This window comes from Phyllobates terribilis, unplaced genomic scaffold (genome assembly GCF_046119375.1).
Source record: "Phyllobates terribilis strain yellow unplaced genomic scaffold, ASM4611937v1 Scaffold_39__1_contigs__length_11870865, whole genome shotgun sequence".
Taxonomy (NCBI): domain Eukaryota; kingdom Metazoa; phylum Chordata; class Amphibia; order Anura; family Dendrobatidae; genus Phyllobates; species Phyllobates terribilis.
In genome coordinates, this window is record NW_027362799.1 from 4,444,205 (window position 1) to 4,588,383 (window position 144,179).

Here is a 144,179-nt window from a genome sequence, read left to right on the forward strand (position 1 = left end):
CACCGCAGGTCCTTCAGTCCACCGCGATCTGCCGGCAAGCCAAGACAAGGAGACCGCAGGCCATCAGAAGGTAAATATAATATTTATTTTTTATTTTATTCTTTTTTTTACAGGTTCTCGGTACCCGGGTGTGGAGGAGAGTAGAGATGAGCGTTGTTCTACTCGAACTGTTCGCCAATCTCAAATTCGAGCTGTTTTGGGCGGTGTTCGAGCCGTTCGGCGAACACGAACAATTTGAGAAAAATTCGGCTGTTCGAGGTTATGTTCGATAACTGTTCGTGCACCAAAATCATAACTGGATTTTTTCTCAGTAATGATGAAAATTAATGTTAATACGCAGTTTGAGTGTACAGCGGGGTGGGGGGAGGGGCAGGGGATGGATCTCTGCAGGAACAATGAAGATCTCCATTTTTTTTTTCTCTTTCCCGCATTTACAGTGGGGAGGTGCAATCTGTCAGCCTATCAGCAGCGCACACACGGAGCGAAGTGCTTTTTTTCACACAAGCAAGGGCATGTGTCATTGGCAGTGTATGTCACATGTCCTTGCCCTATAAGACCAAGCCATTTTCCCCGTCGCCACCATTTTCTCACTGCTGCAGCTGCGTGTTAGACGGCACCCCTGTTGCTGTGTGCGCTATACCTTGTTAATTTCAAGCCAATTTTCGCACAAATCTACAGATAGCTTGGGAGTAGGGAATAGTTGTGATTGCAGTCCTTTTAAGGACTAGGTTACAGCATTTCCTACGACTTTTATCAGGCAGGTCTGTGCTCTTAAATAGATAGATTGTGGGAGTAAAGACTAATTGTAATTGCAGTCCTTTTCAGGACTAGGTTACATGAGTTCCTATCAGTTTTTGCCAGGCAGGTCTGTGCCAGTGCTGTGCAAGTTTTTTTCACAGCATTTGGCTGAATCTAGCAAAGCTAATCCTTTTTGGCCTATTGCAGAGTGTGTTAGTCAGTGGAGTAGCCTATCTGTGTTGCAAGATATACCACCTGTGTATAGAATACCAATTTTTTTACTGCACCTAGTGAAGTAAAATCTTTTGGGCATAGCATCATTCTATTAGTCCATCTATACAGACCTCCATCAGGTTGCAAATTGAATATAATTTTTTTCTGCATCTAGCTCTGAAAAAATATTGGGCTTCTAGCTGTGTGTGGGACTTGATGTATTAGTCCATCTATACTGACCTCCATCAGGTTGCAAACTGAATATATTTTTTTCTGCATCTACCTCTGAAAAAATATTGGGCTTCTAGCTGTGTGTGGGACTTGTTCTATTAATCCATCTATACAGACCTCCATCAGGTTGCAAACTGAATATATTTTTTTCTGCATCTACCTCTGAAAAAATATTGGGCTTCTAGCTGTGTGTGGGACTTGTTCTATTAATCCATCTATACAGACCTCCATCAGGTTGCAAACTGAATATATTTTTTTCTGCATCTACCTCTGAAAAAATATTGGGCTTCTAGCTGTGTGTGGGACTTGTTCTATTAATCCATCTATACAGACCTCCATCAGGTTGCAAACTGAATATATTTTTTTCTGCATCTACCTCTGAAAAAATATTGGGCTTCTAGCTGTGTGTGGGACTTGTTGTATTAGTCCATCTATACTGACCTCCATCAGGTTGCAAACTGAATATATTTTTTTCTGCATCTACCTCTGAAAAAATATTGGGCCTTCTAGCAGTGTGTGGGACTTTCTCTATTAGTCCATATATACTGACCTCCATCAGGTTGCAAATTCAAAATAATTTTTTGTCTGCATCTAGCTCTGAAAAAATATTGGGCTTCTAGCTGTGTGTGGGACTTGTTGTATTAGTCCATCTATACTGACCTCCATCAGGTTGCAAATTAAAAATAATTTTTATCTGCATCTACAGTACCTCTGAAAAAATATTTGGGCTTCTAGCTGTGTGTGGGACTTGTTCTATTAGTCCATCTATACTGACCTCCATCAGGTGGCAAATTGAATATAATTTTTATCTGCATCTAGCTCTGAAAAAATATTTGGCCTTCTAGCAGTGTGTGGGACTTTCTCTATTAGTCCATCTATACTGACCTCCATCAGGTTGCAAATTGAATATAATTTTTATCTGCATCTAGCTCTGAAAAAATATTTGGCCTTCTAGCAGTGTGTGGGACTTTCTCTATTAGTCCATCTATACTGACCTCCATCAGGTTGCAAATTGAATATAATTTTTATCTGTATCTAGCTCTGAAAAAATATTTGGCCTTCTAGCAGTGTGTGGGACTTTCTCTATTAGTCCATCTATACTGACCTCCATCAGGTTGCAAATTGAATATAATTTTTATCTGCATCTAGCTCTGAAAAAATATTTGGCCTTCTAGCAGTGTGTGGGACTTGTTCTATTAGTCCATCTATACTGACCTCCATCAGGTTGCAAATTAAAAATAATTTTTATCTGCATCTAGCTCTGAAAAAATATTGGGCTTCTAGCTGTGTGTGGGACTCATTGTATTAGGCCATCTATACCAAGCTCCACCAGCTTTGAAATTAATAATAATTTTTAGCTGCATCTAGCCCTGAAAATAATTTTTCCCAATAGTGGTAGCAATAGAAATATGGGGCGCGCGCCTGGCTAACAAAAATATACGCTTCATAACACAAAACACCAGCCTAGCGCACTGCATTAATAAGATGGCATCATCGTCTCTCCCAGTGCTAGGCCTACTACGCAGGCTAGTATTCCTGTGCCTAAAACACAATGTATGGGTCCGCGCTAGCCACTATGCTGAGGGGTATAAAGCTGCTGCTAACGCTTTATAACAATTCAATTGGCAGATTTTCACAGAGCTCTTCCACAACGCCCACCCATCGGGCAACAGTTGCCCACTCTCCCTATGGGATCTAGTGGCGAATAGTTGATGCCATTAATCAGAGCGTCAGTTGCCCCATCAACGTGGCAAGCATACGGTAAGGCATGGGAAGAGTGGACACGACTAGTAGCAGGCAGACGGGTTGACCAATGTGAACAAGCCAGATCACAAGTCACCATAGAATTTCTCCACCAGCTAATGATGAGGGGCATATCAGGGGCGTCAGCGCAGCGGTGTCTGACCGGAGTAGCATTTCACTTCCAACTACTGAATTGGGGAGATGTGACAAAGATTCATCATCAGACAATCCATAAAAGGGTGGAAAAGGGGTCAGCCAAGTCAGGAATGTAGACGTCCCGTCCCGTGTCCCTAAAACTGATTTCTCACATCTTATCCCTAACACCATTAACATGACACTCACAATTTGAAGCAACACTAATGTCTACTGCATTTGTGATCGCCTTCTTCGGGGCGCTATGTATAAGCGAATTAGTCCCTCAATCCAAAATTACCACCAGTGGACGCTTATTACACCAGGAAGTAGTCATAGCCAATAATGCAATACGTGTACGCATACACCAATCGAAAACGGTTCCAGCAGGCAGGGGTACTTGGGTACTTCTACAACCCACAAACGGTACACTGAGTCGGGTAACAATAGTAAAAACATATCTAACCATCAGATCACAAAGTAATTTCTTCGTATCACACATTGATGGAACGCCATTATCAAGATACCTGTTCCAAGCTATATTTAATAAATGCATAACATCGGCAGGGAACCACCCCAAAGATTACGGGACACACTCATTCCGCATAGGTGCGGCCACGGAAGCAGCAAGAGCAGGACTGTCAGAAACGGAAGTTCAGAGGATAGGGAGATGGCGATCCACGTGTTTGGCGAGATACATAAGACCGGACTTGTTATCCTAACGTGGTTTGTTTCTTTTACAGGTGACGCTAAGCCAACAGTGTGAGTGATAGGCCACTCGTATATATATTGGGCACAAAAAAGGGCGAAAGTCCGCCCAGGCGGGAGGAAATTAGAGTTTCATAACACATATTTCAACTGGAGAGGTATTAGAGGCCTGCTATGGCCACAGGTACTAATGGAGGTAATCAAGGTAGGGAGAGAGGCAAGAGGTCCGGTCATCTTAGTTATACAGGCCGGGGGAAACAACCTAGGTCATCACAAGAGCGCATAACTAATGGCAATAATGAAACTAGACACTGAGCGCTTCAGAGAATTTTTCACAAAATTAGCTATAGTATGGTCAGAGATTGTGCCGATAGCGGTATGGCAAGGTGCGCGAGACATCACGGCCATCGAATGGACAAGGCGGGTAATAAATATTCGGATGGCAAAATTTAGAAGAGACAGAGGCGGTGTAGTGATACGACACCGACAACTGGAAGGAGATAAAGCAGGACTCATACGGCCCGACGGTGTTCACTTAATAGATATTGGACTGGACATATTCCTGTCAGGACTCCAGGACGGAGTGGAACAAGCGTTAAGAGTGATGGGTGGGGGTCAGAGTCCTGCATACGAGTACGCTGGATCCTCCGTGGCCTGGAAATAGAAAGGACATGTTGGAGAGTTACACTTGTTGGCCAACTTGCCGGAGTGGAGACCCAGGGCATGCTGCAACAAGCTGAATTATTTTAGAAATAAAATGCCTTTCTAATGGAATGAGTATAAAGAGTTAATAAAGCTGTGACCGATCCTCACCCATCCAGTTGTAAGAGTTACATTATTGGGTTGTCCATGAAAGGGGGGCGGTAGGGGGGCTGAGCATCTGGGTTTGGTTGGGGGTCCCCACAGTCTGCCTAGGCTAGATTAATTTAAAAATTCTTATTAGATACACAGGCGGTGCAGCTTGCTTCGCAGCTGGGCTACTACGCCCAAAGCATTGCCTAGGCTAGATGCAGATAAAAATTCTACGCTGACTAGCAGACACTGAAGATTTGGAGCAGACCTCTGAGTAAACAGCTCTTCAGACTCAACCATCTGTGTTACCCCAAGCCATAGTGTATGTAGTTTCTTACAGTTAAAAGGGGGGGTGCGACCCAACCCACCTGGAATTGACGATGCCAACGTCACGTAAGACACAGCAAGGGGACTCCCAAAATTGAGGCACAGACACCACTTAACCCTAGAACGCATACCTGTGGCCTTGCAGGCCCGCCCAGTTAATTGTTTTCTATTTTCTGCAAGATTGCTTTAGTTAGAATTTTGAAACTCTAGGTATTCTTCATGTATATAGTTGTTTGTCATTTGAGTTTGAGTTATTCCATGTTATTTGCACACGGGCCTAAAGGGCCCCAGGTATGTGAAAGTGTAGATTTTTATGGTCATGCGTTCTAGGGTTAAGTGGCATCAATTGCCCCACTGTTGCTTAAAACGGTTGGTGAGGTGATTTTACCAAATCCCCAAGCTTTTAGTCTCCCAAGGATGACACAGGGGTAGAAATGTCCTTGCGAATCCATGATTTGATTATCTTTATGAACGTGAGTCTGTCTACATTCTCAGTGGACAGCCGCGTGCGCTTATCTGTCAGCACACCACCAGCAGCGCTGAACACACGTTCAGAGAGAACGCTGGCTGCATGGCATGACAAGATCTCCAAGGCGTGAGTGGCGAGCTCCGGCGATTTTTCAAGATTGGAATACCAAAATGAGCAAGGGTCCAGTGACACAGTCATGGCTTCGATGTTCACTTGGAGATTCTCCTGTACCATCCTCTCTAGGCATTGACTATGTGTCAGACTTCTTGTCTCCTGTGGCCTTGCAAAGGATGGTCTAAAAAAGTGGTGAAACGATTCCACAAAATTGCTGTTACCAGCAGATACTGTGTTACTGTTACTGTTTGAGTGATGAAGACTCGACAGTCCCACCGTTGGCAAGTTAGAACTGTGAGATTCACTACGTGCACCACTGGTGTTTTGTGGAAAAGCACATGTAAGATTCTGCAACAGATACTCCTGCATTCGTCAATACCTTTTTATGGCAGGAATTATTTCGGCAAATATACTTTTATATCGGGGATCTAAGAGTGTGGCAACCCAGTAGTCGGGATTACTTCGAATTCTGACAATCCGGGGGTCACGTTGCCGGTAGTGCAGCAAGAAGGCACTCATGTGTCTTGCGCATCCAGAAGGACCAAGTCCTTGCTGTGTTGGTAGCGAGGTAAGAATCATGCTTCCTTCCTCTGCCCTCTCCCTCCAACCTCGCACAACAGAAATGTGATCAAGGTCTCCCTCATCTGATGAGTCTTCCATGCCCATTGTCAGTTCGTCCTCCACTTCTTCCTCGGCTCCTGCACCTTCCTCAACAGTTTGGCTGCTACCATGCGCCCTGGTTAATCCCTCTCCCCCACCCTCCCATGCCTGCCGCCTTGGTGCTGCCAACCATCTGGACCTTGGAGATGTTATCCCTTCCCTGGTTGCAGGTCCAGTGGAGACAACCTTTCATGAAACTGGGTCTCCAGAGCTGACCAAAACTCCTCAGCTGTGTGACTCACATTTCCCAGACATTTCAAAGTAAACACTGATGCGTTGAGCCCTGCTGCCAGCATAGTAAGGAGGTGTGCAGGATTCCTTCTGCGCAGTTAGAAAGCAGGTGGCATTACCAGACAGGCTTTGGGTGCAGGTGGAGGACCGAGAGGAGGTTGAGGAGGCAGAAGCAGTGGAGGAAGTTCGAGATAAAGAGGATTAACACACAACTCGTGGGGACGGTAAGACTTGGACAGCAGCCCCTTGTCCTGCTGTCACCATAGTTACCCAGTGCCCAGTCAGCGACATGTAACGCCCCTGTCCATGCCTTCTCGTCCAAGTGTCTGTGGTGAAGTGCACCCTGTCACACACAGAGTTTCTCAAAGAAGCGGTGATGTTGTGTGCGACATGCTAGTGGAGCGCAGGCACACCTTTCTTTGAGAAGTAGTGCCGACTGGGCATCTGGTACTGGGGCACTGTGACGGACATAAGGTCTTGAAAATCCTCTGTGTCCTCCAGGTGGAAAGGCAGCATTTCTGTAGCCAACAGCTTGCAGATGGTGAAATTCAACCTCTTAGCTTTCTCATGGCTAGGAGGAAATGGTCTTTTACTTTTCCACATCTGAGGGACCGAGGGCTGGCTGTTGTGCTTAGACGGTGTTGAGTAGGGTGTCCCCGGCAACTGCCGGTCTGTGAGGAAGATGCAGGCGGACATGTTAGGTTGCCTTGATCCAAAGGTGGTGCTCTCGATGTCGGAGAGCGCTCAACACTAGCAGGTGTTTCCACTTCCCAATGAACTGACGACCTGCCAATCACACTGGCTGTTGCGGGTAAAGAGGTGGCAGGTCTGCGTCCAAAAACATGTGTGACTGCTGTCCCCCCAGTCACAGAGGATGAAGAGGCTGTGGATGCACAAGATGGAGCAGACGGTGGTTGGCCCAGCCGGCTAGGCCGCATTGTAGCACAGTGAGCTTCCCACTGCAACTTATGCTTCATATCCATGTGACGGTACATGCATGAAGTACTCAAACTATGTATTTTTTGGCCTCTACTTAGCTTTTGCTGACAAATATTACAGATAACACGAGTTGGGTCATCCTTATCGATCTGATTAAATGCCCAGGCTATGCAAGGCTTAGAGCCCATGTGACCTGAAGAGCCACTACGACTTGTGGTCAGAGGCAGAGTTGTGGTTGAGGATGCAGTTGTTGACGTGCTTCCAGTACTCCGTCTCTGTTCAGGAAGGCGCAACCTAACCTCGTCGTCAATAGCATCTGTGATGCCCCGCTGCGCTTGGTATCACAGATCCTACAAGAGTGCATTGATGGAATCCTCCACAAGAGGCCCCCATAAACATTCACACATCTCCACCTTCCACCTCAGACCAGCAGAGGGAGCCCGTTAGGGATATAAATAGGGAAGGTGGAGCTAGGCAGTTCAGTTCCTCTGAAGAGTTCCTGCAGTAGAGAAGCCTAAGAGAGGTCAGTCTGCAGTGGAGCTCAGTCTAGTCTAGAGAACGCAGTTAATAGTTCAGCAGTGGAGCACGAGGCTCCTGCTTGCTAGATTCAGGGAGCCCAGATAGAGCTTAAGGTGTGCCGGTGCCGTAAGATCAGTGAAGCGCGGCAAGCTGCCGTTAGTGTGTATAGCCTAGTGAGGGCCCGAGTAGGCCGAAGGCGAGTGGCGAGTTAGTACATAAGGGGCAGAGGAGCTTAACCAGCTCACCCCGAAGCATTTACCGGACACAGGATCCGAGCTTACCGGTATCTCTATGACCCAGTAAGGCATAACCGGAATCCCTGGAGAACTACAAGTCCCAGGATCGCTAAGGTGCTGATATGTAACAGAGCCAGGAGACACTTAGGCCCCGCATACTGGGAGCGTGAACTCCAAGAGAAGGCCCTACCACAAGGTCAGCCAGCGCAGGACAGAGACAAAGTTAGGCCTAGCTCCAGGCAGGTCAGAAACTTACTACGCAGAGGCAAGAAACAGGAGGCCCTACACCCGCTCATTGGGGAGGATCCTGATATGCACCCTTCACCCTACAGTGCTCCGGGATGTGCCTGAATTTCCACCAGTAAAAGGTACTGAAGTGACTACCGTGTCCGTTCCCGTTCTTGCTCTGACCCAGCTGGGTCTCGCCTGTCCTGCATTCCCCCTGCATACGCTGCCCTGAGACCTAGCTCCACCTGTGGGGAGCTATACCATCGAGCTGCCTTATCACCGGCCTCAGTGGACTGCTGCAGCGCTGGTGCTTGTCACCAGATACCACAAGTGGCGTCATGAACTCTTATAAAATTAACAATTATCCACCCTTTTAAAGAGAGACCCCAGGGTACGGGCCAGGGAGCCGACCACCGCGACATCCCCAAGGCCAGGCAAATGCCCGGGTACCGAGTCATCCCCATCCCCAGGGCTAGTCACATCCTCCTCCACCTCCTCTGCTGACCTCATCGACTGTCTGACTGTGGGTTGACAGTAAGTGGGATCTCCAACCTCGTCATCATCACCCTGTGTGTTATCACACCCGTCGCCCTCAGAGCCAACCTCTTCCTGCCCTGACCGAAAAGTCAAGTTGTCGCTCCAATCAGGTATTTGAGTCTCATCATCGTCTTCATCATTGTCTCCACCAACAGGAGTTACAGTTTCGGAACAAGGGTCTACATTATGCTCAGAACCTTCTTCATCTGGTCCTGGATCCAACTTATAAAGATTCTGGGCATCGGATCAGATCATTTCCTCATCTGGATTAACAGAAGCTCTGGAGCAGACCTCCGTTTCCCAGGCTATAGTATGAGTAAACAGCTGGGCAGACTCAGCCATCTGTGTTACCCCATACTCAGACGGGCAGCTGGAGACTTGGGAGCTGTGAGGAAGCAAGTGCGATTGGGGTGACACCTCTGAGGACTGGAGTATTTGTGATGTTGAAATTGAGGTGATGGAGAGCCCACTTGAAGGAGCACTTGATATCCGTTGAAGCACCTGCTGTTTTTGTGCCTCATCTAGAATTTGTAGCGATGGGCGTGTCCGTAAGAATGGGATCGTATCACATTGTCCACGAAAAGAAGTCGACATCTTAGTTTGGCTGGAAGATGGTCTTTCTTCTGCAGATGTTACCCCCCCCCCCCACCGTGGGGGGCCTCGACCCACCGGCGGACAGGAACCAGTATTGGGATAGGGGGGCTGGCCGTCAGGGTCCACCGCGGCTCTGGCACAAACCCGGCGACACAGAGGTGGCACAGGCAGGAACGGACTGGCCGTGTCGGCTTCTCACTTTTTGGATTTTAGAAGGGCATGACATGCCTATATCTGTGTCTCCCCCTCCTTTTACTCCTCCACCTCTTTTCTTTTCGCATGACTATATGTACTTGGCACTTTTCCATGTGTTAGTTGTGTCTTCTGAGCAGTTTGTCAGCTTTTGGACACCTTTGAAGGTGTTTTCTATGTGTTTCTATGTGTTTTTGTTTGCCTGCCATTGGTTTTAACGGTGTTCGAAGGTGTTCGATGAACAGTTCGACGAACAGTTCGGCGAACACACGGGTGTTCGACGAACCGAACCGAACTCGAACACTACGGGGGTGACTCAACACTAGAGGAGAGTCTCCTCTGCTCCAGACCCGGGTACCATCCGCACATTGAAACGCATGGATTCTGCATGTACAGATGCAGTGATGCGGATTACACACGTTCCAATGCAAGTCAATGGCGGCGAAAACGCAGCGTTTCCGCAAAATAATTGGTAGTGCTGCGTTTTTTTTCCGCAATGATAATCCGCAGCGGAAATTTCCGCAGCATGGGCACAGCACATGCGGATTATCATTGGGGAACATGGCAGGCCTTCTACCATGCATTTTTTAAGTGTTTCTGCAGCGTTTTTGCCACTTAAAAAGCGCATGGTGGGCACACAGCCTTTCATGCCAGGAGCAGCTGTCCCTTTGTTCTTCTGGCCATGGGAGGGTCATATGGGCACTCAACAATCAAGTATCCACGGATTCCATCAATGGCATCCTGTGTCCCCTGTGTTAATGGAGCAGTAGTGCCAAAGCCTGATCACTAAGGATGAGCGAATTGATTTGAAACTGATTGTAAAAAAAATAAAACAAGACAACATCATCCTCGCCCCTCACACGTGCCTACTGTCGTCTCCCAGTGGCAGGAAACACTGCAGATGGCGGGATAAGACTGCAGATGACGGGCAAATGGCGGGAACCGATCCGAGATGGCGTCCGATGGCGGGGACCCTCTGGAATTGGCGGGAGACTTCGTTTTGAGGTAAATTCGAACTTTTCTTCAGGCACGCAGTACCCGGTTGTTGCGGGCACGTTATCCTGCCGACTACGCCAAAGTTGACGCGCCCCCTGGGCCATGTTCTTAGGGGGAATACCCGGAGCCGGATCAGATGGGGGTTGTAGTCTCCGAGTGGCGGTGACCCGGTCCGTGCCCAGGGTGTCAAACTCAGAGTGTGGCAGTCTTTACAGATGTTATAGATGTTCTTTGTGTCGACTACGCCACCCGTTGATTTGCGGTCAAAAGGCCGCCGCTGCACAAGGGTCCGCTGAGGCCGGTGGTGTGTGTGCAGCTGTGGTAGTATAACCCCCAACGGGAGGGGTATAGCCTCAGGGGGTCAGGTGTAGAGGATGGTGGTTGTGGAGATGCAGGAAGAAGACTCAGAGTCGGGCTGTGCAGTTCAGGGTTTTTACTTACTGCTGTTCTGTTGGTCACTCTGGCCTTGAGTGACCACCCGAGCCGTGCTGCGTCCACCAGGTCCTGGACTCGGCCAACTCCCAAGATATTCTGGAGCGTGATCCTGAGCTCCCTTTCTGACTTTTCCCTCTCTACTGGCCGTTCCCACCAGGGATCCACCTATGTCCGGCTCCCTCGGGTCTTTTGTTGGTTGAACTTTCTTTAGCTTCCCAGACCCTATGCTCGGTGTGCCTTCCGGGTGGATTTGGTGAGGGTCGTGGCAGATCCTGCCCACGACCTCCGGTTTCTGGCTAAGGATTAGTGGCCTCCACCAGTTCGGGTTCCGGTACCCGTGTTGCCAACCCTTCACCCTTGTGTTCCGATTCTGGGCTCTTGGGGTTCCTTCTTCTCCCCTCTCTGGGCCTTTCTTTTCTCCTCTCTCACTCTGGGCCTTGGAGCTGCCTGAGCTTCTCTGCTCTTCTCCACTGCTCTACAAAGGACTCACTGCTGACTGACTGACTGACCCTGTTCCTAGATGGTGCCCACCTTATATACTCCCTCTATGTGTGAGCTCAGGTGACCAGCACCCAATGAGCTCCTAGCTCTACCCAGACTGCTCCCCCTATCTGCCCCTACACTACTGGGATGTTCCAACCCCCTCCCACTCCAGCCAGGGACAGACGCTGTCGTACCTGCACATTTATCTAGTGGGAGTACAGTAGTTCTGTCCCCCGGAAATGGGATGTATGTAGTGTATGCAGCTATCTGAGCTCAGTCCCACACTCCATCCTTACCCGGGAGTGGAATACCACACCTCTGGGTTGAGGTGCAATACCCCTGTAGCAGCCGAATCCTCAGGGTGCTACACTTACATGCCATGTAATAGGCTACCCCTGAACCAGGGTACCCCAACCCTGCTTACCTACTGGATCACTGAGCAGCTGCACTGGTTGCACATTTCATATGTCTGATTCAACTTCCTTTTGCCTATGGGGGGATCCTTTTACTTTTGGTGATTTATTTTTATGCACTGTGCCACATGTCGTCTCAACAGTCCTGTCTTAAAGGGAATCTGTCAGCAGGTTTTGCTATGTAATCTGAGAGTAGCATTATGCAGGGACAGTGACCCTGATTCCAGCAATGTGTCACTTACTTTACTGGGTGCAGCAATTTTCTCTGCTGCAAATTTAGCAGATATCTGAATGCTGAGCTCTGTATAAGTCCATGCACAACACGTGATGTAGGGACAGAGACCCTTATTTCAGTGTCACTTAGTTTATTGGGTGCACAAGTTGTGATAGAATTTTTTCCAGCAGAGCTGTGAATGCTGAGTCCTGTATAACCCAGCCAACACCACTGATTGGCTGCTTCCTGTGTACACCGTGCATAGGCAGAAAGCTGGCAATCACTGGTGGGTTAGAGGTTGGACCAGGAGGCATCATACAACTAGTCCTGTAGTGATAATCTCCTGCTGATAAAACACTGATTGTATTGAAAGAGTAAAACACAGCCCAGTAAGTGACACATCACTTTAATCAGGGTCTCAGCCCCAACATCATGCTGCTCTCAGATTACATAGCAAAAAACCTAAAGTTGCCAACAAATTCCCTTTAAGGTCTCTTTCAGACATTTATTTTTCTCGTACATGCTCTATATGGATTTTTGTTGATATAACATGTATATTATACACTATGCAACTGTTCACATGCCCATGTTTTCTGGGTGCTCTGTCTGCAAAAAAAAAAAAGAAAAAATCTAAAAAAAATATGGAGACATTTTGATGGGAGCCACAGATTAAACTCATCCATTCAAATCAACATGTGTTTAAAAAAAATAAAAATACAGTACACAGATGATATCCATGTGTCTTTTGAGTGCTGTCTGTTTTTTACAGTTTAATGGGTAGGAAAATGTATTTTTTTATTTATTTATTTTTTTTGTATATAAGAAGAACAGATGAAACACTGATGGATGAAAATTGGATCCAGCAAACTGATAGAAACTGGTCCGATTCTTGTGTGCAAAAAAATACAAAATCCGGAGGACGGAATGAGGCTTTGCTCTGAATGCGGCAGTAGGGTATCTCCATACAATGCTTTATTCCCCCGTAGCACCAATGTATTCTAGAGAAGAAAACCTCCGTAATACAACATGCTCAGCTTGTTAACATTTTGTGCAAATCTCTGTATCCCCCCATATCTGTATCTCTGGATCTATCAGGCTGTAGACTTCTGATATACTTGTGTTTCAATTTAGCAACATTTACATGATCTCTGTTTGTTGTCAGTGAAAGGGAACATTTTTTTGTCTAAATCCAGAGGTTGAAAAAAACATCCAAAAGAGAAAAAAATGGATGCTAAGAACAAAGTACACCAATATTGCTAAAAGTCAATTTTTATTAAACAGATTAAAAGTTATATAAACAATGTGATTGAACAAACACCGAAGAAGACAGACATAGACAACTAAAAATTAGTGGGTGAGCTAGTCAGAAAAGTTACACAGGTACATGTGTACATGGATGCACAATTCACAAGTAACCATGCAAAAAGGCCGGACTGGCCATCTGGCAATTCTGGCAAATGCCAGATGGGCTGCTGCCAGCTGTGGGCCTCTTCTTCAGGCACACCTGCATGACTGAAACCGGTGGTTCCTGGGAGAAATAAAATTTATTTTGTCCCGGGTGCTGCAGTTTCAGTACAGCGGCTAGGCACCTTCATAATGCTATTAACCTGCAGATTAGCCCTATATCTGCAGGTAAATAGAGTTATCTGACCTGTCAGGTTCCCTTTAAATTTCACAGCAGTTTGCATTCTGTAAATGTGATATATATCTTGAGCGATCCACAAAAGTCGACGAACATATATCGCATTCACTTCATAGCAAGTAGTGCTCGCAAATGCCAGGGCTGAATTTAAGTCCCAGTCCAACCCTGCCATGCAATAACACTATATGTATGCTGGTGAATCCACTAATGCAGTGATTTTCAACCTTTTTTGAGCCGCGGCACACTTTTTATACTTAGAAAATCCTGGGGCACACCACCAACCAAAATAGCACAAAATGACACTAAAACAGTCATATTATACATATAGTTAATAATATAGATTCTAAATTTATTTTACTCACTCAGTGTGAAACCTGGGCCTGTTTCGATAAACACAAAAGGGATATCCTGGCAGGAATGGTGGAAAGACACACACGAAGCTCTTCCTCAACAGTTCTCAGTTTCTCCCTGTTTTTAGTTTTTATCGCAGTCAAGCTTGAGAAGCCCAGCTCACATAGATATGTGGTTGAAAATGGGAGCAATGTCAAAATAGCTTTGTTGGCCAGAATGGGGAACTCCTTGGCAACAGATAACCAAAAACTGTCCAAAGGAAGATCAGCAAACTTTAGCTTTAAACCGCGATCTTGCTTCAGTTCAACGAGTTCCTATTGCTCCTTTAAAGTCATGTCCTTTCCAGCAACGGATAATGAGCTGTATGGGTCCCTAACCCAGTCAAGGCATTCTGTGAAGGCTGAAGAGAAATAGAACGATAACTTCTCCTCAATAGTTTTCAAATGTCTGCCAATCGCTTCGCACATTGCAGCAGTATTGTCATCATGCAGTTTCTCGGTGAGTGGGAACATCTGAAGGTTGCCACCCTGCACATGTTGTTGCCAGAGCTGCACCTTTAAACGGAATCCGTTCATTTTATCAGTGCTTGTAAGCAGGTTTTCATTTCGACCTTGCATTCGTGTGTTTAGTTCATTCAGATATTGAAATATATCAGCCAGGTATGCCAGCTTTGCACACCACTCATCACTTGCAAGCAGCTTTGAATAATCGGACCTCTCGTTTGTAAGAAATATTTTAAGTTCCTCTCGCAACTCATACACACGGGCCAGCACTTTGCCGCGTGACAGCCACCTGACCTCCGTGTGGAGCAATAAGATTTTATGTTCCGCTCCCATTTCTGTACACAAAGACGCAAATAAGCGACATCTCAAAGGTCGCGTCTTCACAAAGTTCACTATGCGCACAACATCATCCAACACAGGAGCTAGATCTGCTGGTAAGGTCTTTGCAACGAGGGCCTCACGGTGCAAGAAACAGTGGGTAGCAAGAACATCTGGGTTTCTTTCTTTAACCCTACTTACAAAGCCTTTGATGCGCCCGACCATGGCTGCGGCTCCATCAGTGCAGACACCTGTGCAGTTTTCCCATGTAAGTCCACTTTTATCAAGATATTCCGATGTGACTTGGAATATTGCCTCTCCTGTTGATTTTTCTGTCAGTGCCTTGCAAAATAGGAAGTTTTCTCTAATGGCTTCACCATCCACAAATTCACATTGGCCAACAACTGACAATGTCCACTGATATCCGTCGACTCATCAAGTTGCAAGGCAAATTTCTTACTGATGCGCACCTTTTCCAAAACAACTGTTTCAATGTCCGCAGACAAGTCATCAATCCGTCTGGTAATTGTGTTATCAGAGAGAGGCACTTTAGCTATCTCTTTAGCTGCTTCAGGGCCAAGCATCTCATTTACAATAGCTTTACAAGCTGGTAGTATTAATGTTTCTGCCACAGTGTGGGACTTTTTTGATTTAGCTATGAGTTCAGCAACAAGGTAGCTAGCTTTGAGGGCTCTCTCATTTACCTTTGTGCTTTTTCTCAAAAAAGTTGCCCCTTTCTCATTGTTTGTACGTAAGCGTACAAAATACTCCATCGGTTTATTTTGAACGGAAGGGTGTTTCGCTTGGAGATGGCGTTTAAGTTTGCTTGGCACCATAGCGCTATTGGAAAGCTTCTCACCACACACCAAGCACAGTGGTGTTGGTGCTGTCGCATCCCCAGTGGAAGTAAATCCAAATGAAAGATAGCTTTCACTGTATTGCCTTGAGCTCACCGTCTTGTCTTTTTTCTTTTGTCGAACTCTCATACTAGGGCCTTCATTTGGGTTAGAATTGTGTCCAGGGTCCTGTTCGGCATTTGCCTTTTCCATTCTCAAATACTTCTCCATCACTGCTGAGATAGTGTGCGCAGCCACACACTAAAATAGAAGAGTATTACATTATCTGCCACACTTAAAGGACCTCTGCTAGGCATCTTTCATTCCTGAGGGCTTAAAAAGCAGCTCTCGTGGTGACAAGAAGCTGATTTAAACCCCCCAAGAGTGAACTTCGCGAGAGCTGTATGTGTGTGATAATAACTTCTATTACTACGGTCTGCATTTCCTGCTTGAATTGACACTAGTGACGTAGCACTCAGCTTTCTCTATAAGTAGAATAGAGCCGGCTGCCAAATGCTACGCCACTAGAGTCAATTCAAGCAGGACATGACTGCTGAAGAACGGTACTAATATCATTTATTATTCCATACATACAACTCTCACGGAGTTCACTCTTGGGGGTTTTAAATCAGCTTCTTACCACCACAAGAGCTACTTTTTTAGCCCTCAAGAGTGAAATATGCCTGGCAGAGGTCCTTTCAATAAATTATTTATTTTAAAAAAGTGAAATAAAAAAGGATAACCCCCTCATATATTCAATCCCATGTAACCTCATAAATACAGTCCCACATATATGAGCACAAGATTATCAGCATCATATACTGTGGTGATGTGCACTGTACAGCGCCACAGTATATGGTGCTGATTATTATGTGGCTCATATACTGCAATATAAAGGGGTACAATGAGAAGTACTATGGCCATGAGGCCAGAGTACAAGTGCCAGCTCATATACTCAGCATATGAGCTGGTACTTGTAGTACTCCAGCCTCATGACTATAGTATTTCTCATTTTACATTTCTCATTGTTATATGCAGTATACTGCTGGAGTACCAGCTCATATGCTGAGTATTCTGCCAACAGTTCATATACTCAGGCAAAAGCTCATATAGTCAGCATTATTGGCGGGCATTACCTTGGAGGCGGGCAAATGCGAGAGTCTCTCCGCTCTCAGGATGACGCGCCGGCCTCGGTGACGTCATTAAGTCGCGCGAGGTTCAAAGCTTGCGCATGTGTTATTGTACACGTCTCCTACATTGTAAGAAGGCGTGACTGCGCATCGAGCGCATTGCCGGGAAACAAAACACAGGGGGCACCATAGTTTGGGGAACTTTCCCCGCGGCACACCCGACCATGTGTCGCGGCACACTAGTGTGTCGCGGAACACTGGTTGAAAATCACTGCACTAATGCATATATGCATGTACATGAAACTGTGTACATATGAATAGCTATATCCGGGCCCCTGATGAAGCAGTGGTGAAACACATGTCGGGCCCATTGGTGAGTAAGCTGATCATCTATATGCACTTTGACTGAACTCTTTATAACTTTGTATATTTGCCCAGTAACTGAAGAAAGGGGAAATATACAAAGGTACAAACAAAGAGTTCAATCAAAGTGCATCTAGATCAGCTCACCCACCAATGGACCTGACACGTGTTTCACCACTGCTTCATCAGGGGCCTGGATATAGCTATTCATATATTTAGAGACTACGTTTCAGAAGGGGAATTACCTTTGCATTGGCAAAATTAATTAAGTACACAGTTTCATGTACATGCATATATGCATATGTCTTTTTCGGTGTTCGTTCGATCACGTTGTTTATATAACTTTTATTCAATTTAATAAATATTGACTTTTTATCAATATTGGTGTACTTTGTTCCTGTCACACGTTTTTCTCTTTCAGATGTTTGTTCAATCCTGTGCCCTAAGGGGACCTGCAATTAATTTGGTTTATCAGATATGTATCGGTACATTATATCCAGAGGTTGGAAACCAATTTAGACCTAATAATTTTTCCGGTTGAAAGATTGCAACCTACAATGTGTTCAGAGTAGGACATTTTTTTTTATCTAGACTGAAATATTGTAGCAAACCCACAGGACATTAAAAAATGCCGCTGTTTTGTTTAGACAGATTGTCGAAACTGGATACAATCGTAGCAAACCCTCAGTTGTGAAAAAGTTCTTGGTCTATAGGACCAAATTCTGGATTCACTGACATAAAGCCGTGATCTTGGAAATGATGAGGAGTTCAGATACAAAGTATATTAGGAGGTGATGAAGCTTTGACGCACCCCCTGGGCCTGTGCTGTGCAGGGGATACCCGGAGCCGGGTCTCTTGTGGGATGCTGGGGGTTGTAGTCCTCCGTGGCTGTGACCCGGTCCGTGCCCAGGGCGGTCAAACCAGTGGCAGTCTTAGGTAATAACAATGTCCGACTACGCCACCCGTGGATTGCGGTCAGTGGGGACCACTGCTGCGCTGCAGACCGCTGAGGCTGATGTTGTTTGCGCAGCCGAGTATGGGATAACTCCCCACGGGAGAAGTATTGCCTCAGGGCAGCTAGTGTGGATGATGGGAGTGATGGTGTGAGCGTCCCAATACTGATGGTGCTGGTGCGGCGATGAAACACAGAGACGTGTGGTGCAGTTCAGGGTCTTTACTGATGGTATAAAGCAGACCCTCCCGGGAGTACTGGTTAGCAGTAGGGGCCTGGTCAGTCTGTGAGCAAGCAGGATCTCCCCTGGCCACTGGAGTTGTAGGCCTCCCCGACTATCTGCACTCTTTCCTGGCTACCTTGCTCCATGCGGGTAGAAGTAGCCCACGTCCCTGAGTATACCGTGTGGTGCTCACCCGTATGGCCGGTGACTTGGGGCCTTCCGTTAGCCTCCGCTTCACGATGGCGGTGCTGGTCCCTTGCTTGTGACCGTGCCTCCGGGCTTCTAAGGCCAGAGGACATGGAATCCCCTGCCGGTTGGATTCTGCTGCTGGACCTGGATGTCCCCACAGCCTCGGACTCCGTGTCCGGGTTTAGTGTCTTCAGCCAAGGCGAGCTTTCTAGCTTCCAGCCTCTGGCACTCGCTTCTGCTCCTACAGAGCTCCTAGTTCTTGCTTTCCCTCTGTCTGCTGTCCTCCAGACCAGACTGCGTCTCTGTCTGGGACTTCACTCTGACTCTGACTGCTCTGCTTGTTCTGCAGGCTCTGTCTAACCTAATCCCGCCCCAGACCCAGTTTATAAGGGCAGATTCCTCCCCTCCCAGGTCTGGGTGGGCCGTGTTGCATGCTTAGGGCTCCTGACCAGAGAAAACTCCCACTTGCTCTCAGACATAATATTTCTATTACTGTGGTAACCAGACCCCTGGGGTGCCACAGCTTCATATACGCAAACGTCTTTTAATGGCATCTCGATTACATACAGAAGGGAATGTGAGGCTGAGCAGACATTTTTGTGATCTTTGAGCATTTTTGGGACAGCAACTAAATTTAATTTAAAAATATCAAAGGCGGCGTATGGACATTGAGCGTAAAAATAAACGGAGATCCGCACAGTGACAATTCTGACCTCTCGGCGTTTTATGGCACTGCACTAAAAAGTAACATTTTTCCTTAAAGTCATTGATGTTTGGGTCATTGTTTGGCCCATACAGATTTATGAATGTTAGTACTGTAGTTGTGTGGGAATATAAAAGACCTGCGTTTGGGGAGGAGGTAGAAGTCTGGGGCACATACTCTTCTCTTTGAACTCTATTGTTATTAACTTATTCTTGTTCTAAATATTTAAAATCTATTATTCTTGGATACGACTGATACAACTTTGAAACAAATATATAACAATAAACAATAGAGTGAAGAGATCACTTAGTGGAGGAGGAATAGACGTCTTCCATCTGCTACGTCACCCATCATTAAGGCACAACTCTTCTTAGGCAGTGTGGGAGAAGGTTTTGTTACCTGCTGAGCAATTGATTTACCGTTGTCCTATTTGCATATTCTGGAGGGTCTACACATAAATATTAGTAGCCCCACCCATATTGATAACCCATCAATATCTGATTGGTGGAGAGCAGACCCCCTACAATCGACAGGAGGAAGAAGCATTCACCTGAATAGGGCTGGGCTGCAGTACCAGGGATGTACCAGCTGTAGCATACATGTCCCGCTGTGGTGAGATCTAAGGGTTAACATCATTCCTTGTGGAGAGTCACATGCCAGTGTAAGGAGACTTATAGGCCATGCAGTTCTCCTAAGAGGAATTAAATATGCAAATTGCCTCTTCAGAAAGGAAGAGGACTCGAACTCTAGTGCCACCTATTGGAAGTAGCAATCCTAAGAGTCAATATCAACTCTTTAACCAGTCTTGCCAGATGTCTTAGGCTACGTTTCCATTATGAGATTTTGGTGAGTTTTTTACGCTAGTTTTTTTTTTTTAAACGCAAGTAACTTATTTTAATTAATGAGTGCAGAAAATCTGCAACATCAAAAGCTCACCAAAATCTCAATATATTGACACGTGTTTCGGGGTGTTGCACTCTCCTCAGTGCAAAGATTGAGATCTGATTTGACTGTATGAGAGTCCTCGGATTGGTGTATAAGGGGTAATGTCACTCCTTGTGGAGAGTGACATGCCTGACCATCGAGTGTAAGGAGACTTATAGGCCTCTGGGAAATTAAATATGTAAATATACTTTCCGGAGAGGAAGAGGACTTGAACTCTAGTGCTATCTATTGGAAGTAGCAATCTTAAAAGTGCTGAGAGTAAGGCTATGTGCCCACGATGCAGAAATGCTCCGGATTTTTTCCTGAGCGTTTCTGCATCTCCCTGGCATAAAAAATGCATGCGGATTGTACATGCGGATTGTATATGCGGATTGTACATGCGGATTGTACATGCGGATTGTACATACGTTTTCCTGCCAGGGACGAGCGGATGGGAAGCGTTCTTCACATGCATTTCCGCATGCAGGTTGACAAGCGCTTTCCAAGCAATTTTAGCATTACTTGGAAAGTGCTTGACAACTTGGTCACACTATATAAATCCATGCAAACGGCATAGATTTATATAGTGTGACCGTAAAAGAATGGTAAAAAATCAAAAAATAAATATATACTTACCTTACAATGGCCCCCGGAGTCGCTCTGTCCTGGCTTGCCGGAAGCTTGCGGTACACTGAAGGACCTGCCGACGTCAGTGTCGTGTGACCCGTCACATGACTAAATTACATCACCGCAGGTCCTTCAGTCCACCGCGATCTGCCGGCAAGCCAAGACAAGGAGACCGCAGGCCATCAGAAGGTAAATATAATATTTATTTTTTATTTTATTCTTTTTTTTACAGGTTCTCGGTACCCGGGTGTGGAGGAGAGTAGAGATGAGCGTTGTTCTACTCGAACTGTTCGCCAATCTCAAATTCGAGCTGTTTTGGGCGGTGTTCGAGCCGTTCGGCGAACACGAACAATTTGAGAAAAATTCGGCTGTTCGAGGTTATGTTCGATAACTGTTCGTGCACCAAAATCATAACTGGATTTTTTCTCAGTAATGATGAAAATTAATGTTAATACGCAGTTTGAGTGTACAGCGGGGTGGGGGGAGGGGCAGGGGATGGATCTCTGCAGGAACAATGAAGATCTCCATTTTTTTTTTCTCTTTCCCGCATTTACAGTGGGGAGGTGCAATCTGTCAGCCTATCAGCAGCGCACACACGGAGCGAAGTGCTTTTTTTCACACAAGCAAGGGCATGTGTCATTGGCAGTGTATGTCACATGTCCTTGCCCTATAAGACCAAGCCATTTTCCCCGTCGCCACCATTTTCTCACTGCTGCAGCTGCGTGTTAGACGGCACCCCTGTTGCTGTGTGCGCTATACCTTGTTAATTTCAAGCCAATTTTCGCACAAATCTACAGATAGCTTGGGAGTAGGGAATAGTTGTGATTGCAGTCCTTTTAAGGACTAGGTTACAGCATTTCCTACGACTTTTATCAGGCAGGTCTGTGCTCTTAAATAGATAGATTGTGGGAGTAAAGACTAATTGTAATTGCAGTCCTTTTCAGGACTAGGTTACATGAGTTCCTATCAGTTTTTGCCAGGCAGGTCTGTGCCAGTGCTGTGCAAGTTTTTTTCACAGCATTTGGCTGAATCTAGCAAAGCTAATCCTTTTTGGCCTATTGCAGAGTGTGTTAGTCAGTGGAGTAGCCTATCTGTGTTGCAAGATATACCACCTGTGTATAGAATACCAATTTTTTTACTGCACCTAGTGAAGTAAAATCTTTTGGGCATAGCATCATTCTATTAGTCCATCTATACAGACCTCCATCAGGTTGCAAATTGAATATAATTTTTTTCTGCATCTAGCTCTGAAAAAATATTGGGCTTCTAGCTGTGTGTGGGACTTGATGTATTAGTCCATCTATACTGACCTCCATCAGGTTGCAAACTGAATATATTTTTTTCTGCATCTACCTCTGAAAAAATATTGGGCTTCTAGCTGTGTGTGGGACTTGTTCTATTAATCCATCTATACAGACCTCCATCAGGTTGCAAACTGAATATATTTTTTTCTGCATCTACCTCTGAAAAAATATTGGGCTTCTAGCTGTGTGTGGGACTTGTTCTATTAATCCATCTATACAGACCTCCATCAGGTTGCAAACTGAATATATTTTTTTCTGCATCTACCTCTGAAAAAATATTGGGCTTCTAGCTGTGTGTGGGACTTGTTCTATTAATCCATCTATACAGACCTCCATCAGGTTGCAAACTGAATATATTTTTTTCTGCATCTACCTCTGAAAAAATATTGGGCTTCTAGCTGTGTGTGGGACTTGTTGTATTAGTCCATCTATACTGACCTCCATCAGGTTGCAAACTGAATATATTTTTTTCTGCATCTACCTCTGAAAAAATATTGGGCCTTCTAGCAGTGTGTGGGACTTTCTCTATTAGTCCATATATACTGACCTCCATCAGGTTGCAAATTCAAAATAATTTTTTGTCTGCATCTAGCTCTGAAAAAATATTGGGCTTCTAGCTGTGTGTGGGACTTGTTGTATTAGTCCATCTATACTGACCTCCATCAGGTTGCAAATTAAAAATAATTTTTATCTGCATCTACAGTACCTCTGAAAAAATATTTGGGCTTCTAGCTGTGTGTGGGACTTGTTCTATTAGTCCATCTATACTGACCTCCATCAGGTGGCAAATTGAATATAATTTTTATCTGCATCTAGCTCTGAAAAAATATTTGGCCTTCTAGCAGTGTGTGGGACTTTCTCTATTAGTCCATCTATACTGACCTCCATCAGGTTGCAAATTGAATATAATTTTTATCTGCATCTAGCTCTGAAAAAATATTTGGCCTTCTAGCAGTGTGTGGGACTTTCTCTATTAGTCCATCTATACTGACCTCCATCAGGTTGCAAATTGAATATAATTTTTATCTGTATCTAGCTCTGAAAAAATATTTGGCCTTCTAGCAGTGTGTGGGACTTTCTCTATTAGTCCATCTATACTGACCTCCATCAGGTTGCAAATTGAATATAATTTTTATCTGCATCTAGCTCTGAAAAAATATTTGGCCTTCTAGCAGTGTGTGGGACTTGTTCTATTAGTCCATCTATACTGACCTCCATCAGGTTGCAAATTAAAAATAATTTTTATCTGCATCTAGCTCTGAAAAAATATTGGGCTTCTAGCTGTGTGTGGGACTCATTGTATTAGGCCATCTATACCAAGCTCCACCAGCTTTGAAATTAATAATAATTTTTAGCTGCATCTAGCCCTGAAAATAATTTTTCCCAATAGTGGTAGCAATAGAAATATGGGGCGCGCGCCTGGCTAACAAAAATATACGCTTCATAACACAAAACACCAGCCTAGCGCACTGCATTAATAAGATGGCATCATCGTCTCTCCCAGTGCTAGGCCTACTACGCAGGCTAGTATTCCTGTGCCTAAAACACAATGTATGGGTCCGCGCTAGCCACTATGCTGAGGGGTATAAAGCTGCTGCTAACGCTTTATAACAATTCAATTGGCAGATTTTCACAGAGCTCTTCCACAACGCCCACCCATCGGGCAACAGTTGCCCACTCTCCCTATGGGATCTAGTGGCGAATAGTTGATGCCATTAATCAGAGCGTCAGTTGCCCCATCAACGTGGCAAGCATACGGTAAGGCATGGGAAGAGTGGACACGACTAGTAGCAGGCAGACGGGTTGACCAATGTGAACAAGCCAGATCACAAGTCACCATAGAATTTCTCCACCAGCTAATGATGAGGGGCATATCAGGGGCGTCAGCGCAGCGGTGTCTGACCGGAGTAGCATTTCACTTCCAACTACTGAATTGGGAAGATGTGACAAAGATTCATCATCAGACAATCCATAAAAGGGTGGAAAAGGGGTCAGCCAAGTCAGGAATGTAGACGTCCCGTCCCGTGTCCCTAAAACTGATTTCTCACATCTTATCCCTAACACCATTAACATGACACTCACAATTTGAAGCAACACTAATGTCTACTGCATTTGTGATCGCCTTCTTCGGGGCGCTATGTATAAGCGAATTAGTCCCTCAATCCAAAATTACCACCAGTGGACGCTTATTACACCAGGAAGTAGTCATAGCCAATAATGCAATACGTGTACGCATACACCAATCGAAAACGGTTCCAGCAGGCAGGGGTACTTGGGTACTTCTACAACCCACAAACGGTACACTGAGTCGGGTAACAATAGTAAAAACATATCTAACCATCAGATCACAAAGTAATTTCTTCGTATCACACATTGATGGAACGCCATTATCAAGATACCTGTTCCAAGCTATATTTAATAAATGCATAACATCGGCAGGGAACCACCCCAAAGATTACGGGACACACTCATTCCGCATAGGTGCGGCCACGGAAGCAGCAAGAGCAGGACTGTCAGAAACGGAAGTTCAGAGGATAGGGAGATGGCGATCCACGTGTTTGGCGAGATACATAAGACCGGACTTGTTATCCTAACGTGGTTTGTTTCTTTTACAGGTGACGCTAAGCCAACAGTGTGAGTGATAGGCCACTCGTATATATATTGGGCACAAAAAAGGGCGAAAGTCCGCCCAGGCGGGAGGAAATTAGAGTTTCATAACACATATTTCAACTGGAGAGGTATTAGAGGCCTGCTATGGCCACAGGTACTAATGGAGGTAATCAAGGTAGGGAGAGAGGCAAGAGGTCCGGTCATCTTAGTTATACAGGCCGGGGGAAACAACCTAGGTCATCACAAGAGCGCATAACTAATGGCAATAATGAAACTAGACACTGAGCGCTTCAGAGAATTTTTCACAAAATTAGCTATAGTATGGTCAGAGATTGTGCCGATAGCGGTATGGCAAGGTGCGCGAGACATCACGGCCATCGAATGGACAAGGCGGGTAATAAATATTCGGATGGCAAAATTTAGAAGAGACAGAGGCGGTGTAGTGATACGACACCGACAACTGGAAGGAGATAAAGCAGGACTCATACGGCCCGACGGTGTTCACTTAATAGATATTGGACTGGACATATTCCTGTCAGGACTCCAGGACGGAGTGGAACAAGCGTTAAGAGTGATGGGTGGGGGTCAGAGTCCTGCATACGAGTACGCTGGATCCTCCGTGGCCTGGAAATAGAAAGGACATGTTGGAGAGTTACACTTGTTGGCCAACTTGCCGGAGTGGAGACCCAGGGCATGCTGCAACAAGCTGAATTATTTTAGAAATAAAATGCCTTTCTAATGGAATGAGTATAAAGAGTTAATAAAGCTGTGACCGATCCTCACCCATCCAGTTGTAAGAGTTACATTATTGGGTTGTCCATGAAAGGGGGGCGGTAGGGGGGCTGAGCATCTGGGTTTGGTTGGGGGTCCCCACAGTCTGCCTAGGCTAGATTAATTTAAAAATTCTTATTAGATACACAGGCGGTGCAGCTTGCTTCGCAGCTGGGCTACTACGCCCAAAGCATTGCCTAGGCTAGATGCAGATAAAAATTCTACGCTGACTAGCAGACACTGAAGATTTGGAGCAGACCTCTGAGTAAACAGCTCTTCAGACTCAACCATCTGTGTTACCCCAAGCCATAGTGTATGTAGTTTCTTACAGTTAAAAGGGGGGGTGCGACCCAACCCACCTGGAATTGACGATGCCAACGTCACGTAAGACACAGCAAGGGGACTCCCAAAATTGAGGCACAGACACCACTTAACCCTAGAACGCATACCTGTGGCCTTGCAGGCCCGCCCAGTTAATTGTTTTCTATTTTCTGCAAGATTGCTTTAGTTAGAATTTTGAAACTCTAGGTATTCTTCATGTATATAGTTGTTTGTCATTTGAGTTTGAGTTATTCCATGTTATTTGCACACGGGCCTAAAGGGCCCCAGGTATGTGAAAGTGTAGATTTTTATGGTCATGCGTTCTAGGGTTAAGTGGCATCAATTGCCCCACTGTTGCTTAAAACGGTTGGTGAGGTGATTTTACCAAATCCCCAAGCTTTTAGTCTCCCAAGGATGACACAGGGGTAGAAATGTCCTTGCGAATCCATGATTTGATTATCTTTATGAACGTGAGTCTGTCTACATTCTCAGTGGACAGCCGCGTGCGCTTATCTGTCAGCACACCACCAGCAGCGCTGAACACACGTTCAGAGAGAACGCTGGCTGCATGGCATGACAAGATCTCCAAGGCGTGAGTGGCGAGCTCCGGCGATTTTTCAAGATTGGAATACCAAAATGAGCAAGGGTCCAGTGACACAGTCATGGCTTCGATGTTCACTTGGAGATTCTCCTGTACCATCCTCTCTAGGCATTGACTATGTGTCAGACTTCTTGTCTCCTGTGGCCTTGCAAAGGATGGTCTAAAAAAGTGGTGAAACGATTCCACAAAATTGCTGTTACCAGCAGATACTGTGTTACTGTTACTGTTTGAGTGATGAAGACTCGACAGTCCCACCGTTGGCAAGTTAGAACTGTGAGATTCACTACGTGCACCACTGGTGTTTTGTGGAAAAGCACATGTAAGATTCTGCAACAGATACTCCTGCATTCGTCAATACCTTTTTATGGCAGGAATTATTTCGGCAAATATACTTTTATATCGGGGATCTAAGAGTGTGGCAACCCAGTAGTCGGGATTACTTCGAATTCTGACAATCCGGGGGTCACGTTGCCGGTAGTGCAGCAAGAAGGCACTCATGTGTCTTGCGCATCCAGAAGGACCAAGTCCTTGCTGTGTTGGTAGCGAGGTAAGAATCATGCTTCCTTCCTCTGCCCTCTCCCTCCAACCTCGCACAACAGAAATGTGATCAAGGTCTCCCTCATCTGATGAGTCTTCCATGCCCATTGCCAGTTCGTCCTCCACTTCTTCCTCGGCTCCTGCACCTTCCTCAACAGTTTGGCTGCTACCATGCGCCCTGGTTAATCCCTCTCCCCCACCCTCCCATGCCTGCCGCCTTGGTGCTGCCAACCATCTGGACCTTGGAGATGTTATCCCTTCCCTGGTTGCAGGTCCAGTGGAGACAACCTTTCATGAAACTGGGTCTCCAGAGCTGACCAAAACTCCTCAGCTGTGTGACTCACATTTCCCAGACATTTCAAAGTAAACACTGATGCGTTGAGCCCTGCTGCCAGCATAGTAAGGAGGTGTGCAGGATTCCTTCTGCGCAGTTAGAAAGCAGGTGGCATTACCAGACAGGCTTTGGGTGCAGGTGGAGGACCGAGAGGAGGTTGAGGAGGCAGAAGCAGTGGAGGAAGTTCGAGATAAAGAGGATTAACACACAACTCGTGGGGACGGTAAGACTTGGACAGCAGCCCCTTGTCCTGCTGTCACCATAGTTACCCAGTGCCCAGTCAGCGACATGTAACGCCCCTGTCCATGCCTTCTCGTCCAAGTGTCTGTGGTGAAGTGCACCCTGTCACACACAGAGTTTCTCAAAGAAGCGGTGATGTTGTGTGCGACATGCTAGTGGAGCGCAGGCACACCTTTCTTTGAGAAGTAGTGCCGACTGGGCATCTGGTACTGGGGCACTGTGACGGACATAAGGTCTTGAAAATCCTCTGTGTCCTCCAGGTGGAAAGGCAGCATTTCTGTAGCCAACAGCTTGCAGATGGTGAAATTCAACCTCTTAGCTTTCTCATGGCTAGGAGGAAATGGTCTTTTACTTTTCCACATCTGAGGGACCGAGGGCTGGCTGTTGTGCTTAGACGGTGTTGAGTAGGGTGTCCCCGGCAACTGCCGGTCTGTGAGGAAGATGCAGGCGGACATGTTAGGTTGCCTTGATCCAAAGGTGGTGCTCTCGATGTCGGAGAGCGCTCAACACTAGCAGGTGTTTCCACTTCCCAATGAACTGACGACCTGCCAATCACACTGGCTGTTGCGGGTAAAGAGGTGGCAGGTCTGTGTCCAAAAACATGTGTGACTGCTGTCCCCCCAGTCACAGAGGATGAAGAGGCTGTGGATGCACAAGATGGAGCAGACGGTGGTTGGCCCAGCCGGCTAGGCCGCATTGTAGCACAGTGAGCTTCCCACTGCAACTTATGCTTCATATCCATGTGACGGTACATGCATGAAGTACTCAAACTATGTATTTTTTGGCCTCTACTTAGCTTTTGCTGACAAATATTACAGATAACACGAGTTGGGTCATCCTTATCGATCTGATTAAATGCCCAGGCTATGCAAGGCTTAGAGCCCATGTGACCTGAAGAGCCACTACGACTTGTGGTCAGAGGCAGAGTTGTGGTTGAGGATGCAGTTGTTGACGTGCTTCCAGTACTCCGTCTCTGTTCAGGAAGGCGCAACCTAACCTCGTCGTCAATAGCATCTGTGATGCCCCGCTGCGCTTGGTATCACAGATCCTACAAGAGTGCATTGATGGAATCCTCCACAAGAGGCCCCCATAAACATTCACACATCTCCACCTTCCACCTCAGACCAGCAGAGGGAGCCCGTTAGGGATATAAATAGGGAAGGTGGAGCTAGGCAGTTCAGTTCCTCTGAAGAGTTCCTGCAGTAGGGAAGCCTAAGAGAGGTCAGTCTGCAGTGGAGCTCAGTCTAGTCTAGAGAACGCAGTTAATAGTTCAGCAGTGGAGCACGAGGCTCCTGCTTGCTAGATTCAGGGAGCCCAGATAGAGCTTAAGGTGTGCCGGTGCCGTAAGATCAGTGAAGCGCGGCAAGCTGCCGTTAGTGTGTATAGCCTAGTGAGGGCCCGAGTAGGCCGAAGGCGAGTGGCGAGTTAGTACATAAGGGGCAGAGGAGCTTAACCAGCTCACCCCGAAGCATTTACCGGACACAGGATCCGAGCTTACCGGTATCTCTATGACCCAGTAAGGCATAACCGGAATCCCTGGAGAACTACAAGTCCCAGGATCGCTAAGGTGCTGATATGTAACAGAGCCAGGAGACACTTAGGCCCCGCATACTGGGAGCGTGAACTCCAAGAGAAGGCCCTACCACAAGGTCAGCCAGCGCAGGACAGAGACAAAGTTAGGCCTAGCTCCAGGCAGGTCAGAAACTTACTACGCAGAGGCAAGAAACAGGAGGCCCTACACCCGCTCATTGGGGAGGATCCTGATATGCACCCTTCACCCTACAGTGCTCCGGGATGTGCCTGAATTTCCACCAGTAAAAGGTACTGAAGTGACTACCGTGTCCGTTCCCGTTCTTGCTCTGACCCAGCTGGGTCTCGCCTGTCCTGCATTCCCCCTGCATACGCTGCCCTGAGACCTAGCTCCACCTGTGGGGAGCTATACCATCGAGCTGCCTTATCACCGGCCTCAGTGGACTGCTGCAGCGCTGGTGCTTGTCACCAGATACCACAAGTGGCGTCATGAACTCTTATAAAATTAACAATTATCCACCCTTTTAAAGAGAGACCCCAGGGTACGGGCCAGGGAGCCGACCACCGCGACATCCCCAAGGCCAGGCAAATGCCCGGGTACCGAGTCATCCCCATCCCCAGGGCTAGTCACATCCTCCTCCACCTCCTCTGCTGACCTCATCGACTGTCTGACTGTGGGTTGACAGTAAGTGGGATCTCCAACCTCGTCATCATCACCCTGTGTGTTATCACACCCGTCGCCCTCAGAGCCAACCTCTTCCTGCCCTGACCGAAAAGTCAAGTTGTCGCTCCAATCAGGTATTTGAGTCTCATCATCGTCTTCATCATTGTCTCCACCAACAGGAGTTACAGTTTCGGAACAAGGGTCTACATTATGCTCAGAACCTTCTTCATCTGGTCCTGGATCCAACTTATAAAGATTCTGGGCATCGGATCAGATCATTTCCTCATCTGGATTAACAGAAGCTCTGGAGCAGACCTCCGTTTCCCAGGCTATAGTATGAGTAAACAGCTGGGCAGACTCAGCCATCTGTGTTACCCCATACTCAGACGGGCAGCTGGAGACTTGGGAGCTGTGAGGAAGCAAGTGCGATTGGGGTGACACCTCTGAGGACTGGAGTATTTGTGATGTTGAAATTGAGGTGATGGAGAGCCCACTTGAAGGAGCACTTGATATCCGTTGAAGCACCTGCTGTTTTTGTGCCTCATCTAGAATTTGTAGCGATGGGCGTGTCCGTAAGAATGGGATCGTATCACATTGTCCACGAAAAGAAGTCGACATCTTAGTTTGGCTGGAAGATGGTCTTTCTTCTGCAGATGTTACCCCCCCCCCCCACCGTGGGGGGCCTCGACCCACCGGCGGACAGGAACCAGTATTGGGATAGGGGGGCTGGCCGTCAGGGTCCACCGCGGCTCTGGCACAAACCCGGCGACACAGAGGTGGCACAGGCAGGAACGGACTGGCCGTGTCGGCTTCTCACTTTTTGGATTTTAGAAGGGCATGACATGCCTATATCTGTGTCTCCCCCTCCTTTTACTCCTCCACCTCTTTTCTTTTCGCATGACTATATGTACTTGGCACTTTTCCATGTGTTAGTTGTGTCTTCTGAGCAGTTTGTCAGCTTTTGGACACCTTTGAAGGTGTTTTCTATGTGTTTCTATGTGTTTTTGTTTGCCTGCCATTGGTTTTAACGGTGTTCGAAGGTGTTCGATGAACAGTTCGACGAACAGTTCGGCGAACACACGGGTGTTCGACGAACCGAACCGAACTCGAACACTACGGGGGTGACTCAACACTAGAGGAGAGTCTCCTCTGCTCCAGACCCGGGTACCATCCGCACATTGAAACGCATGGATTCTGCATGTACAGATGCAGTGATGCGGATTACACACGTTCCAATGCAAGTCAATGGCGGCGAAAACGCAGCGTTTCCGCAAAATAATTGGTAGTGCTGCGTTTTTTTTCCGCAATGATAATCCGCAGCGGAAATTTCCGCAGCATGGGCACAGCACATGCGGATTATCATTGGGGAACATGGCAGGCCTTCTACCATGCATTTTTTAAGTGTTTCTGCAGCGTTTTTGCCACTTAAAAAGCGCATGGTGGGCACACAGCCTTTCATGCCAGGAGCAGCTGTCCCTTTGTTCTTCTGGCCATGGGAGGGTCATATGGGCACTCAACAATCAAGTATCCACGGATTCCATCAATGGCATCCTGTGTCCCCTGTGTTAATGGAGCAGTAGTGCCAAAGCCTGATCACTAAGGATGAGCGAATTGATTTGAAACTGATTGTAAAAAAAATAAAACAAGACAACATCATCCTCGCCCCTCACACGTGCCTACTGTCCAAGCTCTGTGCTGGCACACACCACTTTCCTCCCCCAAGCTAGGAACTCCCGTCTTGTCATCACTCTTTGCTGGCACATTTTATAATGTCACAACGTCATAATGTGCGGCGTCAAACGTGGTCACGTGGACCAGCATCGATCATACATAGATCAGCTATTGTGTCCGATGGGTAGGTGACACATGTTGCCTGTAGGATAACACCTCTAAGTTTAGGCTTTTATCATGTATTTCTGGAAAACCCCTTTAAGCCTGCATTTACAATCTGAAAAAAACTACAAGAAGCAAACTGAACATAAACCTTGCTGTAAATAAGAAAAGAAAAAGCAAAAGTGTATTTAAATAAAATAGGGCTCTTAGTAACACTGTTTTTGATCAAATGGCTCACGGAAACATTAGACATAGTACGTTTTCTGTTCTTCATTTTCCAATTTAGGCTATGTTCATACCTTACATTTTTGGCCTCAAAGAGGCACAAGAGACAAGAAAAACGCAGCAAAAACGCATCAAATATTCAGCAAAAAACTCAGCAAAAAGTCAGCAGAACCTGCTTTTTTGAAGTCGCTTCTTTACTTCCAAGAGAGTAGGTTTTGTCTGCGGAAAAAAATGCAGCAAAAATGCAATGTGTGAACATAGCCTTAAGATGCATCGAGAAAATAAAAAAAAATCAGTAGTGAAGTTGGACAAAGCCTTTAGGAGTTATATTTATAGTTACAATGATTATATCTATAGCAGGAATCTCAAACTCGGCTGGGTATATGGGCCGCACATGGAAAAAATGTGAATTTGGGGGGCCACATTCTTTGCAGGTCAAAGTGACATTTTTAGTGATACCATTTTTTTTCGTATACACCGCCTGAACATTTTTGCTGTCTTTATTTTTTTGTAGCTTGGGTCGTTACGGATGTGGCGATAATAAACGTGCACTTTTTTGTGTTTACTTTAGTTTATATATAAAACAGCATTTTTAGTGGCAAAATATTTATTCATGCTTTATTTTTAATTTTTTTTTAATTATTTTTACAATTTTGTTTCCTCCAATTGACCACATACAGTAATATTGTTTTACTATTAGCACCATAAGGTAATTCTGGCAAACATCTAGTAATGTGCCCCATCCTGGTGGTCCCAATATTGCAGTAATGTGCCCCATCCTGATGGTCCCCATCTTGCAGTAATGTGCCCCATCCTGGTGGTCCCCATCTTGTAGTAATATGCCCCATCCTGGTGGTCCCCACCTTGTAATAATGTGCCCCATCCTGGTGGTCCCCATCTTGCAGAAATGTGCCCCATTCTGGTGGTCCCCATCTTGTAGTAATATGCCCCATCCTGGTGGTCCCCATCTTGCAGAAATATGCCCCATCCTGGTGATCCCCATCTTGTAGTAATGTGCCCCATTCTGGTCTCCACCTTGTAGAAATGTGCCCCATCCTAGTGGTCCCCATCTTGTAGTAATGTGCCCCATCCTGGTCCCCACCTTGTAGTAATGTGCCCCATCCAGGTGGTCCCCATCTTGTAGTAATGTGCCCCATCCTGGTCCCCACCTTGTAGTAATGTGCCCCATCCTGGTGGTCCCCATCTTGTAGTAATATGCCCCATCCTGGTGGTCCCCATCTTGTAGTAATGTGCCCCATCCTTGTGGTCCCCATCTTATAGTAATATGCCCCATCCTGGTGTTCCCCATCTTGTAGTAATGTGCCCCGTCCTGGTGGTCCCCATCTTGTAGTAATATGCCCCATCCTGTTGGTCCCCATCTTGTAGTAATGTGCCCCATCCTGGTCCCCATCTTGCAGTAATGTGCCCCATCCTGGTCCCCATCTTGCAGTAATGTGCCCCATCCTGGTGGTCCTCATCTTGCAGTAATGTGCCCCTTCCTGGTGGTCCCCATCTTGCAGTAATGTGCCCCATCCTGGTGGTCCCCATCTTGCAGAAATGTGCCCCATCCTGGTGGTCCCCATCTTGCAGAAATGTGCCCCATCCTGGTGGTCCCCATCTTGTAGTAATATGCCCCATTCTGGTGGTCCCCATCTTGCAGAAATATGCCCCATCCTGGTGATCCCCATCTTGTAGTAATGTGCCCCATTCTTGTCTCCACCTTGTAGTAATGTGCCCCATCCTAGTGGTCCCCATCTTTTAGTAATGTGCCCCATCCAGGTGGTCCCCATCTTGTAGTAATGTGCCCCATCCTGGTCCCCATCTTGCAGTAATTTGCCCCATCCTGGTGGTCCCCATCTTGTAGTAATATGCCCCATCCTGGTGGTCCCCATCTTATAGCAATGTGCCCCATCCTGGTGTTCCCCATCTTGTAGTAATGTGCCCCATCCTGGTGGACCCCATCTTGTAGTAATTAGTGTTGAGCGATACCTTCCAATATCGGGAAATATCGGATCGGATTGGATCGGACCGATACCGAAAAATTATCGGATATCGCCGATTCCGATACCGGAAACCAATGCAAGTCAATGGGACAGAAATATCGGAATGAAAATAAACCCTTTCTTTCCTTGTAGGTTCATTCTACATGAAGCAAAACAACTAAGAATAATGTAGAATGTATTGGGGGAGGTGGGGGAGACAATAAAGGCATAGAGGTTTAGCCCAATCAAATGGAATAGCAGGAATTAATATTTTTTTTAAGACGTTCTGAGTTACGGAAATATTAACTATGTTAAGTATTTTTATATTTTGTCAGATATTTATGTTTCACTACTTCCATGCTCTTCACCTTCTTTTTTACTTCTCCCACACTTTCTCCTTCATCATCCTCAGCATCTTTTTCATCCACTTCTTCTTCACCTTCTTCATCTTCTTCTTCTTCACCTTCTTCGTATTATTCTTTTTTTTTACATTCTTCATATTCTACTTCTTCATCTTCTTCATATTCTTCTTCTTCATCATATTCTTATTTGTGACAGGCATTCCTGTAGTTGTTATCTATAAAAGGTTGGACATTACACCTTTCGTTCTGCCCGTCACAAAAGATTTACAACAGGATTTGTCCGCGTTCAGTTTGGCCTGCAGCAGCAGGTCTTTTCCAGGGGCACCACGAGGAGGAACGGACTCACCCCCATACACTGCTTAGTCATCTTCTGCTTATAATTTAGATATTATCTTTTGCTCTGATTTTTAGTCTTATGCTTAATGTTTTTTCTCTTTTTGTTCTGCAGCTTCTTGTATTTCTGCTTCTTGGTTTTCTGTCTCTTGCTCTTCTGTATCTTGGTGCTTGTCTTCTCTTCTTTGTCCTCTTGGTCAACTTCTTTAGTGTCATCTTCTTGGTCTTCTTCGGGGTGGTCTTCAGGGTCGTCGTCTTCGGGGGTCGTCGTCTTCGGGGTCCTCGTCTTCTTCGGGTTGGTCTTCTGGGTCCTCGTCTTCGGGGTCCTCGTCTTCTTCGGGGTGGTCTTCAGGGTCCTCATCTTCTTCGAGGTGGTCTTCAGGGTCCTCGTCTTCTTCGAGGTGGTCTTCAGGGTCCTCATCTTCAGGGTCGTCGTCTTCGGGGTCCTCGTCTTCTTCGGGTTGGTCTTCAGGATCCTCGTCTTCAGGGTCCTCGTCAGGGAGATCCAGAGTGATTACCAAGAACCATTTCAAAAAGCTTGAACTTGGAAATGTAGCAGAAGGTACAAGAAGGCTGAGGAACTACCGAGGACCAGCTGACGGTACTGGAACCCGGATGGGTAGCAGAAGGTACAAGAGCCAATGGAACTACCGAGGACCAGCTGACGGTACTGGAACTCGGTTACTAAGCAGGAGGTACCTGTGCCAGAAAGCACTACCAAGGACCAGCAGACGTTGGTGGAACTTGGATACCGAGAAGGAGGCACCTAATCCAAAGGCACTGCCAAGAACCAGCTGACGGTACTGGAACCCGGATGGGTAGCAGAAGGTACCCATGTAAAAAAAAGTTTCAAGGCCGCGAGCCGGACGCAGTTACCAAAACCCACAGTCCTACAGGGGGTGCTTGTCCTATTGGCACTATGGAACCAGCCTTCATTGCCAGATCCCGCAGCCCACATAGGAGTCACCTAAACTGCAGGCACCATAGAGTCGGCTAACCCGACCGCAACACGACAGGACAACGCATTGGAGGCAAAGTGACGTTGACACTACCCGGAAACAGCTGGCGTGCTGGAACCAGGCTGGGCAGGAGGGAGTACCCGTGCCAAAGACACTGCCGAGAACCAGCTGACGGTACTGGAACCCGGATGGGTAGTAGAAGGTACAAGAGCAAATGGAACTACCGAGGACCAGCTGACGGTACTGGAACCCGGATGGGTAGCAGAAAGTACAAGAGCCAATGGAACTGCCGAAGACCAGCTGACGGTACTGGAACTCGGTTACTAAGCAGGAGGTACCTGTGCCAGAAAGCACTACCAAGGACCAGCAGACGTTGGTGGAACTTGGATACCGAGAACTAGGCACCTAATCCAAAGGCACTGCCGATAACCAGCTGACGGTACTGGAACCCGGATGGGTAGCAGAAGGTACCCATGTAAAAATAAGTTTCAAGGCCGCGAGCCGGCCGCAGTTACCAAAACCCACAGTCTTACAGGGGGTGCTTGTCCTATTGGCACTATGGAACCAGCCTTCATTGCCAGATCCCGCAGCCCACATAGGAGTCACCTAAACTGCAGGCACCATAGAGTCGGCTAACCCGACCGCAACACGACAGGACAACGCATTGGAGGCAAAGTGACGTTGACAATACCCGGAAACAGCTGGCGTGCTGGAACCAGGCTGGGCAGGAGGGAGTACCCGTGCCAAAGACACTGCTAGGAAACAGCTGGCGGTGCTGGAACCCATGGTAAATACTAAAAACAGAGTGGAGCCAGAGGCGTAATTGGAGCAACTTTAAAATCTGTAGTAGTGTGAATGTGGACAGAGCAGGAGAATTTGCCGAACACACAGCTGGGGAACAGCTGACGTTACTGAACCCCAATAACACTGGAGCAAGCGTTGACTGTGCAGACGGCACTTCTGAGCAGCAACTAGCGGTATTGGAGCCCAGGGTAAATACTAAAAACAGAGGAGCCAGAGGTGTAATTGGAGCAAGTTTTAAATCAGTAGTACAGTGGATGTGGACAAAGCAGGAGAATTTGCCGGACACACAGCTGGGGAACAGCTGACGTTACTGAACCCCAATAACACTGGAGCAAGCGTTGACTGTGCAGACGGCACTTCCGAGCGCCAACTGGCGGTGTTGGAGCTCAGGGATAATACTGAAAACAGAGGAGCCAGAGGTGTAATTGGAGCAACTTTAAAATCTGTAGTAGTGAGAATGTGGACAGAGCAGGAGAAATTGCCGTCCGCACAGCAGGGGAACAGCTGACGTTACTGAACCCCAATAACACGGCATCAAGTGTTGACTGTGCAGACGGCACTTCCGAGCGCCAACTGGCGGTGTTGGAGCTCAGAGATTACAGTTCAGTTGGTAGAAACATGAACACAACAGGAGACCTGGATACTGTTGCCAACCAATTATTTATTCTGGAAGAGGACTGGCAAATTCATCAGAGATCCAGGCCTTGTTCATTTTGAGAAAAGTAAGCCGGTCAATGTTATCGGAGGATAGTCACATGCGACGGTCTGTTAGTACACCACCTGCGGCACTAAAGACGTGTTCCGATAATACACTAGCAGCAGGGCAAGCTAGCACCTCCAATGCATACTGACTAAGCTCTGGCCATGTATCCAGCTTACAGACCCAAAACTTGAAGGGAGAAAAGCCGTCTGGGAGTACACTAAGAGTGCAAGACATGTAGTCTGTCACCATCTGACGGAAACGTTGCCTCCTGCTGACTGGAGTCGTCTGTGATGGTGTAGACATTTGTGGCGGCGGGGACACAAAACTTTGCCACATTTCGGCCATACTGGTCTTGCCTTGTGCTGAGGCGCTGCTTCTGCTCCCTCTTTGTGCAGAGCTTCCTCCACTGCCTCGATGCACTGAGCTGCTTTGTAAAGCACTAGCAGCACTGCTCTCGGTTGGAATGGAGAACATGATGGAATGCACCAGTGCGTCTTGGTACTCCCGCATTTTACGCTCCCGGTTCAACGGTGTTATGAGGCTTTGTAAGTTGTCCCGGTAGCGAGGATCTAGGAGGGTGGACACCCAATAATCAGCCGTGTTGAGAATGTGGGCGATGCGGTGGTAGTTTCTCAGGCACTGCAGCATGAAATCAACCATGTGCTGCAGACTGCCAACTGGCCAAGAAACGCTGTCCCCTGCTTGAGGCATGATCTCTGCCTGCTCTGCATCACTCCACCCTCGCTCTAGATACTGACTACTAGAGCATTGTGTACCTCCCTCCTCTGGACAGATGTCTTCCTCATCCATTGACTCCTCCTCATCCTCCTCACAAAGTGTCCCCTGCCTAGGCCTTTGTGAGGAACCACGTTGCGCAGACTGTAGAGAAGCAGATGGCATTTGTGACTCCTCATCCTCCACCTCTTCCAAAACCTCGTCCCTTAGTGCTTGCAGTGTTTTTTCAAGCAGGCAGATAAGGGGGATAGTCATGCTGACTAGTGCATCATCTGCACTCGCCATCCGCGTGGAATAATCGAAGGCACGCAAAACGTGGCAAATGTCCTTCATAGAGGCCCACTCAGTGGTGGTGAAGTGTGATTGGCGCGCACTGCGACTTGTTTGCGCCTGCTGCAGCTGGTACTCCATTACTGCTGCCTGCTGCTCACACAACCTCTCCAACATATTTAACGTTGAATTCCACCTGGTGGGTAGGTCACATATGATGCGATGTTCGGGAAGACGTAATCGGCACTGCAGAGCTGCAATGCGTGATCTTGCGTTGCTTGAACGCCGCAAGTGAGCGCACTCTATGCGGACCTTGTGAAGCAGTGCATCAAGATCTGGATAGTCCCTCAAAAAACTCTGCACGACCAAGTTGAGCACATGTGCCAGACATGGGATGTGAGTGAGGTTGCCTAGGCCCAGAGCTGCCACCAGATTTCAGCCATTGTCACACACTACCATGCCTGGCTGGAGATTCGCTGGCACAAACCACACGTCGCTCTGCTGCTTGATGGCATTCCAGAGCTCCTGCGCTGTGTGACTTCGATTTCCCAAATAAATTAATTTTAATACGGCCTGTTGACGTTTGGCCACGGCTGTGCTCATATCGGTCATCATAACAGGTAACCCGTTCACGGGTCGATGTGGAGGTAGACCGTGACGGCTCCTGCAGCGCTGATTCAGAGGAACTGGAGTATGAGGAGGAGTCAATGTGTACAGACTGGATTCCTGCAATCCTTGGAGTTGCCAGAACACGTACAGCGCCACTCTCAAGATCTGTACCCGGCTCCACAATATTTACCCAATGGGCAGTGAGGGAAAGGTATCGTCCCTGTCCATGCTTACTGGTCCACGCATCGGTGGTCAGGTGGACCTTGCTACTGACGGCGTTTTGTAGCGCATGTTTAATTTTTCCCTCCACATGATGTTGCAGGGCAGGGACTGCTTGCCTGCTGAAATAAAAGCGGCTGGGCACGTTGTATTGTGGGACTGCCAATGCCATAAAGTTACGGAATTTGTCAGTCTCCACCAGCCTGAATGATAGCATTTCAAGGGCCAGTAGTTTAGCAATGCCAGCATTCAGAGCCTGTGCTCGGGGGTGGTTTGCCAAGTATGGGCGCCTTTTCTCCCATGCCTGTGCTAACGATGGCTGTAGACTGGCCTGGGAGTGCGAGGATGACTGGGAAAGTGGTGCTGTGGGTGGAATTACACTGTGTCTCTGTACAACAGTGCCAGAGATTTTTCCATGGCGATCCTGTGAGGAAGCCGAACCAGCTGTGTGTGAGCTGGAGGAAGAGGCTACAACACGAGCTGAAGAGGTGGTAGGTGGCGCTGTAGGTTGGCCTAGGTCTTCAGTGTGTTTTTGTAACTCCACCACGTGCTTGGTCCGCACATGTTTCCACATATTTGTGGTATTGAGGTTGCTGACACTTTTCCCTCTTTTCACCTTCTGATTACACAGCTTGCATTTGACAAAGCAAATGTCATCTGCAACTGTGTCAAAAAAGGACCAGGCACTGCAAGTCTTGGGAGCGCCCGCTTTGAATTTTGGAAGAGCCATGCTCCTAATGGGTGCCGAAGTGGAGGCTACTGGCAACCAAGTCTGCCCCCTCCCTTTCCCTCCTTTTTGGGCTGTTCGGGGAATCTCTTCCTCAGAGCTGCTCCCACCACCTTCCTGTCACTCACGCCATGATGGGTCAAGGACCTCATCATCTACACCACCCTCTTCAAACAACTGCTTCTCCTGGGTAGTCTCGACAGCACAGTACGCACCAGAAAGTGGCACCTGAGTCTCATCATCAGATGAGTACTGAGGTGTGCTGCTGACCATAGGCACTGGCCCACCCGCCTCTTCAGATTCAGAGAGACAAAACGGTTGCGCATCACTGCATACTACCTTCTTCTTCAAATTCTCGAATTCTGCTTGGCTGGCCCCCTCTTTCCAAGCCAAGAGATTCAGAGAACAGAAGTAGAGATGGCTCCTGTCCAGGGCTCTCTGACTGCCTGGGCAATTTGGCAGGTGGTGAAGAGACAGATGGGTGCTCTTCAGTGCTCAGGACCTGAGAGGATCTGGAACTAATTGAAGTCGATGCGCTAGCTGCCATCCATCCGACAACGGCTTCAATTTGGTCCTCCCGCAGCAGTGGGGTACGGCTAGCTCCTACAAAGCTGCGCATAAAGGACTGTTCCCTGGTAAAACTGGGGGATGCTGAGTCACTGGTGCCCGCAGCAGGCACAGAATCCCCACGTCCTCTCCCTTTATAAAGTGTGGACTAGACTTTAATATGAGCTAATGTGGCCTACACAACTGTAAAGTGGAGTGTTTGGTGAACTTTATTTAGGTTTTTTTTGTCACAAAAAGACACTGGATGTGCCTAAAGATGTAATACCGATAGTATCACAAACTTTTTGTAGCTATTACAATGTAGGAAGGTAACCTACAATGCAATAGATGAGGCTACAAAAAATAGGCTAATACTAATCTGGCTGGGGCTGCAGGGCCCAATGCTGCAGAAAGGCTCCTCTAACTACTCCTATATAGTGTGTTTGGAACCAATTTAGCTGAATACGGATGGAACCACCACACTAATAGGAGATATCAGGAAAAATTATGAATTGGCAAAAAAGGACAATGTATGAGGCAGTGAGACACACTAAGTGCACTACAACCAGACATGGTTGAAGCACACACTACAGGGTGAGCTGCACTCACACACAGAGACCTCGCAGACAGCGGTGAACAGTGCAGATGCAGAGCACTGTGCACTAGCGCTGCAAGACCAAAAAAATTTCTCTATCTACTCCTATATAGTGTGTTTGGAACCAATTTAGCTGAATACAGATGGAACCACCACACTAATAGGAGAAATCAGGAAAAATTATGAATTGGCAAAAAAGGACAATGTATGAGGCAGTGACACACACTGAGTGCACTACAACAAGAAGTGGCTGAAGCACATGACGCGCCCCCTGGGCCATGTTTCAGGGGATACCCGGAGCCAGATCTTGATGGGGGTAGTAGTCCTTGTGGCGGTGACCCGGTCCGTGCCCAGGGTGTCAAACTAAGTGGCAGTCTAAAGCAGTAAATGTTACTTTGATTGTCGACTACGCCACCCGTTGAGTGCGGCTTTGAAGCCGCCGCTGCAGAGCAGTCCGCTGAGGCCGGTGGTGTGTGTGCAGCAGTGATGGTATAACCCCCAACGGGAGGGGTATGGCCTCAGGGCAGCAGGTGTAGATGATGGGGGTTGTGACGGTGCAGTAAGAAGACTCAGAGTCGGGAGATGCAGTTCAGGGTTTTTACTTACTGATGTTCTTTTGGTCACTCTGGCCTTGAGTGACCACCCGAGCCGTGCTGCGTCCACCAGGTCCTGGACTCGGCCAACCCCCAAGCAATTCTGGAGCGTGGTCCTGAGCTCCTTTCTGACTTTCCCTTTCTCTGGCCGTTCCCACCAGGGATCCACTTTTGGCCGGCTCCCTCGGGTCTCTTAGTGGTCAAACCTCTTCTGGGTTCCCTGACCCTATACTTGGTGTGCCTTTCTAGTGGATTTGGTGAGGGTCGTGGCAAATCTTGACCACGACCTCCGGTTTCTGGCTGAGGATTAGTGGCCTCCACCAGCTTGGGTTCCGGTACCCTTGTCCGCCAACCCTTCACCCTTCTGTCCTTATTCCGGGATCTTGGGGTTCCCTTCTTGTTTCCACTCTGGGTCCTTCTCACTCCTCTCTCTCTCTCTCTGCAGGCTCTGCTCTGGAGCTGGGCCCAGCCGGAGCCACAGCTCCCTGTCAGCCCTCCTGGCTGAGCTTCTCTGCTCTGCTCCTCTGGCTCTACAAAGACCCTGTCCTAAGATGGTGCCCACCTTATATACTCCCTCTATGTGTGAGCTCAGGTGACCAGCACCCAATGAGCTCCTAGCCTTACCCAGACTGCTCCCCCTATCTGCCCCTACACTACTGGGATGTTCCACCCCCCTCCCACTGCAGCCAGGGACAGACGCTGTCGTACCTGCACATATATCTGGTGGGAGTACCGTAGTTCTGTCCCCCGGAAATGGGATGTATGTAGTGCATGCAGCTTACTGAGCTCAGTTCCACACTCCATCCTTACCCGGGAGTGGAATACCACACCTCTGGCTTGAGGTGTAATACCCCTGTAGCAGCCGAGTCCTCAGGGTGCTACACACACACTACAGGGTGAGCTGCACTCACACACCAGACCTTGCAGACAGCGGTGAACAGCACAGAGAACTGTGCACTAGCACTGCAAGGCACAGCGATTTTATAAAGTAACTCGGGTAAAGCAAAATAGATCAAATAGGTAGCTAAAACTGTCCCTCAGAACAACAGCGTCCTATCCCTAACTGAATTCACAGCAGAGTGAGCTCAAAATGGCGGCGGCGGCTTTTATAGTGCTTCATGACATCATTTCAGCAGCCAATCACAGCCATGCCATTAGTTAAGATGCCTACATGCCTAACAGGATGTGCCCACACTTCTTAGGATCCTCATTGGCTGAATAAAATGAAACTGGCTCATTGCATTATGGGAACTTCCGATTCCGGTATACGATATTGAAAAAGTATCGGAATTAAGTATCGGAATTCCGATACCGCGAATATCGGCCGATACCCGATATTTCAGTATCGGAATGCTCAACACTAATTATTAGATAATACATATTTTGTAATAGGGTAGTGTAACTGCCAAGGATTATTAAGGACATCTTTAACCCCTTAAGCCCCGCGGGTGGTTTGCACGTTAATGACCGGGCCAATTTTTACAATTCTGACCACTGTCACTTTATGAGGTAATTACTCTGGAACGCTTCAACGGATCCCCCTGATTCTGAGATTGTTTTTTCGTGACATATTGTACTTCATGATTGTGGAAAAATTTCTTCAATATCACTTGCGTTTATTTGTGAAAAAAATGGAAATTTGGCGAAAATTTTGAAAATTTTGCAATTTTCAAAATTTGAATTTTTAAGCCCTGAAATCAGAGCGATATGTCACACAAAAGAGTTAATAAATAACATTTCCCACATGTCTACTTTACATCAGCACAATTTTGGAACCAAAATTTTTTTTTGTTAGGGAGCTATAAGGGTTAAAAGTTGACCAGCGATTTCTCATTTTTCCAACAAAATTTACAAAACCATTTTTTTAGGGACCACATCACATTTGAAGTCACTTTGAGAGGTCTTTATGACAGAAAATACCCAAAACTGACACCATTCTAAAAACTGCACCCCTCAAGGTGCTCAAAACCACATTCAAGAACTTTATTAACCCTTCAGGTGCTTCATAGGAATTTTTTGAATGTGGAAGAAAAAAATGAACATTTAACTTTTTTCACAAAAATGTTACTTTAGACCCAATTTTTTTTATTTTCACAGGGGTAACAAGAAAAAATGGACCGCAAAATTTGTTGTGCAATTTCCCCTGGGCACGCAGATACCCAATATTTGGGGAAAAAACACTGTTTGGGCGCACTGTAGGGCTCGGAAGGGAAGGAGCGCCATTTGACTTTTTGATTGTAAAATTTGCTTGAATAATTAGCGGACACCATGTTGCGTTTAGAGAGCCCCTGTGTGCCCAAACATTGGAGCTCCCCCACAAGTGACCCCATTTTGGAAACTAGACCCCACAAGGCACCTATCTAGATGCATAGTGAGCAGTTGCAACCCCCAGGTGCTTCACAAATTGATTCGTAACAATGAAAAAGTGAAAAAAAAAACACTTTTTCATTTTTACGAATCAATTTGTGAAGCACCTGGGAGTTCCAACTGCTCACTATGCATCTAGATAGGTGCCTTGGGGGGTCTAGTTTCCAAAATGGGGTCACTTGTGGGGGAGCTCCAATGTTTGGGCACACAGGGACTCTCTAAATGGAACATGGTATCCGCTAACAAATTGAATGGAAAATCGGCTCAAATTGTTAGAGGACACCACATTGCGTTTGGAGAGCCCCTCTGTGCCCAAACTTTGGAGCTCCACACAAGTGACCCCATTTTGGAAACTAGACCCCCCAAGGCACCTTTCTAGATGCATAGTGAACACTTGGAACCCCCAGGTGCTTCACAAATTGATTCGTAATAATGAAAAAGTGAAAAAAAAAAACACATTTTCATTTTTACGAATCAATTTGTGAAGCACCTAGGGGTTCCAAGTGCTCACTATGCATCTAGATAGGTGCCTTGGGGGATCTAGTTTCCAAAATGGGGTCACTTGTGGGGGAGCTCCAATGTTTGGGCACACAGGGACTCTCTAAATGCAACATGGTATCCGCTAACAAATTGAATGGAAAATCGGCTCAAATTGTTAGCGGACACCACATTGCGTTTGGAGAGCCCCTCTGTGCCCAAACTTTGGAGCTCCCCCACAAGTGACCCCATTTTGGAAACTAGACCCCCCAAGGCACCTTTCTAGATGCATAGTGAGCACTTGGAACCCCCAGGTGCTTCACAAATTGATTCGTAATAATGAAAAAGTGAAAAAAAAAACACTTTTTCATTTTTATGAATCAATTTGTGAAGCACCTGGGGTTCCAAGTGCTCACTATCTAGATAGGTGCCTTGGGGGGTCTAGTTTCCAAAATGGGGTCACTTGTGGGGGAGCTCCAATGTTTGGGCACACAGGGACTCTCCAAATGCAACATGATATCCGCTAACAATTTGAGCCGACAATTTGTTAGCGGATATCATGTTGCATTTGGAGAGTCCCTGTGTGCCCAAACATTGGAGCTCCCCCACAAGTGACCCCATTTTGGAAACTAGACCCCCCCAAGGCACCTATCTAGATTCATAGTGAGCACTTGGAACCCCAGGTGCTTCACAAATTGATTCATAAAAATGAAAAAGTGTTTTTTTTTTCACTATTTCATTATTACGAATCAATTTGTGAAGCACCTGGGGGTTCCAAGTGCTCACTATGCATCTAGAAAGGTGCCTTGGGGGGTCTAGTTTCCAAAATGGGGTCACTTGTGGGGGAGCTCCAAAGTTTGGACACACAGGGGCTCTCCAAACGCAACATGGCGTCCGCTAACAATTTGAGCCGATTTTCCATTCAATTTGTTAGCGGACACCATGTCGCGTTTGGAGAGCCCGTGATGTGCCTAAACAGTGGAGCTCCCCCACAAGTGTCCCCATTTTGGAAACTATACCCCTCAAGGATTTTATTAAGGTGTATAGTGAACATTTTGAACCCAGAGGTACGGCACAGAATTTGTTTACATTAGGTCATCATATTGAATAAGTTGTCATTATTCTTGAGCGCAAGTGCTCGCTACTTGAGTTTGCATCGGGTACTCAGGTATGCACCATGTACAGCGTGTGCTCGAGTGACATGGTCGAGTCCCTGCTCCGCATGTTTCACGGTTATTAGACACCCAAAAAAAAACATGCGGGGATCACTCGTGCATGGCAGGCAATCCCCGTAAAGTTTTTTGGCCGCGAAGCATATGGGGCAGAGACTCGAGCGTGTCACTCAAATACCCACGATACTCAATGCATACCAGAGCACCCGATGCAAACTCAAGTAGCAAGCACTTGCTCTCAACACTAGTCGCCATATCGTCATCTTTTTTTCTTACTTTTGAAAAAAATCCCAACCCCAGCCCTAACCCTAGCACAACCCTAGCCCCAGCACAACCCTAGCCCCAGCACAACCCTAGCCCCAGCACAACCCTAGCCCCAGCACAACCCTAGCCCCAAACCCAGCCCTAACCCTAGCCCAATCCTAACCCAAGAGTTTATTTTTGACGCCGTTCCTTGTGCGGTATAAGTGATTAGACGACTTTATTCTTCGGGTCGGTGTGATTACAGCAATGCCAGAATCATATGGGGTTTTTATGACTGACAGCTGTCACACACTATAAGACGCATTTTTTGTAAAATCTAGTTTTTGCATTGCCATATTTTGAGAGCTATAATTTTTCCAGATTTTGGCAGACAGTCATGTGACGGCTCGTTTTTTGCGGGTTGACTTGACGTTGTTATTGGTGCCATTTTCAGGCACGTGACATTTTTTGATCGCTTTCTATTCCGATTTTTGGGAGGCAGAATAAACAAAAACCAACAATTCAGGAATTGTTTTTTTTTTTTTTTTTTTTATTCTGTTCCGCGTGTGGTAAAATTGATGAGGTAGCTTTATTCTTCGGGTCAGTACGTTTACAGCGGTACCACATTTGTATCATTTTTCTATGTTTTGGCGCTTATACACAATAAAAGCTATTTTATAGAAAAAAATATTTTTTAGTATCGCTTTATTCTGAGAGCTATAACTTTTTTATTTTTCAGCTGATGGAGCTGTATGGCAGCTTGTTTTTTGCGGGACGAGATGACGTTTTCAGCGGTATCATTTTTATTTATATGCGTCTTTTTGATCGCGTGTTATTCCACTTTTTATTTGGCGGTATGGTGATAAAGCATTGTTTTTTGCTTCGTTTTTTTTTTTTTTACCGTGTTCACTGAAGGGGTTAACTAGTGGGACAGTTTTATAGGTCAGGTTTTTACGGACGCGGCGACACCAAATATGTGTACTTTTATTGTTTTTTTTTATTTTTTTTATAATAATATTTATTGATGGGTACATTATATTTTTATTTTTGGTGTATTATTTTTTTTATTTTTTTATAATATTTTTGCACATTTTTTTTTTTTTTCCACTTTCACACAGTTTATACACTTTATTACTTTGTCCCACTTTGGGACTTTCACTTTTTTTTTTCTGATCGCCTGCATGGCACAGGAATGGAGCACCATCCCTATGCCATGAAGGCTGTCAGAAGTGCACAGTGTGAAGATTGCTTGGAGATGCACTGCACATGTCCAAGCAATCTTCCTGCTCTCTGGTGACCCGGATGTTGTCATGACGACATCGGGTCGTCATGGCAACACCCGGGAAGCCTTTGCAGACTGCGCTGGAAGCCGGAAGAGGAGGTGAGTATCGCCGATCACCTCCCCTTGCCCCCGCAATGCCGTGATCGACTTCGATCGCAGCATAGCGGGGGTTAATGTGCTGGGAGCAGTGCAGGACTGCTCCCTGCACATAGTACCGGGTGTCAGCTGTGACAATCAGCTGACACCCGGCGGCGATCGCGCCCGCACAGCCTGTGTGCGCGCGCGATCGCGATGACGTACTAATACGGGTCTGGCTCTTAAGTCCCAGGGCACAGACGCGTATTAGTACGTCAGATGTTATTAAGGGGTTAATCTAAACTACCTAAATATATATGTAGATACCCTTATGCAATGTGACCAATCCACATGGGGATATTTTACATGTCTTGTTGTGAGCCCGCATGCTTTTAAATATTAATAAAAGTTACATTTTAGAGATTTAGTTTGTTTTTTGGTTTTCAAGTATCTGAGATCCTGCTCTATGTGAATAATAGTTTTTTTTCGATAATGTGTCCCAGCCCGGCCGGTCTTCACTTTAACCCTCATGTCTGGCCACACTCGGACTTATCTAGTATAGGTCACGCTTGCTGTAGGTCCTCACTTGCCTGCTATGAAGAACTACTTCTGCCACTTGACCCATATGTTCCTCACAAGAAGGGAAGATGGAGGCCTCATAGTAACCTGCTCTTTCAGTGTAATTGCGACACCCCGGTCTGGTTGCCGCAGTAATAGAGATATTATGTCTGAGAGCAAGTGGGAGGTTTCTCTGGTCAGGATCCCTAAGCATGCAACACGGTCCGCCCAGACCTGGGAGGGGAGGAATCTGCCCTTTTAAACTGGGTCTGGGGCGGGGTTAGAGCAGTCAGAGCCTGGAGTTCAGTCCAGACACAGGGAAAGCAAGAACAGGAGCTCTGTAGGAGCAGTAGCAGAAGTCCAGGGGCTGGAGCTGAGCAGAGTTCGCCCTGGACGAAGACACTAAAACCGGACACAGGAGTCCGAGGCTGTGGGGACTGATATACACCCAGCAGCAGAAACCAGCCGGCAGGGGATTCCAGGTCCTCTGGCCATAGAAGCCCGGAGGCTCAGTCACAAACAAGGGACCAGCGCCGCCATCCAGGAGCGGAGGCTAACAGAAGGCCCCAAGTCACCAGCCATACGGGTGAGCACCACACGGTATACTCAGGGACGTGGGCTACTTGTAACCGCTGACAGCAAGGTAGCCAGGAAGAGTGCAGATTAACGGGGAGGCCTACAACTCCACCTGGCCAGGGGAATTCCTGCTTGCTCGCAGACTGACCAGGCCCCTTATACTAGCCAGTACTCCCGGGAGGGTCCGCCTTGTACCATCAGTAAAGACCCTGAACCGCATCTCACGTCTCTGTGATTCCTTGCCGCTCCAGCACCATTAGCACTGGGACCCTCACACCATCACTCCCATCATCATCCACATTAGCTGCCCTGAGGCAATACTCCTCCCGTGGGGAGTTATCCCATACTCGGCTGCGCAACCAACATCAGCCTCAGCGGTCGGCAGCGCAGCGGCGGTCCCCACTGACCGCAATCCACGGGTGGCGTAGTCGGACACTTATTACAACGTTTAGACTGCCACTGGTTTGACCACCCTGGGCACGGACCGGGTCACCGCCACGGAGAACTACAACCCCCAGTGATCCGGCTCCGGGTATTCCCCCTGCACAGCAGCAGCAGCACAGGCCCAGGGGGCGCGTCATAATCACCAATACCTAAAATGTGCAACCATATTTAACCGTCCAGTCTATACAGCTGATCATTGCAGATGTATTTTTTGAGTGTCTTTCCTGCTACATGACTCCAAAATACATGCCTCCAACCATCCGGTTTCCCTCTGGACAGTCCTATGATTGTAGGGCAGTCCTGAAGAAGGGTGCATGTCCAGATTTCAATTGTATCTGCATCTTTACCTCTGTCGCCTGAGGTTTGGCGCAGGAGGCCTAATGGCCTCATTTCATCAAGACTCCTGCGCTGGTAATAGACTGGTGGGGGAATGCGGGGCATCATATTGTGTGGGGTAGGACTGTAGGGGCATCATTATTTGAGGGGCCTTGAGGACATAAAGTGTAGGTGACATCATAATGTGTGTGGGGACTGTGGGGGCCTTATACTGTGTGGAAGGTCTCACTGTGTGGGGGTCTTATACTGTGTGGTGGGTATCATTGTGTGGGGGTACATGAGGCATTATATGTGTGGGGTCACTGAGGGAATTATAAAGTGCGGTGGTGGACTATGGGGGCATTACACTGTGGAGCAGGTATAATTGTGTGGGGGCGCTAGGGGAATCCTCATGTGGGGGCATCATTGCGTGGAGATCACTGTGGAGGCATCATACAGTCTGTAGGGGGCCATTAGTATCTTTGGGGTGTTATACTTCATTAAAGCGACAAAAGAGCTATTACATTTGGTGTGAACACTAAGGGGCTTCATTAGGGGCATTATTTTTTGGGGGGCACACAAAAAAGACTGGGTAGGCTTAAATGGGGTATCCAGAATTATTTAAATTTTTTACTACGGGTCGAAGAACTAACAGGCAGGTGATTCCCCTTCCTCATGAATACATACCTCCTAACTTTTGAGGGACAGAAAAAGGGACAGATTATGCAGTGCACGTTGCAGCAAATTTTGGCCACACCCCAATCCACGCTCATTTACCATTTCTTTCTTCCCTGGCAAGAGGAGTTGTCAGAGGGGCGCTGGTAGTGGGGGACATTCAGCAGACGCTCGAAACTGCAGGGTGTAGACCCAAATCTGGGGCTGTTCTCTATATCCGGGACAGTTGGGACTAGAGATGACTGGATGGATTCCTGGGTCTCTGGTCCAGTGTCCAGATCAGGGCTACCTGGCGGCTGAACAGGAGGCCGTGAAGCTCTTACCTTCCAGCGTCCCCGGCGGCTTTTGATTAGTCCGGGCAGAGCGCCGTCATCTGTGCGTCCTGCTCATCTCTAGTTGGGACCTGTGGATTATTTTTTGTTCCTCATTCACCGTCGGAGCCGCCAGAACTTTCTGATCTTTATGTAGCTTCACTATACGACATCCGGCTTTCTTGTATCTGTAAGGCCGTGTTCACACACTGCATATGACGCGCCCCCTGGGCCATGTTCTTAGGGGATACCCGGAGCCGGATCAGATGGGAGTTGTAGTCTCCGAGTGGCGGTGACCCGGTCCGTGCCCAGGGTGTCAAACCCAGTGTGTGGCAGTCTTTACAGATGTTATTAGATGTTCTTTGTGTCGACTACGCCACCTGTTGATTTGCGGTCAATAAGGCCGCCGCTGCAGAAGGGTCCGCTGAGGCTGGTGGTGTGTGTGCAGCTGTGGTAGTATAACCCCCAACGGGAGGGGTATAGCCTCAGGGGGTCAGGTGTAGAGGATGGTGGTTGTGGAGGTGCAGGAAGAAGACTCAGAGTCGGGCTGTGCAGTTCAGGGTTTTTACTTACTGCTGTTCTGTTGGTCACTCTGGCCTTGAGTGACCACCCGAGCCGTGCTGCGTCCACCAGGTCCTGGACTCGGCCAACTCCCAAGCAATTCTGGAGCGTGATCCTGAGCTCCCTTTCTGACTTTTCCCTCTCTACTGGCCGTTCCCACCAGGGATCCACCTATGTCCGGCTCCCTCGGGTCTCCTGTTGGTTGAACCTTCTTCGGCTTCCCTGACCCTATGCTCGGTGTGCCTTCCGGGTGGATTTGGTGAGGGTCGTGGCAGATCCTAACCACGACCTCCGGTTTCTGGCTAAGGATTAGTGGCCTCCACCAGTTCGGGTTCCGGTACCCGTGTTGCCAACCCTTCACCCTTGTGTTCTGATTCTGGGCTCTTGGGGTTCCCTCTTCTCCCCTCTCTGGGCCTTTCTCTCTCCTCTCTCACTCTTGACCTTGGAGCTGGCTGAGCTTCTCTGCTTTTCTCCACTGCTCTACAAAGGCTGACTGACTGACTGACCCTGTTCCTAGATGGTGCCCACCTTATATACTCCCTCTATGTGTGAGCTCAGGTGACCAGCACCCAATGAGCTCCTAGCTTTACCCAGACTGCTCCCCCTATCTGCCCCTACACTACTGGGATGTTCCAACCCCCTCCCACTCCAGCCAGGGACAGACGCTGTCGTACCTGCACATATATCTAGTGGGAGTACAGTAGTTCTGTTCCCCGGAAATGGGATGTATGTAGTGTATGCAGCTATCTGAGCTCAGTTCCACACTCCATCCTTACCCGGGAGTGGAATACCACACCTCTGGCTTGAGGTGTAATACCCCTGTAGCAGCCGAGTCCTCAGGGTGCTACATTCCCCCCTGGTAAATCACAGCACGTCCTCGGGCTGTAAGAGAATAAAAACATACCAAACATACAATTTTTTTTTCATAAAACATAAACATATAAAACATATAAACATTATATATACATTAGCAGCAATAGACTTTTTCTTAATAAACTTTCTGGTTCCTCCGGCCACGGTGCAACTTGTGACCGGGTAAAGTGCGACAGTCTCTTCTAGTTTCCTATAAAACCAGTAGGGGGCACCTTAGGAAGCGCAACTATATACAAGGGGGAGGTGGCCGCTCTCAGTCCTCGGCCAGGTATTAGGGATTAGGAATGGCTGTTCACAGTCCTCAGCCTGGTAATGGATAGGGGACACACGGGTTACAGTTCACACTTTGTCCCAACGGGGAACATATTTTAAATCAGCAACAGTTCTGGTACCCCGACGGGTAACTATATACAGTTGCACAATACCGTACTCTAGTGACGGCGTCCTCCTGCTCCTTCTTGCTGGTAGGCTTCAGACCCGTCCGGGTCCTCTTGCTCCTCCTCGCACCGCAGCTCCTCCTCCGTCAGCCGGTGCACATGGAGGGCGTAGGGTCCTTTGGCACACTTGTGCCGGGTGAACGTGACCTCGTCCCCTACGTATAGGTCACGACCTCTGTGTCCCTCCGGCAGATGGCTTTCTACGTCTCTGTGAGTGACAAAGACGTCGCCGGGGGTATGATGGTCTCTTATGAAGCCCCACCCGTGCTGCATATGAAATTTAATTACAGTCCCGGTGGTACGGGGACCATGAGCTGCACGGGGGTCCCTCCTGGTCCGGCTCTTCTGCTCCACGCTCCGTATTTGCATTTGCTGCTCACGGACCCGCCTCTCTCTTCGTTCTCTTTCAAAAACCTCTAGCTGCTGCCGGCAGCACTCTGCACGCTCCGCTGCGGCCGCCCGAGTTTCCTGAGTGAACCCCATTAGGTCTTCTCCGGTGGGGTCCCACTCGAACTGTGCCTCCTCCAGCGGGGGCGGGGTCCTCTTAACGGGCTTCGGAGCCGGAATCAGGGGCTCGCACAGGGGCCTTGCCTTTTGGAGTTCCAGTTCATAGTACTCCTGGGGCCATATGAAGGGCTGCCCATCCGGGCACGTATGCTGGGTAAATAGGTCTTCACCCAGGTGCGGCACTCTAGATGTTATGGGCGCGGTGGTGGTAGCGGCGCCCGGGTTGACCAGGCCTTGCGACCAGGCTTGGGGCACCCTAAAGGAAAAGGGCACCGTAAGAACGGCGGCGCCCGTGGTTACTCGGCCCTGCGACCAGGCCGGTGGCTCGGTGGAAGTAGAAGGCGCTGTTGGCACTGCAGCGCCCGGGGGCACTAGACCTTGCGACCAGGCCGATGGTGTTTCCTGCTTGGCCGCGCTCAGGGTCGAAGCGCGTGACGTCACAGGGGTCGCGGCCGCGGTTTCCGGTTGAGGCCTAGTCCGGGGCGGTGACGATGCAGCGACGGGCACGGCAGGGGGAATTTCGGGCTCTGCGACGGGGAGCTGGGGCAGGCTCACGGTTTCTCGGCTCGGGGTAGTGACGTCCCCATTACCTGCCTCCGTCTCTTCAGCTCCCTCCTCGGCGCCGTCTCCGGCCTCGATTCCTCCTGCACCATCCTCAGAGGCGGTCTGTCTCTTCGTCTCGGGTGGCGTGCTCCGCTGACGGGTTCCGGTCTGCTGGGCCATCTCTCGGCTCCACTCCGCCAGCGTTTCTCGCTGCACCTGGGCCATCCTCCTTGCGAGGCCCTCCAGCGCGGTCTGTACACACTCCCGGTCTCGGGGGAGCTGCGCCAGGACCTCCACTAGGCCTAGTGGGGTTGTTGCTTGCAGCAGGCTCCTGACCACTGGGTCGGTGCTGCCTGGCTCTCCCTCCATCTCCGGGTGTGTTTTCTCCATACTCCTCTCCAGACTTCTTGTCTCCGGGTGCGCTCTCTCCAGACTCCTCCAGGCGGCACCCATCTTCGCTCTTTTGTTCTGTATACGCCCACATTGAGGGTGGTCCCGGGGCAACTTGGTGATTGTCAGCTCCAGGGGCAGTTCCTTCACGCTGATGGACACTTCCAGCATCACAATCTCTGTTGGTGGGGGCGGTTTCCGCTTTTGGCGCCATTCTTCGACCTGGCCCACGATGGGAGGTGGCCTCTTGCCACCCTCTGGCACACCCATAATGGCGTCCGCTCTTCCAAGGCGGGAAATCTTTTCTGATGGCGGGAAACGTCTCCCAGTGGCGGGAAACTCCGTGGATGGCGTGAAAAAGCTGTAAATGGCGGACAACCGGCGGGAATCGATCTGTGACGGGGTCCGATGGCGGGGACCCTCCGGGACCGGCGGGAGACTTCTTTTTGAGGTAAACTTGTACTTTTCTTCAGGCACGCAGTACCCGGTGGTTGCGGGCACGAAATCCTGCCGACTACGCCAAAGTTGACGCACCCCCTGGGCCATGTTCTTAGGGGATACCCGGAGCCGGATCAGATGGGGGTTGTAGTCTCTGAGTGGCGGTGACCCGGTCCGTGCCCAGGGTGTCAAACCCAGTGTGTGGCAGTTTTTACAGATGTTATTAGATGCTCTTTGTGTCGACTACGCCACCCGTTGATTTGCGGTCAATAAGGCCGCTGCTGCAGAAGGGTCCACTGAGGCTGGTGGTGTGTGTGCAGCTGTGGTAGTATAACCCCCAACGGGAGGGGTATAGCCTCAGGGGGTCAGGTGTAGAGGATGGTGGTTGTGGAGGTGCAGGAAGAAGACTCAGAGTCGGGCTGTGCAGTTCAGGGTTTTTACTTACTGCTGTTCTGTTGGTCACTCTGGCCTTGAGTGACCACCCGAGCCGTGCTGCGTCCACCAGGTCCTGGACTCGGCCAACTCCCAAGCAATTCTGGAGCGTGATCCTGAGCTCCCTTTCTGACTTTTCCCTCTCTACTGGCCGTTCCCACCAGGGATCCACCTATGTCCGGCTCCCTCGGGTCTCCTGTTGGTTGAACCTTCTTCGGCTTCCCTGACCCTATGCTCGGTGTGCCTTCCGGGTGGATTTGGTGAGGGTCGTGGCAGATCCTAACCACGACCTCCGGTTTCTGGCTAAGGATTAGTGGCCTCCACCAGTTCGGGTTCCGGTACCCGTGTTGCCAACCCTTCACCCTTGTGTTCTGATTCTGGGCTCTTGGGGTTCCCTCTTCTCCCCTCTCTGGGCCTTTCTCTCTCCTCTCTCACTCTTGACCTTGGAGCTGGCTGAGCTTCTCTGCTTTTCTCCACTGCTCTACAAAGGCTGACTGACTGACTGACCCTGTTCCTAGATGGTGCCCACATTATATACTCCCTCTATGTGTGAGCTCAGGTGACCAGCACCCAATGAGCTCCTAGCTTTACCCAGACTGCTCCCCCTATCTGCCCCTACACTACTGGGATGTTCCAACCCCCTCCCACTCCAGCCAGGGACAGACGCTGTCGTACCTGCACATATATCTAGTGGGAGTACAGTAGTTCTGTCCCCCGGAAATGGGATGTATGTAGTGTATGCAGCTATCTGAGCTCAGTTCCACACTCCATCCTTACCCGGGAGTGGAATACCACACCTCTGGCTTGAGGTGTAATACCCCTGTAGCAGCCGAGTCCTCAGGGTGCTACACATATATACTGTGTTTTTTGTTTTCTGCAGATGTCTTCACCATACTACACAATAACAAAAGTCTCCCTTTTACATCACTAGAGCTGGTGGCTCAGCAGCTTAAAGGGGTTGTGCACTACTAGAAAAACCCCTTCTTGAACTAAATGTTTGGCGCTGATAAAATAAAAAAGCCTATACTCCCCTCCTGTGCCTGCTCCGTGTCAGCACTCCTGGTCCCGGGACTCTGGTGCAGTTGTTGTGACGCCGGCGCCCAATCATCGCTGGGGTCACTGTCTCCACCTATGTAAGAATTGAACATGAAGAGAGAGTCCAGGCGGCAGGTGATCTCTCAATTCCTCTTCATGTTCAATCCATACGTTGGTGGAGACTTGGGCGCTGGTGTCACATGACACAACAACCGCCCCAGAGCCGCGGGACCACAAGTGCTTTCTTCACCTCAGTATAGAGGAACCATAAAAATACAGTTATACACAATGTATCTCTATGGCCATGTATACTCTGCTTCTGGTTCACTGCCTGCAATAGTGGTCAAGATTACCAAATTCTCCTATCCTCATCATTGTGGACTGTGGCGCGTTGGTAGAGCAGCAGCCTGCAAGCACTGAGATGCGAGTTCACAGCAGGGAGTGGAAGTGAATATATAATTAAATTTATGCACTGAGCAGAGATAAGCGGCCCTGCCCCGAGGAGGAGGAGCAGCAACAGAGTGATGAAAACCTCGGAGAGGGGAGTATAGAAGTGGGACAGTCCCGCTGAATCTGGGATGGTTGGGAGCTATGTGAATGTTCTCTGGAGGATCTGATTACTTGGAGTGGGGGGGGTCCTGACTTCAGGGGGCAGCGTTATAGCAGATCCTCTATACCCCACTGTGCCGCATCCAATGTATCCAGAACAGGCTATGCTCTGTAAGCTGAATAGTTCCCAGCTGCTCTGACACACTGCAACAAACCCTCTCCTCTATTAAATGACCAGTACAATTAATGTCTGGTTTTCGAAACCCAGTCTTTCCTATGGGAATTAGAGAAGAAACCGGCTCAGTGTTCTCATTTATTAGCCGAATGGAGAAAGGCAACAGCATCTCCTGCTCCAGACCCGACACTCCCAGGAATCAGAGCAATCAGCTGATTTATCACCACAGGACAGTCATGATATCGGGGGTTCGACCATATTCATTCTAATGTGTATGGGACCTTCAGACATAGGGGGCTGTATAATAATGACTACACGGACGAGCAATGGAATAAAGACAAGCACAACGATATAGGGGGTAAAGAGAAGATTTTATTTATAGATGGGTTATTATATATTATAGTATTATATATATGTGTAAATTATTCATCTCTCAGAATAATCCTATTTATGGGCCGTGTAGATCCAGAGGAAGGCGAAAACCCCCTGTGAGGAATCAGCCAATTGTCCTCATATCAGGGGGGAAAATTCCTTCCTGACCCCAAATAAAGAATGGCGGTCAGAATAAATCCCAGGATCAAGGGCTGATTCTTCACCGACTAAAGTTAATTTGTTAAAAGTTTTATATAATTTAATTTAATTTTTTCTAATGAGTTTTTATTTCTATATCTGTGTGTCAGTTATAAATTATATAAAATACAAATTACTATTTATTTTTATCTCTATATTACACTATTAATTTGTGACTATAACAATCAGACTAAGGCCACGTTGACCCAGAGAAAAGGCAAAAAATTCCTTCCTGACCCCAAATAAAGTGTAGCGGTCAGAATAAAATCCAGGATCAGGGGCTGACACCTAATGTAATGTAAGTGCAAATAAAAAACAAGCTATATCAATTATTTTTGTAGGTTTGGATTTGATTATGTCTCAAATAAAAAAAAAATTCAATTAAAATTATTGTATTTTTATACCTTATTTCTTATGCTCTCAAAGTGTGTACCTACTTATTAACCTATCACCCTAAATGTATGTATGGGCCGTGTTGATCCAGAGGAAGGCGAAAACCCCCTGTGAGGAATAAGCCAATTGTCCTCATATCAGGGGGGAAAATTCCTTCCTGACCCCAAATATGGCGATCAGAACGAATCCCAGGATCAAAGGATGAAACCCACCTGTGTAATGTACCTGACCTGTGTAATGTACCTAACCTATGTATTGTACGTGACCTGTGTAATGTACCTAACCTGCGTAATGTAAGTTTAATATACAAAAAAAATACAAATAATTTTTAGTTACTTGGACTAATTATCATTTATATTTGTAGGAATTAATTTTTCTTTTGAACAAAGAAAATGTTATTTTTTATAACTTTTTTTGTTACGCTACCAGTGTGTGAATCTACTTATTAATTTATGATACTAAACCTATTTAAGGCCGTGTAGATCCAGAGGAAGGCGAAAAACCCCTATGAGGAATGGGCCAATTGTCCTCATATTAGGGGGAAAAATTCCTTCCTGACCCCAAATATGGCGATCAGATTAAATCCCAGGATCAAAAGCCGAACTATGTGCTGAAAATAAATTACTGTGTGTATGTGCCTATAGGTTCTATACTGATCATGTAGTGTAGGTTCTATACTGACCATGTAGTGTGGGTGATGTGATGTGTGATGGGTGCGGTACTTACCAGGCCTGTGCTAAGGTGAGTTCAGGGATAATGGTCGCTCCGTACATTCTCCTGCCCCAGGACTATTGTTCCTGAACTCACCAGATGGAAACTTAGCACAGGCCGCTCCTGGGGTAGAAGATCTTCGGGCTGGAGGGATGTCAGATGCCAGCCCAGGATTGGAGGAGGCCAAATCAAGAGTCTGGGGCAGCAAAACAATGGCAGTGGTCCGGCATGAAGATGGTATAGAGAGAGTTGATGTTGACGGGCAGCCGAGGTGACGTACAGCAGCAGAGACGAGGTACGGGTCAGGAGGCATGGAGTTCTGGGCAGTTGGCACGGGCTCATCCTGCAAGACACAATGGGAAGACATTAAATCTTCTGTCTACTGCATCTTCTGTTATTAGGGGAATGGTCTTTATAATGAACCATTCCGCTATGTAACATCAGATACAATGTACTGATATAATAGGTGTCTTGTGTGGACAGCGGTCACTCACCAGATGGTCATGGATTCTTTCACAGTCCAGATCTTTTCATCCACCTAAGAAAAAGAGAGACATAAAGTCATTACCGGAAAGTGAAAAAATACAAGATGGATGATGACAATTACCACAATGTGAGAACACCTGATGGGAGTTATCCCCAGAGGAGGAGATACTTACCGGGCCCAACTTGGTGACACGTACGTAAATCCGGCCACGGGGTGAAGGACTGTATGCTCCGGCCACTGCAGATGGTGGTTCTCCAGAACAGGCCTGAATGGTGTAAATGGTGGCACTGCTCTCCTTTCCTCCAGTTCCTCCCAGCCAATGGTCGTAAAGAATGGATGCTGTCGGATGTTCCCGCTCACACCCAGGCGTGTCTGAGGGTCTTTGCGCAGCAGCTTCTTGATGAGATGTTTCACGTCAGCATCAAGCCAAGATCGAAATTTTGGCTTGTCGTTGATGATAGCTTTGAAAGCCATTTGCTTGACGGGGCTGTTGTAAAATGGGGATCGTCCTGCTGCCATCCTGGACACCACGATCCCCAGGCTCCACCAGTCCACTGCTGCGCCGTATCGTTTCCTACGAAACACCTCAGGGGCCATGTAGTGGAAAGTGCCCGTCACTCCAGAGATGTTTTTGGAGGATGTTACGCCATCTTGGGCAAGCCCAAGGTCGATGATACGGATGTGGCCATCTGCATCCAGCATCATGTTATCTGGCTTTATGTCTCTGCAAAGAAAGAAGAATACCAATTAAGAAATCTGTCCATTGATAACAAGAAATGGAAAATGGGTCACTACAAGATCAGGTAGAATAAGGGACAGAACACCAGCAAAGCTGGGGGCCATATCTCCAGAATGTAAAGGGGACAGAGAGAAGGAGGAAAGTACTACTTACCGGTGGACGATGTTGTGTCCGTGGAGGAACTGGAGGCCACATACAATCTCTGCTGTGTAGAATCTGGTGAAGAGAACAGAGTGTAGTATCAATGTCATCAAACCCTTCTCTAGCAATCCCCAAATACCCTGGTATCCCACCTCCTGCATCTAGAACCCTAAATATATGCCCTGCCAGTGCTCCCTTAGTTGCACCCTGACCTCAGGTTTTTTTTCCATCTCCTTAGCTCTCTTGTAGGCACATTCTCCGCTTTCTCACCTCACATTGCCGATGTTCAGGCAGCCGCACATCCTGATCAAGTCCTCCAGGCTGCCACCGGACAGATACTCCGTGATGAAGAAGGCCCTGTGCTGAGACTGGTGTGCGGCATAGAGGTGGCATAGGAATGGGCAGTCTCTGGCCGCCAGGAGTATCCGCCGCTCTTTCTTGATGGTATCCTCATTGTCCTCTTTTTTGGTGATCATTTTGACGGCCACATTGATGTTACGTCCGGGGACTGATGCCAGGACCACCTGAGAAAGACAAATGGAGAATACTTAGAAGGTGTCTGCAGGGGGTGGAAGGGATGTGGATTTTATAGTACACAAGGCACATGAGAAAACTGAGTGGTCGCTCAATCTGCTGGTGATCAGGACCGGATGGACAAATCTATCAGCATAATGCACTGCCTGATCCATGGATGGGCTATGGAGAGGTGTTAAAAAATAATCATCATTTTAATTTTCATTTCATAAATCAACAATACACATGAAAATAAGCAATTTTGTAATAAATCTTTTCAGAGAAATCTGCTTTTTTCTCTGCCAGGACAGATTCTCAGTTTTCAAAATTCTCTATTTCCTGATATAATCAATATTCAATGAAGGCAGATTGAGATTACTGAGAGGAGATCACAGTTGGTGCTGATAATATGCTATGTAAGCGGGAGGAGGGAGAAGTACTGCATTTAGCTCTTCCCTCTCTCCCTTCTACATAGAGTACTATCAGCACCAACTGTCATGCTTTGAGTTGGCATTAGTGTGGTCCAAATCTCCTTGTCTATCTAGATTTAATAAAAACACAGTGACCAATGTATGTACAATATGGCCGCCTGATAGGAGCCGATATAAACGATGGCATGTAAAAAAACAATGTTCCCCCGCCCCCTACAGCTGTGAGCCCACAGATGTGGGACTTACTTTGCCAAAGGCGCCCCTACCCAAGACCTGGTAGATGTTGAAGCGGCTGAAGTTAAGCCTGGCATAGGGGCTGGATGATCCATCGTCTCCGCTACATCCAGGTATTGGCTCCTCCAATCCGTTGTGGACTCCTCTACGCTTCTTGATTATCTTCTTGAATCCAGTGATATCACTGTCATCTTCTCGCTTCCTCTTGCCTTCTCTATTCTCCATGCTCTGCTCTCCATGTCTAGTAGACTCCATTAGCATAAATTTCTTCCAAACCGCAAACTTCCGTCCGATCGCTTCAGCCGACAGTAGAAAGTAAACGGCAGTTGGTCGTGTGCAGGTGATGTCAGAGGTGACAGTTTAGAGTCCAGAGCAATGGCACAGAACTTCATGGCGACAGTTAGTGATTTTTTTAAATCTATTCCCATATACATCAGGAATAAAAAAAAAAAAACATACAAAAATTAATACTATTAATTTACTAGCTCTTCCTCTTACCAATGTAATCCTTCTATATTCCAGAATTTTTTTCTTCTTTTCCTGTCATTGTAAGATGCTACTTTTCATACAGTGTCATGTAAAAGTTTGGGCACCCCTGGTCAAATTTACTGTTATTGTGAAAAGTTAAGCAAGTAAAACATGAAATGATCTCTAAAAGGCCTAAAGTTAAAGATGACAAATTTCCTTTGTATTTTAGGCAAAAAATATATATATTTTAATCTTTTACATTTTAAAAATTACAAGAAGGAAAATGGGCCAATGGAAAAGTTTGGGCACCCTGCATAGTTATTACCTAGTAGCGTCCCCTTGTGAAAGTATCAGCTTGTAAATGCTTTTTGTAGCCAGCCAAGAGTCTTTCAATTTTTGTTTGAGGGATTTTCATCCATTCTTGCTTGGAAAATTCTTCCAGTTCTGTGAGATTCCTGGGTCGTCTTGCATGCATTGCTATTTTGAGGTCTAGCCACAGATTTTCAATGATGTTCAGATCAGGGGACTGTGAGGGTCATTGGAAAAACCTTCAGTTTGCGTCTTTCAAGGTTGTCTAGTGTGGATTTTGGTGTGTGTTTAGGATTATTATCCATTTGTAGAAGTCATCTTCTTTTCAACTTCCTTTTTATACAGATGGTGTTATGTTTGCCTCAAGAATTTGTTGAAATTTCATTGAATTCATTCTTCCCTCTACCTGTGAAATGTTCCCCGTGCCATTGGTTGCAACACAACCCCAAAGCATGATTGATCCACCCCCATGCTTAATGGTTGGCAAGATGTTCTTTTCCTGAAATTCTGTGCCCTTTTTTCGCCACACATACCTTTGATCATTGTGGCCAAAGAGTTCTATTTTAACCTCTTCGGTCCACAGGACTTGTTTCCAAAATGCATCAAACTTGTTTAGATGTTCTTTTGCATACTTTTGCATACTGACTTTTATTGTGAGGACACAGAAGAGGTTTTCTTCTGATGACTCTTCCATGAAGGCCATATTTGTGCAGGTGTCTCTAAACAAAAGAACAATGTACCACAGCTCCAGAGTCTGCTAAATCTTTCTGAAGGTCTTTTGCAGTCAAGCGGTGGTTCTGATTTGCCTCTCTAGCAATCCTACGAGCAACTCTCACTGAAATTTTGCTTGGTCTTCCAAACCTTATCTTGACCTCCACTGTTCCTGGTAACTGCCATTTCTTAATTACATTTCGAACTGAGGAAAGGGCAACTTGAAAATGTTTTGCTATCTTCTTATAGCCTTCTACTGCTTTGTGGGCCTCCACTATTTTCATTTTTAGAGTGCTAGGCAGCAGCTTAGAAGAACCCACGGCTGCTGTTTTATGGCACAAGGTTAGAGGAGGCTGGGTTTTATAAAGCTGGGAAATTTGCATCACCTGACCTTTCCTAACGATGATAGTGAACAAGCCATAACCCTAACAGGCCAATTAAGGTCTGAAACCTTTGTCAAAGTTATCTGAGCACACAGATCTCCAAGGGTGCCCAAACTTTTGCATCAACACATTTCCCTTTTTGTAATTTTTAAAATTAAACAAATTACAATATATATATATATATATATATATATATATGTATATAGCCAAAAATGCAAAGGAAATGTGTCATCTTTAACTTTAACCAACCTCCCAGACACTTATAAGACAGGGGAGAGTTTTTCCTTCCTGTACATCTCCCATTTCAGAAGGGCCCACAAGTTCTCAATAGGGTTTTGGTCAGGTGAAGAAGGGGCCATGTCATTATTCTTTAAGGCATTTAGTGGCACCAAGCAAAGGAGACTTCAGTGCTGTGATGGAGCATTGTCCTGTAGAAGAATTATGATTTTCTTGAAAGATGCAGACTTTTTCCCGTACCACTGCTTGAAGAAAGTGTCTTCTAAAAACTGAGAGATTATTTTGAGTCTGTCTTCTACCTGGAAAGGTTTAACTAGCTCCTCTTTAATAATACCAGCCCAGATCAGTGCCCACCTCCTCCTCGCTGGCACCTGAGTTAAAGTGGAGGTCTGTGTCCGTTATTAATCCAGCCATGGGTTCATCCATCTGGTCCATCAAGAGTCCCTCTCATCTCATTAGTCCATAAAACCTTTGAACAATCCGTCTTCAGATATTTCTCGGTCCAGTCTTGATGTTTCCCTTTCTGTGTCTTGTTCAGTGGTGGTCGGGTTTCAGCTTCCTTACCTCGGCCGTGTGTAGCATCGGCGTCTCTGCCCCTTCTAGGCAGAGACGCCGCCCCTCTCACCTCACCGCTCCTGGCGCAGCGTCCTCCAGCGCTGCTCTCCCCGCTGCTTCCGGCGCGCGCTCCTTCCCCGGCAGTGTGCTTAGGGCGCGCGCGCGCTTCCCCTCTCTTAAAGGGACCGCGCGCGCCGTCCTAAGGAGTCCCCGGCCAATTGCCGGAGGACCTCCCATATAAAAGGCACCTCCTCCAAAATGGAGGTGCCCGAGCAATGTTGTAGCACTGTTCACTGCTCTGCTTCAGCCCTCAGGTCCCGTTGCCAGTTACCTGCCAGATTCCTGCCAGTTTCCTGCCAGCTTGCTGTCTTATTCCTGCCTGTTACTCTTCTACCTGCCTGCTAGCCTGAGGTCCGACGGTCTGCCCTCCAACTCCAGTCAGTCTGTCTATGGACCAGCTTGCCCGCTCACCTGGGAGCGCACACCTGTTACCTGCCTGCTAGCCTACCTGGAGGCTCCGCCGTCACGTGCTGTGACCACCTGCCATTCCAGAGACTCCTGCCCGCTCACCTGGGAGCGCACACCTGTTACCTGCCTGCTAGCCTGCCTGGAGGCTCCGCCGTCACGTGCTGTGACCACCTGCCATTCCAGAGACTCCTGCCCGCTCACCTGGGAGCGCACACCTGTTACCTGCCTGCTAGCCTACCTGGAGGCTCCGCCGTCATGTGCTGTGACCACCTGCCATTCCAGAGACTCTCGCTTGCTCACCTGGGAGCATACATCAACCATCTGCCTGCTAGCCTACCCGGAGGCTCTGCCATCACAGGTCGTACCTACCCTTTACCCAGAGACTGCCCCGGTCACTTGCCGTGACCTCCAGCCCGCTCCCCCAGAGACTGCCCCGGTCACTTGCCGTGACCTCCAGCCCGTTCACCCAGAGACTGCCCCGGTCACTTGCCGTGACCTCCTGCCCGTTCCCCCAGAGACTGCCCCGGTCACTTGCCGTGACCTCCAGCCCGTTCACCCAGAGACTGCCCCGGTCACTTGCCGTGACCTCCTGCCCGTTCACCCAGAGACTGCCCCGGTCACTTGCCGTGACCTCCAGCCCGCTCACTCAGAGACTGTCCCAGTCACCTGCTGTGACTGCCTGCCCGTCTTCCCTGGTCGCCACCCGCTCCCTTACATGGGTCGCCCCCTTGTATAGTAGCTCAGAGGTTAAGCCTCCCAGACCCGTTACACCGTGTCTCTAAACACTGAGCACTTTGTACTTCTGGGCCTTCAGGAGACTGCAGATCTGGAATATGACAGCACTGGAGGATAATGGGGCGCTGGACGATTCACGTTTGATTCTTCTCAAATCTTTAACAGTTAATGTGAGACTTTTTTTCTCAACATCTTTTTTGTGATCCCGTCGATTATTTGCACCAAAACTTTTGCTGGTTCTGTGATCGCGCTGTAATGCAGGTGCCGGAATGCAACGCACAGAGACACAAGGCGAGAGCAGTCAGAGATGTTTGTAAACAGTTTTATACAACAGGTATACTGAAACAAGGGATTAGCAACAAGGGTAATGAACAGTGGTTTGAAATATCAGAAAAATACGAAATTTCTCAAAGTAAGGCGCAGTCTCTTAAAATAAGGCGCAGTCTCTTAAAATAAGGCGCAGTCTCTTAAAGTAAGGTGATGCCCTCAAGCATGAGAGACACCACACAAGTTCTTTAACCGTGAATTTGGCCCTAGCTGGGGTTACCGGTTATTCCCTCTAGGCCGTGAGTCTCTTTCCGGATGAATTCAATTAAATCACGTAGTGCTACTTTAGCCCCAACCGTTCCCCTCCCAACCTGAGTACTTAAACCCAATTGTCCCCGGTACCGTGGGTGAGCAGTGGAAGTGACGGCCCTGCTCACGTATGCAGCTCCTCTCTGCTTGGCCGTTGGAGGCAGTCTCCCGAGCCTTGGATAGGGGGGTCCAGGCCTCGTCTGTCGGCGGGCGACGTCGGGTTCCGTGAACTCACTCAGCACCGCGATCAGGTTCCTAGTATCCTCAGCAGGCAGAGCACTCGAGTCACAACTGTGAGGGATCCGGAGCTCTTTTACCAGTGCCCGGCTGGAGCACCTCTCAGGCCTCTGGATTTGGCCTGTCACGCGGGGTTTCTCAGGACGCAGGGAACACGTCTGCTCCTCTCTGCTGCTTGGCGCCAAAGACCTCTCAGGTTTGGTGCGCTGGCCTCTTATTTCTCTGAGCTCCTTCCTGGAAGTCACCTGATCGGGTCCAGCGTCTGAATCTTCCCTCCATCCTTGAAACGTCATGTTGAAGTTCTTTTACAAGCTTTCTTGCTCGTTCTACATTCCTCCCTCCTTTTTCCTCGCCAGTCCTCGGGCGAGTGGATTCCTCGCAGAATTGATGTCTCCTTCCAGGCAGTGCAAGCTCAGACAGGAGTTGGGCACACTCCTGCGTTTTCTGTTGGATTCGAGACCAGATAAACTCCTCCTGAGCATACCGGTTAGGAGGAATTCCGGCATTAGCCCGCTCAGTTCTGCGGGGCTCTTCTTGCGGAGGAGACTCCGGGAGATCCGAGGAATCAACTACTGGGGATTGCAAATCATTTCCTGACTCATTCTGACTTCTACTCGGGAGTGGCACCAACGGTTCTGACGGGCCCAACTGCATTGTGGCCCACCCTTCTTCATCCCCCAAGGTTCCTGTATGTGGCACTTCAGCCAACACGTCTGAGGGCCCAGCCCCGTTACAGACTTCTGCTTCAGAGGAGCAAGGTCGCAACATATTACGGTGCAACACCCTGGATGTCGCGGCATCATCCCCTTCGGGCCTAACCTCGTAGACGGGGTTGTCTTGGTGAACTTTCTTCACCACCCGATATGGGATTGCCTCCCAACGATGGTCCAGCTTACTCCCAAATCGTTTAGCCCTCACCAGCACTCGGTCTCCTGGCTGAAGCGATCCACCTGTGGTCGGGGGCCGAACTGCATGCTCTACTTTCTGAAACTTCTGAGCAACCAGTCTTCTCACGGTATGGAGTCGACGCTGGTGTTCTCGAATCCAGGTACTTGGGCTACTGCCTGGACCGGGGTCTTCTGAGTCTAGCTCCAGTTCGGTGATTTCTCGGCCACTTCTTCCAAACAGCAACATGTAGGGGGTGTAGCCGGTGGTTGCATGAACTCGATTATTATACACCCACACCAGCTCGGACACGAATTTGGGCCACTTCATCTTTTTGTCCGCTTCCAGTGTTCACAACATTTGCAACAGGGTTCGGTTAAAGCGCTCGCATGCACCGTTCCCTTGCGGGTGGTAGGGCGTTGTCCGGGAACTGTCGATCCCATAGATGCGGTATAGCTCATCCATCACTCGTCCTTGGAAGCAGGCCCCCTGGTCAGAATGTATTCGCTTCGGGCACCCATAAATCCGGATGAAATCTTGACAGATGGCCTTGGCTGCGGCTTCTGCCGTCTGATCTTTAGTGGGCGTCACTACTGCAAACTTGGTGAAGTGATCAGTCATGACTAAACAGTGTCCATAACCGTTGTATGAAGTTCCTACCATCAAGTAGTCAATCATCAAGACTTCCAAGGGGGCAGAAGTTCGGATGGTCTGAATGGGAGCTCTTTGCTCCGGGGGCTTGTTCGACTCACACTGGCGACATGTTCGGCAGACCCCCTCGACTTCTTGTCGCAGTTGAGGCCAATACACCAGCCGTTGCAACCACCGGAAGGTCTTTTCTACTCCGAAGTGAGCACCTCTTCTATGAGCATCTTGGGCTAGCTGTGTTACTAGCGCTCCTGGAACTACCACTTGCCAGGTAACATCAAACTCTCGAGGCAGCTGGATTCTTCGGCATAGCAAGCCGTCCTTCAGGAGGAGCCTCTCCCACTGGCCCAGGATTTGTAGGGTAGTTGGAAGTGAAGCGGCTCTGGTTTCCTGGTCGGGTCTCTGATTAAGGGCGACCCATTCTCTCAACTTTGCTAGCTCCGGGTCGGATTGCTGCAGATGTATCCATTCGTCTCTTGAACGGCCCAGAATCTGAGTGGGCCTCGGCTCCTCTCTGGTCTCTTGGGCGTCGACCACAGCATCGGCGAACTGGCTGAAATCCGGGATCTCGTCGCCTTCGAGCTCCTCATCTCTGTCCTTCTTCGGCCCCGCGTGAGTGACCCGGGACAGGGCATCTGCACGTGAGTTCAGGGCCTTGGACCGATAAGCGATTTTATACTGGAATTTGGACATCCTTGCGACCCACCGCTGTTCTAACGTGCCCAGTTTGGCGTTCTCCAAGTGGGCCAAAGGGTTGTTATCTGTCCGCACTTGTACTTCTGACCCTGACAGGTACTCAGCAAATTTCTCGGTCATGGCCCACACCAGTGCCAATAGCTCCAGCTTAAAGGAACTGTAGTTGTCCGGATTCTTCTCCGTATCTCGGAGTGACCTGCTGGCATACGCGATCACTCACTCTTTTCCTCCTTGTACTTGAGCCAGCACTGCTCCCAGCCCATGCAAGCTTCCATCAGTGTACAACATGAAAGGCTGCGAAAAGTCAGCGTAGGCCAGTATCGGGGCATCTGTTAGCGCCATTTTCAATGCTCGGAATGCCTCTTCTTGTCGTGGGCCCCACTGAATGGGCTGCCGCTTGGCTCCCCCGGCTGTTCCTCTCAGCAATTCATTGAGCGGGATCGCAATCTTTGCGAAGTCTTTAATGAATCTGCGGTAGTATCCAGCAAGCCCCAGGAATGCCCTTAGTTCCCTTAGATTAGCGGGCGTGGGCCACTTCTGCACGGCAGCTACTTTCTCTGCAGTGGGGTGCACCCCTGCACTGGACACAGTGTGCCCCAGATATTCAATTTCTCGTTTGAAGAGACGACACTTACAAGGCTTAATTTTCAGGCCTTTGTAGCCGATCTAACACTTGTTCCAACCGGCGGAGATGATCCTCAAACGTTGCGGAATAGATAATTATATCGTCCAGATATATTAAAGTGGCTTCAAAGTTGAGTTCCCCCAAACATCTCTCCATCAGCCGTTGGAAGGTTCCTGGCGCATTTGTTAGTCCGAGCGGCATTCGATTGAACTCAAACAGGCCCATAGGGAGAACAAAAGCTGTCTTCGGACAATCCTTCTCAGCTATTGGGACCTGCAACTGGCCAGGTCAAGGGAGGAGAAGAATTTGGCGCTCCCTAGTGCAGATCGAGACTCTTCGATTCGGGAGAGTGGATAGGAGTCCCGTACTGTACAGGCATTCAGCTTCCGATAGTCCACGCAGAATCTCAGGGTACCGTCCTTCTTTCGGACCAGCACGATCGCAGCCGCCCAGGGGCTCTGGCTTTCACGGATCACACCGTTCCGCAACATGTGGGCCAACAGCTCTTTCACCTCCTGGTACATTTGAGGCGGGATCTGCCGATATCTCTCTCGGATGGGAGCAGTATTTCCGGTGGGTATTTCGTGCTGAATGTCCCGAGTGCACCCGAAATCATCTTCATGCTGTGCAAACACTCCCTGATATCGCTGTAGAAGTTGTTCGATCTGCCTTACTTGTCCAGCAGAAAACTCAGTCAGGTTAGCTTCCATTTCTTCCAGGAGGTGGCGTCCAGCCAACGGTTCTCTTCCATGTTCCTGGCTATTGAGGGACACCTCTAGGGTCCATGGTTTTCCTTCCACAGGTGCCAGCCCTATAGCGTCAGCTCTAGTAAGGGCCTCCGGCATTACGCACACTCGCGCCACCTCTTGTCGGGGCAACAACTGTAAACTTGTGCCACTTAAATTGATGCAGCGCACGGGTACTCGACCGTGCCGCACGGTGGCCAGAGTTCAAGCAATCAGGAGTCCAGAGGGAGCTTATTCTCCCTCCATTGGTTCAACTTGAATGTCCACGCCCTCTAAGGACACATGTGCCATCACCGGTAAAGTGAGTACAGTCTGTCCCACCGGCAGTGTCATTGTGGCTTCGGGCGGTATCGATACCTTACCAAGGTACTGGGAGGTAGTGGGCAACTTTTGAATCTGACTGACCCGCACGAGGTGCTGGAACACTCTCTTGTTAGCTGGGTCTCGAGTGGCGCGGGTCCAGTTGTTTTTGCTACAGCCCTCAGCCAGGAACTGTCCGACTTCTTTCAGCACATTCATGCCCAGGGTTACAATGGGCCCATCGCCTCCGGGCCTGGTGGTCAGTACGATCCCTTTTCGACCGAGGTCCTTTCCACATGCCCGCACGGACATCCATACTACTCCCGCTACTGGGATAGGCAGTTGATTAGCCGCCACCAGTTTGACAGTGGGTTCCCGGCAGGAACGAGCGACTTCAGGAAAGTGACTTTGGAAGTACGTCTCAGGCATAGTGGTCACTTGAGACCTGGTGTCCATCAAACAGCGGATCCGCTGCCCATTGAATTCAGCCCAGATAATGGGCCTCTCGGAGACAATGTCTTCAGAGCTCCCTCTTCTACTCTCTGAAGCTCGAGACCCCACGGTATGCTCCACAACTGTGGGGCATTTTAGTTTAACGGCTGTCCCGTCCTCCTCCTTTCTCGGTTGGGACAGTCTTTGCAGATATGCCCCCTACCTCCGCAGGTCCAGCACTCCGGTCCTCGTTCTGCCGATAAGTCGGGTACATGTCGTGCTGGGGCCGGATAGGAACGTCTTTCTCGTTCTGGTCTCCGTCCTCGTTGAGCAGTACGGTCCATCGGCAGGGGGGCAGTAGGAGTCTTCCTAATAGAATTCAGCTCACCCCGAATGTCTCGAATTTCCTGACGTATTTCCCGTACCCAATCAGGCTCTTGGTTGGTGAATCCAGGAGCAATTGCCTCATGACTTCTAACTGTGGCTTTGAGAACAGGAACTTCTCTCTCCAGGACTCTAGCTTCAGCCCCTAGCTCCAGGAAGCCCATATCAGGGCTCAATCGCAGCCGCTCCTTCAGGATCTGCCTCAGTGAAGGGTCTTTCAAGCCAGCAATCAGTTGATCACGCAACACCTCATCCAATGGTCCCAGTCCTCGGTTCCCATCTCGAGTTTTCTTAGTGATATGGGCCGTCACTTCCTGTAATGCATTAACATACTGATTTACTGTCTCATTTTCCCCTTGGACCCGCTGAAACAACCGTAAGCGCAAGTGTCTCAAATCTGTAGTGTCACCGTGCATGTCCTCTAGAATTTTTATCACTTTATCCACGGTGTCACGGTCCCGAGGTGGGCGGTACATCACAGTCTGTCGGGCCTCTCCATCAAGGGTTAGGAGGGCCAACTCCGCCTGGGCTAGAGGGTCAAGGGGATACATACGTAGCATACTTCTCAGTCTTTCTGCCCAGTCCCAAAGTGACATGCCATCCCCTGTAAACTTGGGAAGATGGCTGAGCACAGCCCCCAGGGGTATATGGCTCAGGCCGGACCCAGCCACAGACTGATCCGCCATCTCTGCGTCTGAATGTTGCATCCTGCCGAATACGCCAAATGTAATGCAGGTGCCGGAATGCAATTCACAGAGACACAAGGCGAGAGCAGTCAGAGATGTTTGTAAACAGTTTTATACAACAGGTATACTGAAACAAGGGATTAGCAACAAGGGTAATGAACAGTGGTTTGAAATATCAGAAAAATACGAAATTTCTCAAAGTAAGGCGCAGTCTCTTAAAATAAGGCTCAGTCTCTTAAAATAAGGCGCAGTCTCTTAAAGTAAGGTGATGCCCTCAAGCATGAGAGACACCACACAAGTTCTTTAACCGTGAATTTGGCCCTAGCGGGGGTCACCGGTTATTCCCGCTAGGCCGTGAGTCTCTTTCCGGATGAATTCAATTAAATCACGTTGTGCTACTTTAGCCCCAACCGTTCCCCTCCCAACCTGAGTACTTAAACCCAATTGTCCCCGGTACCGTGGGTGAGCAGTGGAAGTGACGGCCCTGCTCACATATGCAGCTCCTCTCTGCTTGGCCGTTGGAGGCAGTCTCCCGAGCCTTGGATAGGGGGGTCCAGGCCTCGTCTGTCGGTGGGCGACGTCGGGTTCCGCGAACTCACTCAGCACCGCGATCAGGTTCCTAGTATCCTCAGCAGGCAGAGCACTCGAGTCACAACTGTGAGGGATCCGGAGCTCTTTTACCAGTGCCCGGCTGGAGCACCTCTCAGGCCTCTGGATTTGGCCTGTCACGCGGGGTTTCTCAGGACGCAGGGAACACGTCTGCTCCTATCTGCTGCTTGACGCCAAAGACCCCTCAGGTTTGGCGCGCTGGCCTCTTATCTCTCTGAACTCCTTCCTGGAAGTCACCTGATCGGGTCCAGCGTGTGAATCTGCCCTCCCTGCAACTTCCCTTGTATATTTTGGTTCCGCTTGACTGCCTCTGGCCAGTAGATGGCAGTCTCGCTCCATCCTTGAAACGTCATGTTGAAGTTCTTTTACAAGCTTTCTTGCTCGTTCTACAGCGCCTCAATATCTTAGCAATTTCAGGAGTGCTGCATCCTCTGTAAGTCTCTTTTTTTGGCCATTTTGTCTGAGGAAAACAAGTGCCTAATAATTCTTCACACCTTGGTAAAGAGCCTCACATCCTTAGTCCGCACCCCCCTCATTACACAAATACACATCACCTGAGCAATGGTTCTTCTTATTTTGGTGCAGGGTAAACCTGTATTTATTACCATTTTTTGGATGTTTCTTCTAAATATTCCAATACTTGCAAATGTTCCTATCGGAGAGAGGCTTCCTGATCATTCCTTGCAAATGGCATCATGAGATGTTGCTACAAGAGCTTGGTATGTAATTTGTCAATTAATAGTTCACATCTATCAATCTTTGTATGGTCACCTTCATCCCTCCTAGGAAACAGATATAACAGTGAGTGAATGGCCAAACACCATTGATCCTTTCCCACCATTGGATGTAGTGGTTACATATGTTGGGAGCGGGCTCAGGAGCTGAACCTGCTCCGTACTCTGCAGGTGTCGTCTGTGTTATACAGTCAGCGCCTGTGCGAAGAGCAGCAATCAGAGCTAGCTTAGATTGCTGCTGATTTAACCATCTAAATGCCGCTGGCACTCTCACACAGCTAAAATATAACTTCCATGGCGCAATCACTTTTGCACCCCAGCCCAAATGATCACAGGTTCAGGTACTAAGGGGGCAACGAAAATAACGTAAATTTAATAAAAAGTGTAAGAAAAATCCTAAAGACCAATTTTTATTTTTTTTTTATTATTATCATGTCCCAAAAAGAAGCAAAATCAAAATCGAAGGCTACTCGACCCATACATTAAATTTTAGAATTGACGTTTTTTTTGTCTCCACCCCAAAAAAAGTGATCAAGAGGGTGTGAAACTACAGGAGTGCACAAGAAAATAAGCGGTCACATGGCTCTAACGGAAAAAAGAAAAAAAAAATTGCAACACAAACCAATTAATTTTTACAAAGTTCTAATTTTTTCCTATTTTTCCAGTAAAATCCTTACAGTATTGGTGTAATCGTACTGAGCTGGAGAAACATATTGTCGGGTCATTATTACACACAATAAACGCCGCAAAAACTAAACTCGAAATGCAGTCATGAATTTGCTTAATGACCATCAATACGCATTGTAATGGCAGCCGTAAAGGGGCCCTATTCCAAACCACCGTTTTAAAACAGCAATGAGGACAATCCGGCTGACAGCTGTATATGACAGCTGACACCCTGCGGCATCGGCCACGACCGGTTTTGGAACTAACCGGGGCCGATTGAAGCAGAGTCTAACGGGCTGAGTGAGTGAGACACTGACAGGTCTCAGGCCCTGCAGTACACGAGTATCACAATGTATGAGAGCAGTGATCAAAGTACAAAATATACATGTCCCACAGTGGGACTAAGTGAAAAAGTAAAAAAAAAGTTAAATAAAATGCAGAAAAAATAAAAAAAACACACAAAAGAGATCACACAAATTACAAAATTCATTTTCACTACTAGAAACGCAGCCTTTGTGTTAAAACGAAACTAAACAATTGGCGTACACATAATTGGTATCACCGCGTCCGGAACGACCCGAATTATAAAACTGTCACATTATTTATTCTATACGGAGAATACTGTAAAAAAAGAATAATAAAAAACAGGCCAATAATGTCACGATAAAGTCGTATGTAAAATAAGGGTATAAATGAAAACGACAAATAGTCCTGCAAAAAACAAGCAAAAAATTAAAAAAAGTTATAGCTCTCAGAATATGGCGATGTAAAAACAAATTCATAATTGTAAAATATTGTTTTTAGTATATAAAAGTAGCAAATCATTCAAAAAACTATATAAATCTGGTATCGCTGTAATTGTACCGACCCGAAGAATAAATCTGTCATCACTTTTACCTGCAAAAAAATATATAACAATAACTGAATTGCTGGTCTTTGATCATTCTGTGTCTGAAAAATCTGAATAAAACACAATCAGAAAATGTTATATACCCCAAAATGGTCCAAAAAAATATTCAAATAGTCACGAAAAAATGAAGCCCTTATTCAGCTTTGTTGGCAAAAAAAAAATAAAAAAGTTATAGCTCTCACAATTTGGTGACAAGAAAAACAATTTTTTTATAAAAAAAAAGCATTTTAGTGTGTGATAGTAGCAAAATATAAAAAAAACTATATAAAATCAGGTATCACTTGTACCGCACGGTTAACCGCGCAAAAATAATAATACAAACTGTTCTTGTGCTTCTATGTATTTGCTCATTCTACCTCCCAAAAATCGGAATAAGGTTCAGGTCACATTTATCCTGTGCTCTCCGCTGAGCGCTTACATCGGGGTTTCCATGTAAAACAGAAAAACCGCGATTCAGGCAAAAACCCAATGGAACCACTCACTATAAAGAGGCAGATGGGGGCACTGTGGACCCCATTTGGTCTGTGTTCCAGCAGTGTCACATTATTTTAGATGTTTTTTTAGCGCACAAGTGTGGGTGACCACAGTTATGTAAAGACCTAAAAAGATGGATACTACCGGAAAGGACAGCAAACGGAGCCAAGGTGTTATTATAGTGAGTAGTACCAGCAGGGGTTTCATCTGAATCACATTTTTGTGGGATTTACACGGAAATCCCAATTTAAGCGCTCAGCGTAGAACATAAGAATATGATCCAGCCTTATACTGAAAGCAATCAAAAAATATCATGTACCCCAAAATGTTACCAATAAACCCTAACTTATCCTACACAATACCATCCCCCACTCAGGTCCGTCATCTGTCAGTGGAACTATAGGGGGTCCCACGTTACTGGTAGAACAAAGACTATGGAAATGCAACGGCTCCCCCCTCAAATAAAATCCAATGAAATCTGTGCCCCTAAATCCAAAAGCCCCATCCTTGTGCCTAAACCGTAGTAAGCGGCCACATGTTTGGCATTATTGTAGCGGGGAGAGCACACTTAACAATTTACGGGGAGTCCCCAATAGAACAAGCTGGGCACAATGTATGGGGGCACTACAATATATGGGGGCACGACAATTATAGGTGCACAATGTATGGGCACTAAACTGGCAGATTTGCAATTCCCCAGAATAAAGCACAGCGTGGATGTTATAAAATAGTCATTGAGCCGTAGATGAATTCATTGAGAGGTGCAATTTCTACAATGGGGTCACTATTGTTTTTTTTCTGCTGTTCTGGCACCTTTGGGGCTCCGCAAATGGCGTCCGAACACTATTCTAGCAAACTCTGTGATCTAAATCCCAAATAGTGCCCCTTCCTTCCCAGCCCTGACATGTTGGCTAACAGTAATTTCTGACGACATATGGGCCATCACCGCATTTGGGAGAAATGCACAATAAATTTTGGGGTCCAGTTCCACCTATTTACCCTCGTGTAACTGAAACTTTTGCCGCTAATTTTTACTAACAAAATGTTATATTATATATACTGCCATGTTCAATAAAAATTGCATAAGTTATGGAAGGAACTAAAGCTCAGAGTTCATAGAATGAGCCCACGGGACCTTCAGGAAGTGAAGAGTGTTTGTGTAAGAATTGGTCAAACTCACACCTGAGCAATGCCTGTGACTAGTTTCTCCATATAGGAGGCGTCTTGAAACTTCATCACCAACAAAGACTTTTGTATGAAGTATTAAATAGATTTCAGTAAGCGTGTTCAATACTTTTTCCCTCTGTATTTTTTCTTAATTACACATATTTTAATATATGTACATCTATGGTATGATTTCTTTGCGTGTGTGGATTGGATGGGCTGTTACTAACAGCTGGTGAGAATTTCATGTCAGTAGCACCTTTAGAAATAGATTTACTTAGAAAATTGGTGACGTGTTCAATACTTATTTCACCTGCTGTATATTTGCAGCTATTGTATCGTTAGGATTGTTAGAAACAGAACTTTGTAAATCAATTAATAGTATTTTGAGAACCCGGCAGAGACATCTGTGTTTTTATGAATAAGAATATATTGTATAAATTTGGATACAATTGTAATATCTGTCCCCACTGGACGGTTCGTCTTCTGCATAAGTCTTATGTTGTTATCTTGTACTGTTATACTAATGATAAATTACTCTCAGAGTTGTAATTATTCTATTTTCATACATAGACCATCAAATAGATGCAGAGATTAATAAAGAAGAGCGTTTTATTCTTTTTTCTGCTCATGTACATTCATAGAGGCAGAATGAGATTTAATTATATTGAATATATGGAATTTTAAACATGTTTGTATATAAAGAAAAACATACATTACTGCATTACTTGGAGATACGGTTTTCTATGTCTTTTACATTTCATTTTGATGATCATTCTCCAAGGTAAGACGCACAGCAGTTACAAGATCTTTGCTATAGATTCCTATGATTTTGGACAAAGGGTAAGAGGCACTTCAAAAAATTACAAGAGCCTACAAAAAAATGAAGTACTAAGCCCAAATGATAAAATTCAATAATGTTCAATAATTAATATCAATATTAAAAAGACATACAGATATAATAAATGGAAATGAATACACAGAAATTACTGTGCTAAGATGACCCAGATAAATAATAATTACAAGTGTTACATGATTGCCCAAAATCCAAGAAAACAAAAGTGCTCCTGCAGACTGTTAAGATGGCAGAAGACATACACGATCTAATCAATCCCAGAAAATGATGTATATAGATCGGAGATAATTATTGAACATTATTGAATTTTTTGTCCTCTTTGCTATAGAGCTTACAAGCACTGCTCTGAAGTTGGCCAGATCAGTGGATCCAACCATCTTCAGTGCTTCTGTGATCCTCCGATGCTGTAGAGGCAAAGGTGCCTCATATAGCGGCATGGGAGCAAAATTTGAACATATAGAGGAACCATAATACTTCTCCAAACTGTCAGTCAGGAGCACGCTTCTCCCTGCCGAGCAGGAAACTGGAAGACAGGGGAGCAGCGCGCTCCTGAAGAAGAGCTGAGAATAACCCCTTAAAGGTGTGCTACAAAGATTACAAGTGATCACCTTTCCACCAGAAGAGTAAATACTTGCTGACCACTGGGTATCCCACACTGGGACCTCCACACTCCAAAAATTGCCCAAATATGGGGTTCTAGTGTCCCATTTGAATGGCGGGATAGTCCTGCACAAGCCTCATTACTCCATTCATTGACTCCATTCATTGCCCCATTCATTTATTGGTACTGCTGGAGATATAGGGCCCGATTCATCACATTTTTTGACAGTTTTCTAGTGTTAAACAATTTGAAAAGTTACAAAATTTTGGCGCAATTCGAAGTAGCACAAAAATGTTGTGACTTATAGCATTTTTACTCCACTCCTGACTAGATCCACCAAAAGCTGCAAAGCTAAGGCACCACTGGGCTTGTGGAAGGTTGTGGAAGCCCGGGGGGGAAAATTCATAAAGGATTATGCCACTTTAGGTGCATAGATAATCTATGCATAGAAATGACTAATCTGACCATACATATTATCATAAAACATCTCAGGATGGTTGGCGTTTACAGTGTGAAGCATGGATCCATGCTGACTTCCCTTCAAGTTTTACTGCTGTTGGGGTTGTAAGGAGCATTTGGTATGGTCCATCATACAATGGTTCTAGTCCTTGTTTCCGAACATGCTTCCTCACATACACGTAATCTCCGGGTTTGAGGATATCACAACATTCTGCATCAGCTGTATCTGGAATAGAAGATGATACTAACGCATGGGTGTTAGTTAAGGCTTTGGCAAGCTGAATCACATATTGCACAACACGATCTGTTTCTTCTGATAATTGTTGTGGAGTAAATCGAGCTACAGCTGATTGCGACCCAAATAGTATCTCATAGGGTGACAGTTTGTGTTTCCCTATGGGGGTGGTGCATATGTGATATAGTGCAATGGGAAGGAGCTCAGGCCACTGGGCCGTAGTCTCCTGCATCATTTTGGTCAATTGCCTTTTCAGTGTGCCATTCAATCTCTCCACCTTGCCACTTGACTGTGTATGGTAAGGAGTATGTAACGCCACTGTTGATCCGATCATGGTAAGTATTTCTTGATATACGCATGAGGAAAAGGCTGGTCCCTGATCACTTTCGATAACTTCTGGGACTCCATACCGGCAAACAACTTCAGAGACCAGCTTCTTAGTGGTGGTAAAGCTGCAGCCTCTACCAATGTATCTTCAGTTGTGACAGCATATCCAGTATGAAGCCTGCCAGAGGTGTCAACATATCTGGATCCATCCGTATATAACGTAAGTTCTGGATCATCCAAGGGTACTTCCCCCACTAAAACAAGTGGAGTTGACTCTTTCCCCTCTCGTTCAGGTGCTGGTAGCAGGGTGGCCGGGTTGATGGTGGTGCACCGGTGTAACTTCACATTTTCTGGCAAAATCAACGAACACTGCAGCCGCAGGTGTCTCTGTGTGGACAAATGTTTAGGTTGCTGTAAAGCCAAAACAGCTGCAATATCGTGTGGAGCATAAATGTGAGTCTCATGTCCAAGGATAATGTCCACCGTCTTCTCAAGTAACTGCTGTGTGGCGTGAACCGCTCGTAGACAGCTGGGGGAGGCCCTGGCTACCGGGTCCAGATGTGCTAAGTAATAACCGACCGGGCGCTGGTTTGTACAGTGTCTCTGCGTGAGTACCCCGGCTGCATGCCCTCCCGTCTCAGAGACATACAAATGGAAAGGTGGAGCATAGTCCGGATTTCCAAGGGCAGGGGCTGTCATCCTTGATTTTAGTTGCTCAAAGGCTTGTTGCAGCAGTTCTTGGGGGTCCTTGTTGCTTACATCAGCCAGAGTGTCTTCTTTTAATGCATCATATAGGGGTTGCATCAGACGTGAGGCGTCTGGGATCCATTGTCTGCAGTATGTGCATAGTCCAAGGAACCGTTGCAGCTCTATGGGATCTTTTGAGAATGGTAGCAGGTAGATGGCCGTCTTTCTTTCTTCTGTGAGATGTCTGGCACCCCGAGTAAGGCAGTGGCCTAAGAAAACCACTTGACCGAGGCAAAACTGAAGTTTCGAGGCTGAGTCTCGACAATTCAGTTTTTCCAGATGCTTAAGGAGGCTAACACTGGCCCTGATGGACATTTGCTCCATGGGGGCACACAAGAGAAGATCATCCACGTATTGTAATAGTACTACCTCAGAGTTGTCCAGCTGCCACGGCAGCAGACAGCTAGATATGTTCTTTGCAAACTGAATAGGGCTATTCTGCGCACCCTGCGGCATCACCGTCCAAGTTAATTGCCTGCCCTCATATGTAAATGCAAACAGAAACTGACAGTCTTTGTGTAATGGAATGCTAAAAAAGGCGTTTGCTAAATCAATTAGTGTAAACCAGGCTGCGGTAGATGGTATTTGTGAGAGAAGTGTATGTGGGTTAGGCACCACAGGAGTTTTCAAGACTTTCGCTGAATTTACTGCCCTCAAATCCTGCACCAATCGATAAGCGGGCGGCTGCCCCGGTTGGGATCTTTTCTTTACGGGGAGCAACGGCATATTGCACGGGGAGACGCAGGGGATTAGTGCCCTTTTCTCTAACAAGGTGTGGATTTGCTGGTGTAGACCTTGTTCTTGTGCATGTGTGAGTGGGTACTGGCGAACCTTGGGAAAGGGCGCTTCAGGCTTGAGGTACACCTGTATTGGTTCTACCGGCAATCTCCCATTGTCATCTGGGCCTTGTGACCACAGATGAGAAGGGATTTCCTCTATGTATGGAGCTAACCTTGGATCTTTTGGGAGATTTCCACTCGTATCTGATATGTTAATCATAACCGTGGGTAGCGCCCATAAGATGCAGACCTCCTCTATGTGTGCATCAGAGTTTGGATCCTTTAAAGTAAGGATCATCTGACCATTGTTCTGGTATTGGATTCGGGATCGGAATTTAGACAAGAGGTCTGCCCCTAAAAGATTTACCGGGCAGGTCGGGGATATGACAAATTGTGCCATTACTTCTGGAAATGGGCAAATCGGAATAGGTTTGGTAAGAGTGTGTTTGTTAGGTCTGCCATATACACCGATCAATATTAGATTGTCATTAGAAAATTGGACTGGGAGACCCTGGGGCAGTTCAGTGGATTTTAAAATGGAGTTGGCCCCCCCATTGTCTACCATGAAATTCACCGGATTCCCTCCTACTGGGAGAACTACAGATGAACAGAACCCGGGGGTGGTTACGGGCATCACGATGGCAGACTCTGGTTGGCCTCCATTTCAGAATGGACGGTCCTGGGGGACATTTTCTCATGAGTCTCGTGGGCCGGGCGTCCTATTTCTAGATAGGGGGGCTTGGGTGGTGCACTGGCTGGCAGGGATGTGACAGTGCCTTTGGAAGTGTCCTGCCCGGTCACACCTCCAACACAGAAGACGGGAATTCGTTACTGGTCTTCTCCCGGGATACATTACTCGCTGATCAGGTACTGTAATGGGGCTGTAAGGGAGGATGCTGGGGGGACAAGGTGGGATACTGTGCTACGGGTTCTGTGGGTGCCGCAACTGCCACTGCAGCGGGTTTGGATTTAGACTTAACCGCAGAAGCGGTCCTGGCGACACTCTTCTGGAAGCTTTTTGCTACTTTTAGGGCATCTCCTGGGGTGGTTTACTCAACATTTGGCCGTACAGCCAATATCGCGTCCTTGATTTCAGTACGTAAACCCTGGATAAAGGCGGACACTAACAGCTGGCAATGAGTTTTAGTATGTAAGGAGAACCCAAGGTCCTTATAGACCTGCAAAAGGCGCTCATAAAACTTCTTAACCGACTCTCCCTTCTCTTGAGTGACATCTGTGAGGGTGGTGGATTGATCAGCCAGCTTATCCTGAGCTCATATTTTAAGGGCTCGACGGAAGTCAATCCCACTCTCATACGTATTGGAGTCTAATGCTCTGTTATATGGGATAGCAGTCTCTATCATCGGATAATATCCTTCACCGGCTTTTACACGAAGCAGGTGTAAAAGATCTTGCCTTGTTGTTGAATATATCTCTCTATTTGCGGCCATGCCCCTGTAAAAAGCCATGGGCGAATGTTCAGGATCCGGGAGATGATTACACAAAGTATCTGTCTGTGCTGGGGTTAACGGGGTATATTTGAGTGGGCTGGTATTCTGGTCCACTTCCTCCATTTCCTCCAACTTTGTGAGAGGGGGTGGAGGTGGAAGGAAATCAGGGGGAGGGGGAAGATCAGCATGAGTACTGATTCATGGGAGATCTCGGAGGTAGGGAAGCGCTGGGGGAGACCAGATATCGGATCTGATCGTGGGTTTGATTAGTTGAGCGGCATAATCGACTAGATCCCTGTCGATGGCCAAGAGTCTTCTCTCTCTCAATTTAGTTGGATGTGTGGCAATGTATTGCTTTATAGTCTCGACTATTATTTTGGCCGTATCCTGTTTTGGATATCCAAAGATACTGGTGGAAATAAATGGCAGGGCTAGGGTTGGGACCGCATGAAGCTGTGATACGTATGCTATGGTGTTCTGAACTGTTTCTGTAAGCAGGTGTTGTGACCTGGGTACATCTAGGGGATCATATCTTGGTCCCACCCCATGTATAACATACTGACATGATAGCTGTCCGGCTCTTGTAGCCATTACCTCTGCTTCTCTTAACGGACCGTTGTCACGGATGTGATCGTTGGATGCAATCTGTATTGCAGGTCCCCCAAGACGACATATTTCTGCAGCTAGCCCCCCCCCCTCCCCACACGCTGTAGTCTCGTATTTGCTGCATTTACAATGATCCCAACTTGCTGTTGCGGTATGCTCCCTATGCCTATTCTCAGTAAAGTGGAAAATTCCGAAGGACCATTCAGTTAAAAAGACTCCAACTCCTGGTACTTGTGTCCATGTTCTATTTCCCCAGTTTGGGAGAGGGTGAATAGGGTAGAATTCGGAGAACCCTGGGTCTCCCCGAATGGAGTGTGGACCATGGCGGGGGCAGGTGGGGGCAATGGTTTATAATACCCACCGTCATCGTTAAGTAATGGGAAGGCTGGTGCAGCAGCATCGGGTCTGCGTGCTCCGCAATTATAGCACGTCTCGCGCCATCCTGGATTAGTGGCCCAACAAACATCACAAAGCCAACCATCTGGGTTATATGATGGTGGCTGGCCACCAGTCGGAAGTGCAGGGTATTTAATCTCCTTAGGTAAAAATGGCTCAGTTTCTGGATTGAGGGGCTGGGGTACGGCTACATTAGTGGGGGTATGGGATGCTTCTTTAGGGGCTTCAGATTCGGTTTGTGGACACATAAGTCGGGAAGGGGAACCTACTTCCTCCTCTATCTTGTCCCCATCAGCTTCATTTTGTAGCACAAAACAGCCAGTCATCGTTACAGTGCTAGATAATTTTCCCTTCTTTACATAAAGATAATTGAAATAACCAGGCTTCATCTCCTCCTCTATTTCAACATATCCTTCATCACAAATCTCATGTGCAACTTTCCTAAACTTTTCAGCGTCTTCCAATAATCCACAGTCAATTAATCTACCCCTTTTCTGCCAGATGCCTTCATCCCACAATGTAGGATGAAGATTCCCTTCCACGGGAAAGTTTAACACCTTAAACACTTTTGGTGCATTCTTCAATGACCTTTTCCCCTCTCGTCCGACCATGATGGTCATCACATCCTCTCCCTCCTGCGGGAGAGACACTCTCTTTCTGCTCCACGGAAACATTGATTAATCACTGCACTGCTGCCTTTCAACTGACAAAAGATCCTTGATTTGTGCACAGTACGAGTCCGGCCGGCCTCAGCTGCTGTTTCACTGACTTCATCCCTCCCGTTGTGGGAGTCACATATGGCCCAGATGAAAGGAGGAGAGCTCTCGTCCACAGCTCTCCGGACACTAGATATAGTTATATCTGTGTGTGTGTCCTACCCAATCTTCGATCACCTGCCGCAACTGAACCTAACAGTGTTCAGTCTCCTAAGGATCTTTGTCAGAAGTTAAGGAAGTTTCATACAATATTCACTTGTCAATCCGAGGTGGTATTGTTTTAAAAGTTATCAATATCAGAGCCCTAATGGGACTACACCCCTATAATCTCACCTCTGACTATATCCAACCAGGACGTCCGGAGATAATGCAAACAACCACGCACCACATGGAAACCACGCCAAACGGTCAGTATCACTAGTAAAGAACTCGTGCACTTACCGTAGCTTTTGTGGGGGATGATCAGTCCCAATTCCAGTGGGGGAGCTCGAAAGCAAGTCTTTGTGGACGTCCAGGGGTGGTGGGGCGTAGTCCCATTAGGAGACATAGAGGACTGTACGGAGGAGACATAGAGGGCTGTATGGTGGAGACATAAAGGGCTGTATGGCGAAGACATAGCAGACTGTACGGAGGAGACATAGAGGGCTGTACGGCAGAGACATAGAGGGCTGTACGGCGGAGACATAGAGGGCTGTACGGCGGAGACATAGAGGACTGTACGGAGGAGACACAGAGGGCTGTATGGCGGAGACATAGAGGGTGGTATGGAGGAGACATAGAGGACTGTACGCAGGAGACATAGAGGGCTGTATGGTGGAGACATAGAGGGCTGTACGGAGGAGACATAGAGTACTGTGCTGAGGAGACATAGAGGGCTGTACGGTGGAGACATAGAAGGCTGTACGGCAGAGATATAGAGGACTGTACGGAGGAGACATAGAGGGCTTTATGGCAGAGACATAGAGGGCTGTACGGCGGTGACATAGAGGGCTGTACGGCGGAGACATAGAGGCCTGTACGACAGAGACATAGAGGGCTGTACAGCGGAGACATAGAGGACTGTACGGAGGAGACATAGAGGACTGTACGGAGGAGACATAGCGGACTGTACGGAGGAGACATAGAGGGCTGTACGGAGGAGACATAGAGGACTGTACGGAGGAGACATAGAGGGCTGTACGGAGGAGACATAGAGGGCTGTACGGAGGAGACAGAGGACTGTACTGTGGAGACATAGAGGGCTGAGAACACATGTGGAATTATATACTTAACAAAAAAGTGTGAAACAACTGAAAATATGTCTTTTATTCTAGGTTCTTCAAAGTAGCCACCTTTTGCTTTGATGACTGCTTTGCACACTCTTGGCATTCTCTTGATGAGCTTCAAGAGGTAGTCACCGGAAATGGTTTTCACTTCACAGGTGTGCCCTGTCAGGTTTAATAAGTGGTATTTCTTGCCTTATATCTGGGGTTGGGACCATCAGTTGTGTTGTGCAGAAGTCTGGTGGATACACAGCTGATAGTCCTACTGAATAGACTGTTAGAATTTGTATTATGGCAAGAAAAAAGCAGCTAAGTAAAGAAAAACGAGTGGCCATCATTACTTTAAGAAATGAAGGTCAGCCAGTTTGAAAAATTGGGAAAACTTTGAAAGTGTCCCCAAGTGCAGTTGCATAAACCATCAAGCGCTACAAAGAAACAGGCTCACATGAGGACCGCCCCAGGAAAGGAAGACCAAGAGTCACCTCTACTTCTGAGGATAAGTTTATCTGAGTCACCAGCCTCAGAAATCGCAGGTTAACAGCATCTCAGATTAGAGACCAGGTCAATGCCACACAGAGTTCTAGCAGCTGACACATCTCTACGACAACTCTTAAGAGGAGACTTTGTGCCGCAGGTGTTCATGGTAAACTAGCTGCTAGGAAACCACTACTAAGGACAGGCAACAAACAGAAGAGACTTGTTTGGGCTAAAGAACACAAGAAATGGACATTAGACCAGTGGAAATCTGTGCTTTGGTCTGATAAGTCCAAATTTTAGATCTTTGGTTCCAACCACCGTGTCTTTGTGTGACGCAGAAAAGGTGAACGGATGGACTCTACATGCCTGGTTCCCCCCGTGAAGCATGGAGGAGGTGTGATGGTGTGGGGGTGCTTTGCTGGTGACACTGTTGGGGATTTATTCAAAATTGAAGGCATACTGAACCAGCATGGCTACCACAGCATCTTGCAGCGGCATGCTATTCCATCCGGTTTGCGTTTAGTTGGACCATCATTTCTTTTTCAACAGGACAATGACCCCAAACACACCTCCAGGCTGTGTAAGGGCTATTGGACCAAGAAGGAGAGTGATGGGGTGCTACGCCAGATGACCTGGCCTCCACAGTCACCAGACCTGAACCCAATCGAGATGGTTTGGGGTGAGCTGGACCACAGAGTGAAGGCAAAAGGGCCAACAAGTGCTAAGCATCTCTGGGAACTCCTTCAAGATTGTTAGAAAACCATTTCCGGTGACTACCTCTTGAAGCTCATCAAGAGAATGCCAAGAGTGTGCAAAGCAGTCATCAAAGCAAAAAATATTTTCAGTTTTTTCACACTTTTTTGTTAAGTATATAATTCCACATGTGTTAATTCATAGTTCTGATGCCTTCAGTGTGAATGTACAATTTTCATAGTCATGAAAATACAGAAAAATCTTTAAATGAGAAGGTGTGTCCAAACTTTTGGTCTGTACTGTATATATATCATAGTAGTGTTATAATTCACTGCCAATAAACATATTACAAAAAAAGAAGCTATTGGGGTGAGCGAGTCCCGGCTGCTGTCAGTGTGGATGGGGCAATGACATGACGTCACGGAGCCCTGTCACCCGACCGTCATTGCCCGGCCATGCACGAGCCCACACCTGTCAGCACCGTAACGCCCAGCACCTGCGAATCCCAGGAGTCTCCTTGACCGACACTTACTGGAGAACACTGCCACCTTTCCCTCTGACCTGCGAGCGGAAGCGGAAGTACGACACGCTATGACTGCCGGGAATTGTAGTCTTCTACATGTCAGAGGGCGGGGCTTATTTTCCGGGCTCAGCCCGCAGCCCTGCTAGAGCAAATGCTTTCTGACGATGAGTCTGGTAACATCCCTCTTACTGAAGTGGATTCTAATGTAGCCCCTGACATGCGCAATAAGCGTAGTGTGAACCCAGACCTAAGGCCTAATAGCGGCGCAGTGGTAACTCGCTCCTCTGCCTCCAAGAGAGAGGGACCGTCTAGTCTGTGGTGCTGCAGCCAACCTAAAGCAATGAGCTGGAGTTGGTATACATGCAGCGTGTAGGCGCACGTTCACACTGGTCATAAGGCAAAACCTAACAGAAACAAAATGAGCCTATACCCTGCTGTAAGTAAAAGCAATAGTTCACAACATTTTTGATTTAAAAAAAAACATAAAAGCCATCCCACCACGACAAGGTGGGCACCCATAAAAGTACCCAATCAGAACAGTTCTAATCTCTGGTATTAAAAAAATTACCTCAATGTGAATGAGGGCCGAGCAGGAGCGGGGCCGACTATGGACACAGGGATAGGAAGCTACATAAACCTAATACCCAGCTCACAGGAAGGAAGGCCGGACCCTTTTGTGCACTGAGTGCTAGAAACAAATGCAATAAATATATTTGGTGGACTATGTGGGCCCATTATACTGTATGGAGGACTATGTGGGCTCATTATACTGTATGGAGGACTATGTCGGCTCATTATACTGTATGGAGGACTATGTGGGCCCATTATACTGTATGGAGGACTATGTGGGGCTCATTATACTATATGGAGGACTATGTGGGGCCCATTATACTGTATGGAGGACTATGTGGGCTCATTATACTGTATGGAGGACTATGTGGGCCCATTATACTGTATGGAGGACTATGTGGGCCATTATACTGTATGGAGGACTATGTGGGGCCCATTATACTGTATGGAGGACTATGTGGGGACCATTATTCTGTATGGAGGACTATGTGGGGCTATTATACTGTATGGAGGACTATGTGGGGACCATTATTCTGCATGGAGGACTATGTGGGGCCATTATACTGTATGGAGGACTATGTGGGCCCATTATACTGTATGGAGGACTATGTGGGGCCATTATACAGTATGGAGGACTATGTGGGGCCCATCATACTGTATGGAGGACTATATGGGGACCATTATTCTGTATGGAGGACTATGTGGGGCCATTATACTGTATGGAGGGCTATGTGGGGACCATTATTCTGTATGGAGGACTATGTTGGGCCATTATACTGTATGGAGGACTATGTGGGCCCATTATACTGTATGGAGGACTATGTGGGGCCATTATACAGTATGGAGGACTATGTGGGGCCCATCATACTGTATGGAGGACTATCTGGGGACCATTATTCTGTATGGAGGACTATGTGGGGCCATTATTCTGTATGGAGGACTATGTGGGCCCATTATACTGTATGGAGGACTATGTGGAGCCATTATACTATATGGAGGACTATGTGGGGCCAATTATACTGTATGGAGGACTATGTGGGGCCCATTATACTGTATGGAGGACTATGTGGGGACCATTATTCTGTATGGAGGACTATGTTGGGACCATTATACTGTATGGAGGACTATGTTGGGACCATTATTCTGTATGGAGGACTATGTGGGGCCATTATACTGTATGGCGGACTATGAGGGCCCATTATACTGTATGGAGGACTATGTGGGGACCATTATTCTGTATGGAGGGCTATATGGGGCCATTATACTGTATGCAGGACTATGTGGGGCCCATTATACTGTATGGGGGACTGTGTGGGGTCTCTTATTCTGTATGGAGGACTATGTGAGGCCATTATGCTGTATGGAGGATTGTGTGGGGTCTATTATTCTGTATGGAGGACTATGTGAGGCCATTATTCTGTTTGAATGACTATGTGAGGCCATTATACTGTATGGAGGACTGTGTGGGGTCTATTAATCTGTATGGAGGACTATGTGAGGCCATTATACTGTATGGAGGACTGTGTGGGATCTATTATTCTTTATGGAGGACTATGTGAGGCCATTATACCTAATGGAGGACTGTGTGGGGTCTATTATTCTGTATGGAGGACTATGTGGGGCCCATTATACTGTATGGAGGACTATGTGGGGCCATTATTCTGTATGGAGGACTATGTTGGGCCATTATTCTATACGGAGAACTATGTGGGCCCATTATACTGTATGGAGGACAATGTGGGCCCATTGTTCTGTATGGAGGGCTATGTGGGGCCATTATTCTGTAGGGATGACTATGTGAGGGGCATTATAATAAGTGAAGGACTATGTGAGGGCCATTCTACTATTTGGAGGGCTATGTGGGGGCTATTATACTATTTGGAGGACTATGTGAGGGCCATTCTACTATTTGGAGGGCTATGTGGGGGCTATTATACTATTTGGAGGGCTATGTGGGGGCTATTATACTATATGGAGGGTTATGTGGGGCGTTATATTATATTCAATCAATTGTACCGCTTGAATGTTTGTGTGGGGTCCTTCATACTGTGTGGTGGGCTTTATGGGCGTCATTATTCTGCCTGGCTATGTTTTTGTGGCCATTATACTGTTTTCAGGGCTAGTGGGAGCCATTATACAGTGTGAAGGGCTGTGTTGGGGCCATCATAATACTGTGTAGAGAGGTGAGAGGGGCCATTATACTGTTTGGATCGCTAGTGCGGTCCATTATACTGTTTGTAGGCCCATCATAGTGCACGGAGAGCTGTGTGGGGGTCACAGTTGGGGGATTATACTGTGTTGGGGTCACCATACTTTGCCGGTGGAGTTGAGGTGGGGTGTAGTAGGGTCATTATACTGCACATGTGGAGGAATTCACCATGGGGGTATCATACTGTGTCTGGGGACACTTTTGTTGGCATCATACTTTATAGGGGCAATGAATGGGGAATCTATGGGTTTCAATTGGGGGAAAATGACTTTGTAAGTCCTACAAAGTTGTGAGATCTGCTCTTCTTTGACCCCACCGAATATTATTATTGTTATTATAATTTTTTTTGTTTATGGAGAGGCCAATTAGGACTTCTGCTATAGTTTCTATATAAGCCCCTGCCTGGGAAGTAGAAAGAATATTGCAAGGTACAGGACAGGCAACCATATTGGATTGTTCATAATCCCATTCTTTAAAATTGATGACCTATCTATGCTATCAATGCTATGTTGGGCAGGCCTAACTCAGTGCACCTGTTAGCGTCATTGTATCATTAGTGACTGTTCTTGTGGCTTTGACATATACAGGTGAAAGGAGCACAGCTGCAATACCAAGACTAGACACTGCTAAACCTGCGGTGCAGAATCCCAGGCTCTTCATTCGATTATACGTCATCGTTGCAGCTCACAGGACTGGCTAATCAAATTTCACAGCCAGGGATTTTGGTAGGTGTGTGGAGTTTTGGACGGCTGTACTTTGGTGGCCATGGACTACTAAAATAGCCACTGGACTGGGGCCCGGCAAATATTTTTCTGAGAGTCAGAAACCACCGGAATAATATTACATCTCTAATTGGACCATCACTATCTTATGGTAAATATTTATACTTTGCTTTGATTATTATTTAGACAATTAAATCTACCTATATATCTTTGATCATTTTGTATTTTAGTATTAGCTTTATAAGTGTTGATAAAAGCAATAACATAGGGCATTGTCTCTGATATAGAGGTGTCTTTGTGTTAAAGTTTTCCTTGTTTGTGTCACTAGTGTGTCAGGTGTCACAGACAGTCATTCTGGATCCGGCCGTAGAAGGTCGCTACGCTTGGCCTTGCAGACACCTTCTTGATCCTTTCACCATCTTTCCCTCTCTAGGACCCAGTTGTGATCTCCATCTTCTGCTGCTAATTGACACACCCATGCTGGATCTTTAAATGCACTCAGTTTCTCCACAGACTTGCTGGTGATAGAGTAAATTCCTCTGTTCAGGTCTGGTATTCTAGCAGTCAGCTAGATTCTCCTTGGAGTTCCATTGTGGATTGTAGTCGTGATCTCTCTGGTGTCTTCTCAAAGCTAAGTGTATCCCCTTGTCTGTTTCCCTTGTTTGTCTTTAGTTGCATTGGCGCTGACTAGTGCTCACCCTTCCCCCTCCCTATCTAGGGCCTAGCTCTAGGGTCAGCCAGGGCTAAGGTATCCTGCTCGGCGATGGGTGCGGAACCTATTTAGAGACGATAGGGGAGTCAGAGTGTTTTTAGATCTTCTTAGGGGTCTCCACTCTCCCTTTCCCTAGTTACTGGGCTTTCCCCCTTTTCCCATCGGCATGTGCTGGGTTCTTTCCATGCCTAGTATGACACTTAGTTTTTAAAAGTATAGTTAATTGGAAGGAGCCAGTTCAAGGACTTCTGCAGGATCCATAATTTACGATTTTGTTATTCCCAATTAAAATACTTTCTTAGGTAATGTATTAGTCATTCCCCTTTCTCCTGGGGGTGTAATAAAATACTTGTTGCTTGAGATTTGAGGGCAGACACGAATTGTACACTGACAGACACTGGCTGTGTGTTATTTTCTTATCTCCGATGCATCGTATTTATTTATTTTGAACCAATAATAGCAGATCTGGAGATCGTATGCATCTCAACCCAAATTAGTTCTTTTTAGAAGGGGCTACCATGACATCTAGAAAATGTTAAAATAAGTGCCCATAATATCAAGTCCCGTGTATACTAGTACTAGCTGGACTGTATGGTTTTTCGGCAGTGCCATGGCATGTACAGTACAGACCAAAAGTTTGGACACACCTTCACATTTAGAGATTATTCTGTATTTTCATGACTATGAAAATTGTACATTCACACTGAAGGCATCAAAACTATGAATTAACACATATGGAATTATATACTTAACAAAAAAGTGTGAAACAACTGAAAATATATCTTATATTCTAGGTTCTTCAAAGTAGCCACCTTTTGCTTTGATGACTGCTTTGCACACTCTTGGCATTCTCTTGATGAGCTTCAAGAGGTAGTCACCGGAAATGGTCTTCCAATAATCTTGAAGGAGTTCCCAGAGATGCTTAGCACTTGTTGGCCCTTTTGCCTTCACTCTGCGGTCCAGCTCACCCCAAACCATCTAGATTGGGTTCAGGTCTGGTGACTGTGGAGGCCAGGTCATCTGGCGTAGCACCCCATCACTCTCCTTCTTGGTTAAATAGCCCTTACACAGCCTGGAGGTGTGTTTGGGGTCATTGTCCTGTTGAAAACTAAATGATGGTCCAACTAAACGCAAACCGGATGGAATAGCATGCCACTGCAAGATGCTGTGGTAGCCATGCTGGTTCAGTATGCCTTCAATGTTCAATAAATCCCCAACAGTGTCACCAGCAAAGCACCCACACACCATCACACCTCCTCCTCCATGCATCACGGTGGGAACCAGGCATGTAGAGTCCATCCGTTCACATTTTCTGTGTCGCACAAAGACACGGTGGTTTGAATCAAAGATCTCAAATTTGGATTCATCAGACCAAAGCACAGATTTCCACTGGTCTAATGTCCATTCCTTGTGTTCTTTAGCCCAAGCAAGTCTCTTCTGCTTGTTGCCTGTCCTTAGCAGTGGTTTCCTAGCAGCTATTTTACCATGAAGGCCTGCTGCACAAAGTCTCCTCTTAACAGTTGTTGTAGAGATGTGAATGCTGCTAGAACTCTGTGTGGCATTGACCTGGTCTCTAATCTGAGCTGCTGTTAACCTGCGATTTCTGAGGCTGGTGACTCGGATAAACTTATCCTCAGAAGCAGAGGTGACTCTTGGTCTTCCTTTCCTGGGGCGGTCCTCATGTGAGGCAGTTTCTTTGTAGCGCTTTATGTTTTTTGCAACTGCACTTGGGGACACTTTCAAAGTTTGCCCAATTTTTCAAACTGACTGACCTTCATTTCTTAAAGTAATGATGGCCACTCGTTTTTATTTACTTAGCTGCTTTTTTCTTTCCATAATACAAATTCTAACAGTCCATTCAGTAGGACTATCAGCTGTGTATCCACCTGACTTCTGCACAACACAACCCAAATTATAAGGCAAGAAATCCCACTTATTAAACCTGACAGGGCACACCTGTGAAGTGAATACCATTTCCAGTGACTACCTCTTGAAGCTCATCAAGAGAATGCCAAGAGTGTGCAAAGCAGTCATCAAAGCAAAAGGTGGCTACTTTGAAGAATCTATAATATAAGATATTAAAAAAATATTTTCAGTTGTTTCACACTTTTTTGTTAAGTATATAATTCCACATGTGTTAATTCATAGTTTTGATGCATTCAGTGTGAATGTACAATTTTCAAAGTAATGAAAATACATAAAAATCTTTAAATGAGAAGGTGTGTCCAAACTTTTGGTCTGTACTGTAAATCTTGAACATGGTGGTGACGCGGGATGTATTTCATTGTGTGTCATAGAAGTTATCAAACCACCAGATAGAAAGGGAGATTGGGACAAGAAAATACTCCAACGAGGAACATGTTGGATATATTGGTTGGAGTCTCTAAAGGACTCAATGCACAGTTGACCTTCTGTAGCTTCATCTGACCCCACGTTGGTCCTTTGGAACCAATCATGTGTGATTTTTTGAGACACCGTGTTTCTTTTTATATTTAAATCGCTTATTATGGTGGTATATACTGTATATTATTGTTTTATGGCTTTATTCTCTTTATATTTGTACTACTGGTGGTTTGTTCTTTAGGGTATTCGGGAGTATATATATTTAGCGAGGGCGTTATATTATTAGCTAATAGATATTTTGCAATAGGGTAGTGTGACTGCCAAGGATTATTAAGGACATCTTTAATCTAAACTACCTAAATATATATGTAGATACCCTTATGCAATGTGACCAATCCACATGGGGATATTTTACATGTCTTGTTGTGAGCCCGCATGCTTTTAAAATATTAATAAAAGTTACATTTTAGAGATTTAGTTTGTTTTTTGGTTTTCAAGTATCTGAGATCCTGCTCTATGTGAATAATAGCTTTTTTTCGATAATGTGTCCCAGCCCGGCCGGTCTTCACTTTGACCCTCAGGTCAGGACACACTCGGACTTATCTAGTATAGGTCATGCTTGCTGTAGGTCCTCACTTGCCAGCTATGAAGAACTACTTCTGCCACTTGACCCATGTGTTCCTCACAAGAAGGGAGGATGGAGGCCTCATAGTAACCTGCTTTTTCAGTGTAATCACCAATACCTTAAATGTGCAACCATATTTAACCGTCCAGTCTATACAGCTGATCATTGCAGATGTATTTTTTGAGTGTCTTTCCTGCTACATGACTCCAAAATACATGCCTCCAACCATCCGGTTTCTCTCTGGACAGTCCTATGATTGTAGGGCAGTCCTGAAGAAGGGTACATGTCCGGATTTCAATTGTATCTGCATCTTTACCTCTGTCGCCTGAGGTTTGGCGCAGGCGGCCTAATGGCCTCATTTCATCAAGACTCCTGCGCTGGTAATAGACTGGTGGGGGAATGAGGGGCATTATATTGTGTGGGGTAGGACTGTAGGGGCATCATTATTTGAGGGGCCTTGAGGACATAAAGTGTAGGTGACATCATAATGTGTGTGGGGACTGTGGGGGCCTTATACTGTGTGGTAGGTCTCATTGTGTGGGGGTCTTATACTGTGTGGGGGGTATCATTGTGTGGGGGCACATGAGGCATTATATGTGTGGGGTCACTGAGGGAATTTTAATGTGCGGTGGTGGACTATGGGGGCATTACACTGTGGAGCAGGTATAATTGTGTGGGGGCGCTAGGGGAATCCTCATGTGGGGGCATCATTGCGTGGAGATCACTGTGGAGGCATCATACAGTCTGTAGGGGGCCATTAGTATCTTTGGGGTGTTATACTTCATTAAAGCCATAAAAGAGCTATTACATTTGGTGTAAACACTAAGGGGCTTCATTAGGGGCATTATTTTTTGGGGGGCACACAAAAAAGACTGGGTAGGCTTAAATAGGGTATCCAGAATTATTTACATTTTTTACTACGGGTTGAAGAACTAACAGGCAGGTGATTCCCCTTCCTCATGAATACATACCTCCCAACTTTTGAGGGACCGAAAAAGGGACAGATTATGCAGCGCGCGTTGCAGCAAATTTTGGCCACACCCCAATCCACGCTCATTTACCATTTCTTTCTCCCCTGGCAAGAGGAGTTGTCAGAGGGGCGGTGGTAGTGGGGGACATTCAGCAGACGCTCGAAACTGCAGGGTGTAGATCCAAATCTGGGGCTGTCCTCTATATCCGGGACAGTTGGGACTAGAGATGACTGGATGGATTCCTGGGTCTCTGGTCCAGTGTCCAGTTCAGGGCTACTTGGCGGCTGAACAGGAGGCCGTGAAGCTCTTACCTTCCAGCGTCCCCGGCGGCTTTTGATTAGTCTGGGCAGAGCGCCGTCATCTGTGCGTCCTGCTTATCTCTAGTTGGGACCTGTGGATTATTTTTTATTCCTCATTCACAGTCGGAGCCACCAGAACTTTCTCATCTTTATGTAGCTTCACTATACGACATCCGGCTTTCTTGTATCTGTAAGGCCGTGTTCACACACTGCATATATACTGTGTTTTTTGTTTTCTGCTGATGTCCTCACCATACTACACAATAACAAAAGTCTCCCTTTTACATCACTAGAGCTGGTGGCTCAGCAGCTTAAAGGGGTTGTGCACTACTAGAAAAACCCCTTCTTGAACAAAATGTTTGGCGCTGATAAAATAAAAAAGCCTATACTCCCCTCCTGTGCCTGCTCCGTGTCAGCACTCCTGGTCCCGGGACTCTGGTGCAGTTGTTGTGACGCCGGCGCCCAATCATCGCTGGGGTCACTGTCTCCACCTATGTAAGAACTGAACATGAAGAGAGAGTCCAGGCGGCAGGTGATCTCTCAATTCCTCTTCATGTTCAATCCGTACGTCGGTGGAGACTTGGGCGCTGGTGTCACATGACACAACAACCGCCCCAGAGCCTCGGGACCACAAGTGCTTTCTTCACCTCAGTATACAGGAACCATAAAAATACAGTTATACACAATGTATCTCTATGGCCATGTATACTCTGCTTCTGGTTCACTGCCTGCAATAGTGGTCAAGATTACCAAATTCTCCTATCCACATCATTGTGGGGTGTGGTGTGTTGGTAGAGCAGCAGCCTGCAAGAACTGAGATGCGAGTTCAAGTCCTGGCGAGACCCGATCACAGCAGAGAGTGGAAGTGAATATATAATTAAATTTATGCACTGAGCAGAGATAAGCGGCCCTGCCCCGAGGAGGAGGAGCAGCAACGGAGTGATGAAAACCTCGGAGAGGGGAGTATAGAAGTGGGACAGTCCCGCTGAATCTGGGATGGTTGGGAGCTATGTGAATGTTCTCTGGAGCAGAGGTCCCCAACCGCCGGTCCGCGGACCAGGACCGGGCCGTTGGGGTTTTTCAGCCGGTCCGCGGGGAGAGGGGGCCCCTCCAGCCTCCAGCAGGGCCGCCATCAGGGCATGACTGCCCTGACTCCAGTATGGGGCCCGGCCGGTAGGAGCCCCCTCGGAGCCCCCCTCTTGTGCGTCTCTCTCCTCATGGGGCCCCCGGCCCCATGCAAAGCGCCGGGTCCAGGACATCTCATAATTCCTCTGACTTCCGGTCATGTGACGGTGCCGTCACATGACCGGAAGGCAGGAGAACCTGGTGTCAGCGATTTGGACGAGCGCCAAGATTCTGCAGGGATCGCATGGGGGTAAGTATAACAAGTTTTATTTTTTTTTAAATACAATTAACTAGGAGTGGGGGGAATGGGAGATGCACATGGGGGGAGGGGAGAGGTGAGAGATGCACATGGGGGGAGGGGAGAGATGAGAGATGCACATGGGAGGGAGGGGAGATATGAGAGATGCACATGGGGGGGAGGGGAGAGATGAGAGATGCACATGGGGGGAGGGGAGAGATGAGAGATGCACATGGGGGGGAGGGGAGAGATGAGAGATGCACGGGGGGGTGAGAGATGCACGGGGGGGATGAGAGATGCACAGAGGGGATGAGAGATGCACGGGGGGTGGATGAGAGATGCACGGGGGGTGGATGAGAGATGCACGGGGGGATGAGAGATGCACGGGGGGGATGAGAGATGCACGGGGGGATGAGAGATGCACGGGGGGGTGAGAGATGCACGGGGGGGATGAGAGATGCACGGGGGGGTGAGAGATGCACGGGGGGGATGAGAGATGCACGGGGGGTGGATGAGAGATGCACGGGGTGGGGTGAGAGATGCACGGAGGGGGATGAGAGATGCACGGGGGGGTGAGAGATGCACGTGTAGCACCCTGAGGATTCGGCTGCTACAGGGGTATTGCGCCTCAAGCCAGAGGTGTGATATTCCACTCCCGGGTAAGGATGGAGTGTGGAACTGAGCTCAGATAGCTGCATGCACTACATACATCCCATTTCCGGGGGACAGAACTACTGTACTCCCACTAGAGAAATGTGCAGGTACAACAGCGTCTGTCCCTGGCTGGAGTGGGAGGGGGGTGGAACATCCCAGTAGTGTAGGGGCAGATAGGGGGAGCAGTCTGGGTAAAGATAGGAGCTTATTGGGTGCTGGTCACCTGAGCTCACACATAGAGGGAGTATATAAGGTGGGAACCATCTAAGATCAGGGTCAGTCTTTGTAGAGTCAGACAGGCAGACAGTCACCAGTCAGCCTGTTGTAGAGGGAAGGTCAGAGAGCCAGTCCTGAAAGAAGAGAGAGAGGAGAAAGAAGGACCCAGAGGGGGAGAAGAAGGAACCCCAAGAGCCCAGAATACAAGCAGGAGGGTGAAGGGTTGGCACGCAAGGGAACCGGATCCCAAATTAGTGGAGGAGAGAAACTACACTCGACTAAGAACCGGAGGCTGCAACATCACCAGTGGAGCAGCCCCTCACTAAATCCACTCAGAAGGCAAACCAAGTATAGGGTCAGGGAACCCAGAGAAAAGGTTTACCCAACAAGAGGCCCGAGGGAGCCGGATATAAGTGGATCCCTGGTGGGGAAGGCCGTAGAAAGGACAGTGAGAAAGGGAGCTCAGGACCACGCTCCAGACCTGCTTGGGGGTTGGCCGAGTCCAGGACCTGGTGGACGCAGCACGGCTCGGGTGGTCACTCAAGGCCGGAGTGACCAGCACAACAGCAGTAAGTAAAAACCCTGAACTGCACAGCCCGACTCTGAGTCTTCTTCCCGTCCACACTGCACCAACACAACCACCCTCCTCTACACCTGACCCCCTGAGGCTATACCCCTCCCGTTGGGGGTTATACTACCAGAGCTGCACACACACCACCAGCCTCAGCGGACCCTGCTGCAGCGGCGGCCGTATTGACCGCAAATCAACGGGTGGCGTAGTCGACACAAAGAACATTTATAACATCTGTAAAGACTGCCACACTCTGAGCTTGACACCCTGGGCACGGACCGGGTCACAGCCACTCGGAGACTACAACCCCCATCTGATCCGGCTCCGGGTATTCCCCCAAAAGAATATGGCCCAGGGGGCGCGTCACACGGAGGGGATGAGAGATGCACGGGGGGTGGATGAGAGATGCACGGAGGGGGATGAGAGATGCACGGAGGGGGATGAGAAATGCACGGGGGTGAGCTGCACATGGGGGGGTGAGAGATGCACATGGGGGGGGTTATGTTTATGTAGCACCCCGAGGGCTCAGCTGCTACAGGGGTATTGCACCTCGAACCAGAGGTGTGGTATTCCACTCCCGGGCAAGGATGGAGTGTGGACTAGAACTCAGTTAGCTGCATGCACCACATACATCCCATTTCCGGGTACTCCCACCAGGTAGATGTGCAGGTACGACAGTGTCTGTCCCTGGCTGGAGTGGGAGGGGGGGAGGAATATCCCAGTGGTGCAGGAGCAGAGAAGGGAGGGACTCTGGGCATAGGAAGGAGCCCATTGGTGGCTAGTCACCTGGGCTCGGGTGTCAGAGGGAGTATAAAAGGTGGGCACCATCTTAGGAGTTCAGTCAGACAGAAGAAGAGGAGAAGAGTAGTGACAGGGAGCAGCAGCCCTGTCTGGGTGCTTCTCCTGAAGGGAGCAAGAGAGAGAAAGACAAGAGGAAAGGAACGAGGAACAAGGAAGGAATGGAACCTGGAGAAAGGCCCAGAGACATGAAGGAAGAGGGAACCCTGAGATCCCACGAGTGAACTAAAACGGGTGAAGGGTTGGCAGATCAGGGTACCGGATCCCGAACTGGTGGAGGCCACTTATCCTCAGCCAGGAACCGGAGGTCGTGGCCACGTCTTGGCGCGACCACTCACTACACTCACCACGAAGGCACGCCACATAGGGTCAGGGAAACCGGAGATAGGTTTCGCCACCAGAAGGCCCGAGGAAGCTGGACATGGGTGGGTCCCTAGTGGGGACGGCCAGAGAAAGGAACGGAGAAAGGAGTTCAAGGTCACACTCTGGAACTGCCTGGGGGTTGGTCGAGCCCCGTACCTGGTGGACGCAGCACGGCTCGGGTCGTCATCACCTGCAGGACTGACACTGATAACATCTGTGAGTAAAGCATTGAAAACTGCAATCAGTCTCTGTGTTCCATCGCACTACCAGCACTAAAGGTACCGGGACGCCCCTTTCTATCACTCCCTTCACCCGCACCAGCTGCCCTGAGGCCATACCTCTCCCGTTGGGGGTTATACCACCATTGCTGCACACATACCACCGGCCTCAGCGGACTGTTCTGCAGCGGCGGCCTTGCGACCGCAAATCAACGGGTGGCGTAGTCGACACTTAAACAACATCTACAAAGACTGCCACACACATAGTTTGACCACCCTGGGCACGGACCGGGTCCCCGCCACTCGGAGACTACTACCCCCATTGGATCCGGCTCCGGGTATTCCCCCGCGCACACGTGCGCCGCACTACAGCACTGGCCCAGGGGGCGCGTCATTTACATAACTTTGTTGCCTTATGAAGGGCGGGGGGGGCCACCAAAAATTTCTTGCACAGGGGCCCACTACAGTCTGTGTCCGCCCCTGGGATGAAGTAAATGCAGCTGAACAGCAGCTGTCAGGACAGCTGCCCTGTCCTGCTGCAGGGCGTGATGGGGCCTCAGTGATGCGGCTCCTGGCACAGCACATTATGTGGGGCTCCTGGCATAGCTCCTGGCGGGGACCTGGTCTACACTATATGATAAGTATGCACTAAACTCCAAATCCCTCCATTACCCCGCCCCCATATGACCAAAGCCCCGCCCACCCCACCCCCTCCTTGCTGGGCCATGGAAAAATGATCTTGCTTCAAGCCGGTCCCTGGTGCAAAAAAGGTTGGGGACCACTGCTCTGGAGGATCTGATTACTTGGAGTGGGGGGGAGTCCTGACTTCAGGGGGCAGCGTTGTAGCAGATCCTCTATACCCCACTGTGCCGCATCCAATGTATCCAGAACAGGCTATGCTCTGTAAGCTGAATAGTTCCCAACTGCTCTGACACACTGCAACAAACCCTCTCCTCTATTAAATGACCAGTACAATTAATGTCTGGTTTTCGAAACCCAGTCTTTCCTATGGGAATTAGAGAAGAAACCGGCTCAGTGTTCTCATTTATTAGCCGAATGGAGAAAGGCAACAGCATCTCCTGCTCCAGACCCGACACTCCCAGGAATCAGAGCAATCAGCTGATTTATCACCACAGGACAGTCATGATATCGGGGGTTCGACCATATTCATTCTAATGTGTATGGGACCTTCAGACATAGGGGGCTGTATAATAATGACTACACGGACGAGCAATGGAATAAAGACAAGCACAACGATATAGGGGGTAAAGAGAAGATTTTATTTATAGATGGGTTATTATATATTATAGTATTATATATATGTGTAAATTATTCATCTCTCAGAATAATCCTATTTATGGGCCGTGTAGATCCAGAGGAAGGCGAAAACCCCCTGTGAGGAATCAGCCAATTGTCCTCATATCAGGGGGGAAAATTCCTTCCTGACCCCAAATAAAGAATGGCGGTCAGAATAAATCCCAGGATCAAGGGCTGATTCTTCACCGACTAAAGTTAATTTGTTAAAAGTTTTATAGAATTTAATTTAATTTTTTCTAATGAGTTTTTATTTCTATATCTGTGTGTCAGTTATAAATTATATAAAATACAAATTACTATTTATTTTTATCTCTATATTACACTATTAATTTGTGACTATAACAATCAGACTAAGGCCACGTTGACCCAGAGAAAAGGCAAAAAATTCCTTCCTGACCCCAAATAAAGTGTAGCGGTCAGAATAAAATCCAGGATCAGGGGCTGACACCTAATGTAATGTAAGTGCAAATAAAAAACAAGCTATATCAATTATTTGGATTTGATTATGTCTCAAATAAAAAAAAATTTCAATTAAAATTATTGTATTTTTATACCTTATTTCTTATGCTCTCAAAGTGTGTACCTACTTATTAACCTATCACCCTAAATGTATGTATGGGCCGTGTTGATCCAGAGGAAGGCGAAAACCCCCTGTGAGGAATAAGCCAATTGTCCTCATATCAGGGGGGAAAATTCCTTCCTGACCCCAAATATGGCGATCAGAACGAATCCCAGGATCAAAGGATGAAACCCACCTGTGTAATGTACCTGACCTGTGTAATGTACCTAACCTATGTATTGTACGTGACCTGTGTAATGTACCTAACCTGCGTAATGTAAGTTTAATATACAAAAAAAATACAAATAATTTTTAGTTACTTGGACTAATTATCATTTATATTTGTAGGAATTAATTTTTCTTTTGAACAAAGAAAATGTTATTTTTTATAACTTTTTTTGTTACGCTACCAGTGTGTGAATCTACTTATTAATTTATGATACTAAACCTATTTAAGGCCGTGTAGATCCAGAGGAAGGCGAAAAACCCCTATGAGGAATGGGCCAATTGTCCTCATATTAGGGGGAAAAATTCCTTCCTGACCCCAAATATGGCGATCAGATTAAATCCCAGGATCAAAAGCCGAACTATGTGCTGAAAATAAATTACTGTGTGTATGTGCCTATAGGTTCTATACTGATCATGTAGTGTAGGTTCTATACTGACCATGTAGTGTGGGTGATGTGATGTGTGATGGGTGCGGTACTTACCAGGCCTGTGCTAAGGTGAGTTCAGGGATAATGGTCGCTCCGTACATTCTCCTGCCCCAGGACTATTGTTCCTGAACTCACCAGATGGAAACTTAGCACAGGCCGCTCCTGGGGTAGAAGATCTTCGGGCTGGAGGGATGTCAGATGCCAACCCAGGATTGGAGGAGGCCAAATCAAGAGTCTGGGGCAGCAAAACAATGGCAGTGGTCCGGCATGAAGATGGTATAGAGAGAGTTGATGTTGACGGGCAGCCGAGGTGACGTACAGCAGCAGAGACGAGGTACGGGTCAGGAGGCATGGAGTTCTGGGCAGTTGGCACGGGCTCATCCTGCAAGACACAAGGGGAAGACATGAAATCTTCTGTCTACTGCATCTTCTGTTATTAGGGGAATGGTCTTTATAATGAACCATTCCGCTATGTAACATCAGATACAATGTACTGATATAATAGGTGTCTTGTGTGGACAGCGGTCACTCACCAGATGGTCATGGATTCTTTCACAGTCCAGATCTTTTCATCCACCTAAGAAAAAGAGAGATATAAAGTCATTACCGGAAAGTGAAAAAATACAAGATGGATGATGACAATTACCACAATGTGAGAACACCTGATGGGAGTTATCCCCAGAGTAGGAGATACTTACCGGGCCCAACTTGGTGACACGTACGTAAATCCGGCCACGGGGTGAAGGACTGTATGTTCCGGCCACTGCAGATGGTGGTTCTCCAGAACAGGCCTGAATGGTGTAAATGGTGGCACTGCTCTCCTTTCTTTCAGTTCCTCCCAGCCGATGGTGGTAAAGAATGGATGCTGTCGGATGTTCCCGCTCACACCCAGGCGTGTCTGAGGGTCTTTGCGCAGCAGCTTCTTGATGAGATGTTTCACGTCAGCATCAAGCCAAGATGGAAATTTTGGCTTGTCGTTGATGATAGCTTTGAAAGCCATTTGCTTGACGGGGCCGTTGTAAAATGGGGATCGTCCTGCTGCCATCCTGGACACCACGATCCCCAGGCTCCACCAGTCCACTGCTGCGCCATATCGTTTCCTACGAAACACCTCAGGGGCCATGTAGTGGAAAGTGCCCGTCACTCCAGAGATGTTTTTGGAGGATGTTATGCCATCTTGGGCAAGCCCAAGGTCGATCATACGGATGTGGCCATCTGCATCCAGCATGATGTTATCCGGCTTTATGTCTCTGCAAAGAAAGAAGAATACCAATTAAGAAATCTGTCCATTGATAACAAGAAATGGAAAATGGGTCACTACAAGATCAGGTAGAATAAGGGACAGAACACCAGCAAAGCTGGGGGCCATATCTCCAGAATGTAAAGGGGACAGAGAGAAGGAGGAAAGTACTGCTTACCGGTGGACGATGTTGTGTCCGTGGAGGAACTGGAGGCCACATACAATCTCTGCTGTGTAGAATCTGGTGAAGAGAACAGAGTGTAGTATCAATGTCATCAAACCCTTCTCTAGCAATCCCCAAATACCCTGGTACCCCACCTTCTGCATCTAGAACCCTAAATATATGCCCTGCCAGTGCTCCCTGAGTTGCACCCTGACCTCAGTTTTTTTTTCCATCTCCTTAGCTCTCTTGTAGGCACATTCTCCGCTTTCTCACCTCACATTGCCGATGTTCAGGCAGCCGCACATCCTGATCAAGTCCTCCAGGCTGCCACCGGACAGATACTCCGTGATGAAGAAGGCCCTGTGCTGAGACTGGTGTGCGGCATAGAGGTGGCATAGAAATGGGCAGTCTCTGGCCGCCAGGAGTATCCGCCGCTCTCTCTTGATGGTATCCTCATTGTCCTCTTTTTTGGTGATCATTTTGACGGCCACATTGATGTTACGGCCGGGGACTGATGCCAGGACCACCTGAGAAAGACAAATGGAGAATACTTAGAAGGTGTCTGCAGGGGGTGGAAGGGATGTGGATTTTATAGTACACAAGGCACATGAGAAAACTGAGTGGTCGCTCAATCTGCTGGTGATCAGGACCGGATGGACAAATCTATCTATCAGCATAATGCACTGCCTGATCCATGGATGGGCTATGGAGAGGTGTTAAAAAATAATCATCATTTTAATTTTCATTTCATAAATCAACAATACACATGAAAATAAGCAATTTTGTAATAAATCTTTTCAGAGAAATCTGCTTTTTTCTCTGCCAGGACAGATTCTCAGTTTTCAAAATTCTCTATTTCCTGATATAATCAATATTCAATGAAGGCAGATTGAGATTACTGAGAGGAGATGACAGTTGGTGCTGATAATATGCTATGTAAGCGGGAGGAGGGAGAAGTATTGCATTTAGCTCTTCCCTCTCTCCCTTCTACATAGAGTACTATCAGCACCAACTGTCATGCTTTGAGTTGGCATTAGTGTGGTCCAAATCTCCTTGTCTATCTAGATTTAATAAAAACACAGTGACCAATCTCTTTACAATATGGCCGCCTGATAGGAGCCGATATAAACGATGGCATGTAAACAAAACAATGTCCCCCCGCCCCCTACAGCTGTGACCCCCCAGATGTGGGACTTACTTTGCCAAAGGCGCCCCTACCCAAGACCTGGTAGATGTTGAAGCGGCTGAAGTTAAGCCTGGCATAGGGGCTGAATGATCCATCGTCTCCGCTACATCCAGGTATTGGCGCCTCCAATCTGTTGTGGACTCCTCTACGCTTCTTGATTATCTTCTTGAATCCAGTGATATCACTGTCATCTTCTCGCTTCCTCTTGCCTTCTCTATTCTCCATGCTCTGCTCTCCATGTCTAGTAGACTCCATTAGCATAAATTTCTTCCAAACCGCAAACTTCCGTCCGATCGCTTCAGCCGACAGTAGAAAGTAAACGGCAGTTGGTCGTGTGCAGGTGATGTCAGAGGTGACAGTTTAGAGTCCAGAGCAATGGCACAGAAGTTCATGGCGACAGTTAGTGATTTTTTTAAATCTATTCCCATATACATCAGGAATAAAAAAAAAAAAACATACAAAAATTAATACTATTAATTTACTAGCTCTTCCTCTTACCAATGTAATCCTTCTATATTCCAGAATTTTTTTCTTCTTTTCCTGTCATTGTAAGATGCTACTTTTCATACAGTGTCATGTAAAAGTTTGGGCACCCCTGGTCAAATTTACTGTTATTGTGAAAAGTTAAGCAAGTAAAATATGAAATGATCTCTAAAAGGCCTAAAGTTAAAGATGACAAATTTCCTTTGTATTTTAGGCAAAAAATATATATATTTTAATCTTTTACATTTTAAAAATTACAAGAAGGAAAATGGGCCAATGGAAAAGTTTGGGCACCCTGCATAGTTATTACCTAGTAGCGTCCCCTTGTGAAAGTATCAGCTTGTAAATGCTTTTTGTAGCCAGCCAAGAGTCTTTCAATTTTTGTTTGAGGGATTTTCATCCATTCTTGCTTGGAAAATTCTTCCAGTTCTGTGAGATTCCTGGGTCGTCTTGCATGCATTGCTATTTTGAGGTCTAGCCACAGATTTTCAATGATGTTCAGATCAGGGGACTGTGAGGGTCATTGGAAAAACCTTCAGTTTGCGTCTTTTGAGGTTGTCTATTGTGGATTTTGCTGTGTGTTTAGGATTATTATCCATTTGCAGAAGTCATCTTCTTTTCAACTTCCTTTTTATACAGATGGTGTTATGTTTGCCTCAAGAATTTGTTGAAATTTCATTGAATTCATTCTTCTCCTCTACCTGTGAAATGTTCCCCGTGCCATTGGTTGCAACACAACCCCAAAGCATGATTGATCCACCCCCATGCTTAATGGTTGGCAAGATGTTCTTTTCCTGAAATTCTGTGTCCTTTTTTCGCCACACATACCTTTGATCATTGTGGCCAAAGAGTTCTATTTTAAGCTTTTCGGTCCACAGGACTTGTTTCCAAAATGCATCACACTTGTTTAGATGTTCTTTTGCATACTTTTGCATACTGACTTTTATTGTGAGGACACAGAAGAGGTTTTCTTCTGATGACTCTTCCATGAAGGCCATATTTGTGCAGGTGTCTCTAAACAAAAGAACAATGTACCACAGCTCCAGAGTCTGCTAAATCTTTCTGAAGGTCTTTCGCAGTCAAGCGGGTGTTCTGTTTTGCCTCTCTAGCAATCCTACGAGCAACTCTCACTGAAATTTTGCTTGGTCTTCCAGACCTTATCTTGACCTCCACTGTTCCTGGTAACTGCCATTTCTTAATTACATTTCGAACTGAGGAAAGGACAACTTGAAAATGTTTTGCTATCTTCTTATAGCCTTCTACTGCTTTGTGAGCCTCCACTATTTTCATTTTTAGAGTGCTAGGCAGCTGCTTAGAATAACCCATGGCTGCTGTTTTATGGCACAAGATTAGAGGAGGCTGAGTGTTATAAAGCTGGGAAATTTGCATCACCTGACCTTTCCTAATGATGATAGTGAACAAGCCATAACCCTAACAGGCCAAGTAAGGTCTGAAACCTTTGTCAAAGTTATCTGAGCACACAGATCTCCAAGGGTGCCCAAACTTTTGCATCAACACATTTCCCTTTTTGTAATTTTTAAAATTAAACAAATTACTATATATATATATATATATAGCCAAAAATGCAAAGGAAGTGTGTCATCTTTAACTTTAGTTTTTTTTTAGACCATTTCATCTTCAACTTACTTAACTATTAGACAATTTGTATTTTTGATGATTAATTTAATTAAACAACTGCAGGGCTGTTGGTCAGAGCAAAGGGTTACTAAACCTAAAACCTGAATATTTAAGAATGTAAAAGTGAGAGTTTTGTCTTAGGAGAATAACAATGTGTGCAGAATTATTGGGCAACTAAATAAAAATATATATTTTCCATCTCATTTTTTTTCATCTGTTAAAGTAAGAATAATAACCAAACAACTCAAAATGTACAACACATATTTGACATTTCAAAAATGATATCAGTAACCTATATAGTAATATAGCTGTCCTTCTTTGCAATAAGAGCCATAAGATCCGTCCTTGGAGTCAGTCAGTTTCTTAATCTGTTGCCGATCAACTTCATGGGCGGCACCAACCTCCCAGACACTTATAAGACAGGGGAGAGTTTTTCCTTCCTGTACATCTCCCATTTCAGAAGGGCCCACAAGTTCTCAATAGGGTTTAGGTCAGGTGAAGAAGGGGTCGTGTCATTATTCTTTAAGGCATTTAGTGGCACCAAGCAAAGGAGACTTCAGTGCTCTGATGGAGCATTGTCCTGTAGAAGAATTATGATTTTCTTGAAAGATGCAGACTTTTTCCTGTACCACTACTTGAAGAAAGTGTCTTCTAAAAACTGAGAGATTATTTTGAGTCTGTCTTCTACCTGGAAAGGTTTAACTAGCTCCTCTTTAATAATACCAACCCAGATCAGTGCCCACCTCCCCCTCGCTGGCACCTGAGTTAAAGTGGAGGTCTGTGTCCGTTATTAATCCAGCCATGGGTTCATCCATCTGGTCCATCAAGAGTCCCTCTCATCTCATTAGTCCATAAAACCTTTGAACAATCCGTCTTCAGATATTTCTCGGTCCAGTCTTGATGTTTCCCTTTCTGTGTCTTGTTCAGTGGTGGTCGGGTTTCAGCTTCCTTACCTCGGCCGTGTCTCTAAACACTGAGCACTTTGTACTTCTGGGCCTTCAGGAGACTGCAGATCTGGAATATGACAGCACTGGAGGATAATGGGGCCCTGGACGATTCACATTTGATTCTTCTCAAATCTTTAACAGTTAATGTGAGTCTTTTTCTCAACATCTTTTTTGTGATCCCGTCGACTATTTGCACCAAAACTTTTGCTGGTTCTGTGATCGCGCCCCAATATCTTAGCAATTTCAGGAGTGCTGCATCCTCTGTAAGTCTCTTTTTTTGGCCATTTTGTCTGAGGAAAACAAGCGCCTAATAATTCTTCACACCTTGGTAAAGAGCCTCACATCCTTAGTCCGCACCCCCCTCATTACACAAATACACATCACCTGAGCAATGGTTCTTCTTCTGGTGCAGGGTAAACCTGTATTTATTACCATTTTTTGGATGTTTCTTCTAAATATTCCAATACTTGCAAATGTTCCTATCGGAGAGAGGCTTCCTGATCATTCCTTGCAAATGGCATCATGAGATGTTGCTACAAGAGCTTGGTATGTAATTTGTGAATTAATAGTTCACATCTATCAATCTTTGTATGGTCACCTTCATCCCTCCTAGGAAACAGATATAACAGCGAGTGAATGACCAAACACCATTGATCCTTTCCCACCATTGGATGTAGTGGTGCCATATGTTGGGAGCGGGCTCAGGAGCTGCAGGTGTCGTCTGTGTTATACAGTCAGCGCCTGTGCGAAGAGCAGCAATCAGAACTAGCTTAGATTGCTGCTGATTTAACCATCTAAATGCCGCTGGCACTCTCACACAGCTAAAATATAACTTCCATGGCGCAATCACTTTTGCACCCCAGCCCAAATGATCACAGGTTCAGGTACTGAGGGGGCAACGAAAATAACATAAATTTAATAAAAAGTGTAAGAAAAATCCTAAAGACCAATTTTTATTTTTTTTTTATTATTATCATGTCCCAAAAAGAAGCAAAATCAAAATCGAAGGCTACTCGACCCATACATTAAATTTTAGAATTGACGTTTTTTTTTGTCTCCACCCCAAAAAAAGTGATCAAGAGGGTGTGAAACTACAGGAGTGCACAAGAAAATAAGCGGTCACATGGCTCTAACGAAAAAAAAAAAAAATTGCAACACAAACCAATTAATTTTTACAAAGTTCTAATTTTTTCCTATTTTTCCAGTAAAATCCTTACAGTATTGGTGTAATCGTACTGAGCTGGAGAAACATATTGTCGGGTCATTATTACACACAATAAACGCCGCAAAAACTAAACTCGAAATGCAGTCATGAATTTGCTTAATGACCATCAATACGCATTGTAATGGCAGCCGTAAAGGGGCCCTATTCCAAACCACCGTTTTAAAACAGCAATGAGGACAATCCGGCTGACAGCTGTATATGACAGCTGACACCCTGCGGCATCGGCCACGACCGGTTTTGGAACTAACCGGGGCCGATTGAAGCAGAGTCTAACGGGCTGAGTGAGTGAGACACTGACAGGTCTCAGGCCCTGCAGTACACGAGTATCACAATGTATGAGAGCAGTGATCAAAGTACAAAATATACATGTCCCACAGTGGGACTAAGTGAAAAAGTAAAAAAAAAGTTAAATAAAATGCAGAAAAAATAAAAAAAACACACAAAAGAGATCACACAAATTACAAAATTCATTTTCACTACTAGAAACGCAGCCTTTGTGTTAAAACGAAACTAAACAATTGGCGTACACATAATTGGTATCACCGCGTCCGGAACGACCCGAATTATAAAACTGTCACATTATTTATTCTATGCGGAGAATACTGTAAAAAAAGAATAATAAAAAACAGGCCAATAATGTCACGATAAAGTCATATGTAAAATAAGGGTATAAATGAAAACGCCAAATAGTCCTGCAAAAAACAAGCAAAAAATTAAAAAAAGTTATAGCTCTCAGAATATGGCGATGTAAAAACAAATTCATAATTGTAAAATATTGTTTTTAGTATATAAAAGTAGCAAATCATTCAAAAAACTATATAAATCTGGTATCGCTGTAATTGTACCGACCCGAAGAATAAATCTGTCATCACTTTTACCTGCAAAAAAAAATATAACAATAACTGAATTGCTGGTTTTTGATCATTCTGTGTCTGAAAAATCTGAATAAAACACAATCAGAAAATGTTATATACCCCAAAATGGTCCAAAAAAATATTCAAATAGTCACGAAAAAATGAAGCCCTTATTCAGCTTTGTTGGCAAAAAAAAAATAAAAAAGTTATAGCTCTCACAATTTGGTGACAAGAAAAACAATTTTTTTTATAAAAAAAAAAGCATTTTAGTGTGTGATAGTAGCAAAATATAAAAAAAACTATATAAAATCAGGTATCACTTGTACCGCACGGTTAACCGCGCAAAAATAATAATACAAACTGTTCTTGTGCTTCTGTGTATTTGCTCATTCTACCTCCCAAAAATCGGAATAAGGTTCAGGTCACATTTATCCTGTGCTCTCCGCTGAGCGCTTACATCGGGGTTTCCATGTAAAACAGAAAAACCGCGATTCAGGCAAAAACCCAATGGAACCACTCACTATAAAGAGGCAGATGGGGGCACTGTGGACCCCATTTGGTCTGTGTTCCAGCAGTGTCACATTATTTTAGATGTTTTTTTAGCGCACAAGTGTGGGTGACCACAGTTATGTAAAGACCTAAAAAGATGGATACCACCGGAAAAGACAGCAAACGGAGCCAAGGTGTTATTATAGTGAGTAGTACCAGCAGGGGTTTCATCTGAATCACATTTTTGTGGGATTTACACGGAAATCCCAATTTAAGCGCTCAGCGTAGAACATAAGAATATGATCCAGCCTTATACTGAAAGCAATCAAAAAATATCATGTACCCCAAAATGTTACCAATAGTGTTGAGCCACCCTCGTAGTGTTCGAGTTCGGTTCGGTTCGTCGAACACCCGTGTGTTCGCCGAACTGTTCGTCGAACTGTTCGTCGAACACCTTCGAACACCGTTAAAACCAATGGCAGGCAAACAAAAACACATAGAAACACATAGAAAACACCTTCAAAGGTGTCCAAAAGCTGACAAACTGCTCAGAAGACATAACTAACACATGGAAAAGTGACAAGTACATATAGTCATGCGAAAATAAAAGAGGTGGAGGAGTAAAAGGAGGGGGAGACACAGATATAGGCATGTCATGCCCTTCTAAAATCCAAAAAGTGAGAAGCCGACACGGCCAGTCCGCTCCTGCCCGTGCCACCTCCGTGTCGCCGGGTTTGTGCCAGAGCCGCGGTGAGCCCTGATGGCCAGCCCCCCTCTCCCAATACTGGTGCCTGTCCGCTGGTGGGTCGAGCGAGCCCCCCTGTGGTGGAGGCAGCTCTAAGCTTTTTAATTTAAATTGTCTCTCTAATTTGAATGAATACACTTTAAATCCATTTACAAGGATCTATTGGAGGGCAAGTCTCATGCCAGCAGCCGCGTAATTCCAGCTCCAGTAGCGTCCACTAAAGCTGCTGCAGTTAAAAAGCTTTTATAAGGATCGAGCTCGGCTGTCCACCGCAAGGCATCCTACTGCCAGTCCCAGCCCCTATGCCTTGGGGTGCCTCCTGATGCTCTTCACTGAGTATCCCATGGTCCCGAAGCATTTCCTTTGAAAAAATTAAGTGTCTAAACTACAGGTGGTGTAGCTTGCTTAACAGCCGGGATAATCCGCTGACTAGCAGACACTGCTACTAGGCACAAAGTATTTCCTGGGCTAGATGCAGTTAAAAATTTGTAATTAGATACTCTCGTTGGATGCTGAGAAAGCATTCCATAGAGTCTCCTGGCACGCCATATATGATTCTCTTAAAAAGCTTGGGGTAGGGGTCTAGGGGACCCTTTTATAGCCAAAATCACGGCCCTGTATCACAATACGTCACCTAGGCTGAAGATAAATGGAACTGTAGCACCCTGAGGGCTCGGTTGCTACAGAGGTATTGCACCTCACCCAGAGGTGTGATATCTCACTCTCAGGTAAGGATGGAGTGTGGATCAGGACCCGACACCTGCATGCATTACACCACATTGCCGTGGGGCAGGGCGACCAATATGCCTCTGAGATTGGCACGACAGTCCCTGTCCCTGGCTGGAGTGGGGGGAGGGAACACTGAGGAAGGGGAACCCTGTAGTGCAGGAGCAGGGAGGAAGCAGTTCCTGGGTGCATTGAGAAGGGAGTATAAAAGGTGGGCACCATCTTAGTTCAGTGCAGAGAAGTCTGAGCAGAAGTGGCAGGGAGCAGGGGCTCTGCATGAGCTCTGCTCCGGAGGCGGGCCTAGTAACAGAGGCCCAGGCCTGGAAGAGGGAGAAGGAAGGAAGAGGAGCGGAGAAGGCTCCAGGAACGAGGAACGAAGGGATCCCAGGGGTGCGGACGGGCGAGTCGCCACCTCACGCCCGAATCCACCTGCGTGGAGGGGTCAGGCCAAAGGGGGAGACCGGTCCCCGAAACTAGTGGAGGCAGGAAACGACCCTCAGCTAGAAACCGGAGGCTGTGACATTTTATGTGGCGCAGCCCCTCGCTACACCCGCTAGGAAGGCACCACATAGGGTCAGGGAAACTGGCGCCAAGTTTACCAAGAGGAGGCCCGAGGCAGCCGGACAGAAGGGTTGGTAAGAAAGGCCAGACAAAGGATACACAAAGGGGGTCCTGTGAAGCGCTCCAAAGTTATCTGGGAGTTGTCTGAGCCCCTCACCTGGTGAGCACAGTACGACGTGGGCAGCCGCTACCTGCAGACGTGGTCTGGATAATAAGAACTGTGAGTAAAGGCCCTGGACTGCATCACTGACTCCGTGTCGTTACTGCTGCTGCCCTGCACCATCACCCCCATCCTTCGCATACACTGCCCTGAGGCTATACTCCTCCCGTGGGGAGTTATGCTACGCTCTGCTGCACCCACAACACCAGCCTCAGCGGTCTGCCCTGCAGCGGCGGTTCACTCTGACCGCAATCCACGGGTGGCGTAGTCGGACATTTAAACATCAAAACCACATAAATAGTTCCGCCACTGGTTTGACCACCCTGAGCCACGGAACCGGGTCGCCGCCACGAAGACTACAACCACCAGCATCCACCAAAAAGGGTCCGGCTCCGGGTGTCCCAAGGCCCAGGGGGTGCATCAGAACATTTTCATCACCTTTCACAATCACCAATGGGACAAGGCAGGGATGTCCTCTGTCCCCTCTCTTATACATCCTAGTGACGGAGCACCTGCTCTCATCAATTCGCCATAACCCCAATATTAGGTGGATTGAGGTGGGAGGCACCGAGTACAAGTGCTCTCTATTTGCTGATGATGTTCTAGTATATATCACTCAATCACATATATCCATCCATGCTGTTATGGCTGAAATAGATCACTTTGTTACATGGTCAAATTTTAAAATCAATGCAGCGAAGTCTGAGGCCCTCGATGTCTCCCTCCCCAAATCCATATAGGATTCCATCCAGTCCAACTTTCCCTTTGCCTGGCCCTCACAGGGTATCAAATACTTAGGAATTCCTATTCATAGAGACCTCTCCCATCTATGTTATCTTAATTTTGGGCCCTTTATTGAACAACTCCATATAGACCACGGTTGGCAAGTTAGAACTGTAAGATTCACTACGTGAACCACTGGTGTTTTGTGGAAAAGCACATGTACACCGCGTTCCAAATTATTATGCAAAAAGTGTTTAGGAGTGATAAGGGAAGAATTTGTTTGTTTGTCAGTTAAACTCATTGATGGTGATGTGTGTCAGGGCTCTTTATATCACTGTAAGCAATTGCAGACACCTGTGCTAATTAGTTTGGCAGGTGTGTCCAATGAAAGGCAAGACTACTTAAGAAGGCTGTCTCACATTATTAAGCAGCCTACATTTTCTGCCAAAATGGGAAAGAAAAAGGATGTGTCGGCTGCTGAGAAGCAACAAATTGTGGAGTATTTAGGTCAAGGCATGACTACAATCAACATTGTTCGATGATCAGGATGAAGTGTCTTGGCAATCAAGAAGTATGTAGCTGATTCACAGTACACACGTGTGCGTGCTGATAAGGGCAAATTGAGGACTCTTTCCTACAGGCAATTACGTCAGGTTGAAAGAGCAGCGGCAAAAAAGCCTTGTCATAGCAGCAGACAAGTTTTTGAAGCTGCTTGTGCCTCCAACGTCCCCTGAACAACAAGATGCAGGGTCCTTCAGAGGTTTGCAGCTGTGCATACGCCATCCTGTCGACCTCCTCTATCCACTTCACACAAGCAGAAACGACTCCAGTGGGCCAAACATTACATGAAGACTGATTTCAAAACTGTTTTGTTCACGGATGAGTGCCGTGCAGCGCTCGATGGTCCAGATGGATGGAGTGGAGGATGGCTGGTTGATGGACACCCCGCGCAAACACGGCTACAGCGCCAACAAGGAGGAGGTGGAGTAATGTTTTGGCCTGGAATCATGGGGAGAGAGATTGTCGGCCCCTTTAGGATCCCTGAAGGCGCTAAAGATGAACTCCATAATGTATGTGGATTTTCTCAAACAGCACTTCCTGCCATGGTTCAAGAAAAAGAACCGTGTATTTCACAGCAAGATCATTTTTCTGCATGATAATGCACCATCTCATGCTGCACATAAAACATCTGCATCTCTGGCTGATATGGGCATAAAAGGGGACAAACTTATGGTGTGACCCCCATGCTCCCCTGACCTGTACCCCATTCAGAACCTTTGGAGCATCATTAAAAGGAGTGTCTATGATGGCGGGAGGCAGTTCACATCTAAGCAACAGCTCTGGGAGGGTATTCTGTCCTCATGCAAAACAATTGAAGCAGAAACCATCCAAAACCTGACAAATTCAATGGACGAGAAAGTTCAGAAGCTCCTTTCGAACAAGGGGTCCTATGTGAAAATGTAACATCACCTAGAATAAAGTTTTGAGTTGAAAACTGTTTGATTTCAGTTTCTAACAACCTGCTAATGCTTATAATTTCAAAAATGACCATTTTTTTGGTCTTTATTAAAATGAAAAGGTTGATCGAAAAGTTTGGGGGATCTAAGAGTGTGGCAACCCACTAGTCATGATTACTTCGAATTCTGACAATATGAGGGTCACGCTGCAGGTAGTGCAGCAAGAAGGCACTTATGTGTCTTGCGCATCTCGAAGCCCCAAAATTATTTTCCGGGCTAGATGCAGCTAAAAATTATTATTAATTTTATATCTGGTGAAGCTTTAGTATAGATGACCTAATAGGATCAGTGCTGCACACTGCTACAAAGCCCAAATTATTTTCCAGTCAAGATACAGATAAACATGATTAGTAATTTTAAATCTGGTGGAGCTTATTATAGATGGCCTAATAGAATCAGTGCTGCACACTGCTACAAAGCCCAAATTATTTTCCAGCCAAGATACAGATAAACATGATTAGTAATTTGAAAGCTTAAAACGGTTGGTAGGGTGATTTTAACCAATCATCAAGCTTTTACTCTCCCCAGGATGACACAGGGGTAGAAAAGTCGTTTCGGATCCATGATTTGTTCATCTTTATGAACGTGAGTCTGTCTACATTATCAGTGGAGAGCCGCGTGCGCTTATCTGTCAGCACACCACCAGCAGCGCTGAACACACGTTCAGACAGAACGCTGGCTGCGGGGCATGACAAGATCTCCAAGGCGTAAGTGGCTAGCTCCGGCCATTTATCCAGATTGGAAGCCCAAAAAGAGCAAGGGTCCAGTGACACAGTCGTGGCTTCAATGTTTACTTGGAGATACTCCTGTACCATCGTCTCTAGGCGTTGACTATGTGTCAGACTTCTTGTCTCCTGTGGCCTTGCAAAGGATGGGCTAAAAAAGTGGTGAAATGATTCCGCAAAATTGATGTTACCAGCAGATACTGTGGTTCTGTTACGGTTTGAGTGCTGAACACTTGACGGTCCCACGGTTGGCAAGTTGGAACTGTGAGATTCACTACGTGCACCACTGGTATTTTGTGGAAAAGCACATGTAAGATTCTGCAACAGTCTCTGCTGATACTCCTGCATGCGTGCATCCCTTTCTATGGCAGGAATAATTTCTGCAAATTTACTTTTGTACCGGGGATCTAACAGTGTGGCAACCCAGTAGTCAGGATTATTTCTAATTCTCACAATTCGAGGGTCATGTTGCAGGTAGTGCAGCAAGAAGGCACTCATGTGTGTTGCGCATCCAGGAGCACCAAGTCCCTGTTGTGTTGGTGGCGAGGTAACAATCATGCTTCCTTCCTCTGTCCTCTCCCCCCAACCTCGCACAACAGAAATGTGATCAAGGTCTCCCTCATCTGATGAGTCTTCCATCAGTTCGTCCTCCACTTCTTCCTGGGCTCCTGCACCTTCCTCACTAGTTTGGCTGCTACCATGCGCCCTGGTAAAACCATCTCCCCCACCCTCACATGCCTGCCGCCTTGGTGCTGCCGACCGTCTGGACCTTGCAGATGTTAGCCCTTCCGCATACAACTCCTCCTCCTCTACTTCCTCCACCTCCTCTTGTGCCACCACCTGACTCCGAATTCTGTTTAACATGTGCTCCAGCATGTAAATCACCGGAATAGTCATGCTGATAATGGCATCGTCAGCACTAAACATCTTCGTCGCCATTTCAAAACTGTGCAGAAGGGTGCATAGGTCCCTGATCTGAGACCACTCCTCCAGCGTGATTTGCCCCACCTCTGAATCTCGTTGGCCCAGGCTATACGTCAGAACGTATTGCACCAGGGCTTGTCGGTGCTGCCACAGTCGCTGCAACATGTGCAGAATTGAATTCCACCGGGTAGGCACATCGCATTTTAGCCGGTGAAGTGGCAGGCCCAACGACTTCTGTAGAGATGTAAATCGCTGAGCTGCGGAATGCGAACGGCGGAAGTGAGCACACAGCGACCGTGCCCTCTGCAGAAGGCCATCTAGTCTGGGATAGTGGGCTTAAAATTGCTGGACAACCAGGTTCAACACGTGAGCCATACAAGGCACGTGTGTGACATTGCCCCGGCGAAGGGCCGCACCCAGGTTTGCAGCATTGTCGCACACGGCCTTCCCTGGTTTCAGGTCCAGTGGAGACAACCATTCATGAAATTGGTTCTCCAGAGCTGACCACAACTCCTCAGCTGTGTGACTCACATTTCCCAGACATTTCAATGTAAAAACCGCCTGATGACGTTGAGCCCTACTGCCAGCATAGTAAGGAGGTGTGCAGGATCCCTTCTGCGCAGTTAGAAAGCTTGTGGCATGACCAGACAGGCTTTGGGTGCAGGTGGAAGACCGAGAGGAGGTTGAGGAGGCAGAAGCAGTGGAGGAACTTTGACATAAAGAGGATTGACGCACAACTCGTGGGGACGGCAAGACTTGGACAGCAGCCCCTTGTCCTGCTGTCACCATAGTTACCCAGTGCCCAGTCAGCGACATGTAACGCCCCTGTCCATGCCTACTCGTCCAAGTGTCTGTGGTGAAATGCACCCTGTCACACACAGAGTTTCTCAAAGAAGCGGTGATGTTGTGTGCGACATGCTGGTGGAGCACAGGCACACCTTTCTTTGAGAAGTAGTGCCGACTGGGCATCTGGTACTGGGGCACTGCGACGGACATAAGGTCTCGAAAATCCTCTGTGTCCACCAGGCGGAAAGGCAGCATTTCTGTAGCCAAGAGCTTGCAGATGGTGAAATTCAACCTCTTAGCTTTCTCATGGCTAGGAGGAAATGGTCTTTTACTTGTCCACATCTGAGGGACCGAGGGCTGGCTATTGTGCTTAGACGGGGTTGATAAGGGTGTCCCCGGCAAACTGCCGGTCTGTGAGGAAGATGCAGGCGGACATGTTAGGTTGCCTTGATCCAAAGGTGGTGCTATCGATGTCGGACAGCGCTCAACACCAGCTGGTGTTACCACCTCCAAAGAAAATGATGACCTGCCAATCACGCTGGCTGTTGCGGGTAAAGAGGTGGCAGGTCTGCGCCCCAAAACAGGTGTGACTGCTGTCCCCCCAGTCACAGAGGATGAAGAGGCCGCGGATGCACAAGATATGGCAGACGGTGGTTGGCCCGGCCGGCTAGGCCGCATTGTAGCACACTGAGCTTCCCACTGCAACTTATGCTTCATGTCCATGTGCCGGTTCATGCATGAACTACTCAAACTATGTATTTTTTGGCCTCTACTTAGCTTTTGCTGACAAATGTTACAGATAACACGAGTTGGGTCATCTTTATCGATCTGAAAAAATGCCCAGGCTATGCAAGGCTTAGCACCCATGCGACCTGAAGAGCCACCACGACTTGTGGTGAGAGGCAGAGTTGTGTTTGAGGATGCAGTTGTTGACGTGCTTCCAGTACTACGTCTCTGTCCAGGAAGGCGCAACCTGACCTCGTCGTCACTAGCATCTTCCTCCACCTCCTCTGCTGACCTCATCTCTTGGCTGACTGTGGGTTGACAGTAAGTGGGATCTCCAACCTCATCATCATCACCCTGTGCGTTATCACACCCGTCGTCCTCAGAGCCAACCTGTTCCTGCCCTGACAAAAAACTAAAGTTGTCGCTCCAATCAGGTATTTGAGTCTTATCATCGTCTTCCTCATTGTCTCCACCAACAGGAGTTACAGTTTGGGAATGAGGGTCTACATTATGGTCAGAACCTTCTGCGTCTGGTCCTGGATCCGACTCATAAAGATTCTGGGCATCAGTGCAGATCATTTCCTCGTCTGGATTCACAGAAGCGCTGGAGTCGACCTCTGATTCCCAGGCTATAGTATGAGTAAACAGCTCTGCAGACTCAACCATCTGTTCTACCTCATACTCAGACGGGCAGCTGGAGATTTGGGAGCTGTGAGGAAGCAAGTGCGATTGGGGTGACACCTTTGAGGACTGGAGTATTTGTGATGTTGAAGTTGATGTGGAGGAGAGCCCACTTAAAGGAGCACTTGATATCCGTTGAAGCACCTGCTGTTTTTGTGCCTCATCTGGAATTTGTAGCGATTGGCGTGGCCGTAAGAAAGGGATCTTATCACATTGTCCGCTAAAAGAAGTAGACATTTTAGTTTGGCTGGAAGATGGTCTTTCTTCTGCAGATGTTACTGTTGCTTTAACACCTACCCCACGGACACAACCTTTTTTCCCCTTCCCAACACGCCTATTCCCCTTTCCACCAGCAGCAGGCCTTTTTCCACTCATTTTGGTGGTTAACTAATTCACAACTCTGGAGTTGTTTGCACAAAAAAACAATGGATGGGAACCGAGCAGAGCTGAGTGGCCAAACTGTGGTATTAGGCCAAAACTATTGGCTGGGTTAGATGCAGAAAAAAATGATATTCAATTTGCAACCTGATGGAGTTCTGTATAGATGGATTAATAGAACAAGTCCCACACACAGCTAGAAGCCCAATATTTTTTCAGAGGTAGATGCAGAAAAAAATATATTCAGTTTGCAACCTGATGGAGGTCTGTATAGATGGATTAATAGAACAAGTCCCACACACAGCTAGAAGCTCAATATTTTTTCAGAGGTAGATGCAGAAAAAAATATATTCAGTTTGCAACCTGATGGAGGTCAGTATAGATGGACTAATACAACAAGTCCCACACACAGCTAGAAGCCCAATATTTTTTCAGAGGTAGATGCAGAAAAAAATATATTCAGTTTGCAACCTGATGGAGGTCTGTATAGATGGATTAATAGAACAAGTCCCACACACAGCTAGAAGCCCAATATTTTTTCAGAGGTAGATGCAGAAAAAAATATATTCAGTTTGCAACCTGATGGAGGTCTGTATAGATGGATTAATAGAACAAGTCCCACACACAGCTAGAAGCCCAATATTTTTTCAGAGGTAGATGCAGAAAAAAATATATTCAGTTTGCAACCTGATGGAGGTCTGTATAGATGGATTAATAGAACAAGTCCCACACACAGCTAGAAGCCCAACATTTTTTCAAAGGTAGATGCCGAAAAAAATATATTCAGTTTGCAACCTGATGGAGGTCTGTATAGATGGATTAATAGAACAAGTCCCACACACAGCTAGAAGCCCAATATTTTTTCAGAGGTAGATGCAGAAAAAAATATATTCCGTTTGCAACCTGATGGAGGTCAGTATAGATGGACTAATACAAGAAGTCCCACACACAGCTAGAAGCCCAATATTTTTTCAGAGGTAGATGCAGAAAAAAATATATTCAATTTGCAACCTGACGGAGGTCAGTATAGATGGACTAATACAACAAGTCCCACACACAGCTAGAAGCCCAATATTTTTTCAGAGGTAGATACAGAAAAAAATATATTCAGTTTGCAACCTGATGGAGGTCTGTATAGATGGATTAATAGAACAAGTCCCACACACAGCTTGAAGCCCAATATTTTTTCAGAGGTAGATGCAGAAAAAAATATATTCAGTTTGCAACCTGATGGAGGTCTGTATAGATGGATTAATAGAACAAGTCCCACACACAGCTAGAAGCCCAATATTTTTTCAGAGGTAGATGCAGAAAAAAATATATTCAGTTTGCAACCTGATGGAGGTCAGTATAGATGGACTAATACAACAAGTCCCACACACAGCTAGAAGCCCAATATTTTTTCAGAGGTAGATGCAGAAAAAAATATATTCAGTTTGCAACCTGATGGAGGTCAGTATAGATGGACTAATACAACAAGTCCCACACACAGCTAGAAGCCCAATATTTTTTCAGAGGTAGATGCAGAAAAAAATATATTCAGTTTGCAACCTGATGGAGGTCTGTATAGATGGATTAATAGAACAAGTCCCACACACAGCTAGAAGCCCAATATTTTTTCAGAGGTAGATGCAGAAAAAAATATATTCAGTTTGCAACCTGATGGAGGTCTGTATAGATGGATTAATAGAACAAGTCCCACACACAGCTAGAAGCCCAATATTTTTTCAGAGGTAGATGCAGAAAAAAATATATTCAGTTTGCAACCTGATGGAGGTCTGTATAGATGGATTAATAGAACAAGTCCCACACACAGCTAGAAGCCCAATATTTTTTCAGAGGTAGATGCAGAAAAAAATATATTCAGTTTGCAACCTGATGGAGGTCTGTATAGATGGATTAATAGAACAAGTCCCACACACAGCTAGAAGCCCAATATTTTTTCAGAGCTAGATGCAGAAAAAAATTATATTCAGTTTGCAACCTGATGGAGGTCAGTATAGATGGACTAATAGAATGATGCTATGCCCAAAAGATTTTACTTCACTAGGTGCAGTAAAAAAATTGGTATTCTATACACAGGTGGTATATCTTGCAACACAGATAGGCTACTCCACTGAAACACTCTGCTATAGGCCAAAAAGGATTAGCTTTGCTAGATTCAGCCAAATGCTGTGAAAAAAACTTGCACAGCACTGGCACAGACCTGCCTGGCAAAAACTGATAGGAACTGATGTAACCTAGTCCTGAAAAGGACTCCAATTACAATTAGTCTTTACTCCCACAATCTATCTATTTAAGAGCACAGACCTGCCTGATAAAAGTCGTAGGAAATGCTGTAACGTAGTCCTTAAAAGGACTGCAATCACAACTATTCCCTACTCCCAAGCTATCTGTAGATTTGTGCGAAAATTGGCTTGAAATTAACAAGGTATAGCGCACACAGCAACAGCGGTGCCGTCTAACACGCAGCTGCAGCAGTGAGAAAATGGTGGCGACGGGGAAAATGGCTTGGTCTTATAGGGCAAGGACATGTGACATACACTGCCAATGACACATGCCCTTGCTTGTGTGAAAAAAAGCACTTCGCTCCGTGTGTGCGCTGCTGATAGGCTGACAGATTGCACCTCCCCACTGCAAATGCGGGAGAGAGAAAAAAAAATGGAGATCTTCATTGTTCCTGCAGAGATCCATCCCCTGCCCCTCCCCCCACCCCGCTGTACACTCAAACTGCGTATTAACTTTAATTTTCATCATTACTGAGAAAAAATCCAGTTATGATTTTCGTGCACGAACAGTTATCGAACATAACCTCGAACAGCCAAATTTTTCTCAAATTGTTCGTGTTCGCCGACCGGCTCGAACACCGTCCAAAACAGCTCGAATTTGAGATTGGCGAACAGTTCGAGTAGAACAACGCTCATCTCTAGTTACCAATAAACCCTAACTTATCCTACACAATACCATCCCCCACTCAGGTCCGTCATCTGTCAGTGGAACTATAGGGGGTTCCACGTTACTGGTAGAACAAAGACTATGGAAATGCAACGGCTCCCCCCTCAAATAAAATCCAATGAAATCTGTGCCCCTAAATCCAAAAGCCCCATCCTTGTGCCTAAACCGTAGTAAGCGGCCACATGTTTGGCATTATTGTAGCGGGGAGAGCACACTTAACAATTTACGGGGAGTCCCCAATAGAACAAGCTGGGCACAATGTATGGGGGCACTACAATATATGGGGGCACGACAATTATAGGTGCACAATGTATGGGCACTAAACTGGCAGATTTGCAATTCTCCAGAATAAAGCACAGCGTGGATGTTATAAAATAGTCATTGAGCCGTAGATGAATTCATTGAGAGGTGTAATTTCTACAATGGGGTCACTTCTGGGGTTTTTCTGCTGTTCTGGCACCTTTGGGGCTCCGCAAATGGCGCCCGAACACTATTCTAGCAAACTCTGTGATCTAAATCCCAAATAGTGCCCCTTCCTTCCCAGCCCTGACATGTTGGCTAACAGTAATTTCTGACGACATATGGGCCATCACCGCATTTGGGAGAAATGCACAATAAATTTTGGGGTCCAGTTCCACCTATTTACCCTCGTGTAACTGAAACTTTTGCCGCTAATTTTTACTAACAAAATGTTATATTATATATACTGCCATGTTCAGTAAAAATTGCATAAGTTATGGAAGGAACTAAAGCTCAGAGTTCATAGAATGAGCCCACGGGACCTTCAGGATGTGAAGAGTGTTTGTGTAAGAATTGGTCAAACTCACACCTGAGCAATGCCTGCGACTAGTTTCTCCATATAGGAGGCGTCTTGAAACTTCATCACCAACAAAGACTTTTGTATGAAGTATTAAATAGATTTCAGTAAGCGTGTTCAATACTTTTTCCCTCTGTATTTTTTCTTAATTACACATATTTTAATATATGTACATCTATGGTGTGATATCTTTGCCTGTGTGGATTGGATGGGCTGTTACTAACAGCTGGTGAGAATTTCATGTCAGTAGCACCTTTAGAAATAGATTTACTTAGAAAATTGGTGACGTGTTCAATACTTATTTCACCTGCTGTATATTTGCAGCTATTGTATCGTTAGGATTGTTAGAAACAGAACTTTGTAAATCAATTAATAGCATTTTGAGAACCCGGCAGAGACATCTGTGTTTTTATGAATAAGAATATATTGTATAAATTTGGATACAATTGTAATATCTGTCCCCACTGGACGGTTCGTCTTCTGCATAAGTCTTATGTTGTTATCTTGTACTGTTATACTAATGATAAATTACTCTCAGAGTTGTAATTATTCTATTTTCATACATAGACCATCAAATAGATGCAGAGATTAATAAAGAAGAGCGTTTTATTCTTTTTTCTGCTCATGTACATTCATAGAGGCAGAATGAGGTTTAATTATATTGAATATATGGAATTTTAAACATGTTTGTATATAAAGAAAAACATACATTACTGCATTACTTGGAGATACGGTTTTCTATGTCTTTTACATTTCATTTCGATGATCATTCTCCAAGGTAAGACGCACAGCAGTTACAAGATCTTTGCTATAGATTCCTATGATTTTGGACAAAGGGTAAGAGGCACTTCAAAAAATTACAAAAGCCTACAAAAAAAATGAAGTAGCAAGCCCAAATGATAAAATTCAATAATGTTCAATAATTAATATCAATATTAAAAAGACATACAGATATAATAAATGGAAATGAATACACAGAAATTACTGTGCTAAGATGACCCAGATAAATAATAATTACAAGTGTTACATGATTGCCCAAAATCCAAGAAAACAAAAGTGCTCCTGCAGACTGTTAAGATGGCAGAAGACATACACGATCTAATCAATCCCAGAAAATGATGTATATAGATCGGAGATAATTATTGAACATTATTGAATTTTTTGTCCTCTTTGCTATAGAGCTTACAAGCGCTGCTCTGAAGTTGGCCAGATCAGTGGATCCAACCATCTTCAGTGCTTCTGTGATTTTCCGATGCTGCAGAGGCAAAGGTGCCTCATATAGCGGCATGGGAGCAAAATTTGAACATATAGCGGAACAATAATACTTCTCCAAACTGTCAGTCAGGAGCACGCTTCTCCCTGCCGAGCAGGAAGCTGGAAGACAGGGGAGCAGCGCGCTCCTGAAGAAGAGCTGAGAATAACCCCTTAAAGGTGTGCTACAAAGATTACAAGTGATCACCTTTCCACCAGAAGAGTAAATACTTGCTGACCACTGGGTATCCCACACTGGGACCTCCACACTCCAAAAATTGCCCAAATATGGGGTTCTAGTGTCCCATTTGAATGGCGGGATAGTCCTGTACAAGCCTCATTACTCCATTCATTGCCCCATTCATTTATTGGTACTGCTGGAGATATAGGGCCCGATTCATCAAATTTTTTGACAGTTTTCTAGTATTAAACACTTTGAAAAGTTACAAAATTTTGGCGCAATTCGAAGTAGCACAAAAATGTTGTGACTTTTAGCATTTTTACTCCACTCCTGACTAGATCCACCAAAAGCTGCAAAGCTAAGGCTCCACTGGGCTTGTGGAAGCTTGTGGAAACCCGGGGGGGGGGGATTCATAAAGGATTATGCCACTTTAGGCGCATAGATAATCTATACATAGAAATGACTAAGACAATTATTTTAATCATTTTGTGAGCGCTTTCTCAGTCACCAGTCTTAATGAAAAGCATGCATGAATAAGATTCGCTGATTTCTTTAAGAGGCGCACAGCACCTAATGATTTATCTGATCAGTGGTGTGCGTCTCCATCTGCCTCTTCAGAAATGTTACTCCAGTCAGGGACTACAGGAACTGGAGTCATATTTCTGGAGAAGAAATGGTTCCTATTCTGAAGAATTTGATGGCGGGCACAGCATCGCCACGTACTACAGCACCGCCCAGTCCTTCAGCACCGCCCTGTCCTACAGCACCGCTCCGTCCTACAGCACCGCTCCGTCCTACAGCACCGCTCCGTCCTACAGCACCGCCCCATTCTACACTGGCTCTTCCCCAACTCCTCCTATTTTGGCGGAGCTACCTGAAAGTGTTGTGGAAAAGCAAAAAAATCCCAATTGTTTGGCGCATCTTTGCCTTGAGCAATAATTTTAATCTTTTGAAAGTGTTTTATGCCAGTTTTCTGGTAATGACACTTTCATAAATTGGGATCTAAAAGTTTGAGATTCAAGAAATAAAGGGCAAACTTTGGAGATGCTGTAAAGATGCATGAGACATGAGCGTGAGACTGATAGGCTATAAAGAATGAAATATATTGATTGTGCTAAAATAATTCAGCTCAAAATGTTGAAACAAATGACAAAATTATGCTAAAATGTGGACATTTACAACAGGATACTGAATATTACCCCAGTACTAAAAAAACAACATTTTCAATATCAGAAATCTAAAAATAGTCATGAAAGTTGGCAAAACATAAAGCAACAAGAACTCAAGAATCACTATTAAACAGCTGAGACAAAGAGGGCTTTATGGTGGAGACATAGAGGGCTGTACGGTGGAGACAGAGGGCTGTACGGTGGAGACAGAGGGCTGTACGGTGGAGACAGAGGGCTGTATGGTGGAGACATAGACGTCTGTACGACAGAGACATAGAGGGCTGTACGGCGGAGACATAGAGGGCTGTACGGTGGAGACATAGTGGGCTGTACAGCATAGATATAGAGGGCTGTATGGCAGAGACATAGAGGACTGTACAGCATAGACATAGACGTCTGTACGACGGAGACATAGAGGGTTGTACGGCGGAGACATAGAGGGCTGTATGGAGGAGACATATAGGGCTGTATGGTGGAGACATAGAGGGCTGTACGGTGGAGACATAGAGGGCTGTACGGTGGAGACATAGAGGGCTGTACGGTGGAGACATAGAGGGCTGTACGGCAGAGACATAGAGGACTGTACGGAGGAGACATAGAGGACTGTACGTGTTGAGGGAGGGCAGTAATGACCCTTCACGGTTGACCAAGTGAGTGTCAAATTATTATGTTACAAGGTTGATTGCAATCCAATAGAAATCCAGATGGAGGCAAAGCTCTGTATGGGGGGATTCAAGAATCTCCAACCCCGTTCATTTCTACTTACCATTTTATATTGTTTTGAGTTTATTAATATCCAATCACCTACACCCATACTACAAGCTTGAACCAATGTTAGTACAATTATTACGGAAATACACAAATGGTCATATTATCGTTAGTTCGGTGCATGGTGGAAAGTTACAAGGTCGTACATCCCGGCTCAGACTAGCTAGATAACAGGAGCGGGGTGTCTCATAGAATGTTCCTGAGAGAAAAGGTTAGTGTGGGAAAGTTGCATGTGAATCAAGAGGAAAGAAGGAAAGAATGTATGTTATGCAAAGAGTATAATAACATGATTTTGAAGCAAGCAGACAAAATGGAGTTGCCATAGCATGAATAGTATCAATATGTCCTTTACATTTCCCCCCTAAAAATTACGTTATTATCAACAACAGAGGTGCTTTCCCAGGGTAATGGTTTGAGCCTGAGGAATATTGGTCTTCACTCAATTAGTGCCCTTGTTACCAATTGAGGCTGTTGCGGCATGTCCACCCCCCTTGTCCGTTGATATAATCATAAAGCTCTGATCTTCAGACGTGAGGTTGGTCGGGGCGTGCGGGTGAAGGTCATCATTCCCTTGCCGTCCAGGTCCTCAATGCTGGTTACATCTGGGAGGTCCGTGTATATTAGCACTGGATGTTGGTTGACAGCGTTCTCCTTGCTCTCTGATGTCTGGCAGGTTTTCCTCATTCAAATTGGGATACAATAAAAGACTAGTTTTAGTAAAACATATATTAACAAGATGCAAGCAGCAATATGCAACACTCCTTGTAATATTCCAGCAATCCATCCACCAATCCCTTTAAACCAATTAGCAGGATTTAAAAAGGAAAACGTATCAGACCACCAACTGTCTTTGGTCAATTCAATATGTTTGTTATATTCTTCCCTGAGTTTCCTAATGTCTTCCATTTTAGTCTTTAACCGTATGGTAGAGTCGGGGTCAATATAGTGACAACAGGCTGGGCCTATAACCTGACACATCCCTCCTTGAGCTGCTGTCAAATAGTCCAGCACTAAAGTATGTTGATTAGCTACTATAATAAGTTGATTCAGCACCGCAACAGTAGTATTAATTACTTAAAATATACTCCAAATCTGGTCATCTAAGTAGTCAGTGACTTCCACTAATTTGTCCCACGTTTGTGTAACCATAGGGTAGAGGAAGACAGTACTGGCTATCTTATTGGTATACTCATTTGTACTAAATGAGGTCTTCCTGATGGGCGTGGGGTGTTGTCCTTAGCACGTTTATAAATGGTATGAAGAGGGATGGCTCTCATATCTACTTTACCATGGGGAATAAGATAAGTGGCTGGAGTTAGTCGGGCCAACGTACAAATCCCCCCTACTCTGACTGGGAGCCGTTTGTACGCTTTATTCCCACAGACCCAATATGTGGCTGATGGCAGATCCCATAAAGTAGAGTACTGTAATACTAATTTATGTACCAAATCGATAAAAACGGTGTTATTTGATAACATACACCATGAAGGCATTTGTCCCAGGGGGCTACAGTATCCAACATCCAGATTGCTACATGTTGGATCACTAGGCTTGTATTCAGAAAATTCATTGCAAGGGATGTTACCAGATATTTTATAACGTGTCATTGGTACCTTTTATAAACAGATTTGCATGTACCCATGAGTGATTATGAATGTATCTTTCCAACAATGACGGTTTAAAAGCATCTGCTGTACTAGAGGTAGCATTAAAACTGATTTGTAGACCTTCAGTTGGTATGAAGCCTAAATTAGTCAAGGAAGACTTGTTTCTGGGCACCCACTTGTTTCCGTTAAGGGCAAGAAATTGTAGGTGTTTACTAGTGGCAGTAAGATTTCCTTGCCACCAAGGGAGATCCACCCACCCAACTACTGGTATACCTACAGTGGTGTTCCATAATCTACTAAACTTAGTAGCATTATTAGCAAGGGCATCGCTACAATTGGGCCAGTTTAGTAATTCCTCCAGAGTGACTGGGACCGCCAGAAAAGGCATACTAGTGGCTGAAACTGGTGAGTGAGTACATATCCAACAGTCACTGATGTGGTTGTTCTCTAATTGACTCAATTCTTGTACCAAAATCTGGTGGTGAGTAATGAACTTATTATTAAAAGGGTCAGTATTCTGTTGTAGGCTATTCCAGGTATTGACTAATCTAACCATACATATTATCATAAAACATCTCAGGATGGTTGGTGTTTGCAGTGTGAAGCACGGATCCATGCTGACTTCCCTTCAAGTTTCACTGCTGTTGGTGTTGTAAGGAGCATTTGGTATGGTCCATCATACAATGGTTCTAGTCCGTGTTTCCGAACATGCTTCTTCATATACACGTAATCTCCAGGTTTAAGGGTATGACAACCTTCTGCATCAGCTGGATCTGGAATAGAAGATGATACTAACGCATGGGTGTTAGTTAAGGCTTTGGCAAGCTGAATCACATATTGCACAACATGATCAGTTTCTTCTGATAATTGTTGTGGAGTAAATCGAGCTATAGCTGGTTGCAACCCAAATAGTATCTCATAGGGTGACAGTTTGTGTTTCCCTATGGGGGTGGTGCATATGTGATATAGTGCAATGGGAAGGAGCTCAGGCCACTGGGCCGTAGTCTCCTGCATCATTTTGGTCAATTGCCTTTTCAGTGTGCCATTCAATCTCTCCACCTTGCCACTTGACTGTGGATGGTAAGGAGTATGTAACGCCACTGTTGATCCGATCATGGTAAGTATTTCTTGATATACGCATGAGGAAAAGGCTGGTCCCTGATCACTTTCGATAACTTCTGGGACTCCATACCGGCAAACAACTTCAGAGACCAGCTTCTTGGCGGTGGTAAGGCTACAGCCTCTACCAATGTATCTTCAGTTGTGACAGCATATCCAGTATGAAGCCTGCCAGAGGTGTCAACATATCTGGATATAACGTAAGTTCTGGATCATCCAAGGGTACTTCCCCCACTAAAACAAGTGGAGTTGACTCTTTCCCCTCTCGTTCAGGTGCTGGTAGCAGGGTGGCCGGGTTGATGGTGGTGCACCGGTGTAACTTCACATTTTCTGGCAAAATCAACGAACACTGCAGCCGCAGGTGTCTCTGTGTGGACAGATGTTTAGGTTGCTGTAAAGCCAAAACAGCCGCAATATCGTGTGGAGCATAAATGTGAGTCTCATGTCCAAGGATGATGTCTGCCATCTTCTCAAGTAACTACTGTGTGGCGTGAACCACTCGTAGACAGCTGGGGGAGGCCCTGGCTACCGGGTCCAGATGTGCTGAGTAATAACCGACCGGGCGCTGGTTTGTACAGTGTCTCTGCGTGAGTACCCCGGCTGCATGCCCTCCCGTCTCAGAGACATACAAATGGAAAGGTGGAGCATAGTCTGGATTTCCAAGGGCAGGGGCTGTCATCCTTGATTTTAGTTGCTCAAAGGCTTGTTGCAGCAGTTCTTGGTGGTCCTTGTTGTTTACATCAGCCAGAGTGTCTTCTTTTAATGCATCATATAGGGGTTGCATCAGACGTGAGGCGTCTGGAATCCATTGTCTGCAGTATGTGCATAGTCCAAGGAACCGTTGCAGCTCTATGGGATATTTTGGGAATGGTAGCAGGTAGATGGCCGTCTTTCTTTCTTCTGTGAGATGTCTGGCACCCTGAGTAAGGCAGTGGCCTAAGAAAACCACTTGACCGAGGCAAAACTGAAGTTTCGAGGCTGAGTCTCGACAATTCAGTTTTGCCAGATGCTTAAGGAGGCTAACACTGGCCCTGATGGACATTTGCTCCGTGGGGGCACACAAGAGAAGATCATCCACGTATTGTAATAGTACTACCTCAGAGTTGTCCAGCTGCCACGGCGGCAGACAGCTAGACATGTTCTTTGCAAACTGATTAGGGCTATTCTGAGCACCCTGCAGCATCACCGTCCAAGTCAATTGCCTGCCCTCATATGTAAATGCAAACAGAAACTGACAGTCTTTGTGTAATGGAATGCTAAAAAAGGCGTTTGCTAAATCAATTACTGTAAACCAGGCTGCGGTAGATGGTATTTGTGAGAGAAGTGTATGTGGGTTAGGCACCACAGGAGTTTCCAAGACTTTCGCTGAATTTACTGCCCTCAAATCCTGCACCAATCGATAAGCGGGCGGCTGCCCCGGTTGGGATCTTTTCTTTACGGGGAACAATAGCGTATTGCACGGGGAGATGCAGAGTATTAGTGCCCTTTTCTCTAACAAGGTGTGGATTTGCTGGTGTAGACCTTGTTCTTGTGCATGTGTGAGCGGGTACTGGCGAACCTTGGGAAAGGGCGCTTCAGGCTTGAGGTACACCTGTATTGGTTTTACCGGCAATCTCCCAATGTCATCTGGGCCTTGTGACCACAGATGAGAAGGGATTTCCTCTATGTATGGAGCTAACCTGGGATCTTTTGGGAGATTTCCACTCGTATCTGATATGTTAATCATAACCGTGGGTAGCGCCCGTAAGATGCAGACCTCCTCTATGTGTGCATCAGAGTTTGGATCCTTTAAAGTAAGGATCAACTGACCATTGTCCTGGTATTGGATTCGGGATCGGAATTTAGACAAGAGGTCTGCCCCTAAAAGATTTACCGGGCATGTCGGGGATATGACAAATTGTGCCATTACTTCTGGAAATAGGCCAATCGGAATAGGTTTGGTAAGAGTGTGTTTGTTAGGTCTGCCATCTACACCAATCAATATTAGATTGTCATTAGAAAATTGGAATGGGAGACCCTGGGGCAGTTCAGTAGATTTTAAAATGGAGTTGGCCCCCCCAGTGTCTACCATGAACTTCACCAGATTCCCTCCTACTGGGAGAACTACAGATGAACAGAGCCCAGGGGTGGTTACCGGCATCACGATGGCAGACTCTGGTTGGCCTCCATTTCAGAATGGACGGTCCTGGGGGACATTTTCTCGTGAGTCTCGTGGGCCGGGCGTCCTATTTCTAGATAGGTGGGCTTGGGTGGTGCACTGGCTGGCAGGGTGTGACAGTCCCTTTGGAAGTGTCCTGCTCGGTCACACCTCCAACACAGAAGATGGGAATTCGTTACTGGTCTTCTCCCGGGATACATTACTCGCTGATCAGGTACTGTCATGGGGCTGTAAGGGAGGATACTGGGGGGACAAGGTGGGATACTGTGCTACGGGTACTATGGGTGCCGCAACTGCCACTGCAGCGGGTTTGGATTTAGGCTTAACCGCAGAAGCGGTCCGGGCGACACTCTTCTGGAAGCTTTTTGCTACTTTTAGGGCATCTCCTGGGGTGGCTGACTCAACATCTGACCGTATAGCCAATATTGCATCCTTGATTTCAGTACGTAAACCCTGGATAAAGAAGGACACTAACAGCTGGCAATGAGTTTTAGTATGTAAGGAGAACTCAAGGTCCTTATAGACCTACAAAAGGCGCTCATAAAACTTCTCAACCGACTCTCTCTTCTCTTGAGTGACATCTGTGAGGGTGGTGGATTGATCAGCCAGCTTATCCTGAGCCCATATTTTAAGGGCTCGACAGAAGTCAATCCCACTCTCATACGTATTGGAGTCTAATGCTCTGTTATATGGGATAGCAGTCTCTATCATCGGATAATATCCTTCACCGGCTTTTACACGAAGCAGGTGTACAAGATCTTGCCTTGTTGTTGATTATATCTCTCTATTTGTGGCCATGCCCCTGTAAAAAGCCATGGGGGAATGTTCGGGATCCGGGAGACGATTACACAGAGTATCCGTCTGTGCTGGGGTAAACGGGGTATATTTGGGTGGGCTGATATTCTGGTCCGCTTCCTCCATTTCCTCCAACTTTGTGAGAGGGGGTGGAGGTGGAGGGAAATCAGGGGGAGGGGGGAGATCAGCAAGAGTACTAATTGATGGGAGATCTCGGAGGTAGGGAAGTGTAGCGCCCCGAGGGTTCGGCCGCTACAGGGGTATTGCACCTCTGCCAGAGGTGTGATATTCCACTCCTGGGTAAGGATGAAGTATGGACCGGGGCTCAGTTAGCTGCATGCATCACACACACCCCATTTCCGGGGGACAGCTCAACGGTGCTCCCATTTATACAGTAATGCAGGCACGATAGACCATGTCCCTGGCTGGAGTGGGGAGGGGGGAGGAAAACTCAGTGATGTAGGAGCAGAAGGGGACGGTTCCTGAGCATAGGTAGGAGCTTATTGGTTGCTAGTCACCTGAGCTCACTCTCTAGGGGAAGGTATATAAGGTGGGCACCATCTTAGTTCTGGGTTGAGTTCAGTGAGAGAAGGAGTTCAGCCGGAGAGGGCAGACAGGGAGCTGTGGCTCAGTCTGGGCCCAGCTCCACGAGGCAGGCATAGTGTGAAGGCCGGAGGCAGAAGAAAGGAACAGAAACAGAAAGGAACAGAAAAGGAAGAGAAGTACCCAAAGTGTAGACGGGCTCAGAAACAAGAAGGCAGAAGGGACCCTAAAAACCCACGAGATATCGGGTGAAGGGTCAGGCAAGAAAAGGGTACCGGATCCCAAGTTGGTGGAGGAGAAACTACCCTCAGCCAAAGACCAGAGGTCGTGATCATTTATTGGTGCGACACCTCACCAAACCTGCTAGGAAGGCACCATATAGGACAGCGGGGAACGGGGCCCACGTTTACCCGCGCAGATACGCGGCAGCTGGACAGAAGTTGGTCACTGGTCGGGCAGGCCAGAGAATGGATAGAAGGGGGTCCTGTGCCATAATTCCTGAACTGCCTGGGGGTTGACCGAGCCCCTCACCTGGTGGACGCAGCACGGCTCGGGCAGTCACTACCGGTACCGCAGTGGCTTGGAGTATACGAACTGTGAGTAAAAGACCCTGGACTGCAACACGTTGTCTTTGTGCTTTTTTACTTCGCCAGCACTAACGGTACTGGGACGCCCTGCACTACAATCCCCACCATCCACGCTCACTGCACTGGGGCTGCACTCTTCCCGTGGGGAGTTACACTACCTCGGCTGCACACACCATCAGCCTCAGTGGACAGCTTTGCAGCGGCGGTTCATAATAGCGTAGTCGGACATTACCTAAAACATATAAAAAACTGCCACTGGTCTGACCACCCTGAGCCACGGGACCGGGTCGCCACTACTACTCCCAGCATTGCCCTGAAGCCCGGTCCAGAGTGCCCCACGGCCCAGGGGTCGAGTCAGAAGCGCTGGGGGAGACCAGATATCGGATCTGATCGTGGGTTTGCTTAGTTGAGCGGCATAATCGACTAGATCCCTGTCGATGGCCAAGAGTCTTCTCTCTCTCTTTAAATTTAGTTGGATGCGTGGCAATGTATTGCTTTATAGTCTCGACTATTATTTTGGCCGCATCCTGTTTTGGATATCCAAAGATGCCGGTGGAAATAAATGGCAGGGCTAGGGTTGGGACCGCATGAAGCTGTGATGCGTATGCTATGGTGTTCTGAACTGTTTCTGTAAGCAGGTGTTGGGACCTGGGTACATCTAGGGGATCATATCTTGGTCCCACCGCATGTATAACATACTGACATGATAGCTGTCCGGCTCTTGTAGCCATTACCTCTTCTCTTCTTAACGGACCGTTGTCACGGATGTGATCGTTGGATGCAATCTGTATTGCAGGTCCCCCAAGACGACATATTTCTGCAGCTAGCCCCCCCACGCTGTAGTCTCGTATTTGCTGCATTTACAATGATCCCAACTTGCTGTTGCGGTATGCTCCCTATGCCTATTCTCAGTATAGTGGAGAATTCTGAAGGACCATTCAGTAAAACAGACGCCAACTCCTGGTACTTGTGTCCATGTTCTATTTCCCCAGTTTGGGAGAGGGTGAATAGGGTAGAATTCGGAGGACCCTGGGTCTCCCCGAATGGAGTGTGGACCATGACGGGGGCAGGTGGGGGCAATGGTTTATAATACCCACCGTCATCGTTAAGTAATGAGAAGGCTGGTGCTGCAACATCGGGTCTGCGTGCTCCACAATTATAGCACGTCTCGCGCCATCCTGGATTAGTGGCCCAACACACATCACAAAGCCAACCATCTGGGTTATATGATGGTGGCTGGCCACCAGTGGGAAGTGCAGGGTATTTAATCTCCTTAGGTAAAAATTGCTCAGTTTCCGGATTGAGGGGCTGGGGTACGGCTACATTTGTGGGCGTATGGGATGCTTCTTTAGGGGCTTCAGATTCGGTTTGTGGACACATAAGTCGGGAAAGGGAACCTACTTCCTCCTCTATCTTGTCCCCATCAGCTTCATTTTGTAGCACAAAACAGCCAGTCATCGTTACAGTGCTAGATAATTTTCCCTTCTTTACATAAAGATAATTGAAATAACCAGGCTTCATCTCCTCCTCTATTTCAACATATCCTTCATCACAAATCTCATGTGCAACTTTCCTAAACTTTTCAGTGTCTTCCAATAATCCACAGTCAACTAATCTACCCCTTTTCTGCCAGATGCCTTCATCCCACAATGTAGGATGAAGTTTCCCTTCCACAGGAAAGTTTAACACCTTAAACACTTTTGGTGCATTCTTAAACGACCTTTTCCCCTCTTGTCCGACCATGATGATCATCACATCCTCTCCCTCCTGCGGGAGAGACACTCTTTCTGCTCCAAGGAAACATTGATTAATCACTGCACTGCTGCCTTTCAACTGACAAAAGATCCTTGATCAGCTGCTGTTTCACTGACTTCACCCCTCCCGTTGGGGGAGTCACATACGGCCCAGATGAAAGGAGGAGAGCTCTCGTCCACAGCTCTCCGGACACTAGATATAGTTATATCTGAGTGTGTGTCCTACCCAATCTTCGATCAGCTGCCGCAACTGAACCTAACAGTGTTCAGTGTCCTAAGGATCTTTGTCAGAAGTTAAGGAAGTTTCATACAATATTCACTTGTCAATCCGAGGTGGTATTGTTTTAAAAGTTATCAATATCAGACCCCTAATGGGACTACACCCCTATAGTCTCACCTCTGACTATATCCAACCAGGACGTCCGGAGATACTGCAAAAAACCACGCACCACGTGGAAACCACGCCAAACGGTCAGTATCACTAGTAAAGAACTTGTGCACTTACCGTGGCTTTTGTGGGGGATGATCAGTCCCAATTCCAGTGGGGGAGGTCGAAAGCAAGTCTCTTTGTGGACGTCCAGGGGTGGTGGGGCGTAGTCCCATTAGGAGACATAGAGGACTGTACGGAGGAGACATAGAGGGCTGTACGGAGGAGACATAGAGGGCTGTACGGAGGAGACATAGAGGGCTATACGGAGGAGACATAGAGTTCTTTATTACATCATTAGTCATAAATCAAGTGTGATGAAAAGACTCTGCAGTACAGCCCTCTATGTCTCCGCCGTACAGCCTTCTATGTCTCCCCCATACCACCCTCTATGTCTCCGCCATACAGCCCTCTATGTCTCCTCCGTACAGTCCTCTATGTCTCCGCTGTACAGCCCTCTATGTCTCTGCCGTACAGTCCTCTATGTCTCCGCCGTACTGCCCTCTGTCTCCACCGTACAGCCCTCTATGTCTCCGCCATACAGCCCTCTGTTTCCACCGTACAGCCCTCTATGTCTCCACCATACAGCCCTCTCTCTCCACCATACAGCCCTCTATGTCTCCGCCGTACAGCCCTCTATGTCTCCGCCATACAGCCCTCTGTCTCCACCGTACAGCCCTCTATGTCTCCGCCATACAGCCCTCTGTCTCCACCGTACGGCCCTCTATGTCTCCTCCATACAGCCCTATATGTCTCCTCCATACAGCCCTCTTTGTCTCAGCTGTTTAATAGTGATTCTTGATTTCTTGTTGCTTTATGTTTTGGCAACTTTCATGACTATTTTTAGATTTCTGATATTGAAAATGTTGTTTTTTTAGTACTGGGGTAATATTCAGTATCATGTTGTAAATGTCCACATTTTAGCGTAATTTTGTCATATGTTTCAACATTTTGAGCTGAATTATTTTAGCACAATCAATATATTTCATTCTTTATAGCCTATCAGTCTCACGCTCATGTCTCATGCATCTTTACAGCATCTCCAAAGTTTGTCCTTTATTTCTTGAATCTCAAAAACTTTTAGATCCCAATTTATGAAAGTGTCATTACCAGAAAACTGTCATAAAACACTTTCAAAAGTTTAAAATTATTGCTCAAGGCAAAGATGCGCCAAACAATTGTGATTTTTTTTGCGTGATTTTTTTGCGTTTCCACAACACTTTCAGGTAGCTCCGCCAAAATAGGAGGAGTTGGGAAAGAGCCAGTGTAGAACGGGGCAGTGCTGTAGGACAGAGCGGTTCTGTAGGACGTGGCGGTGCTGTAGGTCTGGGCGGTGCTGTAGGACTGTGCGGTGCTGTAGGACGGAACGGTGCTGTAGGGCGGCGCGGTGCTGTAGGACGGGGCGATGCTGTAGGACCGGGCGATGCTGTAGGACGGGGCGGTGCTGTAGGACCAGGCGGTGCTTTAGAATGGAGCGGTGCTGTAGGACGGAGCGGTGCTGTAGGACGGGGCGGTGCTGTAGGACGGGGCGATGCTGTGCCCGCCATCAAATTCTTCAAAATAGGAACCATTTCTTCTCCAGAAATATGACTCCAGTTCCTGTAGTCCCTGACTGGAGTAACATTTCTGAAGAGACAGATGGAGACGCACACCACTGATCAGATAAATCATTTGGTGCTGTGCGCCTCTTAAAGAAATCAGCGAATCTTATTCATGCATGCTTTTCATTAAGACTGGTGACTGAGAAAGCGCTCACAAAATGATTAAATTAATTGTCTTAGTCATTTCTATGTATAGATTATCTATGTGCCTAAAGTGGCATAATCCTTTATGAATTTTCCCCCCCGGGCTTCCACAAGCTTCCACAAGCCCAGTGGAGCCTTAGCTTTGCAGCTTTTGGTGGATCTAGTCAGGAGTGGAGTAAAAATGCTATAAGTCACAACATTTTTGTGCTACTTCGAATTGCGCCAAAATTTTGTAACTTTTCAAAGTGTTTAACACTAGAAAACTGTTAAAAAATTTAATGAATCGGGCCCTATATCTCCAGCAGTACCAATAAATGAATGGGGCAATGAATGGAGTCAATGAATGGAGTAATGAGTCTTGTGCAGGACTATCCCTCCATTCAAATGAGACACTAGAACCCCATATTTTGGCAATTTTTGGAGTGTGGAGGTCCCAGTGTGGGATACCCAGTGGTCAGCAAGTATTTACTCTTCTGGTGGAAAGGTGATCACTTGTAATCTTTGTAGCACACCTTTAAGGGGTTATTCTCAACTCTTCTTCAGGAGATCGCTGCTCCCCTGTCTTCCAGCTTCCTGCTCGGCAGGGAGAAGCGTGCTCCTGACTGACAGTTTGGAGAAGTATTATGATTCTGCTATATGTTCAAATTTTGCTCCCATGCCGCTATATGAGGCACCTTTGTCTCTGCAGCATCGGAGGATCACAGAAGCACTGAAGATGGTTGGATCCACTGATCTGGCCAACTTCAGAGCAGCGCTTGTAAGCTCTATAGCAAAGAGGACAAAAAATTCAATAATGTTCAATAATTATCTCCGATCTATATACATCATTTTCTGGGATTGATTAGATCGTGTATGTCTTCTGCCATCTTAACAGTCTGTAGGAGCACTTTTGTTTTCTTGGATTTTGGGCAATCATGTAACACTTGTAATTATTATTTATCTGGGTCATCTTAGCACAGTAATTTCTGTGTATTCATTTCCATTTATTATATCTGTATGTCTTTTTAATATTGATATTAATTATTGAACATTATTGAATTTTATCATTTGGGCTTGCTACTTCATTTTTTTTGTAGGCTTTTGTAATTTTTTGAAGTGCCTCTTACCCTTTGTCCAAAATCATAGGAATCTATAGCAAAGAGCTTGTAACTGCTGTGCGTCTTACCTTGGAGAATGATCATCAAAATGAAATGTAAAAGACATAGAAAACCGTATCTCCAAGTAATGCAGTAATGTATGTTTTTCTTTATATACAAACATGTTTAAAATTCCATATATTCAATATAATTAAATCTCATTCTGCCTCTATGAATGTACATGAGCAGAAAAAAGAATAAAACGCTCTTCTTTATTAATCTCTGCATCTATTTGATGGTCTATGTATGAAAATAGAATAATTACAACTCTGAGAGTAATTTATCATTAGTATAACAGTACAAGATAACAACATAAGACTTATGCAGAAGACGACCAGTCCAGTGGGAACAGATATTTGTATCCAAATTTATACAATATATTCTTATTCATAAAAACACAGATGTCTCTGCCGGGTTCTCAAAATACTATTAATTGATTTACAGAGTTCTGTTTCTAACAATCCTAACGATACAATAGCTGCAAATATACAGCAGGTGAAATAAGTATTGAACACGTCACCAATTTTCTAAGTAAATCTATTTCTAACGGTGCTACTGACATGAAATTCTCACCAGCTGTTAGTAACTAGTGTTGAGCCACCCCCGTAGTGTTCGAGTTCGGTTCGGTTCGTCGAACACCCGTGTGTTCGCCGAACTGTTCGTCGAACTGTTCGTTGAACACCTTCGAACACCGTTAAAACCAATGGCAGGCAAACAAAAACACATAGAAACACATAGAAAACACCTTCAAACGTGTCCAAAAGCTGACAAACTGCTCAGAAGACACAACTAACACATGGAAAAGTGACAAGTCATGCGAAAAGAAAAGAGGTGGAGGAGTAAAAGGAGGGGGAGACACAAATATAGGCATGTTATGCCCTTCTAAAATCCAAAAAGTGAGAAGCCGACACGTTCAGTCCGCTCCTGCCCGTGCCACCTCCATGTCGCTGGGTTTGTGCCAGAGCCGCGGTGAACCCTGACGGCCAGCCCCCCTCTCCCAATACTGGTGCCTGTCCGCTGGTGGGTCGAGCGAGCCCCCCTGTGGTGGAGGCAGCTCTAAGCTTTTTAATTTAAATTGTCTCTCTAATTTGAATGAATACACTTTAAATCCATTTACAAGGATCTATTGGAGGGCAAGTCTCATGCCAGCAGCCGCGTAATTCCAGCTCCAGTAGCGTCCACTAAAGCTGCTGCAGTTAAAAAGCTTTTATAAGGATCGAGCTCGGCTGTCCACCACAAGGCATCCTACTGCCAGTCCCAGCCCCTATTCCTTGGGGTGCCTCCTGATGCTCTTCACTGAGTATCCCGTGGTCCCGAAGCATTTCCTTTGAAAAAATTAAGTGTCCAAACTACAGGTGGTGTAGCTTGCTTAACAGCCGGGATAATCCGCTGACTAGCAGACACTGCTACTAGGCACAAAGTATTTCCTGGGCTAGATGCAGTTAAAAATTTGTAATTAGATACTCTCGTTGGATGCTGAGAAAGCATTCCATAGAGTCTCCTGGCACGCCATATATGATTCTCTTAAAAAGCTTGGGGTAGGGGTCTAGGGGACCCTTTTATAGCCAAAATCACGGCCCTGTATCACAATACGTCACCTAGGCTGAAGATAAATGGAACTGTAGCACCCTGAGGGCTCGGTTGCTACAGAGGTATTGCACCTCACCCAGAGGTGTGATATCTCACTCTCAGGTAAGGATGGAGTGTGGATCAGGACCCGACACCTGCATGCATTACACCACATTGCCGTGGGGCAGGGCGACCAATATGCCTCTGAGATGGGCACGACAGTCCCTGTCCCTGGCTGGAGTGGGGGGAGGGAACACTGAGGAAGGGGAACCCTGTAGTGCAGGAGCAGGGAGGAAGCAGTTCCTGGGTGCATTGAGAAGGGAGTATAAAAGGTGGGCACCATCTTAGTTCAGTGCAGAGAAGTCTGAGCAGAAGTGGCAGGGAGCAGGGGCTCTGCATGAGCTCTGCTCCGGAGGCGGGCCTAGTAACAGAGGCCCAGGCCTGGAAGAGGGAGAAGGAAGGAAGAGGAGCGGAGAAGGCTCCAGGAACGAGGAATGAAGGGATCCCAGGGGTGCGGACGGGCGAGTCGCCACCGCACGCCCGAATCCACCTGCGTGGAGGGGTCAGGCCAAAGGGGGAGACCGGTCCCCGAAACTAGTGGAGGCAGGAAACGTCCCTCAGCTAGAAACCGGAGGCTCTGACATTTTATGTGGCGCAGCCCCTCGCTACACCCGCTAGGAAGGCACCACATAGGGTCAGGGAAACTGGCGCCAAGTTTACCAAGAGGAGGCCCGAGGCAGCCAGACAGAAGGGTTGGTAAGAAAGGCCAGACAAAGGACACACAAAGGGGGTCCTGTGAAGCGCTCCAAAGTTATCTGGGAGTTGTCTGAGCCCCTCACCTGGTGAGCAAAGTACGACGTGGGCAGCCGTTACCTGCAGACGTGGTCTGGATAATAAGAACTGTGAGTAAAGGCCCTGGACTGCATCACTGACTCCGTGTCGTTACTGCTGCTGCCCTGCACCATCACCCCCATCCTCCGCATACACTGCCCTGAGGCTATACTCCTCCCGTGGGGAGTTATGCTACGCTCTGCTGTACCCACAACACCAGCCTCAGCGGTCTGCCCTGCAGCGGCGGTTCACTCTGACCGCAATCCACGGGTGGCGTAGTCGGACATTTAAACATCAAAACCACATAAATAGTTCCGCCACTGGTTTGACCACCCTGAGCCACGGAACCGGGTCGCCGCCACGAAGACTACAACCACCAGCATCCACCAAAAAGGGTCCGGCTCCGGGTGTCCCAAGGCCCAGGGGGTGCATCAGAACATTTTCATCACCTTTCACAATCACCAATGGGACAAAGCAGGGATGTCCTCTGTCCCCTCTCTTATACATCCTAGTGACGGAGCACCTGCTCTCATCAATTCGCCATAACCCCAATATTAGGTGGATTGAGGTGGGAGGCACCGAGTACAAGTGCTCTCTATTTGCTGATGATGTCCTAGTATATATCACTCAATCACATATATCCATCCATGCTGTTATGGCTGAAATAGATCACTTTGTTACATGGTCAAATTTTAAAATCAATGCAGCGAAGTCTGAGGCCCTCGATGTCTCCCTCCCCAAATCCATATAGGATTCCATCCAGTCCAACTTTCCCTTTGCCTGGCCCTCACAGGGTATCAAATACTTAGGAATTCCTATTCATAGAGACCTCTCCCATCTATGTTATTTTAATTTTGGGCCCTTTATTGAACAACTCCATACAGACCACGGTTGGCAAGTTAGAACTGTAAGATTCACTACGTGAACCACTGGTGTTTTGTGGAAAAGCACATGTACACTGTGTTCCAAATTATTATGCAAAAAGTGTTTAGGAGTGATAAGGGAAGAATTTGTTTGTTTGTCAGTTAAACTCATTGATGGTGATGTGTGTCAGGGCTCTTTATATCACTGTAAGCAATTGCAGACACCTGTGCTAATTAGTTTGGCAGGTGTGTCCAATGAAAGGCAAGACTACTTAAGAAGGCTGTCTCACATTATTAAGCAGCCTACATTTTCTGCCAAAATGGGAAAGAAAAAGGATGTGTCGGCTGCTGAGAAGCAACAAATTGTGGAGTGTTTAGATCAAGGCATGACTACAATCAACATTGTGCGATGATCAGGATGAAGTGTCTTGGCAATCAAGAAGTATGTAGCTGATTCACAGTACACACGTGTGCGTGCTGATAAGGGCAAATTGAGGACTCTTTCCTACAGGCAATTACGTCAGGTTAAAAGAGCAGCGGCAAAAAAGCCTTGTCATAGCAGCAGACAAGTTTTTGAAGCTGCTGGTGCCTCCAACGTCCCCCGAACAACAAGATGCAGGGTCCTTCAGAGGTTTGCAGCTGTGCATGCGCCATCCTGTCGACCTCCTCTATCCACTTCACACAAGCAGAAACGGCTCCAGTGGGCTAAACATTACATGAAGACTGATTTCAAAACTGTTTTGTTCACGGATGAGTGCCGTGCAGCGCTCAATGGTCCAGATGGATGGAGTGGAGGATGGCTGGTTGATGGACACCCCACGCAAACACGGCTACAGCGCCAACAAGGAGGAGGTGGAGTAATGATTTGGCCTGGAATCGTGGGGAGAGAGATTGTCGGCCCCTTTAGGATCCCTGAAGGCACTAAAGATGAACTCCATAATGTATGTGGATTTTCTCAAACAGCACTTCCTGCCATGGTTCAAGAAGAAGAACCGTGTATTTCACAGCAAGATCATTTTTTTGCATGATAATGCACCATCTCATGCTGCACATAAAACATCTGCATCTCTGGCTGATATGGGCATAAAAGGGGACAAACTTATGGTGTGACCCCCATGCTCCCCTGACCTCTACCCCATTCAGAACCTCTGAAGCATCATCAAAAGGAGTGTCTATGATGGCGGGAGGCAGTTCACATCTAAGCAACACCTCTGGGAGGGTATTCTGTCCTCATGCAAAACAATTGAAGCAGAAACCATCCAAAACCTGACAAATTCAATGGACGAGAGAGTTCAGAAGCTCCTTTCGAACAAGGGGTCCTATGTGAAAATGTAACATCACCTAGAATAAAGTTTTGAGTTGAAAACTGTTTGATTTCAGTTTCTAATAACCTGCTAATGCTTATAATTTCAAAAATGACCATTTTTTTGGTCTTTATTAAAATGAAAAGGTTGATCGAAAAGTTTGGGGGATCTAAGAGTGTGGCAACCCAGTAGTCATGATTACTTCGAATTCTGACAATATGAGGGTCATGTTGCAGGTAGTGTAGCAAGAAGGCACTTATGTGTCTTGCGCATCTCGGAGCCCCAAAATTATTTTCCGGGCTAGATGCAGCTAAAAATTATTATTAATTTTAAATCTGGTGGAGCTTAGTATAGATGGCCTAATAGGATCAGTGCTGCACACTGCTACAAAGCCCAAATTATTTTCCAGCCAAGATACAGATAAACATGATTAGTAATTTTAAATCTGGTGGAGCTTATTATAGATGGCCTAATAGAATCAGTGCTGCACACTGCTACAAAGCCCAAATTATTTTCCAGCCAAGATACAGATAAACATGATTAGTAATTTGAAAGCTTAAAACAGTTGGTAGGGTGATTTTAACCAATCATCAAGCTTTTACTCTCCCCAGGATGACACAGGGGTAGAAAAGTCGTTTCGGATCCATGATTTGTTCATCTTTATGAACGTGAGTCTGTCTACATTATCAGTGGAGAGCCGCGTGCGCTTATCTGTCAGCACACCACCAGCAGCGCTGAACACACGTTCAGACAGAACGCTGGCTGCGGGGCATGACAAGATCTCCAAGGCGTAAGTGGCTAGCTCCGGCCATTTATCCAGATTGGAAGCCCAAAAAGAGCAAGGGTCCAGTGACACAGTCATGGCTTCAATGTTTACTTGGAGATACTCCTGTACCATCGTCTCTAGGCATTGACTATGTGTCAGACTTCTTGTCTCCTGTGGCCTTGCAAAGGATGGGCTAAAAAAGTGGTGAAATGATTCCGCAAAATTGATGTTACCAGCAGATACTGTGGTTCTGTTACGGTTTGAGTGCTGAACACTTGACGGTCCCACGGTTGGCAAGTTGGAACTGTGAGATTCACTAAGTGCACCACTGGTGTTTTGTGGAAAAGCACATGTAAGATTCTGCAACAGTCTCTGCTGATACTCCTGCATGCGTGCATCCCTTTCTATGGCAGGAATAATTTCGGCAAATTTACTTTTGTACCGGGGATCTAACAGTGTGGCAACCCAGTAGTCAGGATTATTTCTAATTCTCACAATTCGAGGGTCATGTTGCAGGTAGTGCAGCAAGAAGGCACTCATGTGTGTTGCGCATCCAGGAGCACCAAGTCCCTGTTGTGTTGGTGGCGAGGTAACAATCATGCTTCCTTCCTCTGTCCTCTCCCCCCCAACCTCGCACAACAGAAATGTGATCAAGGTCTCCCTCATCTGATGAGTCTTCCATCAGTTCGTCCTCCACTTCTTCCTGGGCTCCTGCACCTTCCTCACTAGTTTGGCTGCTACCATGCGCCCTGGTAAAACCATCTCCCCCACCCTCACATGCCTGCCGCCTTGGTGCTGCCGACCGTCTGGACCTTGCAGATGTTAGCCCTTCCGCATACAACTCCTCCTCCTCTACTTCCTCCACCTCCTCTTGTGCCACCACCTGACTCCGAATTCTGTTTAACATGTGCTCCAGCATGTAAATCACCGGAATAGTCATGCTGATAATGGCATCGTCAGCACTAAACATCTTCGTCGCCATTTCAAAACTGTGCAGAAGGGTGCATAGGTCCCTGATCTGAGACCACTCCTCCAGCGTGATTTGCCCCACCTCTGGATCTCGTTGGCCCAGGCTATACGTCAGAACGTATTGCACCAGGGCTTGTCGGTGCTGACACAGTCGTTGCAACATGTGCAGAGTTGAATTCCACCGGGTAGGCACATCGCATTTTAGCCGGTGAAGTGGCAGGCCCAACGACTTCTGTAGAGATGTAAGTCGCTGAGCTGCGGGATGCGAACGGCGGAAGTGAGCACACAGCGACCGTGCCCTCTGCAGAAGGCCATCTAGTCTGGGATAGTGGGCTAAAAATTGCTGGACAACCAGATTCAACACGTGAGCCATACAAGGCACGTGTGTGACATTGCCCCAGCGAAGGGCCGCACCCAGGTTTGCAGCATTGTCGCACACGGCCTTCCCTGGTTTCAGGTCCAGTGGAGACAGCCATTCATGAAATTGGTTCTCCAGAGCTGACCACAACTCCTCAGCTGTGTGACTCACATTTCCCAGACATTTCAAAGTAAAAACTGCCTGATGACGTTGAGCCCTACTGCCAGCATAGTAAGGAGGTGTGCAGGATCCCTTCTGCGCAGTTAGAAAGCTTGTGGCATGACCAGACAGGCTTTGGGTGCAGGTGGAAGACCGAGAGGAGGTTGAGGAGGCAGAAGCAGTGGAGGAACTTTGACATAAAGAGGATTGACGCACAACTCGTGGGGACGGCAAGACTTGGACAGCAGCCCCTTGTCCTGCTGTCACCATAGTTACCCAGTGCCCAGTCAGCGACATGTAACGCCCCTGTCCATGCCTACTCGTCCAAGTGTCTGTGGTGAAATGCACCCTGTCACACACAGAGTTTCTCAAAGAAGCGGTGATGTTGTGTGCGACATGCTGGTGGAGCGCAGGCACACCTTTCTTTGAGAAGTAGTGCCGACTGGGCATCTGGTACTGGGGCACTGCGACGGACATAAGGTCTCGAAAATCCTCTGTGTCCACCAGGCGGAAAGGCAGCATTTCTGTAGCCAAGAGCTTGCAGATGGTGAAATTCAACCTCTTAGCTTTCTCATGGCTAGGAGGAAATGGTCTTTTACTTTTCCACATCTGAGGGACCGAGGGCTGGCTATTGTGCTTAGACGGGGTTGATAAGGGTGTCCCCGGCAAACTGCCGGTCTGTGAGGAAGATGCAGGCGGACATGTTACGTTGCCTTGATCCAAAGGTGGTGCTATCGATGTCGGACAGCGCTCAACACCAGCTGGTGTTACCACCTCCAAAGAAAATGATGACCTGCCAATCACGCTGGCTGTTGCGGGTAAAGAGGTGACAGATCTGCGCCCCAAAACAGGTGTGACTGCTGTCCTCCCAGTCACAGAGGATGAAGAGGCCGCGGATGCACAAGATATGGCAGACGGTGGTTGGCCCGGCCGGCTAGGCCGCATTGTAGCACACTGAGCTTCCCACTGCAACTTATGCTTCATGTCCATGTGCCGGTTCATGCATGAAGTACTCAAACTATGTATTTTTTGGCCTCTACTTAGCTTTTGCTGACAAATGTTACAGATAACACGAGTTGGGTCATCTTTATCGATCTGAAAAAATGCCCAGGCTATGCAAGGCTTAGCACCCATGCGACCTGAAGAGCCACCACGACTTGTGGTGAGAGGCAGAGTTGTGTTTGAGGATGCAGTTGTTGACGTGCTTCCAGTACTACGTCTCTGTCCAGGAAGGCGCAACCTGACCTCGTCGTCACTAGCATCTTCCTCCACCTCCTCTGCTGACCTCATCTCTTGGCTGACTGTGGGTTGACAGTAAGTGGGATCTCCAACCTCATCATCATCACCCTGTGCGTTATCACACCCGTCGTCCTCAGAGCCAACCTGTTCCTGCCCTGATAAAAAACTAAAGTTGTCGCTCCAATCAGGTATTTGAGTCTCATCATCGTCTTCCTCATTGTCTCCACCAACAGGAGTTACAGTTTGGGAATGAAGGTCTACATTATGGTCAGAACCTTCTGCGTCTGGTCCTGGATCCGACTCATAAAGATTCTGGGCATCAGTGCAGATCATT